This window comes from Bombyx mandarina, chromosome 04 (genome assembly GCF_030267445.1).
Source record: "Bombyx mandarina strain Sakado chromosome 04, ASM3026744v2".
In the NCBI taxonomy this organism is placed as follows: domain Eukaryota; kingdom Metazoa; phylum Arthropoda; class Insecta; order Lepidoptera; family Bombycidae; genus Bombyx; species Bombyx mandarina.
This window is the reverse complement of record NC_143211.1, coordinates 11,848,154-11,992,332: the sequence shown is the minus strand read 5'-3', so window position 1 is coordinate 11,992,332 and position 144,179 is coordinate 11,848,154. Positions and strand designations below refer to the sequence as shown.

The following is a 144,179-nucleotide window of genomic DNA, read 5'->3' as shown; positions in this document are numbered from 1 at the left end:
GCTTCTTTACCCTGATCCGTAATACCCGTCTTAGGCTTAATAGCACTGTAACCTAATAAATAACAGTGACATTTGTTTTCGGTAGTAAGCCCCACCCTCTGTCACAAGCGGAACCCAATCCGACAGCGCGGCCGCCGCCGTATGTAAATAGTTTACCAAAAGTCGCCGCTCGTCCATCACGCGTTGTCACATAAATTATGCCGCGGCGAATCCGCGGTCGAATCATTGTTTGACTTTTATCTTATTACGTACGTCTCCCGATTTTGTTCGCGTCATATTTCATCTGACTTATCGGCTTTTATCTATCGTTTTGTGGCGAGTCGCGTTATCGATCACCGGTATCCCGGCGCGACCCGACAAATGTCTCCGAATGTTTTGAGTGGATTAGCCGAGCGGTCGGTGTCGGTCGGTCACCGTGATGACTAATGCATTGCCGGCTTATATGGACTGTGTATCGACTTATTGTTTATCTGATGCGCCCGCGTCGCATCCCTAATGAAAAGCACCACCGCTCTGCTTAACCTCCCAGTTGCTCCAACACTACTAGAGTCTACTTCCGCGTTCGAAAATTAAGTTAGATCTTCTGGAAACGTCACTATCCTAATGATTGTAATAATAAATTAAGTCACGCACTCGACTCTCTAGGAATGTTTGATTTAATATGTAAATTACGATGACGGGACTTGATCACGATTCGTGTGTACTTCTTCGTTCTTGTAACAGTTTAGGCTCGGTCGATTGACTGTACTTTAGAAAAAATATGTTATTTAAACGGACCATGGCTATGACTAAGTACTACTGCGGGCAATGATATAAGCACTACGAGGCTTGTCATGACGAATATGATCAGCTGAACGGTAGTCGCCGCACGAGCCTCGCTATCTCCGGATCTGGTGACCGCTGTCACATGACACCCGACACCTCGGTGGCATCCACCGGATCCAAGTTAAATTAATGAAAACATCCATCCATAAAGACCCGAACGCCTCTGCTTGTTGTGAATGAAATACCAAACGCGCGATCGGAATCCTTTTTTATGATCATCATAAATTAAACGACCAATTTCCAACAAGTGTCATAGCTCGGATAAAGGAATCATTTTTATAATATCCTCAGCGCTTAACAAGGGTACAAATAATGCCCACGCACATTCACGCGGCCATAAGTCCGGATCGAAAGAACTGGCCACTGACTGCTAAACTGTTAATATAAATAATGAACTGCGTTATGGGCTTACGTGGTAGGTAGCGGTTCGTTGACTAACGACCTTTTTGTACTTGGAGTCGTAACCTGCCACTGTATGCTGCACGGTTGTTAATTCTGGTATGGATAATATTATGGCACGTGGGTTTCAGATGCGATTTTAATTGGCCGCCACTTTAAGCAGAGAGTAATGTTACGGGATAAAAGTCATCAAAGTTTGATAGTAGTACTTAGAGCGATACTGATTTCAAAACGGATTACGTTGTATAGTATTAACATGCCACAAAGACGGGGACATTACCGTTCAAACTGAAACAAAGTCAAGTAAATTATCCACTAGTGAGAACCCTGAATAGTTAATTATGATAATTCCACTATAGGCCTTTAGCTTTTCCTTCATTATCTAATTTCATGAATTTTGAATCTATTTAATTTAGCAAATTGAATATTTAATTTGAATTTAGCAACTTGGATCTGAATATAAACGAATATGAATGAAGATACAGCTTCTGTCACAGCGTCGCCCACACATTGGGCAAGAAACGGGCGGCAATACGTCTCTAATTTATATTCTACCTCACTCAGCCGACTGACTTATGACGCGGCCTGCTAACAACATCTACCTTTAGGGTTACAAACATAATAGTTTATTTATTTCCTAAAACTATTGTCCGTAATACGATAAACTATTAGACCTCAAACAACGACCCTACAATTCGATAGGCTGTATTTGAAACTTAATTGGTCTATGTAACAAATAAAACTTTTTTTTTATAAATCATAATGTCTGCTATATTTAGGATTTTCTTGAAGCAAAATGAAACCGAGGTTTCCGTATTTAAAAAATATTTCACGATTTTTTTTATTATGTCACGGATAAGTTGGTGTCGTACGTAAAATGAATCCCACTGCTCAATTAAGACAGGTCGAAGACCCAGTGAGATTTTAATATTGTTATCCTACACCTCAGGAGCTCACAAGCTTTTCTCGCCGAGTAGATTCATGTTCAATCCACCCATGAGTTTCTCGTCAGATCTTCTCAGTGGGTCGCGATTCTGATCCGGTGGTAGATTCCGCAAAGCACTGCTCGTGCTAGGTTCTGTGTTAGTAAACTCTCTCAGATTGAGCCCATGAGATCACCTACCGGTCCACGAGTACATGGTTGGAATAGTCCCTTAGGCTACCAACGATTTGGTAGGGAAAAATATAATCCTAAATTACATTTGTATTTACAGAATAGAAACCCATAAATTTATGAAAAAGAACTCGTATTAATGTATTTATCCATAAAAATTGCAGTCTCTCTCAGAAACTCCACTTACTAGGTACTGATTCGCAACGCCAGAGACTCATCAGCTACGAGCTGCCCTAAAGCCTTCTAAATCCTGTTTGAACGAGAAATATACACTTGTAAACTTCTAATGTTTCTACGATGTAATGTATGTTTGCAATATCTTAATTAATAGTGCCATGTTTAATACATGAATCCACCAGTGTTTCAATAAATTATAATCTCACAAGTCCCCAAGTTTCTTGACAAATTAACGTTTTTAAATGGTATAACGTCATATTTTCCTCCTTACAAACGAAGTTAGATTAGGTTCTTGCAATTGTGCTTTAAAGTTTATGCAATAATTTGTTGTGTCATTTTCCGAATAAATTTAATGAAACAAAAAATACACGAGCTATCTCAATACGTCGCTAAAATAGTAAAAATTGCACCATAGACACTGCCCACTGAGTTTCTCGCAAGTTCTTCTCAGTGGATAGCAATTTCGATCCGGTGGTAGATTCTGCGAAGTACTGCTCTTGCTAGGGCCAGTGTTAGCAAATATCTTAAGATTGAGCCCGTGAGCTCACCCACCCGTCCGGGCGTATCTGGAATAGCCCCCGAGGCTTCCAGCTAATAGGTAGGGAAAAAAAATCAAATTGCCTCAAATATTTATATTAGCGTGAACGTACTTGGAAAAAGTTTTTATTCGATAAAAAAATATATATATTCTAGTGCATTAATATCGCAGTATCGGAATATTGGAAAGATCTATGTGAATAAACTAAACACAAAACCTTACGTTACCGCAACATAATTCTTCAAATCAGATTGATGGGCGTAAAGTCCCGATTTATTCAACTATTAAAAAACATAACGACTTCGAGTGCGGATCGTACGTATTGAGACTGAGTTTATATACCGAACGTGAAGTAGACATACGCTACACGACACTATAAAGTGTCCGTGTAAATGATTAAGTGTCAAGTCGCGGAGCGGGTTAGCGTGCGCGCAGCGTGGGTTCATTCTCCATTCACTCGCTCACATACACATTACCGCCGAAAATATCAAATCGACAGGAAGATGTTATCGCTACGGAATTTTATAAAATTGAATATTTTCATATAATAGTTGAGCCTGCCCCGTGGAGAGGCTCTTCCGGCGCGCAGTCCGATCACCGTCCCACTTTACAACTTCCACGGATGACTGTGATTTTTATGACACTTTTTTATTGATAATAGAGATGTTATTTAATATCGCTGTTAACGTCTCCACAAACTTATTTCGGTATTATTGTACGGTATGCTACGGTTTTGGGTTTTATCGACGGTATAATTTTATTAGCGTCAAACTAAAAGCTAAGTTAAGTTCAAGTTTCAATACCCAGCGGCCCTAGGATAGAATCTTTGTGAATGCTCACATCGGGAATTTGGCCCGTATTCCATGGAACAGTAACTTGGGTATCTAATTACTAGACTAAAGATCAAACTCAAGTAGTCTAAGTATTTTTCCTTATCTTGCTTTTTTTATTTTTACGTAAACGCGTAAAAGAACTCACGACGCATCTGGTGTTAAGTTGTTATTGGAGCTCTCCGACATCACCACGTGAATCTCCACGCTCCTTACACAAGATGCCCTCTTACTAGCGCTCAACTTATGAGTTCGATCTGAAATGACTAGACTAAAACTTTCGTGTCTTCTTGAGGGAGTCATCGAAGAACTAACAACAGCGCTCCTTGAGTGTGTCTTTCTGCCATTTTAAAGAGTGGGAATGCAGTTTTCCAATTGCGACTTTAGCCGCACATCTGGAGAGTGACGAGGCGAGTGACGACGGTATTCAAATTGTAATGTCAATATATCCACCGCTTAGTATCTAAGAAAACCTACCTGTGTTGATTTACAAAACGAGGAAACAGAATTAAAAATGAAAGAGGTTTCTACACACACCCGGTTGAAACGGATTTCCCTTTTTGTGTCTTATTACGTACATCAAATAAAAAATAAAAAGTCAATATAAAATAATTAAACATTAAATATATAAATACCTACCTTTGTAGGTATTTTACTGGCGGTAAGACAATTTGTGAGTCCGCGCGGGTAGGTACCACCACTCTGCCTATTTCTACCGTGAAGCAGTAATGCGTTTCGGTTTGAAGGGTGGGGCAGCCGTTGTAACTATACTTGATACCTTAGAACTTATATCTCAAGGGGGTTAGCGCATTTACGTTGTAGATGTCTATGGGCTCCAGTAACCACCATTTAACACTTGTCCTTGAGTGAGCTTGTCCACCCATCTAAGCAATAAAAAAAACTTAAATGCGAATAAAGTTGGTAGGTCGGATATTTTTTCGGTGGGATATATATTAGTGAAAAAAAATTGTTTACTGCTTTATTTAATTTATTGCAAATTTATAAAATATTTTTGCATATTTTCCAAATTCAATTAATTAAAATAGTTTCAGTTTCCTGAGTGACTTCGAAGTGCCTCAAAAATCACTGCAAACGGGGGCCGTTTTTTTAAAGTAACACTTTTTTCGGTGTATCTCGTCGCGGACCGCAATCAAAACGTGCGATTCACATAGACGAATCCTTAAAAACAGCAAACCCGTATCATCTGGTTAATAACCGAGACCATTAACATACAAGAATCCTTCCAAATTATACAATAGACTATTATTAATAGACTGCGCTGTCGTAAAATTTACAACGTGAATAACACATTAGGAAGATAAAAAACGCAATGGGTGTTTATAATAAAACGTCCAATAATTTCAAAATACTATAAAACACAAGACATCCTGACCGCACGACAGGTCCGAGGTCTCCTAGAGTTTTGAAACGGATCAATGGAATCCAAATAACACAATTGTTTAATTCAATGGTCGAACGTTAGTAGGAACTTTAAGTTGAGAAATATCTAAAGCGCAGCACGATATTTTTTTTACCCTGTCTCCCTCTCTCCAGTCTATGTTAGTGCGTTAACGATTGAGACAAATATCTAAAAGTTCTCGTTTTAAATAAATATACTATTAAAAAGCTATAAACTAACGCGAAGTTTTACATACATACATGATTTCGCTCGACATTTAAGAAATACTTTTAGAGACGACGACATGATACCGATTTATCGTAAGCGAATGTAAATCTTTTTTTCCTACCTATTCATTGGTAGCCTAAGGGGCTATTCCAGCTACGCACGGACGGTTAGGCGAGCTCACGTGTTCAACTTGAGAGAATTGCTAACACTAGTCCTATCAAGAGCAGTGCTTCGCAGAATCTACCACCGGATCTGAAACGCGATCCACTGAGAAGATCCGGCGAGAAACTCAGTGGGCTGGGTCTGTGGGTTAATTCGCTCGTCGAGCCCGTCGTCATAAGTGACGGGTTCGACGAGGACGGTGACCGGTGCTTATGGTACCTAAAAGCACCGTTAATGGATCAGGAGGATCCGTAATGACGTGTTTTGGGCGACGTCGACTGCTTACCATTCGGTCTACAGGATCGGGTATGAAATAAGGGAGCTAAATCGTGATTTAAACTATATTTTGATGCACATTCTTCTTAATTAATTTAAATACAGTGAACTATGCATTAGTAGTAATTAACATTTTTCTTAAAATAAACTTAAAATGCTCACAGAACAAAATTAATTAATTTCAATTCTGTGACTTAAACTTCAAAACGCATCGCAGCGTGTGTTTAAGAGTAATTTAATATCCAAATTAGTATCGTTGAAACTAAACGGCGATACACCGTAAACTATTTATAGTAGATAATCTAATCGAATAAAGTAGAAATCATTAACGAACCGGTAAAGTAAACGCGTGTAAATAAAAGGTGGGCGCCAAAGAATTACAAGATTCATTAGCTCTACAGGAGGCTGCCTCATTAGCATGCCAAATTGATTTTGCCGCCTACGTATCGTGAACGATAAAACTTTTAAATATTCATACATCGACACGATATCCAATTAATAGATGTTAATAAAGTTGTTAAAAAACGATAAAACATATAGTTTTAAACAGATGTCACAACTTGTAGGGGACGCAATCTTAATTTCATTTAAAATGTCTGATCTGACTGTGTCGTTTCTTCCATTTTTATGTTCGTCTGTTTTTTTTTTTGTATAATTTGTTTAACATTATTTCATTCTTTTTCAATGTTCAAGCGGAATCATCTTACGGAACACATTTTACAAAGAATGCGATTGGTAGTCTTGTTTGTGACTCTCTTAGCTCCTCTTAAGACCCAAGATTAATATATCAATTGATAGTCTCATCATCTCATTATATAAAATGATTCGCGGTAGAATAAGCAGGGAAATTATTATCTATAAAGAATAAATAAGAAGGCTCTATTTCCAAATTGTTTTAAAAAAAATCATAAATGGGTACCGACCCGGCAGGCTGGTTCTGGTCCAGCGGGGTATTCCGGGACACCAGCGGCACCGTCTGGGCAGCCTGACGGGATGCCATACCGAGACGGCCGACGCTTCAGAGCCTTCGATTCGCCTCGAAAGCTCCGTCGGCTGGGCGTCCTTGGAGTGAGCCGCGCTGTCTGGTTGTAGTATTGACCGCGGTAACCCCCTACCTCATCCGGGTTCTGTCCTCGGAGGGGATCGGACGTCGGTTGTAAGCGTGCAGGGGAGTCGTTTAGTGGGTTGGCCCTAAAATTCCTTGGGCCCGCGGTCTGCTCTCAACACCTGCAGATCGTTGAGTCCCACATACCTCGCGCGCCCCCTAGGTGCTGGGACCTCGTAGGAGGTTCGGCCCCGGCCTGAAAAAAAAAGGTATAGCGCTACCTGGTATTTAGTTATCTTCACAAAATTCACAATGTGAATATCTTTTCTCGCATTGGAACATGAGGTCGAAGGGTCAATAAAGTCTATCCCGTCCTTCAAACCCGAAGGCATGAACCATTAAATGCCAAAATTAAACTAGTGGTCTGACAGTAAGTAGGTAGAGAAATAGTTGAGGAGAATGCTTCTGTGGAATGATAATAGAGCAGATCTAGTATTATAATAAATATATTTATAGAGAGATCAGTAAGCAGGGACTTTAATTCACTGCAACCCATAAAGGTAGGTATATATTATGATCACCGAAACATTTATCCTGGTCTAGCTCCAAAGTCATCATTATGGAACACTTGGACAGATAATTTGCAGATAATCTTCTTTCCGACTTAAGTATTTATTGCTATTTATAGCGCAGCAGTCACATAATAAGTGGAGAGAATTTTCTCCTTCCTTCTTACAGCACCTGTGGACAGCGCATACTCTACTCTTTCGTATATGAAAGAGTAGAGTATGCGCTGTATACATGTTTTTTAATTCTCTCAGGTGCACTACTGTTGATGGATGCTTTGGATGCCTTCAGATCAGTTCAAGACCACTCGAGAATCTCTCAGCGCCTTTTATGGCCAACTTATCTTATCAGCTACGTCTCATTTCCTTCCAAACCACAATGCCCAATACAATACGGTAGGCAGCGGCTTGGCTCTGCCCCTGGCATTGCTGAAGTCCATGGGCGACGGTAACCACTCACCATCAGGTGGGCCGTATGCTCGTCTGCCTACAAGGGCAATAAAAAAAAATGCCCCAGTATCCAACAATGGGTTACCCCATTAGTACTGCCTGGCTTGTTTCAAGTGTTAAATCAGGAGGTTTTGTTTAGGTACGGGACCTACCATTTAATAGTCGACAGACGAAGAAGATTGAGATTCTGTGCCTTGAATCGGTTCTACACAAAAATAAACATTTTCAATTTACCTTGGTACTTAGTTATTTGTTTTCAGAATTTTCATGGAACAACTCACGGAGTCCAGTGGAGCTGTCGCGTTGGATATCAATTAATGGTCGTTCGTGCGAGCAGAGCTGCAAAAGTGTAAAGTGCACTGAGGCGGGGTGCGTTACGTAAATCACGCGAGTATCCGCGTAAATCGACAACCCTGAAATATATTTACACGTGAACAATAGATGTTTTATGCCGTTTGCTGTCTTAATTAGGGGTGGGTCGCGGAATTAATTGAAATCAAGGATATACTTACCACCAAACCGAAGGCACCAATGCTTCGTAATTGATATAGGCTGGACAGTGGTACCGACTGGAAGCCATGAAAATTCACAATAAGTCCGTAATGTATTGCATATAATTTAAGTACCAACAGTACATATGTAACGAATGCAAAACGAATTTATTTTAAAGGAAACAATATTATTGAGTAACTGTCATCTGCCCATAATTTTATAGTTCATATTCATTCTTATTAGTTCATGTGCGTTATTCTTAATAATATTGTGCTATAAGAAACTAAAACGTTAAATTCTAGATTATTCCGCAACCCGGTCTTACTATAGAGAGGATAATTTTGAAAAAATCTAAGTCATGATTACAAATGCAATTTATCGACTACATATTTTTATTGATGAATCGCACCAGGATTTTGCTGTACTACATCTCCCTCCACTTAAGCCGTATTTAAAACGTAGTACTCTTATCCCAAAATCTATTAAAATCGTTGAAACTCCCAAAGATCATCAACATCTAGGTTTTGTGGCGATATAAATTCCAAAATCTGCAAACAAAACTTGGCATAAGTTTTCGTGTTTGCTTATAAAAACAAAAAACAAAAACAACAAAAATACACAGAGACCTAGAATAAACAACGCTGAGACGTGAAAGATTGTTTGGCACCGGCCAAACGGGGGACCAGGTACCGGCGATACACAGCTGCTGGGTACGAAAGTGCCATACGTCCCCGCACTACTCGCTATGGACATAGCGCGTTAAAATTATTGCTGTCCGGATTTTTCGAGAGCATTAATGTAAATTTATCGAGCAGCGTAGCGCTAATTGCGAACGACGCGCGTCCGCTGATTGTTTTCCAGCCGGATTTATGGCAACACCTATTGCCGATTTAAAGGTTTAATTGTGAACGATTCACGTGCTTTATTGAATAGGCGAGGTGTATTTATTCGATTGCTCTCATTGCGGTTTTGGCTATTGATTTTCCGTTGATTGTTTATAGACTATTTTTGAATTGAACGTAATTTAAATAACACGGGTTTCGTGTCCAACGAATCCAATTTGTTTTCTCCGATTGTTACTGAAAACGCATGATACAACGACGAATATATACAGACCCCCAAAAAATATATAAAATACGATTTCGTTTTTTTTTATTGAATAAATTAACGAAGAACCTCACCGCCCAGTTAGTTTTAAGTGGTTAATAAAACTCAGAAACATGACATTTTGAATGCAACCTCTCACCTTGAGATGTCGAAGTCGCAATTGTCAACAAAAACAGAAACGCATAACTGCTTTGCGGCAGAAATAGGCAGGAAACTTTATTTATCCGTGTGCGCTTCAATACATCTACCACCGTGAAGCGAAGCCCAACGGCTCATTGTATTTAGACTCAATAAATCGAACATTGAAGCAATCAAATTTTTTATGACCTCAAATATTTTGGGGAAAACCAGTACAACGAATCAACTTAAATAGATATAGTTATGTCTTACCAAACCTTATACGGATTGATCGGATATATTATGTAGACGCGATACTGTCGTAAAAATATGTACATTTTGTACACACCGCTTATCGTCAGATCAATAATTTAAAGAAAGAACTGAATACGTTAGAACTGAATACAAATTTTTAAATAATATACACCGAAACTTTTGTTTCTAATGATAAGAAATAAGATATCACAAATTTAAATTTGACGTCAATCTACAAATTTGTTTTGGATAGAAGTATCTTCAATGACATGTGTGTCAAATTATAGCACACTGAGTGAAAAGTGGAGAAATGTCGTAAAACGCAGGAATTACCTTTCCGTGGAGGTAGGAATGTGTTAATAAATTAAGTGACGTCACATCCGAGCGTTTAACAAAGTTAGCGGTTATGGCCGAGGGCGTTTCCCGCCTTTTTCGCTTAAGTTTTCCGCGCCGGCGGCACCGGAAGTTCGGCCATTATTATTTTACGCGGGCAACAAGCGGCGCGATAATATCCTGTGCTTCTGCTCGCCGCCGCTAAGAGTGCCTTTAATAGCAGGACGTGTCTTCTTAGTTCTCGCTTAATAGGAGTAATAACTTATATAAAAAAGATTTATTAAAATCGCGCACGATCTCACCAATTGATAATGGAGATTACAAACACCGGATATTTAAGTGTAATAAGACGTGTATCATAGCAAATAAGTAAATTACATATTTATGAAATTGCTGTAACTAGTGTTCGCCCAATGATCGAAGCTTACTGTTAAAACTAGTTAGCACAATATTCCAATTTCGATAAATAATAGCACCTTAGTTGTCCTAGATGACCACTTCAACGAAACTTAGAAAATAATAAACGCGAAATTCAATCGTAAAAGCAATTTTAATACTGTCTATTTTTCGCGAAAACCGTAGAAAATACTAAATTACGGACTCAACGGATCTCAAAATTTAGATTAATTGTATATGTTAAATTTTCTCTTTTGCTTTGTTATTGATTGACAAATGAATTAAAGAATACATAAAAAATATGTATAACAGCTAACCACCACGAAAAAAAATCGGTTGATAAACAACTTAGGTGCCAATTTATTAACTAATCTTTACCTGTTTATATATATTCTAGGTATACATTTCAGACAGCGAGTACCTGGATCACTTTATTTTTATAATTCCAAATACAATGTCACAGGTTATTGTTTCTTTCGATCAATCAAAAGCAATCAACAGGGAAGCGCTTTCTCCATCGGAAGGACATACAAGCTTTTCAAAATTTACACAGATACTTTAAAACTTGGGTTATAGGTTCTACGTTTATATTACCGCCGGTCTGACGATTGCTAGTAATGACTCTTCAAAAATTCAACGAATCTTCAACTGTCACTTAAACCACAAGAATTCGCCACAACACAACATATTATAAATGAGTAAATGCTCCAAACTCAACGGCTCGGAACGTGTTTCATAGTGGCATCAACAACGTCTTGTCTCATCAGTCCGGTCTCGTTGAAAGCCTTTTTAGGTCCCCTGAACTGGGGGCATCATTACTCGACGTGGGTCTACTTTCAATTCGGCACACGTGACGGCGTAGCGGCGTGTGTTTTGCGTAATCCCCGACGCAAAGCTTAGTTAGATGTAAGCCCGGGTCGGGTCGGAAACGTCTCTCACTACACTAAATCAATCCGGGCCGTCTCAGGCGACACGACAAAATAAAAGGTCACACACGGCTTTCCCTGACCGCATAAAGACGCTAGAAGGTCTAATTTAACACAAAAAATCGGGAAACACATAAAAAATTACGTTAAATTTGAACTACCAATACAACTTGTTATAATGCGGGTTTCTTTTTTACTATTTATTATGATAAAACTTGATTTTACAGATCGTCATGGATGTGTAAACGAATCCGTGTAGACTCACATTTAGCGTAATTCTGCCGCAAGCCATTCATATTGAAAGAGAGTCGTTATACATTGACTTTTATGGTTAAATCTGACTTCATATCTCAAGATAGAAAATCACATTACTAAGCCATACCTAAACTTAATATATAGTAAAAAAAAGCCAAAAAAAAACAAGTACATGCAAAATCTTGGTATTTCCGTTTATTATTTTGATCAGTGGTAATATATCGATGTCATCAGTGCATAAACTGGCGTTAGCGAAATTACAACAAGAATTAATTGAATATATTAACAGTACTAAGAAATATTTAAGCATTGAAAATATCACATTATCTTGTTTGTTTTTATTAACATTTTTAATATGTAGTAGGTATGTCTCTTTGCAACGGAATCTTTGAACGTTATTTTCACAGACTTCAAAACGTTTGTTTGACTTGAAAATTTTAACACGCATCAAGCACATATCAAGCATGATCGATGACAGTACATCTTAATCAACTTACGACTTCGTTATATTATGCTGACTAGTATCAACAACAAGGTTAAAAAAAATGAAATGAATTGTTATATCGGTTTAGTTTAGCCGTGTTTTAGTTTAGTTTTTAAAGTACATACCTATTATATTGATCATATAACTAATATCGTATCAAACTATTGTGATAATAGTAAAAATTCTCCGATATACATGCATTAGGTATGCATACCCGATCCTACAGATCGAACGGTAAACAGTCATCATCGCCCAAAACACGTCACTTCGGATCCTCCTAACCTACTGTTGGTGCTTTTAAGCATTCCAAGCTCCAGTCACCGCTCTTGTCGAACCCGTCGAATGCGACGAAGGGTTCCGCGAGTAAATTAACCCACAGACTGAAGTCGTCGTGGCCTAACGGATAAGACGTCCGGCGCATTCGTGTTGAGCGATGTACCGGCGTTCGAATCTCAGGCGGGTATCAATTTTTTAATGAAATACGTACTCAACAAATGTTCACGATTGACTTCCACGGTGAAGGAATAACATCGTCTAATAAAAATGAAACCCGCAAAATTATAATTTGCGTAATTACTGGTGGTAGGAACACTTGTGAGTCCGCGCGGGTGGGTACCTTCACCCTGCCTATTTCTGCCGTGAAGCAGTAATGCGTTTGAAGGGGGGGCAGCCGTTGTAACTATACTTGAGACCTAAGAACTTATATCTCAAGGTGGGTAGCGCATTTACGTTGTGGATGTCTATGCGCTCCAGTAACCAATTAACACTAGGTGGACTGTGAGCACGTCCAACCATCCAAGCAACAAAAAAAAAAAAAAAGACAGCCCGCTGAGTCTCTCGCCGGATCTTCTCGGTTCTCTGCTGCATTGCTTTTACTGGGGCTAGTTAGCAAATTCGTTAGGCCGAGCTCGGTGAGCTCACCTACACGTTCGGTAAAGCTTGTACCGACCCCTCGAGGTTACCAGCATAGGTAGACAAAAAAAACCCTTAGGTATGTTAGTGACAAAGTCGTGAACAAAGGCACTTTCACGTATCGCAATACCGCACAGAGATAATAAGATAATACTGTTGACAGACCATTGTCTGTTAAATTATTCACGAAACATTTCCAGATCTTCAGCGCGATTGTGCCGATATGGTGAATTACGCGTGTTTCCATTTTCATGGCGCGTGGCTTTTTGTGACGGCCGTAATACTTATTATAACTATTCACGAAATTCTAAATGCGTTCGACAATTCCTACACAATAGTAAACCTTTGTTCACAACAAGAAATCTGTCGGTTCTTGAAATTACTATCGGTGTATGTTTCTGCTACCTTAAGCAGCAGACGTGACGATCCGTGTGGTATTAAGAGGTTATCTTTCCTCGTGGATATCAGGGACAGAGACAAGCTATTACTTACCACTGAGAACACTTTTCAGGCTTCGTTTGAAGACAGACATATCATGCCGTGGAAGAGAGTTCATTCCAGAATCAAAAGAATGAGGCAAATAATATTATATTAAAATTTACTGGTGTTCGGGCATATTGTGAGCTCGCACGGCTAGGCAATACCATCTTGCGTTTTTCGGCATATTGGTCAATTTCTGCCGCGAAGCAGCTACCTTTTCCAGTTTGGAGTGTGGGGCAGCCGTAATAAAATACAGGCTGAGATTTCAACGTCATGTGCGTAGCGGTATTTAGGTTGTGATGTTTATGCGCTTATCGACTCAACACCGGTTAGACCGTGAGCTCTTCACTAATAATCAAGGTAGCAATTCAAATTACGAAATTATAGTCATATGTCGCATAATGGGCCGATATCCTCATTATTTTTTGACATAATGGGCGTATGGTGGGTAATCGTGCAAAGAGATTGCGCAGCACAAAACGATGACAGTTTCGAGATGCCTTCGCTCTTCCTAATTCAAACAAGTATGGTAGGAATTCGTGCAAAGAGATTGCGCAGCACAAAACAATGACATTTCCGGGACGTCTTCACTCTTCCTAAGTCAGACAATGAATGTGCTTCGATTCAACCCCAGCGACGACACCTCGACTCTGCCGAAGCACACCACCCGAAGTGAGCCGATGTTTGACGAGTAGTTACGGCTCGCATCCACTAGGTGGCACGCTTTCGCTTTGTTTGTCGTGTCCGGATGCGAAACATAGTTATTTTTTGTATAATTGCTTAAAGTACTCCCAACAAGATATACTGCTTAAGGAGACAGCTATAATAATATATTTACAATTGAACCAGCAGCTTAAACCTTAAAAAAATTACCCCTTTTTTTAAAGCATCTGGTTGATATTGTTATTATAAAATTTCTTTTTCCATAATTATCACCTAGCTTCATAATTCGCTTAATGTCTCTTAAGTCCTGAGATTGGCAATAGAAATTCAATGACGTAGGTATACGTTCTTAATTTTTATTTAAAGCACAGTCAATCTAGCACGTTCTCATTTCTCGCTCACCGTTTCAATTCAACACATCTTCAGTGTTTCACCTCACCCAATAATTACCCGGCACTATCATTAAGCCGCATGCACAACAAAACGTAATAACCTTGCAATTAGACGGTGGCTGTCATTAGATTGTAATAGAGTTTCGTACAACAATTTGTGAGTAAAATCGTCAAGCGTGTCACATTACCAGTGTCCATTAGGGCGTTTACACAACACGGAATTGAAATGAGTAGTCCACAGATTATCGTGATAGGCAAACAGGCGGCATTGTCTCGATAATAACGCGTTATACAGTCGGCTCCGAAAATCGCCTGCTCGTGTTCCTGTATTTGCACTTTCGTGACATTTTGATGAATCGCCAGACGTATTAAAATTTAGTTAAAACAGTAATTAAAATTAAGATATAGAAACGACAAATTAAACATAAATTTCACTCAGTAACGAATATTTCTATTTCTGCTGTGAAGCAGTACTTAATGGGTTTCGGTTTGAAGGGTGGGGCAGACGTTGTAACTATACTGAGACCTTAGAACTTATATCTCAAGGTGGGTGGCGCATTTACTTTGTAGATGTCTATGGGCTCCGGTAAAAAAAAAAGAACTAATTGTTTATGCCTGTAACTAATTAATTGGCGATAGATCCGCATCATTAAAGAAATATTATCCAAACAGCAAATGAATACATTAATATTACACACCAATATTTTCAATTTCTTTGCTTGTCTCCTTACCTACAAATACATTGACTATTCAAGTTAGATTTATATTACAGTCTATTCATTATTATATTTTGTTTTTTAGCTAGTATTTTTAACGCGGCCATCTTTTATTTGTATCTATTTTATTCCACATTTCTTTGTTATTTTTTCATTCCCTTATATCTTGAAATCGATCAAAGGTTAGACTGTAGAGCGGGCCTATGAGTTACATATATGTCGGCGTTAAGCCAGGATTTACACACATAAGTTCTTTTACAATGAAAATACAATACAATTCTATAAAACTTTAACATTACTTGTTTACAACAAAAAGCCACGCCTGAGTTATTCAGTGGTTTTTACACAATTAGCCATTTTGTGTTGGTTATAGCAACTACAACTTCTTTTAAACAAACAAATGTAATTACTGCGAAACAATTCACAAAACATAGCTTAATATTCAAAATACATATTTTAGTGATTTTACATGACTCACATTTAATTTATTTTACATGAATTACTTTTAAGTAATATTAACTAACATTGTTATTATCCAGCCTAATAATAGATGGCCCCAACAACATCATTGCATAACAATTACAATACTTAATTAAATTATTAGTACTGTTAATTATAATATAAATTATTATTAATATTTATGCTTTATTCATATTTAATCATTTATACAGTCATTTGTGTTTTTAAACAATAATATAAACATTAAACATATTCTGAACATTTTCACATCAAAACAGTGTCTGCTAATTATTAAATATGGTAGAATAACAGTTTTGTTGCTAATAATAAATAAATATTAACATATAATAAACTAATCTATATATTATTATGTTAATTATTGCCAACAGTGGCGTTTGCGCCCATACGGCCATACTGATTCCAGCGCGTCCCTTGCGCTGTTTTAGCATTTCACATAACAGTAAACAAGGCATATCCCCTACTGGGATCTGCCCAACACACAAGGCACCATTCACCCTTACGAGATCTAGCTAACACACAAGAGGATTACCCAACGGGATTTACCAAACACACAAAGCATCACCCATACGGGTCTAGTTAACTCGCAAGCCATCACCCTTACAGGATCTAGCCAACTTACCAGGCATCACCCTTACGGGATCTAGCCAACACACTCGGCATCACCCATTCGGGATCTAGCCAACTCACAAGGCATCACCCACTTGGGATCTAGCCAACCCACAAGGCATCACCCTCTCGGGATCTAGCCAACCCAAAAGGCATCACCCATTCGGGATCTAGCCAACTCATAAGGCATCACCCATTCGGGATCTAGCCAACTCATAAGGCATCACCCATTCGGGATCTAGCCAACTCATAAGGCATCACCCATACGGGATCTAGCCAACTCATAAGGCATCACCCATACGGGATCTAGCCAACAAGACCAGGTTTAAGGATTCGCATGGTGGCCCGCCAGCGTTTTAGGAAGGATAATTGGATAGGAAAATAAAAGTAGATACCATAACAAATTATAAATCATTTTACAGCAGAACAAATCTCTCTGCCCATACGGTCAATTTGTCAGTTATCAGAATCCTCTGACATTAAGAGGATAGATTTACCTATATCAAACCGTTACCATTACCAAACCTTTACCTTTACCAAAACACATTAGATGACAGAGACCGCTCGTCCATCCATTTTTTACCAGCTGATTCAACTTCCCCTAATTCATCATTCAGCGGACCATTTTCAATTTGCTTTATTTTAATGACTGGTAGGGAACATCATCCTTCTAATGCCTCTGCATTTTTGTTTTATTGTTGTGCTGCAGCTTTTAATCAACTGTAATTCTTAAAGCTGCCTGTCAGATCTTATTAATTGATATTTTACAAACATGTGACATTTATGACCCATCAATAGTTCAGCATGCCTGTTGACCATGCTCGCTCTCTTTGCAATAATGTGGTACTGAATTTCATATTGTTCACAAGTTTTTGAAACTCCTGAATTATCTTTTATCTTGGTGAATTTTTAAAAGTGACAGGTTTCCAAAAATGGAACTAAGATTTTAAAAACAGAAATCACATAGAGATCTGTGCCATCCTTTTTCTTGACTAATAATAAAGCAGCACCCCCACTAGAAACCTAGGGTGCAGAGAGTTAATCACTCATCCAAAAATAAATAATTATGAAAGGAAAAGTAATAATATGGAGCTGCTGAACAGGGATGAGCTGTCTCTTATTATGGCATATTATTAAAAGTTTATTTTTATTTTTATTGTAATATGCTTGAACTCCTCACAATAAACAGGAGACATACAGTATGTACAGCGTTGTACTATCCTATCCAAATTAATTATTTCAAATCCAACTTTTATCTGCCTGATCACCATCTATGAGACATGATTTGCAAAAGTTACATGATGATTGAATAATGACTCCAAACTTGAGCGTTCACTGGATAGAAACTTATAAAAATAGATATGTTCTCCTCAAAGAGTGCAACACTGAGAAGTTATTTTTAAAAGATTAAAACCTATTAGGATGTCAGCAAGACTGTCAGTATTACCATATGATTATGATTACCATATGAAATTCTATAATAGTTCTAGTATTTTTCTCCATTAAAAGTCACAATGCTTTGTTTTGAAATCAGTTGACCCCTTATGCTCAAAAACTTTACATGAAGTTGTTTAGCTTACTAAATTAGATCTGCAATGATTTAAGTCTTAATTGTGGTGATACGTTTGTCATCTTGACGGCGGTAACAAGTTTTCTCGAAATTACGCAAGTGATCCAGTAACCACATTTAAAACCTTAGTGTTACTAAAAGTGCCACGAAAACTGAAGGAATCATTATGTGATTGTGATAAAACTGAGTTATGTTTAGACATTATATTTACAGTACATTTTCAATTTGACGCTTTCGGAACGTTTTTAGAATCGATATTATTTAGGAAGCGAAATACATACCACAGCGTATTTCTCAATAACTTGGATCGAATAAATTTAAGATAAATACCTGAAATCAGTATTTTTACCATCTCAGCGTCAGTAGCTTTTCCAAAACATCCACGGTCTAGAACTCATTTTAAATATCCACAACTTTACTGAATGCATGGATCAGTTCGTCCCTCACTTGCTCCAATGCGGTTCAATACAAAGACCAGATATCGGCTTATGTCTTGCTTGCTCTTTTGAACTCGATGTTCATGCGATGAAACAATTAGCTTCATGATAGTTTCGTCCACATTTCCGCATCGGTCTTGATGTCACGCCCTCATCGGAGTTGAACGGCGGCAAATAAAAGTTATAATGCCACTACAAGGGTACAGCATTTGCAGCTATCATCACTTTTCGCCTTTTTAATACAGGTTGAGAGACCCATCACTTGTTCAACAGTGGGCTACTTCATTCGGAGGCTTACGATTAATTTTGGGGCTGTGATCCCACTTCTGATGTCGGCGTTAAGCCAGGATTTACACACATAAGTTCTTTTACAATGAAAATACAATACAATTCTATAAAACTTTAACATTACTTGTTTACAACAAAAAGCCACGCCTGAGTTATTCAGTGGTTTTTACACAATTAGCCATTTTGTGTTGGTTATAGCAACTACAACTTCTTTTAAACAAACAAATGTAATTACTGCGAAACAATTCACAAAACATAGCTTAATATTCAAAATACATATTTTAGTGATTTTACATGACTCACATTTAATTTATTTTACATGAATTACTTTTAAGTAATATTAACTAACATTGTTATTATCCAGCCTAATAATAGATGGCCCCAACAACATCATTGCATAACAATTACAATACTTAATTAAATTATTAGTACTGTTAATTATAATATAAATTATTATTAATATTTATGCTTTATTCATATTTAATCATTTATACAGTCATTTGTGTTTTTAAACAATAATATAAACATTAAACATATTCTGAACATTTTCACATCAAAACAGTGTCTGCTAATTATTAAATATGGTAGAATAACAGTTTTGTTGCTAATAATAAATAAATATTAACATATAATAAACTAATCTATATATTATTATGTTAATTATTGCCAACAGTGGCGTTTGCGCCCATATATACATACTCTCGAAAAAAATTACTCTCCTACGGCAAGGGCTACTACAAAACCGTATATTTAATCGGTAATTAATGTTGAAAAACACCTCCTATAAAAATATAAGTGAGGAGAGCATATGCGTCGAATATCCCCAATGTATCCGGTCGATTTCGTCAGATACGTTAATATCCACACGTCCAGTATTAGGATCCGATGTCGATAAGATCTTATCGCTTCAACGTTAAATAACATGTTTCCTGCAATCGTCGTAGTAATTTTAATAATATAATTACGATATTCGGCATTTCGGCCACGTAATGGCCGTCGACACAAACAAACTGACGATTACGAAACACAATGTATTGCATAGTGCTTTCCAATTCGCTTTTATTTTTTTTTTCAGATTATCAACATCGATGTGAATATTTTAAATGTCTTTTGTCATTATCAAAACGACAAGTTTCAAACTTAATAAATATCAAATGACTATCGTGGAATAGAATTAATATGAAACTTTAATATTAGTACGATTTCTTAATTTAAAAAAAAATGTTTAATCAACTTTTTTACGTTGCAACTATTCATTTCGGCAATTACGAGAAGTTAACACGATCATTAATTACCTACTAATTTATTTAAATTTATTATCATTTGTTATTTGGTTAGTTCATTTATTTAACTCTCAAATTCTCTTGCATAGGTGCTTTCGGGCTATTAAAACGGATATTTATACAAAAGAAAAAAATATATTAAAAGCAGTTTATGATTGAGTACCGTATGTAGGGATTGATCTCATGACAGTTGAAAATCTAGACTAGCTTGTGTTATGTATCGTGTGTATATGTATTTCAGAACGACTTAATAAATCGACAAGTGAAGCTTTTTATATTGAGCAGATTAAATAAGTAAGCCCATTCATCAACATACATACTTCAATCTACTTACTTACTGGTGGTAGGACCTCTTGTGAGTGCTCACGGGTATAACGGGCCTATTTCTGCCGTGGAGCAGTAATGCGTTTCGGTTTGAAGGGTGGGGCAGCCATTGTAACCATACGGAGACCTTAAAACTTATATCTCAAGGTGGGTAGCGTATTTACGTCGTAGATGTCTATGAGCTCCAGTAACCGCTTAACACCAGGTGGGCTGTGAGCTCGTATACCCATCTAAGCAATACAAAAAAAAAAAAACTATCTGTGCACTACATTTAAATATGGCATTTTACAATACATACAACAATCGATCGTCAATGCTCTCCCTTTTTACTTAAGCAGCTTTACACAATATACTAGTAGTACTTCAGAAAAATGAATGCGATGTGACAGGCGTTGACATTTTAGCCTACAACCAGTTGTTAGGTGCTTAAATTAAAAATGTAATACCTATTGAAATTAAATAGTATTAATGAATTGTGTGGCCATATCGAAATTTAAAGAAAAATAACTCGTGTTCTTTTAGTTTTCAACATTCCAGTGGACTGTTACGATTGACGAATCTATTAAATGCTAGAGAGAATTTCGAAAATGCTTGTTTCAGTGTTTCTGTTATAAACTGAATAAAAAAAAAACACGTGTGGCACTCGGGGACTGCCGCGGTAAAGCTATAGCATAGCATTTTTTATCAACTTATGCAATTATAATTAGACAATAATAATTTAATATTAAAACAATAATAGTAAAATAAAACCACGCTATATTTATAAACATTAACCACTCCAGTAACCACTTAACATCAGGTGGGCTGTGAGCTCGTCCATCCATCTAAACAATAAAAAAAAAGCAAAACATTAACTGTCCCCTTCACACTCATAGGCTAGACCGCGCGAGAGAGAGATGGGCAGACTTTTCATGATGCGCATGTAGTGCGACGTCACGCCGCGCGCTTATTTACAAACACTACACAAGCGCAACGTGTGAATGTGTTGAACGCGATCTACATGGTAGGCGGAGTGGGAGTGTTAGAGTTTATTTTCGTTACGGAATTTCTTAATTCGGTCGCCTCGCTAAAAACCGCGATAAAAGCTACGCAATAGCTTAAAAGATAAAAAAATATATCCGCCAAACATTAATTCGTAAAATACAAACCATTAAACTTACTTTATAATTAAACTACTATGTTTAATTGAAGTACATTATATCGGTCGACGTTATTAATGCGACTATAATATTTCCATGTCGTAATCACATCTCTAAGGTTTGTGGGTCATAAATACAAAATTAAGCATCGGGAGAATAAATGTCGTCACATTACGAAGGTGCAGCAATCTGCGACGGGCGCCGACTTAATGATGGGTGTGCTTATTGTTTTAGATCGCTGCCGCCCTCTAATTTACTCCATCGCCTGTAATTAAGGCTCACCCCGACATAAAAACACATCAAACTCACCCTTTTCTGATAAATTGCATCTCTATGAAAATATATGAGCCGGATAATTGAGTAACGGACAGAACGCGTCTTCAAGAAACCTTGAATCTATTCACGAAACTACGCTTTGAATATACTTTACGGGAAAAAATTTCCGACTTGTACTGGTGGTAGGACCTTTTGTGAGTCCGCACAGGTAGGTACCTTCACCATGCCTATTTCTGCCTTGAAGCAGTAATGCGTTTCGGTTTGAAGGGCGGGGCAGCCGTTGTAACTATACTTGAGACCTTAGAACTTATATCTCAAGGTGGATGGCGCATTTACGTTGTAGATGTCTATGGGCTCCAGTTACCACTTAACACCATGTGGGCTGTGAGCTCGTCCATCCATCTAAGCAATAATAATAAAAAAAAATATAAGCCCCAAACTTTATTATTTCAACTTCACGTTGCGTACACGTTTCAAAACGAAAAAACTTTGTAACGGCCATCCAATTAGTTTAAGAATCCGCACAGAAGTTCTTCGTCGACCCTAAATTTTTCCCAATTAAATGCAAAACTCGGCCGGCACCGGCGGCTATATAAAATTTAAAGTCCATACAATTCGCGCAACACAAATTTTTATTACCTTCGCTCGGTAAGTAAGTAAACAAAGAGAACAAATTAGCCGGCCTCAGTACAAGACACCGCCGTCGTCTGCGCTCTATATCCCACTCGGGACACAAGGGTGTAAAAAGTAAAACAATAAGGATTCCGCGCGGCTGCAGGGGGATATTTATTGTTAATGAAAATGGTGGGATTTGAACTAACGTCTTGTAACTAAATACCCTCACGGTTAAAGCGGGCACTAATTTGGTTTTTATAGCGCGTCCTTAATTTGATTTGGCGGCATCGCAGCCTCGCCACTATTGCCTGTAGGAGCAATTAATTTGGTCGGATTATATTTTTTTTTTTCTGGAAGCGCCCTGTGCTAGTCCCGCGATGCTCCCCGTAGCTCCCGTGGTTGCTTTGCGCCCGCAACACGATCAAACAGAGGAGGAAAAAAATAAAACTTAAGCCCCGTTTAATTTGAAGGGTGGTTCTGGGCTATTAAAGTAACACGCTTATGTATTGCAAATTATATTGAAATTTGTCTTCCATTACCGAGAGTTCTTCCTCACACAAATGTTGCCCGCATTACGAGCGGGAGAGTTTTATTCCGCGCTACGCCCACCCTTGTCTCCCGGTTTTTTACGTCGGAAGTTTTTTGGTGTTTTTTTTTCTTTCTCGCTAATTAAAACTCTTCCGCGCTGTTTCCTCTGAGAAACGAGATCCGATCAATTAATTTTTAGGGCAGCGTAAGCCATCTCGAAATTTACCGAGTTCCATAAAAAACAATTTATTCTAAAACGTAATTGATCAAGAAAAAGGTTTTGTCAGAAGTTTTTAAATTTTTTTTTGTTCTTTTTCCGCTTAGAAATTTTCTATGAATATAACAGAAATATTGTAAAAGCCAACAGTTATCGTGTAATCGAACACAATGACTCAATTTAAATCAAGGCGATTCTATACAATCATTGCAACATCGGCGTACCAAACAGAAGGAATCAACAGATCGAATCATGCACTCTATCACTTCTTCGAAGACGACTCGTCTCATTATCTTAACTAGTGCTCACCCGGTAGTCGAAATTCGGCTATAATTAATATAATTAATAATAAACAAAATTTTGACAATAAATAGTGTGCATGCGTGTGTGCGTCAAATACAGTCAAACCTGGGTAAGTGAGAACTGGATAAGTGAGAAAACTCTATAAGTGAGAGTAATAGCCAGGACCCGTCATTTTAAGCTCCCAAAACCTCTATTAGCGAGAAACAGAAACCTCTGTAAGCGAGAGTCGTTTTTCCCTCATGGGCCTCCGTAAGTGAGACTGCTACGTATCTATACCTCTATAAGCGACAGTCGAACTTTATTTATTTATATTATTTAGGAGGAACAAATGACAAAACAAATTACAAACTTAACATCTGCTATTTTATGACACATTCTTAACTTTCATGGAACTTCCTACCATTGTTTTTGTATTGTTTTCTCGTCATTATTGAAACTATTCTATTTAATGGAACTAAATAACGTTTTTATTTTATCGCATTCTTTTCGAATGGACACGTGTGCTTGTGTACCGTCCTGTTTGTCGGACTTACTCAGTTTATCGTTAATTAATTGCGAAGGAAAGTTCTGTTCTGCATCATGTCAAAACGGAAAATTAAAGTACTGTCATTAAGTGATAAACTTAAAATAGTGAATGCGTTTGAATCCGGAAAATCGCGAAATGAAATTCAGAGGGTGCATTAGTGAGAAACTCGGGTTAGTGAGAAACCTCTATAAGCGAGAATGAGATAGTGCTCCCTTGAACTCTCGCTTATCCAGGTTTGACTGTACATGGTAGTGTGTGTAATGTTTTCTTTATTGATTTAATGTATCTTTTATGCATTATTAAAAAAAATATTAACATTGTGCACTTATATAAGTGTGGAAAATTTCATACTCCTCCGTCCGCGCAATTTTCGAAAAAAGGGATACAAAGTTTTTGCTTCACGTATTAATATATAGATAACAATCGTTAATTTTTGTAATTCACCATTCAAATTCAAAAAAAGATTTGCAAATATCTATATTACTTATAAAACTACTTAGAAACAGCTACAGTCTTGCGACTTCAATAACGATGATCCCAAATTGCAGGGCCATGCAACGAACGCGCCCTTCAATCAGTCGGAATGAAGGCCGGAGCGGCAATTTTCGTTTGATGAGCACCACCAGTAGGCGCTGGACAGCGGGAGCACGCTCTGAATTAAATGGAAATCAATAGAAATCGCAAAACGTGACCGACGACGACCCTTACGTCTTGCCGACTGATTCTCGCTCGAAGGTACAACTTAGTCGTAATAAATAATAAAACAATATTACTTGGATTACCGAATTCTATTTAACATTTAATCGAAATTTTAATTAAGATTATTTTTATTTACTTAGTCTGGCCATAAATACTGTTACAATTAAAAATAAACAAAATTATTTATTAAATAATTATTATTTTAATAAACAAAACATTTGAATTCGGAATCTGTAATTTTTATATGATTGCTCATTGAGTTTTCTCATTTTGGAGCCAATACATTGTACAATATTTGGCGATATTAAAATGGAGTGGGGTGATAAAGAGAACCGAATCGCTGTGATTGCATTACACAAAGTAGGTATGGAGCCAAATGCATTTTTTAAAACTCTCCATACGCTTGGTATTAGTAAAATTTTGTGCACCGGGCTATTAATAGGTGCAATGAGACCTTCTCTGTTTGTGACAGAAAAAGATCTGGCCGTCCACGTAGTGTTCGTACGAAAAAGGTGATCAAAGCAGTAAGGGAAAGAATTCGAAGAAATCCTGTCCGAAAGCATAAGATTTTATCTCGGGAGATGAAAATGGCACCTAGAACCATGTCGCGTATTATAAAAGATGACTTAGGACTTGAAGCCTATAAGAGACGTACTGGTAATTTCTTAACTGATAATTTAAAAGAGAATAGGGTGATAAAATCGAAACAACTACTGAAGCGGTACGCAAAGGGAGGTCATAGAAAAATTTTGTTTACGGATGAGTATTTATGCTCAAAGCTAAAGCTAAGGAAGCTTCCCAATTAGTCGACAGAGTGCAACGTGGGCACTTTCCGACTTCATTGATGGTTTGGTGGGGTATTAGCTATGAAGGAGTGACTGAGCCATACTTTTGTGAAAAAGGTATCAAAACATCGGTACAAGTGTATCAAGATACCATTCTTGAGAAGGTAGTGAAGCCCCGTAACAACACCATGGTCAATAATCAAGAATGGTCCTTCCAGCAAGACTCGGTGCCAGGTCATAAAGCTCGGTCTACGTAGTCTTGGTTGGAAACGAACGTTTCGGACTTCATCGAGCTGAAGACTGGCCGTCGTCTAGTCCCGATCTTAATCCGCTGGATTATGATTTATGGTCAGTTTTAGAGAGAACGGCTTGCTCTAAACGCCATGATAATTTGAAGTCCCTAAAACAATCCGTACGATTGGCAGTGAAAACTTTTCCCATGGAAAGAGTGCGCGCTTCTATTGATAACTGGCCTCAACGTTTAAAGGACTGTATTGCAGCCAATGGAGACCACTTCGAATAAGCTTTTCATACTTTAAATTGTTTTATGTTTATGTATTAAACTAACACACTGTAAAAGTAATAAATGTTATTTGCAATAGATTTATTATTATTTTTAATTGTAACAGTATTTATGGCCAGACTAAGTATAATAACTTTAATTAGAACTAGCGACCCGCCCTCGCTTCGCTTCGGAAACATTAAAACACATATGAAACCAAAAAAATAAAAATAAAATAAAATAAAATAAAAAAAGTAGCCTATGTTCATCAGGGACAATGTCGGCTTCTAATGGAAAAAGAATTTTTCAAATCGGTCCAGTAGTTTCGGAGCCTATTCGAAACAAACAAACAAACAAATCTTTCCTCTTTATAATATTAGTATAGATAAGTATAGATATAGATAAATTAAATGTAACTATACTGAAACCTTAGAAATTACATTTCAAGCTGGGTGGCGCATTTACATTGTAAATGTCTATGGACTCCAGTAACCACTTAACGCCAGGTGGGCTGTGAGCTCGTCCACCCATCTAAACAATTAAAAAAGAATATACGTATATACACAACTTCAGTATGTCGTAGGCGGCGATTTTGATTTTTTTAAATGCAGTTTCAAAATCGTGTCAATAACATAGTTATATTTTGAAGTAAAAGATATGCGTGATTCAACATTATACTTACTAAGTATCTTAAGATTCACACACGATACAAAACTATTTAACTAAAAATGTACTGTTTTTTATTAAACCGATGTTGAAATTTTTATAAGACGAATTAATATCGATGTTTGAAATAACAGTATAGCAGCTTAGAAAAATATGTATTATATAGCATGATATATAGAGTACCTATGTCAATTTTTTTTAGAAAAGAAAAAATCGCTCAATATAGCAATCTTATTTGCATATTACTCAAACAACAAGTTTTCCGGTGGTAGGGCCCATCATCTAGTCAATTTCTGCCACCAAGTACCTACTCATGCATTCCTGTTTGAAGGGTGCTCCAGTCGTTATACAGTACTATTGAGATTCGGGCCTGATCCAACATGAGGTCTCAAGTCAGCTGCGGTATTCACGTTGTGATTCTACGGGCTCCGGTAACCATTTTACACCAGGTGGGTCCTGTGCTTGTTCACCCACCAAAAAATATATATATTCATAAACCCTTTTTTTATTTTTCCCTACGTATTCGCTGGTAGCCTAAAGGCTATTCCAACTACTCCCGGACGGGTTGGTAAGCTCACGAGCTCAACCTGAGAGAATTTGCTAACACTAGCCCTCCTAGCAAGAGCAGTGGTTCGAAGAATCCATCACCATACGACCGGATTGTAATCGCGACCCACTGAGAAGACCCGGCGAGAAACACAGTGAGCTGTGTCTGTGGGTTAGTTCAATCGTCGAACTCTTCGTCGGCACTAGGCGTGCCCACGAGTCCAGTGTTTTTGAAATTGGCATTTGATTGATATGAAAAATATGATATTATTATGCTAGACCACCAATCTCCTTCCTCATCATCATCAGCCCACAGTCGTTCACTGCTGGACATAAGCCTCTCCCAATTTACACCACAGAGTCCGGTCTTCGGTCTTTCTTATCAATATTGCCAATCTTTCGCAAGTCATCGCACTCTTCCTCGCCATTATTAAGATCAAAGTCTATTATCAAAATTGCTATTTAGGTGACGTTAAAACAAACTGACAAAAATGATGATGATTTTAGATACATTGAATTACGTATGTACCTATATATACGTACACGAACACCACTTCGTATTTATATATATTATGAAATTCGTCAATGTACCTACAAAGGTGTACTATAATAACATTTTTATTAAATTCCGCAAAAGTAGATAAAATCGAAGCTAATGGAAATTTTCATTGCTATTTTCAAGAAATCTGATTTTCCTAATAATAAAAAAACACGAAACTGCATGAAAGATTTACTCTATGAGTTGTTTGAGAGGGCACGTCTGCAGAAAATGCGGCATTACAAAGACAAAGAGGCACGTTCGATTACCGGTGGTCGGTGATTGATCAATCAATGCATTAGGAAGCCGCCTAATCGCGGCAATTTCGTTTATTTGTACTGACAACCGCAGTCGGCCAACCAAATTACACCTATCTGTAATTTACCTTACGGCTATGTTTGCGTCGTCTTATACTATTGTATACGACAGTCATTGCCTTGGATTCTATGTAAGTATGTATGTACCAAAGCACCCTAGCTTTGGTATATATTTCATTGACCCCCGACAATGATAGTATTCTGTCTGACTATTGTTAAAAGTATTGGGGTTCACAACCTTTGTCACTTTACGCCCTCCAGTCATAGATAATACACATAAATTAGTTACCTCCAGTTACTATTCAGGTAACTCTACGGAAGGACTTCGGTTGTCCCTGTGTTTGTACGCTATGTTCCATGAGGAGTTCTTTGCTAGAATTGAAACATTATCGGAGTTCATCCACAATAGTTGGAAATACTAGATTTCACAGCTTTCAGAGGTCCGTTATGCCTTATACCATTCGGCTCTGGAATGAACTCCCCTACACGGTATTCTAAACGGTAGACGGCAGCTCCAATATACCTTTGGTATTTCTGTTGTCCGTGAGTAGCAACGAACCATCAAATGCATCAAATGCTCGTCTGCCTTCTTAACATAAAAACTAAAAAAATTATAAACCAAACTAGTGCCAGCGACCGACGCAACTAAGACATTAGCACTAATTCAACAGCGTTTTGTCATTAAAGACATTACTACGAGTATACCCACCACTTGAATCAGGTTGTTATCAACAATCAACTAAACGATCAGGAAAATTATGTTTGCCAAACAAAAGGATGGAATAAAAAAGGATTTTCAAAGTAAAAAGAAAAACAATTATTATTATTTTATTCGTGTCAACGTGAAAACGATTCTTGATATTTATTTTTGATGTCCCGATTATGTTTTCAAATTGCGATTTCGTATTGTATTTCGGCAATAGCGAAATTAAAGTACGTATTACATCGATAGTGTAAATGGAAAATGGTAAAATTTTCCAGAATCAGTTTAACGTTTACTATTTTAGAGTTCGCTTGGCAATCGAAGCTTGAGATTATAAAAGTAATTTTAATACGTACGAAATTGGAATTACGCAAATGGATTCGAAGGAATTATTATGTTTAGATTTTCAGATGTTTGAGATTATTAAATTTTTATTTATATTTTTTTCCCTACTTAATCGCTTGTAGCCTAAGGGTTATTCCAGCTTTTCGCTGTCGGATAAGATTATTCAATTACGTGTTATACACACGGTTAAAGCAAAGGCACACAGATAAATATGTAACTTCATTCTTTACTTTGAATTTTAGACTTCAACGTTCACGTTAAATACGGTTCGCAATGCGCACTTCGACCGCCCCTAACATTTTTAATAAAAAATTAATTAATTGTGATATCAGTTATGAATTTTAGAAAAGCATTACTTTTAAACAAAATCTATGTATGTATTTTCTTGAGTTTTCACGAGTTGGAGTTGCGTTTTAATCTCCCCTTTAGAATATCTATTCGTCTTACAACGCGTTATTAAGGCTAACAACATAAGGATTTTAACATCAGAAACAGCGATTCTTTCGATCTCCAATATTCCACTAACAATAATCTGAAACCGATCCGATGGTTACACAGTAAAGCAATATCCGCAAAAGGACAAAATATCGCTGCAAATAAACGTTTAAGTTTATGGACTCGAAAGATATTACCGATTCGTGATCTCCTTTTTGTTTAGTTTCGCGTTTCGGCTGGACGGCCATCTTGGCGACATGTGGCGGGAGATTTAGCCGGGAAACGTGCCCCGCTATATTAGATTATGTCGAAATGAATTGAGCGCTACTATTGGATATGTTATTGACGTAGATTTGCGATCGGAGGAACGAACTGATATTTCGTATTGTTATTAAAGGCGCAGCGCTCCCCGCGGACGTGAGCTGGGTCCCCGAGTGCTCGATACGTCCCGCGCCGCCCTTATGGACCTATCGTTTAGGCCTCTTTATATTTTTCTTATGTAAATACAGTTTCATATCCGATGAGCTTTATTTATGTGGGAATCGTTTTAGCGAGATAAGTCTCTCTTCTGTTCCGCTGTTCAACTCTTGCGATGCATGCAAATATCCGTTGTTATGGAAAACAGATTTATTGTACTCCAAGGATTTTCAGCTTTTTTACGTTGTACGTCCGTATTTCCGTATTTGATCATTTCCTTTTTTTTATCGACTTTATAAGGCTTATAATTTTATAGATAATAAATAAAATAAAATAAAAAATAAAAAGCCTTTTATTTCTTGCATTTTAAACAAAGTGACATTACAAAAATTATAAAAATTGTTGATAATACATTAATAATAATAGATACTAATTATGATAGAATTATTAATATAATGTGTATAATATTAGTCAGATCAACATAAAAGATATAAAAAAGGTTATATTAATTTAGCGTGCAGGCATGCAAAGAACCCCTCTTATGTGAGGGTGAAGGCCTCCTCCAGACTTTTCCATTTGTTTTTATTTTTGGCAATTGTCTTCCAGTTTTTACCAGCGATTTTTATTATATCGTTGTCCCAACGCGTTACCGGTGTTCCTTTCCTTCTAATACCTGCAGGCCCCCGCCATAGCGTGAGTCTACAGGTCCAGCGGTCATCGCTCATCCTGGCTACATGGCCTGCCCAGCGCCACTTTAACTTTTGTGAGACATTTAGTGCATCTATAACTTTAGTCTTTTCCCGTATGACATTATGTGGGATTTTTTGTATTTTTGTCACATTCGTAATGCTTCTCTCCATACTTCGTTGACAAGACCTGATTTTGTTCTTTACGCGTAGCGTGTATTTCCACGTTTGGCAGCCGTAGGTAATAGAGGGGAGCAGGCATGTGTCCATTAGTTTCTTTTTTAAGTTAATAGGCATCGTTCCCTTTAGTATGTCTTTTAGACTCCAGAATTTTTTCCATGCGCCTGAAATCCTTCGTTCAACTTCTAATTCATTGTTTTGTTTTCCAAAGGAAATTTGTTTGCCTAAGTATATGTAACTATCTACGTATTCTAATGGTTTTTCGTCGAGATATATGGGATGTTTTATACTGTTCGACATAATTTTTGTTTTATCTAAATTCATTTCCAAACCCACTTCATAGCTCATAGTTTTTAGCGAGTGTATCATTGATTCCATCTCTTTAGCACTTTCAGATAATAGAATAATATCGTCCGCAAATCTTAGATGGTTGATGAAATTGCCGTTAATATTCAGCCCTTTTCTTTCCCAATTTAGTTTGCTGAAGACCATCTCCAGTACCGCTATGAAAATTTTCGGAGATAGTGGGTCGCCTTGCCTCACACCTCGCCTTATGGGTATCGGTGGTCCTGTCGTCTCAAGTTTGAAAAATTTTTTTTTTTTTTTTTTATATTTTAATTTTATCGATAGACGTTTATTATTTGATTACCTGAAAATGTGTTTTTATTATACTAACAATGTTGTTTATGGTATATATATTTGAATGTTTAAATACTTATTACTTTGTAGCAATTAAGACGAACGCAGTGATAAACATGTTTTAAAGGCTGAAGAAGATGACAAGTCTCGCGGAAGATCAAAGACGATATGTGCCAGAGCAAGAGTGTTGTTAAAATGTCTTCAAGGGTTTCAGCGCGGTAAACAGTAGCCTAGACTCTGGTGCACGGCATAAGCGGCAGCGTGTATCACAAATATAATTAGTCTGATCACTTTTAAGATCGCATGTTTCATTATATCGCGGCTATTTGAAGTCGTCGTGGCCTAAAGGATAAGACGTCCGGTGCATTCGTATCTACCGATGCACCGGTGTTCGAATCCCGCAGGCACCAATTAAATGTTCACGATTGATTTCCACGGTGAAGGAATAACATCGTGTAATAAAAATCAAACCCGCAAAATTGTAATTTGCGTAATTACTGGTGGTAGGACCTCTTGTGAGTCCGCACGGGTGGGTACCACCACCCCGCCTATATCTGCCGTGAAGTAGTATTACCTATTTCTGCTGTGAAGCAGTATTATCGGTTTGAAGGGCGGGGCAGCCGTGGTAACTATACTGAGAACTTAGAACTTATATCTCAAGGTGGGTGGCGAATATACGTTGTAGATATCTATGGGCCAGTAACCACTTAACACCAGTTGGGCTGTGAGCTCATACTAAGCAATAAAAAAAAAAACTATTTACACGAGGATTGTGGAGAGTACTTAGAGGTAGGCAGCGGCCTGGCTCTGCCCCTGGGATTGCTGAAGTTCATGGGCGACGGTAACCACTCACCATCAGGTGGGCCGTATGCTCGTCCGCCTACAAAGGCAATAAAAACATATTTCAAATCATAAAACATAAGATGGCCTTGCAAGAGTATTATGATAATACTTTTTCGCTAGTTTTAGTAAAATTTACTACTCATTACAATTCATTGTTTTCATCGCTTCATAATAATATGATATTATAACTAAAATTTGTTGAATTTACTTCTAAATCGAAATTTCTTTGATGACTTTCACAACGTTTTTTATGTAACGTATTTTATGTTATGTTATAACAGAGCGACGCCATCAATTATTTTATTATCAGTTCACTTGAATCACTTAACTTGGGCCACTCTAGAGAGACGAAGCACACGAGCCGGCGGCATCCTTTGATGTCACGAGGGTAGTTATGGAAATTAATAAAGTGAACAACGTGTAATTGCTTCCGATAAGGCGGCGCGTCTGCTCGGTAACTCTCTCGTTTTTTTTACCGCCTTCATCGTTTTAAAGATCCTGTCTCAATACAAACACTGCATCGAGGTGAACGACTCCCGCTTTTTAACCCAGTAAAACGAAGTATGACTAATAATCGATAATAATAATCGATATTCTAAATTCGATTACACAATTTAAAAGGTTTGATCGCGATTGTTTTAATCACGTAGGTACAATATAACAAAAGCTAGAAGAACAAAATAAACAAAATAAACAAAAAAGTTTTCGATCGTACCACAGTATAGCTTTATTATATCGATAAAATCGTATATACCTACACAGCTAGAATGCAACGCAATGATTTGTTCTAAAGCCAGATTGGTTTATAGATAAAGTCTTTCAAATGCTTAAAAACAAAACGCCACCTGCAATAGAAGTGTTACGCACAGATTGAACGCCGACGGCGACTTGAAAGAGGTTTAAGTTGCGGCTAAGTAACCGATTGCTTAACTTCGAAAACAGTAGCACTTGTGACGTCTGGCGCCTTCTACACTACTTCACTTGACACAGTTTTAATTTTAAACCTCTTCGGATGTTAGAAGCTCTTAAGCTTATGAACTCCTGTTTTACTTAACAACAATGGCCTAGGCGAGATACTTAAAACCATCTTAATTTTTGGGTTAAGTAAATTTTTAATACACTATATTGAGATTTTTTTCTCAATACATTAAATTATTTAAACGTATTTAAAATCTTATTTTGTTATTCAGAGCTCCCAGTTTGATATCAAATGTAAAATTATTATTATTAACTTGTACGTAAACAGTTTTAAATCGTTTAAGATGCGTCATATCTTCCAACAATAAAAACCCAAAACAAAAAAAATAAAACGCGAAAAGAAACCTATCAATAAAACCGAACTTAATGTGTCTCGAATGAAATAAAACACTTTGTTATTAAGTTGACAAGCAACCGTAAAAATGCTCCTTTAAAATGTAAAATAAACAGATCAATCATGTTAAAGCGATCCCACCGGGCTCGTACTGAATCCCCGAAAAGAAACCTACGTAAGCGTCTATTATTAAGCACAGATGTTGCCATAAGACCGATATCATTGCCTGTTTCGTTCGCTCGACTGTCACGAGGATTAGATCGAAAAGGACGGACTATAAAAGTGATAGGCATTTTTTTTTATTCTTTTTCAAAATAAGAATTGTTCTACATTCGGAGAGTGATTGACATGCGGTCGCCGCCAGCGGCGCCCCCCGACGCGCGGCATTAAATCGCTTCACAAGAACGGCCCTCGAATTATTATCATTTTATAATGTATTACGCTAATTATGAAAGGACCGAATTTAAACAAAACCAAAAAAGAAAAAACAAAGGTATTACAGATGCCGCGTTCGTATCCTAAAAGCTTTGCGGACGTGTGGCGTGTTTCTTTTTTCGGGCAAATAAATCTAGGAAAGCACATCAATCAAGTTGTCGGATGGAAGGGAAGTCCCGTTCCACATTATTATGTAGATCCGTGATTAAAGCATTTAAAAATAACGAATTTACAATATGTAGGTGTCACTCTACCCTTTTGACTGACACATTTTGTTTCGCTTTTCATAAAGAACGATCACAGATTATACATACCTACATGTTTTTTTTTTATTTCTTGTTTATTATGAAAACGTTTTAATACGTGTAAGAAGGTTTCTGTTTTGCTACTTCTCTAATTCAAATAAGGCTAGTGATACGTTACGTTTCTAAAAGGCACAGATTAAAACAACACACGATTCTCTGTAGCTAGTTCTCTCTGTTTGATTCTCTATTTATAATACTGGTGTATTTATAATGCGGAGATAGGGGATACTCATAAAACAATATTGTCGTTTGACGGGTGGTGGTCAGTTTGCACTAATTGAAACCCGGCGGTCGGCACGACGTGAGAAGACTGGCCATCGGCTAATCCGGTCCGGACCTGACCGGCCGCCGCATCTGCGTAATTGGAGATTTCACGAGATAACACTACGACCTCCTGGTTATGAAATAGGGTGAACACGTACGCGCCGTATGATAACGTCCCGCTGTAGACGAAATTATATAACATTAACTGTTTTACATTATCCCTAAACTGCACTTATAAAAGCCCGCGATTACACCGCTATTATACAATTTTTCACCAAATGACTATTCATGTTGTATACGAGGTAACAAAAAATTGAAAATTATTAAAAAAAAATAGATATAAGTAATTAAGTGCGATGGAACTATTTAAATCTTTAAGAAGCTTTAAAGCGCTTAACTTGTGTCTGTTCACAATCGAAATACAAATGAATGTACCTATATAAAAAAATTTACAAACTCACGCGAAATACACAAATGTGCGCCATTCGAAATGCGTCTTATCGTAAATTACAAACAGTAGAGATAAGCATTAGGAGGCAATACTGTCGAGAAGTTGGAAACGTTAGCAAATACAGAGAGAACAGGATAAGTGAAATGGGGGTTTGACGCGTTTCGACGACTCCTCACTGGCGGGGTGAGCCCATAAGCCGCGAGCCCGATTGCGATTGAAACATCGCCGCCGAGCCTAAAACAGGCTGGCTTAACGCTTCCCTTCCCGAACTTGACGTCTTCCAACTCCTGACGCGATACTTAAGCGACGAAGTAACGCAAATTCGCAACTCTGATACAATCCAACGACGCGGGGATTTCCAAAATTTACGTAATGTCATTTGTTTAATCTCAATGATTTTCTCGCTAATCGAGCGGACTAAGAGACGTTTGACGTGAGCTCGTAGTCTGAGTGGTGGCGAGCTCCATCAAGAGGCCGTTTTGCGTCCACTCCCCAAGACTGTGTGGTCAGAAACGTAATCCTTATTTATGGGAAGACGTCTTCAGACGCCTCAGTTAGACCAACTATTTGTCAGGGCCTGGCGAGCGACCAGTATCAATCTAGACTCTCGGCTTAGCGTGAACTTAATCATTCATGATTTACAATGCGCCTTTGTGCGCTCACCCTAGTTTTTTTGTTAAACATCTAAACGGTGTTCATGACAACGCGAAGTGGACGTAAAATTGATAATAATAGTTAACATGAACCATTCCGGTATCGACAGTATAAGGGAGGCGCTTACCACACAAACAGCTACATAAAGACCCTCAACGCTCGTTAGGAATACGCACTAAATAAGCTAGCAGCTTACGAGTTTCATCTCCCATTATTACGACTCTATTTTGGCAAGTAACAACAGAGCAGGCGTGGCGGGCGGTCACCGATGACCATTATCAGTATCACCCCACTGCGACTTTTTTCTCTGGCCACCGCGCTGACCGCTGCCCCTATGCAGGGTGCCGGACAAGATAAAATCGTAAATTATGACCCGATGCCATGGCAGTTACAACTTGACAGATGAAAAGGCTTGAAGCTGTTGGTGCCCTGTCGTTAACGATGAAACGAAATGAGGGTACTCCACTATAGAGACATTTGAAGATTATTCAAGTCCGAAGCCGGTTTATTATTATGTTATTTACATTTAAATTTTATTAGTAGATACATTTTTGATTTTTACTGGTAGGTACTCGTACATAGTTTACCGTTATCTGTATTAAGATCGCATTTGTTATGTTTTGAAATATTATGATGAATTTATTGGTTTGTAGATGACGTTTAGATCAACAGGACATCAGCTGACATCTATGCGCGTATATCTAAAGGATATCAGTTGTCCCAATGGCGCCAGTTCCCATAACAATACACCATTATACTAAACATAACACAGAGTAGTCAAACGATAAATAGTTCTAATGTTTATTTTCTAAATTATCAAAATAGTTTTAATGTGTTTAGAAACCGATTGTACATTAATTTTAATTTTACAAGAAGCCCTAGTTTAATGTTTTTTTCCGAAGACAAAGGCTAGGTCACAAACCACTCGGGTCACTTATTGAGTGTATGGGCAAACGAAAAGCCCATTTCACATATTTAGCTCAAGAAATATATATTTGATTCTTGAACAGACTTCGGACTACTCTGTCGAAGATAAACGATCGAAACTGTTTGAATCGGAATATGGTACTGAATGTGTACCGGTGTTGCCAGTTATGCGATTATTAAATTAAATTTAGGGACATCGTTTAGCCCTGGCCCCCTGCTGTTTGGGTCCAGTCCAGCAGCCACAGGGTTTGTTAAACAGAACCACAAGGAATTAAGCGCTTTCAATGTTTGGACAAGAATGATCGAGTGCCCGTTACAATACAGAACAATTATTTAACAACAAAAGTTGCTGTATTTCGTAATTGAACCACCAAAGTTGAATGGAAGGTTGTATCGCAACTTTTTTTTTTATTTAAATTTAAAAGGAATTTCGCTCAAACGTATTTCGTTCATGGAATTAAAATAGCAAATATAAACAAAAATAAATGTGACGTACCCTCATAGCACACTTGAAGAATCGCTGTTAATATCAATGTTAAAGCTACGGCTTAAATTAATTCAAAGAAATATAATTAATTTTATTGGTCTGCCAACCGTATATGGTTCAGTAGAAACAATAACGTTGACCATTGACAATGCTCAACCCATGCGGGGCAGATGGACTCGGCTCTTTTGAATTGATTAATTACTATCCCATTAAAACTAATGTATCGTACACATGATCCACTATTATTATCAAGAGATCATCGTGATGTTAAATAATAAATGTATTGATTCTCGCTTCTTCCAAGATACCTTCGGGTAAAAAAAAACAGCATTTACGATCTATGACAGGTCTATACACAATCAAAACCTTTATACAAAGCATCCACTACATTCAACCTAATAAAATAACTCATGTCCAATTTATGTTAATACAATAAATAGTGACATAAATTCTTCCCAGTACAGGCACAGAAGACAATTTAAATTTATAGGTATACACCATACCGGCCACTGTTCTCTAGGACCGTTTTCATGTTTAAATTGAATGATTTGTACTCACGACGCTGGTTCGTGCTAAGGACACGGATCTGTGGAGAGCATACTATTATTATGAAAATTTATAGCCATTACGACACCCATCATTCTATACGAAATAACAACACCAAGTTTTATATTGTACTCTCTATAAAACATTACATTGTTGCGTGTTAATAAAATAAAAAAGAAAGTGTCATGTAAACATAGGTCCACCGCGACCGCAACAATGAGGTATAGAGAATAATTGTAATTTAAATGAAAAGAGCGACAAAGCGACAGATGCTCCCGGCAATCTTGTGGCCGCGACAAAAGTATCGCATGTCGCGTTCGTGACTTTGCGGTCACAATGTCGCCGTTTAAAATCAAATTTCGGTAATATTTAATGCGCCCAAAATTACGGTAACCGCTCAAAGTCGAACTATCTTGTGAATAATGTGATGACGAACGAAACTTAACGAATTAGCTCAATCATGGCTACGTCCAAACCGTATTTAAATTGCGTAGGTAATATACAAAATGAGTTTTGATTATTATCTTGATCACATAAAATTCCATTGTACTATCTATCATTCTCATAATCATATAACAAATTTTCTTCTATTCGGAAATAATAAAAAATCATTTTGGTTTTTAATACATGTACCACCTACATCTAGATTGCGTTTTCCTCGTCTCGCACTCACTTAGATGATTCGAAGTAATAAAAAACAATATGGGATACTGCAGGGTAAGAGGTTGTGAACCGTGAAATTGTTCCTTCTGTCGCGAACGCTGTTGACTGCGTATTACACTGTTTCTAAACAATCACATTTCGAGTTTTATCTGTTGTTTTGGCGAATAGGCGAGCTCCCAATGCACCCGGGAAATGTCTATGGATATATTTTTCCTTGACTCGTTTCATATTTTTTCGTCCCTATTTCAGCGTAAACCAGTGTCGTAAAAAGTGTAACTGCGGTACAAGAGCCGTACCGAGAGTTTATTAATCAACAAAACTGACGTCCTCCTGGGCTTAGTGGATTTTTTTTCTTTAAGAATGTCCTCTTCATTATTTTCTTGGGAAGGCGGGATTGTGATGAGAAATTAATCCAGGTGGTTGTCGCAGGTGGTATGCTCGACCAATTTCCCGCCACCATAAGCCGCCCAAACAGTTAGAGCGTCTACCCAAATTGCAACCTAATCCTCAATTATACATCAAGTTCATTTATGGCAAAAAATCTAATTTATTAAACTTCATTTAGGTATAATTTACACCAAATTAGTATCAATTTACGAAACGCTCTAGGGCCGATGCAATTTTTATGGCAAAGAATACATAGATGATCCTTTGCGCGGGTAGATCTTGTTAGCGGTAGCAATCGATTGTGTTCCAACAAGTACCTACAACATTTATTCAAAGCGCCTCCTACTGCATAGGTAAAATCTTAAACGCACGCTTATACGGACCATCAAACATTAGTGTTATTGAATACTGTAATCTGAGTTGGAAATTGCATAAAACTATTTTTATGTAATTTTACTGGTGGTAAATACCACCACCCTGCCTATTTCTGCCATGAAGCAATAATGCGTTTCGGTTTGAAGGGTGGGGCAGCCGTTGTAACTACATATCCTGAGACCTTAGAACTTATATCTCAAGGTGGGTGGCGCATTTACGTTGTGGATGTCTATGGGCTCCAGTAACCACTTAACACCAGGTGGGCTGTGAGCTCGTCCACCTATTAAACAACAACAAAAAACCCCATCAAACATTAGCGTTATTGAATACTGTAATCTGAGTTTGAAATAGTTTAATACAATTTTTATGTAAAACAGTTTCAGCTGCAAAACACTGAAGAAAACCAGTCGAGGAGAGCGTAGATGCGGCGCGCTGTAATCCGAACACATCTCGGTACTTTGCTCGACGCGACACAGCGGGACTTAGCGAAAAGCCTCACAGCGCAGATGCTTATCTCAATAACAGTTTTATTTATTTTTGCGAGCGCCTGATCCGGTCCCACCGGATCCGACTAATGAAAATATAGGAAGACGTGTTACCGCAAAACGTATCGCACCGGCAAACGAATATCTGCCACAGAGACGAATGCGAATGGTCGCACTTTTAAAACTAAGTCAATAATGTTTTTATAGTTCTTATACCTTTTAATAAAGTACATTTCTTTCTAATGCTTTTAGATCGACAAATTACGCTCACTAGGTTCTATAGCTGACGGAACCTACCACAACATGTCGTCACCTAGGTACGTATAAATATGCGGTTTAAGACTCAGTTCTTCAAATCGAAAAGCAAGCTTATTTTGTGGCAAAAATAGGCATAATGACCGCGTAAACACTTACAAAAGGTTTCCACATGACGCGTGGCTATGGTCTCGTCATAAAACCATCAGTATTTACAGCTTAATAAATAAAGATTATACACCACTTATGTTAAAATACACTTTTTTCTCTTTTGATTTCAGGAACAATTGATATTAATCATTTTCACACAATATTTTAGCTAATTTAAATGCATACTCGTGAATACGGTTTCATCATTTGGCCATCTACATCACAACAACAAAAGTCGGGAAAAAACCATTCCTATAACGATACTGGCGAACCAAGATCGTCTAATTAGGTCATTTGCAATAATTGCCAGCTCTAGATTAGTTTTTCTCGTCGCCAATGTCCCGTGGGAACCTCGGGAGTTCAAATGAACACTTCTATCTGCCAATGGCTAGACTCAATCCAATAAGTATGTACGTAATACAACCAACTTTGTATATCAATTTATTTATTTATTTTGTATAATGCCTAAGTAATTCTCTATCAGTCATCCAAAAATAATGCCAAGAAGGTAAGTGCATGGATAAATAAACGGCACACACATACACAAACAAACATAAGCATAATAATAATATAACCATTTATTTAACACCACATGTACAGAGTAAGCATATAAAACAAATAATAGACGGTGACATAAATTGGCGGCCTTATCGCTGAAAGCGATCTCTTCCAGGCAACCTTGCAGGGAGAGGAATAAGCAAACTAGCATGGACGGTGCTATCTTAATAAACTCGCATAAAGATATATACTTATATACACATGTGAAAAATAAATACAATATAAGAAAGACTTTTTTTTTTTTTTTTTTTTTTATTTTTTTTATTAGCCTTTATTGCTGTTAGAGCTTAACTTATTTAACTAAACATAAAATGATAACAATAGAGGTAAGAAAACTATAAAATTAACTTATACTAAAACATATCTCGGCATTCGGCTTATCTCTCCTCTTAACAGCTTGTCTTTCGACAAAGGCCTCCTCTAAGGATTTCCATTTGCTTCTGTCCTTTGCTGTACGTAACCATTCTGGCCCAGCTACTTGCTTCAAGTCGTCTTCCCATCGCTTCGGCTGTCTTCCTCTGATTCTTTTGTTTTCTCTAGGGTACCATTCCGTTATTATTCTGGTCCATTTTTCTTTCTTTTCTCTCATCATATGTCCCGTCCAGCGCCATTTTAATTTTCTGCATATTGATTGAACTTGAACTTTTCCAAATTTAGTCTCTCCTTTGATCTTTTTTAGTTCTATTTTATCCCTTCTTCTTACTCCCAATACGCTTCTCTCTATCCCATTCTGACATATATTCAATTTATTTTAGATAGACTTACATGCGATTAAATACAAATAAATACTAAAAATATGCAAGTAAATACAAAATAAGTAGCAACTTGTACAGTTATATCGTAGGAGCCATATTATTGTGCAAGGTAGTGCGATTTTAATCTGAACTTGAAAATTTCCGGCGAGGACGATTGTTTGATGCTTAAGGGTAGTGCTATGCTACACTTTTTCCAAGCACAAAATTACATGTTCGCACAATTCACATAGGCACAGCTTGTGACATAGCTGATTTCGAAGAGCTGCAATTATTTATAACATCACTTGACATATTATTATGGATGGACCGGTAAAGCCTAGCCTACTGTAGCAATAACTTGGCTTTGGTTATAACTTAGAAGAAGAAAAATAAGTTAATTTAAATCATAATTTTATTCGAATCTTTCAAAATATTTCATGCACACATTTCTGAGGAACTCAGTTCTATGGCGGGTGGGTGTTGCCTTTTCATTACATTTCGTTTCTGCAGCTCATCTCGCAGCAGTGCTAATTGCTCGTAATGTTCAGTGGAAGCATCGAGAAGCTCCACGCAGACCTTCACCGCCGCGGCTTGACGACCACGTTCTACCTCCAATGTGGCATCGGTAGCTTGGCTCACCGTAAGAACATTTTCAACCATATCGTCTAATCTAAATAATAAAACATCACAAACACATTAGTAGATCTTTTGTTTTATTAATTGAAGTTTTATTCAAATTATATTCGTTCCGATCCCAAAGCATGTTGTGGTGATTAAGTCTCCAAAATTGTTACTCTGGCGTAAAAGTGCAAAGCAGCCATGATTTCATATCAATTTAATTTTCTTATTTACCTACTACTTATTTAGTAATTAATGTCTATAAATTCCGGCGAATACTTAACAAGAGGGACTGTGGTTTTGTACACAAACAGAAATCTCAATAGTCAAAAAACAACCAATATAACCTAAACCACATTACCGAACACATACAGTTTTCTCGGAAATGGAATGCGTATAATAAAGCAAGTAGAGGATTGTTTATAAATCAAGAAGATTCAAAAACAAAAAAAACTCACTTCAATATCAAATTAAAATAATGAATTATTTATACTATTGATCCCAACACTAGTTACTAGATACATCAGGCAAAATTAAAGAAAATATTGTATAGTCATCGGTTCTTGATAATAATATGTGTGTATTTGCAACTTAATCGGACATCTTAAGTAGAGACTACTAAGTAAAGAGAGAGTACTAAGTAAAGACGTAAAGATTAAGCTAGTAAAATCGTGCTAAAAATGAATGACCATGAATATTAATATTTAGCAACTATAAATCTTACTTTCTTTTCCGTATCTCAAGATACAGACAGAAGAAAATGGTTAGTACTGTTATAATTCCGGCATTAATTTGTAACCAGGTGACATCTTGGCTGACAAAATGGAACCTGGTCACTCGAAACTTGGGCACCACGTTCCACACTGAAAACCCTGGGATCAAAAGTGTTAGCGGCAATGCAAATACCAACACGGCTAGAAACACTGCAGCCGCGTCACAATCATTGTTATCAGACATAATTAATGAAAAACGTAATTTTTGAGACCAACATTCTAAACAGCTATGATTCTATTTATTAAACCACTAAATACTCTATCTGACAAAGCTGTCAGAAAACTACAAAACAAATAGAATTTCGTAGAAAAATAAAGCCTTCTTCGTGGTTTTGTGGCTAAAAACTAGGAACTCGAAAGACACATTTCATTTGCACAGTGTTCGTAAAATACGTACCTATTTTATAAACTACTAGCTGACCCGGCAGACTTCGTAGTGGCTCAATCGATAAATAAAACACAGACGGGAGACACATCAAAGGAAAAACAAATTTGTTAGTTTTATTTAATTCCGAGCATTTTCATATTTTTATACCTTTTAAACCTTCTCTGGACTTCCACAAATAATTCAAGACCAAAATTAGCCAATCGGTCCAGCCGTTCTCGAGTTTTAGCGAGACTAACGAACAGCAATTCATATATATATACCTAGTCAGGTCATAAATTCTGTCACATGTTTAATGTAAAATAATTGAAACAAGTTTATTCATTAAGTAACCATTCATATACCAAAATGAACTTAACAAAACATAGATTCTTATGACACTAAAGTTTATTCAAAATGACCTCCGTGATTTTGAATACAGGCCTTCAATCTGCGCGGCCAGTCGTCTATCGCAGCACGAACGAGGTCCATGTCAATATCGGCGGCTGCCTTAATCAAGGATGTCTTGAGTGACTCCAAATTGGGATGAGGCTTTGAGCACGCCTTTTCCTCCAAGTGTTGCCATATCTTGTAATCTAACGGATTCAAATCTGGACTGGAGGAGGGCCAGTCTTCGTGCCGGATGAAGTCGATTTCACGCGCCGCCAGCCAGTCTTGTGTGCTCTTCGCTCTATGAGCTGGCGCCGAATCCTGTTGGAATACCCAGTGCCTGTTATTGAACATGGTATGAGAAACAGGTTCCACAAGGTTCGTCAGGACTGTATTTTGATACACAGCTGCATTCGTTTTTACACCTTTCTCACAAAAATGTACCTCTGTTAAGCCCCGATAAGAAACTCCCAACCATACCATGAGCGAGGATGGAAAATGACCTCGTTGGACACGCGGAATACGGTTGCTCGCTTCTTCACTACTGTGTGCGTACACCTTATCATTTTGTTTGTTGTAGCTCTCTTCTGCAAAAAACTGAATGTGAGCTTGTAGACTGCATAAAGGATCTCATAGTGGACTCGGGAACACAGCTGGATAGTAATGAAATCAGTAAAATATACAGAATTGGAAAACAGGTCAACAACAAAAACCGCCCAGTCGTAGTCACTATTACAACACTTTGGAAAAAGCACTTGATATTGCGAAATAAGTCGAATCTTCCGCAAGGAACATATATCAAAGAAGACTATACCAAAGAAGTGCTAGAAAAACGCAAGCAACTGCAGATACAAGTAGAAGAAGAAAAGAAGAAAGGAAATGTTGCGTTCATAAAATATGATAAATTAGTAATAAAGAAAACCAGAGACAACAACACAGAAAAACGAAAAAGAGAAGAGTCAGGCTCGCCAAACTCTTCAAATCAAAAGGAAACTGCTGTACTCAAGACACAAAGCAACACAGGGACCAAAACTACAGGAAAAGATATACTAAGACCTAATATCCTTAACTATGTTGAAAGAGGAAGATCTGCTTCACTATCGGAACTACCAAAAAACTTGTAAATAGCACCGACACCCGGAACCAAAATAACACAACATCAACAAAAACAACTTTTTATAAAAGCACCCCAATCCGGCCAGTCACCGTGGGGGAAGAAGACTATTACCCTTCAACCATCGCACAACCAAACATTCCTCCTAAAAAACATCGCCACATAGAAGACTACATACACATAGCAACTTTAAATACGTTATCCTTAAGAACTAATGAGAGCCTATCAGAATTAATGCTGGCTTTAGGAAAAATTAAGTGGTCAATACTGGGCCTGAGTGAAGTCCGACGCATGGGCGAGAGTATAGAAGATCATGGGCATTTTATATTTTACTATAAAGGGGAAACACCAGGCCTATATGGAACAGGATTTCTAATCAAACATGAACTAAAACCTTTCATTGAAGAGTTCATTGGTGTCACAGAGCGTATTGTAATACTCAACATAAAACTACCTCCAAAGAACGAAAAGTGGTCGATTATACAAGTCTATTCCCCAACAGAACAAGCAAGTGAAACAGAAATTGATACCTTTTACTCCATTTTACAAGACACAATAAAGAGTCGCTCACATAACAACTTAGTAGTTATGGGAGACTTCAATGCAAGAACGGGGGCAAGAGCAGATGGAGAACAAATAATATTAGGCCCATATTGCTCAGGCAAAAGAACAAGAAATGGGGAGAAACTCTTACTACTTGCTTACGAAAATAACTTAAAAATATTAAACACCTTATATAGAAAACGTGAGAACAACAGATGGACATGGACATCCCCAGATGGCCGCCATAAAAATGAGATAGATTTTATACTAACAAACAAAAGTAAAGACTTCCGAGACTGTAGAACTTTAAACAATATTAACTTTAACAGCAATCATAGGATGGTAAGAGCTAAGTTACAAACAAACGCACTCAAGCAAAATAGACCCTTCAAAATAAAGCACGCCAACACCGGAACATTAGATAATACCGATTCACTAAAAGGAAAGCTCGAGCAATTTATAGAAAAAACAAAGGACCTAGACATACAAAATAAATACAATAAATTCCAAGAACTTCTATACGATAAAGGCAAATTAGAAAACAAAATCAACAAGAGAGATTGGGTATCAAACAAAACTAAAGAACTGTTAAGAAATAGAGCAGACCTTATATCTAACTTAGAAAAGACGAAAACGATAAGAAACGAAATAGCCAAAATTAGTAAAGCAATTAAAACACACATGAGAAAAGACCGTCAAAGATATAGATTGGAACAACTTGAAAAATGTATAAAAAGAACTGGAGGCACCAAAAAAGCAGTTAAATTACTACTGGAAAAACGAGATTGGATACCACACTTATTAAATAAAAATAATAAAAACGAAAAACGACGCCCTGAAATATTATCAATAGCTACACGATTCTTTCAAGAATTATATTCAAGCCAAATTACTGCAGAAACATCATTCTTAACAGATGGAAGTGAATTACCGGATATAATGCACGAAGAAATAGAAAAAGCTGTGAGAACTCAAAAACCTGATAAAGCTCCAGGGTCAGATGGCATAAGCAATGAGTTCCTAATTCTCAATAAAAATCACCTAATTCCAATTCTTAAACATATTTTCAACCAAGTCTTACAAACTGAGACGATACCTTACCAGTGGACAACATCATCCATAGTACTTTTACATAAAAAAGGAGACAAAAACAACATCAATAATTATAGGCCTATAAGTCTAATGTCAAATATATATAAAATCTTTGCAAAAGTAATACTCAGTAGAATAAGTAATATTTTGGATGAAAATCAACCCAGAGAGCAGGCGGGTTTCAGGAGTGGCTATTCAACCTTAGACCATATTCATGTCATCAAACAATTGTTCGAAAAAGGTAAAGAACATAACTTAACTTTCTACTGTAGTTTTGTGGACTACAGTAAAGCATTTGATACAATCGAACACGAAAAAATCTGGAATGCACTCAAAAACCAAGGGGTTGAACATAAATATATCAGGATCCTTAAAAATATCTACTCAAACAGTAAGGCGAAAATAAAATTGGAAAAAGAAGGCAAAGAGATCAAAATGGAAAGAGGCGTACGCCAGGGCGATCCCTTATCACCAAAACTTTTCACTGCAGTTTTGGAAGACGTCTTTCGACAATTAGATTGGGCGACATGTGGACTATCCATTAACGGTGAAAATTTATCACATCTCAGATTTGCTGATGATCTAATAATCCTATCATCATCAAGTAATGGGCTACAGGCGATGCTAGATGATCTTGTAAGAGAAAGTGGCAAGGTGGGATTGGTCATGAATACATTAAAGACCAAGGTTATGACCAATGGTAAGGAAGAACCTATACTGGTGAATAACAATCCACTAGAATATGTCAAGGAGTACATATATTTAGGCCAGGTAATCGCTCTGGCTGATCAGACCACAAAAGAGATAGACAGGCGCGTGGGAAATGCCTGGAAACAGTTTTGGAGCTTGAAGGAGGTCATGAAGAGTGGTGGTATCAGTATAGGCATTAAACGGAAACTCTTTGATGTCAGCATACTCCCTGTACTCACATACGGCTGCCAAACTTGGGCACTCACCAAAGCAAATATTAAAAAGCTGGAAACTTGCCAAAACTCCATGGAAAGAAGTATGATGGGGAAAAGACTATCTGACAGAATAAGAGTGGATACTATAAAGGAATACACAAAAACAAAACATGTCACTACAACAATAAAAAAGCTAAAGTGGAGATGGTCAGGTCATATAATTAGAGACAAAGATAAATGGTCAAAATCAATAATGAATTGGTTCACAAGTCATATGAAGAGGAAAAGAGGTAGACCATCCAGAAGGTGGGTGGATGATATTAAAGCCGTAGCAGGAGGTTTATGGACAAGAACTGCCAAAGACAGAGAGGAATGGAAAAGGTTGGAGGAGGCCTTTGTCAATAAATGACATACAGACGGGGTTATCGATGTTAAATAGTTAAGGATATAGATAAGACTTTGATATATAAAATACATAAAAATAAAATTGTTAACAAAAAGAAATTAAGATATGTACATGAAATACTGTCTGAATAAAGGCTATTATTATTATTATCATGTATTAAACACTGCCACGCCTGGGAAGACGGCAGGACACACTCCGGCGAGGTGGGCAACAATCGGCCGGAGCGTTAGGGACTATTGGGAGAGAAACCGGCGAACTATACGGGCATTGTCGAGCAAGACTGCTTTTTGCATTTGGGCCACCACCGACTTTTTATTGAGACCAAGCCTCTCGAGATGTTTTGAGAGGCTTTTAGGGACCAAACCATTCACCGACACAACTACCGGGATTATTTCTGTAGATACCACCCTCCACATATCGGTCACCTCGTGCGCCAGGTCCAAATATTTGGTCTTTTTATCTGCCTCGGCCCGCACGAGGTTCTCGTCGTAGGGGATGGTGATATCCACCAGAAATACCCGAGACTCCGTCTGGTCCATCAGCACGATATCAGGCTTATTCGCAAGAATAGTCCTGTCCGTAATGATGGGCCGGTCCCAGTAGAGCTTGGCACGGTCGTTTTCGAGTACAGCGTCCGGCTGGTACTTATAATACGGTAGCCTCTGTTCGATGAGGCCATACTTAAGGGCGAGCTCTTGGTGGAGGATTCTGGCTGCTTGGTTATGTCTGTGCAAGTACTCAGTGTTAGCAAGCATAGAACAACCAGAGGTGACATGTCTGAGGGATTCACCCGGTCGGCGGCATAATCGACAGATGTCAGCTGTCCCATCCCTCAGAATGTGCTTCCTATAGTTGTTCGTCCTGATAACCTGATCCTGTATTGCACAGACAAAACCCTCGGTTTCCCCAAAGAGGTCACCGAATCACAGCCAGTGCACGGAGGCTTCTTTGTCCACGTGGGGCTCATGCAGTGCCTGAAAGAAGCGTCCGTGCAGCTCTTTCCCTTTCCATATGGCCTCACGGTCAGAGGTACTGAGTACCGCCGGTGATTGCCACCCGTCTCTGGCCAGGGCTAGCGGGGTCAGTCCTTTGTCGCATTCCATGACCTCTCTGTGCATCACACTGTCAGCCCTCGATAGGAAATATTTCCTGAGACTGCACACCCCACTGTTGTGCATGACCTTGGCGCTAAGTAGGCCCCGGCCACCACACTTCCGCGGAATGTACAATCTCATTACCGAGGACTTCGGGTGAAGCATCCTATGGAGGGTCATAATTGAGCGGACTTTTCTATCCAGGGCATCCAGTTCGGTCTGAGTCCACCTGAGCACGCCGAAGGTATACAACAGGACGGGCATCGCCCAGCCGTTAAACGCCTTTGTCTTATTCACGCCCGACAAAAGGCTCTTACACACTTTTGTTAAACGTTCACAAAACAAGTCGCATGCAGCCTGTTTGACGACCGCCACGTCAATACCTAAATTTTGCGACATGCCCAGGTACCGGTATGTTTCTCCCTCGGAGAGTGCCCGAAGGTTTATCCCATCGGATACAGGTAAGCGATCCGATGAGACTATACTCCCTCTCTCTACATGGAGAACCGCACACTTGTCTTATTATTATTATTATTATTAGCTCTCTTCTACGGTAAAAATTTTTTCATCCGAAAAAAGAATTTCCCGATATTTTTTTCCCGCGTACCGCTTCAACAAAGCGCGGCCTCTCTTCAGTCTCAGGTCCATTAGACGAGCATTCAAACGATGTCCTGTTTTTCTTCGATATGCCCGAAGCCCTAAGTCTTCATTTAACACCCTTTTCGCCGTGGTTCTGCTTAACCCGATCTGAAGGGCCAACAGTTTCTGCTTACGTTTGGGATTTCTTTGAATTCGCGCCTTCACAGCTTTTATCACTGCTGGAGTCCTAACAGACCGAGGGCGACCACTTCTTGACCTGTCATCTACACTAGTCTTCATTGTATCGTTTGATGGTACGATAAACGAATCTTTTGGTTATATTCAAATTTTTCAGTATGTTAAAAATTTGACTTGGCGCGTAACCGCAACGATACAACGCAATAACTGCAACACGGTCTTCTTTAAGCGTCCACTCCATATTTAAAAGATGACTAAAATTCTAAAAGTATACATCTTTATTTTCATGAACAATTCTAAATTCGAATTCAATAAACTTTTTAGTGGCCAGCATTCTAAAAGAAAAGTTTTTACTGTGTGACAATACTTATGACCTGACTAGTTATATAGATAGATAATGCCTAACTAAGCAATGTAGGCAATTTATTCAAATCAAATCAAATCAAATCAAATCAAATCAAAAAAAAATTATTCAACATAAATGAAAGTACATACTTATTGTTGAACGTCAAAAGAACTACCGCCAACTTTAATTTATTAATAATAATTTCATTAATTCTATATAAATATCTCACTACCGGCACCGGAGCAGAGATCATACCTTTTTCTTAGAACTACTGCATTATAAATGTGTTTTCAGAAATAGTCTTTCTTCAACTTCCTTTCAGGATATTTCCCGAACGCTACGGCCGCATGCTTAAGACATGGCGGCTTAAAGAGCGTCTTCGGCGTTAGGTAAGGGCATGAACTGGTTTATTTGGTCAAATCTTCTGCGTGCTTCCCGCACCTAGGGGCGCGCGGGATATGTAGGTCTCGGTGGCCGTAGATGTTAACAATGAATAAACGACTCCCCTGCACTCTCGTCTGAACCCCGTCCGAGACAAAAACCGTGCAAGGTAGATTTGATACCGCGGTTTACACTACAACCAAATGCGTACCGAGAACGCCCGGCCGACAGAGCTATCAAAGCGATAGTCGACGACTTTCCGTCATCCACCAAGGTATGGCTGTCCTAGGCTGGTGTCTCGGAATACGTCGCTGGACCAGAACCAACCTGCCAGGACGGAAGCGATACACCGTTAACCGCTCTTCAACGCAGCAGCTCTGTACAACAGCACTCAAGCAACGCTCCAGAGTGCTGGTGGCGCACTGCACGTCCTCGCCTCCTCAGGTCGCCCCGAAGCGACCATGTTCCTAGGATTGCTACCCTACACCTGACCATAAATCATCTGAGCCGTAGGCCTTAAAATACTAATACTAATAAATAATGTATATAAATATAATGGTAGTGGAAAATCCGTGGTGTTTTTAAAAGAAAACTGCCCACTCATCCAGTGGTAGATTCTGCCAATTACGGCTAGGGCTAGGATTAGCAAATTCTCTCAGGTTGAGCCCGTGAGCTGACCTACCCCTCCGAGCGTAGCTGTAATAGCCTCTTAGGCTACCAACTAATAGGTAGGGAAATTAAAGAAAATCCGGTGAGAGGCTCAATCGGCTGTGTCTATGGAATGATACGTTAGCATTAATAGCTATAGAAAAAGCTAGCTTAAAAGTGTGTTGATGACGACGTTTTAAATTTAATCTTTTTTTTTGGAACTGCGACTTTTCCAAACTTATTTTATGACCAGTAGGTGAACTTGTGAACTTTCGTTTAAAAACGTGTCATGTATTCCTTAAATTGTCAACGTTACTTCATTGCTTATCAAGATTAGTCGTTGGTTCTTTTCTCTTATCTTCCCTTTTTCTTGTCTAAAAACCCAATATGGAAGTATGTAAATTTTCCTGTCGTTGACTTGCGAGCCAGCAAATGGTCCGGCGCGGAACCTGTGTCCGTCATACGGACGAAGCCGACGACTCGTCGCTCGCGTGGCATATCAATTTCGACTAGGTACACACAATAAAATTGGACGGTCTCCGGAGAGGGCTTAAACGATTCGCCGTTTTGTCTCGGGGCCCAGCTGCGTAATGACCGGAGCGGGAAAAAATTGTCAGCAAGAAAACGCGAGGGTAGTCGGGTTTATGTGCACGCGGCAGCTGGCGTCACCGGGAGGCGACGCGCTCCTAACGGCCTCTGCTTACCTCGCAAAACCCGCGCCAATTTTATTTATCGAAAATATAAACCGATTTGCGGAGGGCCCTCGTAAATTCTGAACGTCTGATTTATAGCGGGCACGGGACGCGCTTAAAACAAAGTTTGTTCCTTAAAGACTCCTTTGCATGTACTTCCAAGTGACGACAATAAGGAAAAAAATACCTCCAAATATTATCTATCTAAACCACATCTAAACACCCTTAACATTGCATTTCGAGAATGATTTTCTGAACTGATTTATTCTTTATTGTTAATTTGAGGTTAGATTTTTATATGGTTATTGGAAGTGAAAAGTAAATTACTACGAAAACCAATTTCGTAACTACATTCCTCTCTCAGATTGTACGGTCTAATTTAGGTAAATTCAAGATTTAAAAGAATATTGGAAAATATTGTAATTTCACTCATTAATAGAGTACTTAACAATACTTATAAATCGCGTGCCGCATACCATAAAGTTAGTCATGGAGTTAACAAGGTTGGGAGTCCCGTATCGGCAATTCCCTAAAGCCTTATAACTGAAAGCGACCGTCTTAAGGAGACATACCACGCGAATCAATTAGGTGATTTGAGGGTTGCCTCGCGTGCCGCCCACCTCTATTATGTTTAATAACAATTGTGTACTTTAGCGTTATGATTTTACGATATTGTAGAATGATCAATATTTTTCTTTATTGTTTCTGGGTACTGGATTAGCTAAAAGGACGTATGATACTGATAGTAGATCGGCATGAGCACTCATATTAGTCTTCATTGCCGTCCTAATTTTTACCTAGTAGCAATCAGAGTTCTGTCATATGACAGTATAATTGCAATTAACGGAGCCATTAGAAGCCCACCATCCAAAGTGAACTTCGCTGTCTTTGAAATGCCAAATGTTTCTTAAAGGTAGTGAGTGCGCTGAGGAATTATTGAAGACAATCTCTTCACCTCCATTTTTCCATCGCACCGCTCGCCACCGAAGCTGAATTCATTGAGACCGCTCATCCGTTTCCATGCAACACTTTTTCTCTTCCACAGTATTTACCGAGTACTATGACATGACCTTCTTCAAACGAGGTTTGAAGGTCTGGCTCTGGGATTAGTGATCTTTTAGAGTGATGATTATCACTCACCATTAGGTGCAATTGATGCTCGTCTGTATTCTATTTAAAATATCTATCTATAACGATTTCTATAGACATTTTCTGAATTGCTTACTTCACTAGACAAGAAGAAGAATACGAAGAAAATAAAAACGTTTACTATAATAAAATATCTCGAAATTTCCATTGAAATTAACGTAGGTAGGTATATTATGTCGATTCGTTAGCCACCACAACGCGAACACGATGTCGTGTGACGAACCGGGATATAATGCATCATTACTAACGGCAAATTGCTTTGGTGAATCCCCAATCAATCAAATAAATTGTTTCAAATTTATAACATGAAAACGAAGAGACGTTTCTCTTTTGCAGCATTATAATTTGTTTAGTTTCAAAAAAATATACGATAAAATTAGTACACATATCGTTTATGTATTATATGTATAATGTAAAAAGCCAATTTTACTGCTGCAGAGCGTATGAGCCTGCATTTTTTTTTTTTTTTTCCTACCTAAGCTGAGAGCCTTGAGAGGCTATGTCAGCGTAACCCTAACTTTAGTAGGTGAGCTCACGGGGCTCAAACCTGACGATGTTGCTAACACGAACCCTAGCAAGAGTCGTGCTTCGCAGAATCTACCACCGGATCGGAAACGCGACCCACTGAGAAGATCCGGCGAGAAACTCAGTGGGCTGTGTCTGAGAGTTAATTTACTCGTCGAGCCCTTCGTCGCAAGCGACGGGTTCGACGAGAACGGTGACCGGTGCTTGAAGTACCTAAAAGCACCGTTAGTGGATCGGGAGGATCCGAGATAACGTGTTTTGGGCGACGTCGACTGCTTTCCATTCTGTCCGCAGGATCGGGAATGTGAGCCTGCACGGGTGGGTACCACTATTTATACCGCAAAGCAGCCATGCGTTCCGCTTTGCAGAGTGAGTCAATGTGATTGAGGCTTAGATGAAATTAATAAAACTATACGTACCTACCTATTTATATGTTCACGTCAGTCATTGTAACTAAAATCAGTGTCCATCTATCTACATTTTGCTTATTATTTCATGCAGTTAATATTTTATGAATCGGTCATCTAAAGCACAAGAAGGTTTCCTACAGGGTAGGGGCGGCGAGGGGGCACTCGGTGTAGTTGGGACTACCGAAACCACCGCCTAAAAGGGCTTTCCTGACGCAATCACAGCCAACGAACCGTGATCGCTGATCGAGTCGTGGGCGAAAACGAATCTACAACCAGCCTCTTGGGTCAGAGAACGACGATATACCCCCCAAGTGCTCCCTCAGTAAAATCAAGATGCGGCACGCCGATGCTTGTATCACGCCACGCGCCATTGAACTCTCCCATCGTTTCGAGTTGTTACTGAGGGAAGCTGCCTTTTATCGGGACTGGAGCTGGGATAAACCCTCCACCTGTTCTTGACTCAACAGTGACGCATACGTGGGGCTGGAAGAGCTATCTCTTACGGTCCGCCACCTTCTTGGGTTAATGTTTAAGTTGGTGCTGTCCAAAAAACATCTAAACTTTCTGTTGTACACGGACCACCGGACCTGTTTTCGTGTTAGGGACGATTTTCCCTTTCATCCGGTATTAGTAAACTGTAGCCACATACGAGGGAAATTCAGTATTGGTAATCGTCTCCTACCTCTAGCTTCTTTGGAACCTTCAAGCTCTTTTTGTACTTTTTTTTATTGCTTATATGTGTGGACGAGCACACAGCCCACCTGGTGTTAAGTGAGTCGACTATTATCAAAGTCAGCAATGTGACTTTTGGACAATTATTGGTAAATCAGAAAAACGAATTATTGACTTTGTAGTCCATTGGCAGTCACAAAACTCTTCTGAACGACATCTTAGATAAATAACAGGTTAAGTTACTACTTTATTTAATGCAGATTTTGAAGCGTATTCTTTGAAGGAGACGATTATATTCAAATCAATCTGTATTGACATATCAATAACATTTTTTTGTCCAAATGCACAGATTGCCACCTTTGATAATAGACGACTCAAGTGGTTACTGGAGCTCATAGACATCTACAACGTAAATGCGCCACTCACTTTGAGAGAGAAGTTCTAAGGTCTCAGTATAGTTACAACGGCTGCCCCACCCTTCAAACCTAAACGCATTACTGCTTCACGGTGGCGGTGGTACCTACCCGTGCAGACTCACAAGAGGTCCTACCACCAGTAGCTATGTTTTGTGAATAATTTGCAAGTCCGTCAATTTCTCCTGTTCCTTTCGTCAACACACCACAGACCGAACCGTCTCAAACCAAGTCATAACTGAACAATGTCCGTCACCCATCATACTCGCCAGACTTTGTTCCATTCGGTTTTACGGAACTTGGGAAACTTTTTTTACAGAAGATTTTCAAATGCCACGCGAGGCGATGGAAAACGGTTTAGATCACTGAGTTTCTCGCGGGATCTTCTCAGTGGGTCGCGATTCTGATCCGGTGGTAGATTCTGCGAAGTACTGCTCTTACTAGGGCTAGTGTTAGCAAATTTTCTCAGGTTGAGCCCGTGAGCCTACCATCCGTCCGGGCGTAGCTGGAATAGCCTCTTAGACTACCAGTGATAGAGAAAAAAATTGGAAAACGGTTTAGTTCTACGATTCCGATCACCAAGATTTAAATAGCATGCCTCTACTACGAGCGAACGAACTTCGATTGCAAATCGGCAAGTGCTATCACAATAGAGGGCAATACTTCAATTAAATAATATCAAATTAAATAAACACACATTACATAAATTAAATAAATTCAATATATTTAATTATTTTTTGTTTTAATAGATATTTCATAGGTAAGTTTATTTATTTATTTTTATTGCATAGATTGGTGGACGTGCTCACAGCCCACCTGGTGTTAAGTGATTACTGGAGCCCATAGACATCTACAACGTAAATGCCGCCACTCACATTGAGATACGAATTCTAAGGTCTCTAGTATAGTTATAACGGCTGCCCCACCCTTCAAACCGAAATGCATTACTGCCTCACGACAGAAATAGGCAGGGCGATGGTATCTACCCGTGCAGACTCACAAGACATCCTACCAGCAGTAAGCACCTATCTAACACTATAATTAAAACCTTCTGCAATAATTCTGGAGAAACTAATTATGCCATAGTGACAGTTGGAAGTCGCAACCTATTGAATAGAAAATGATGGCGCTAACCGTAAGTAACCCTATGGGCGAACGAAATAATCTTATATAGTCTACTTCACGCCATTCCGTCTTTAACCATAAAGATAAAGATAAAGAAGCCTTTATTAACAACCTTAATTCATATTTAGGTACATACTATTCATTAATTATTATTTTCTTTGCATTTGACATCGGCTAAGATTGTTTTGCTTTCTTTTTTCTTCCTTTCTTCCGTCTTTAACTATCGTTCATTATATCTAACTGCTCTTTGTATTAATATGCTCGTTACAGAGTAAACGTTGTGAGAGACTTGACGTTTTAATAATTCACTAAGACAAATAAAACAATTGATCAAATAATTTAAACTATTATAATATCACTAAAATGTATAAAACATCAGTCACCTTACTTAGAAGCTACACAAATAAATAATTCAATAATATCGCTAAAATACTTGCATAATATAAATTGACTATGATTTAATTTTATTACAAAATATATTTCATTTTTTTTTGTCAAACGTGCAAAATTTATACACAGATTCTATGATACACATACAGATTTTATTTTAATTATAAACTCAAAACAAATATACACTATATCGAACAAATTGATCATTAAATTTATAAAAAGATTCAAAGATTTTATGAGTCAAAATAAACTTTTATCAAAGACTAGACCATTTGTAATAATATTTTACAATAAGAATGTAAATAATATAATTCTATTACATCCTTCCTCCTCCAAACCTTGTAATTCAAAAGAAGACAAAGGTTTTTAATGTTTTTGAGATAAACAGTTAATTCGAACATCACACAAAAAGAACTCAACTATAATAGCAAGCCGATTAGAAAATATTCTTGAGTTTAAAACCGTATTTATTATCAAATTTACAATTAAAGCGTTTTCGTTACTATTGAAAAATTATATATGGTTAAGCATAAAGAATTGCAGTAAAACAATTTTTAAACAACTTAAGGTGTACATGCTGACAGTTACATATTGTAATTTTTTTTAACACAATCACTGCACTGATCTGCCACTGTTTGAAATCATTTAAATCTAACGCATTACGTATGCTGATTTTTGAAGTGAAAATTTATTTAGCATCGTTGTGATTTGAAAGTCGATGAAACGAAAAAGCGACAGTAAAAAGAGACAGACACATAAATTCTATGATTTAACGTGGGAGAAAATGAGATAGAAAACATTTCTATCTCTAAAATTTTTTTTTTTCTAAAATTAGTGTATCTATCTCTTTGTGCTCGCCCAATTGCCACTCTCTCAAACACAAAAAAAGGTTCTCTTTGTGATCTTCTTCGTACCTAATATTCGTACTTAATACGTTCTGAATACATCTATGTAAAATATACGAATAAAATGTAAAATAATTATCAAACTTTGCATCACTATGATCATTACTAAAACGTCCAATAATTATCATTTTCCCGAAATTTTACATTCGTCTCATTATCTTGAAGCCAAAATTTTTGAAGGTTTTACTTAAACCACGTGTGAATGTTGTTGTGATGTGAATGTTTTTATTTTTTGTCAAAATTAATCCTTTGTCTGTATAAAAAACTAACAAAATGGTAGACAATCAATTATTTATTTAACTATCTTCTATCTATCTATTTATATAAAAATGAATTGCTGTTCGTTAGTCTCGCTAAAACTCGAGAACGGCTGGACCGATTTGTCTACTTTTGGTCTTGAATTATTTGTGTAAGTCCAGAGAAGGTTTAAAAGGTACATAAATATGAAAATGCTCGGAATTAAATAAAAATACCAATTTTGTTTTTCCTTTGATGTGTCCTCGTCGGACAAATTCCTTTTGTTTGTTTTAAGTTTATTTTATACAAGACTTTATGTATTTTATTTATCGATTGAGGCACTACGAAGTCTGCCGGGTCAGCTAGTACTAATATATAATATATAAATCTACAGTGGTTTTTACGGATGTTCCTGAACTACTGAACCATGCATCCGATTGACTTAAAACTTGGTATCCATGTAGAAAATACACGTTATTAATGGATAGGCTAATATTTATATGAGTGTTGGACTCCCTACACCAGTTGCGGGGGCGTTAATGATTTGAATCTTTGTGTGGGTGAGAAATGATAACGTTAATTTTAAATGCCTAGCAAAGCGGACGGGTACAGATAATATGTTTATGTTTAGAGGTTTTTTAATTTCTTCGTGTGATAGCTGCAACAGTTGAAAACTTTTCACAGTCAAAGTTGGCACTTAGAGTAAGGTTCCTGGCTTCTATCCACGTACAATAGATGAGGAGCGAGTCGTCAAAGAACCGGTGCATTTCATATTTCATTCATCATTAGGTTGGGCGCAAAGACGTGCCATTAATTATTCGATTTCATTTAGACTTTCAATTCGAATGAAAATCGGTCAACCTTGATTATTTTTCATCAAAAACTTAACAAAATTGATAGTTATCAAAAAAATACCTACTTTAACTTCGATATATGCAATCCCTTAAAACTAATATCGCATTGTTTGTAATTTTTTTATAGTTTTCTTAATAAAAATAAATGTTATTCTTACATTGTAAATAGCTACAGTAATATTATACTAGAAAGCAATACAATTTACTTGTGTATAGTAATAATATTGAAAGCTACAATGAGATGATATTATATATATATATCAGCCTTTAGAGATAGATTTATATGCCGAAGACAATAGAGAACGTGGCAGGCGATTCAAACATAGACTACAGCAGGGTTATTCATCACCATACAAAATTAGGTTGCCACATTTGAACACAAAAAAAAACAAAGGGCACTTTCATAATTACATCAATGCTGGAGTCTACATTACCGAACATTAAAATCATAATAATAATGATGATTCCTTTAAATACCTCTCGGTATATGTCATTATATATTGATGTTTAATAATTACATGGTGTCTAAAGTGTCGACTGCTTCCATTAACGTGGGCACGGAATCCACCTTCATTCCTCGTTTGCGAAGGTCATTTAGTTCTTCAACTAACTTCGATTTATCTCTACCAAGTGTTTCCCTGGAATAAAGGAAAGGAAAGCTTTTTAATAATGTTGGTAAAATGCTCATTACTGTACTGTTAGCCTATTTAATACTATATACTACATTAACACTAAGTTACTAAAATACTTTCAAATCATACAATTATAATGTGTTTACGATTATTGTTTTCTATGTAAAAATTCAGTTAAGTTAATGATAATGCAGTGACATTGATATTGAACAATACATTTACAATTAAATCACGACATATAATATGATATCATAATAAACAATATTTAAATATATGGCAAACTAAGTAGGTACATATTTCCAATTATTAAAAGGGAGTAAAAGTCGAAAAACTACTTTTGTTACATACTGTAACAATGGCTATTATCTATATTCACTCATTAGTTTTACTGACAATAACTGTCATGTTCAGGAAGTACCTATTTCGTAAATCCAAATCGAAGTCAATCAAGTCAAGTAGTTCTGAGTCACGCTAGAATCTCGACTGTGGACATCAGTTGACAGTTTTAATTAAATACATTTTCTACAATTATAAAACTGGTGCTATTATTGTACGAATAGATTTTTCCTAGTTCCCAAAAATTTATCTAGCAAGAAGCTTAAATCAAACAAATTCAAATTAACACAATATAAAAATTTTGGCTTGTCTATCTAGAATAATCTAGATCATGGGTGGGCAAATATTTTGATAGTCGGGCCACATTGCAGATGAAAATTTGACCTCGGGCCAAACAGTTTTTTTTGTCTAATTTTAAGTATAGTTTTTGCTAAGGATGTCAATTAATGAATTTTAAAACCAACATTTTTGAATCAAAATATTTATTTATCAAGTCATATGAATAAAAAAATTGAAAAGAAAATTTATGATAGACAAAAACTAATATTTGTGTTTTTAATAATACAATGCTTCACAGGCCAGAGAAAATTCTACCGCGGGCCGCCATTTGCCCAGGCCTGATCTAGATAGTAATTGCGATAATAGACAATCTTTTTGTGAATGATATCATGAAAATTTTGAGAAAATTCATAGAAAATTGGGAAATCTTATGTTGTAGATTTTTTTTTATTGCTTAGATGAGTAGACGAGCTCACAGCCTACTTGGTGTTAAGTGGTTACTGGAGCCCATAGACATCTACAAAAATCACTTAACACCAGGTGGGCCGTGAGCTCGTCCACCCATCTAAGCAATAAACAAAAAAGAAAATATTTAGCAGGTACAATTCAAGTCTCACCAAATGTTTATGCAAGTGTGAAGCAATGGTATGTATATCAGGAGTAAATCAGAATCACTGACTGCTTGGTATCTTCGTAATGCAAGCTGTGCCCACCGTTCCACTGGCCCTGCTAATGTACCATCACTAGCTCCAGCACATGCCACAATCCGACAAAGAGCACAAAGCACCACCCTTGATCTGTCTGTATAAACCTGAAACACATAGTTTGAAACAGACTTTATACAATTTAAGGTTTATTATAAATATGCTCAATCTGATTTAGGAATGTAGTTAATCTGAAATTGATACACCTGTTTTTTATAAACAGAACAAAACTGTAAACAACAATTAACTAATGAGTAACTAAAGAGTAACTAATAAGCTCCACAATGTCCACAAATTATATGAAAAGTACATAAATGATACAGATAATTATAAATATACTATTGTTACATGAATATAATTTAATTTCTCATGATTTAAAAATCTGTACAGTAAAAATTATCACTTTTTTAGTATTTGGCAACTACTCATAGACTAGTGTAAATATTGCAACCTATATAGTTCCAAAAGATTAAGCTTTACTTAAGTAACATAAAAAATTCCTTTGAACTTGAATTCAATTTCTAAATTGTAGAAGTAAGCTATGTAAGCTAATACATGATACTAATTATTTCAAACAAAATTAAATAAAAATAAAAATATTAATAAATGTACAATAGTTTCAATGAAATTATGAATAGCTTGACGGCAAAATCAGGTTGTTTGCCTAGTGGGTGGTAGTACTGTACCATCAGATACTGACTTCTGTACAGTCCAGTCCAGTCCAGGTTCCTGATTTAATTCACAATGACAGTCAATATTTCTCTAGTTATTTGATTTTTCGTACACTTGTTTGTGTTCCATATGTGTACCCATAATATAGAAGAAAATATTGTTTTTTAATGAAAGAAAAGCATGCAAAAAAATGATTACCTTATTTAATAATTTGAAACTTGTTTCTAGAATGGACAGTGCCTGGTCAAATTTACCCTCATTAATTAGTCTCTTTGCTTCACTCAATTCCACATCCTGGAAGAATGTGATTGCTGCTGGACAATCTCGGAGTCTTGAGTCATTGCTCATTAAATCCAACAGTGATTCAAATGCTGCACAACGAGTAGATATTAAATTGGCATCAAAGTTGCCTACTACAGTCTGAAAAGAAGTTAAAATAAAAATTATACAATTCTACTTTTTTTTACATTATAAAACTTAGCAGAGATTCAGTGATCTTGGTATATCTATACCTTTATATTTTTCATAACACACCCTATGCTAGTTAATAAAAAACAATCTCTGAAAAGTATTGAAACTGTAATAACTGTAAGCTTTTGAAATATTATTATAATTTAATACTGCTTGCTTAGTTACCAGAGCCCATAGACATCAACAATGCAGTACAACAGCCTTCCTACCCTTATTATTAAACCACATTACTGATTCACACAAAAGAAGCAGGTTGGTGGACCTGCAGGATCACAAGACCCCCAACCACCAGTAAAACTTATCAACTATAATTGTACGTATTTATTGCTAATTAATCATTCAGTGAACTTCCTTATCATGTGACATTTACACAATGTGATTGCAATTACAATGCTTTGTTTCATCCTTGATTGCAATATTTATCAAAACTATGTATTTTGCCATCAGGATTTTAAAATGTCTCCTTTAACACTTTAAGCAAATTGTATGTAGGCAATTGGCATCACAATGAATCATTTTCCAAATAAATAAAATGAATCATGATTTATGTAAGCCCCGAACCTAAAAAAACCATACCTAGCCTTGTTTATGGTAAATTTACACTTTGTAAGGACGCCGAATATTCTTGGTTTAGTTTAATGCTATTGTGATTCACGTGTTGTTTCATTTTGATGAGATCATTACGCAAACACGCCTCTTTTTCGGATGATTTTCAATTTCATGAGACGCATTACTTAAAGAGAATACGGTAATATTTAATTACAACACAGTATTAGAACCAAATAAACAATCTACCTTTCTCGGAAATGATAAATTATTAAGCAGCGTGGGTTGTTCCTTTTTTAAACCATTATATAGATCCAAAAAATGGGTGTATCTTCTTTCAACGTTCGCAGGATCTTGATCAGCCAAATCCGTTTCTCGATTCACCTGTACCATGTAGGCTACAAATTTCTTCTCGGTCTCAGAACTATCCACTGTCCGTGACGAAATAATTTTAAATCGCAACATTTTTAATCTTTTGTTACATTAATAATAGAAAATATATGCGTTTATATACAACGACACTTTAAGCAAAACAAAACAATGATAAATGAAAACAACAAAATGTTGCGCTAGTTAGGTAGCAATTGTTCAATTCGATTTCTAACTCGAGCTACGCGTAGTTCGAGTAATCTCGAATCGGTTTTTCGATAATTCATGCTTGAGTTCACTGACAATGAACGATTTATACATTTTATACTTAGTAAGATTATATTTAGTAAGCGAAAGCATTATAGCTCGTCTCGGCATTTTATATTCCCGTAAATGTATCAACCAAATGACAGGGACGATGATATTAAGTCCGCCATATTAAGGCATAATAATATTCTCTGACCCATGAGCACCTGCGTCAACTGGAAGGTTGGAAGTCCACGGTCGTGGTTCACCCTATCCTCGAGGATCGCATCCTCTCGATAGCCAGCAGTACGGCTGACGAGTAGTGACCAGTTCGCTAAACTCTGAGACCACGTCGCAGCGAAGCGCTTGTCTATGGTAAGCTTTTGTTAGTTTCTCCTATTAATATTGGTTAAAATAAAATAAAATAGTTCCACAATAAAATAATACCAGGGCCTGAACTACATTTTAATCTTACCTGCTAAGTTAAGTAGGTCTGTAATGAAAACGGAGGGTTATATTAAATATAAATTTAAAAAAGTATTTTCTCCTATTAATATTGGTTAAAATAAAATAAAATAGTTCCACAATAAAATAATACCAGGGCCTGAACTACATTTTAATCTTACCTGCTAAGTTAAGTAGGTCTGTAATGAAAACGGAGGGTTATATTAAATATAAATTTAAAAAAGGAATATACTAACTCATAGGAGTGGCTTGGTTGTGTTTGGCTGGCATTGCTGATTTCCATAAGCGGTGGTGACTTTATAATAAATTATTATATCATTAGGCCGGTCAATCCAAAACTACGTTTATTTCAAATCGAATCAACTCGAGTCGTGTTTTTCCTTTGCTAGCACAACTCTAAGCTGAGTCATTTCTTTGAAGGCTCTGTAAATTTGGCCCCCTTTTTTTTATTTACGGATTTTTTAATTTTTAATTATTTGTTCGTCGTTTGTTCGTTAATGTCCGAATATAAAAATTATTTGTTCGTCTTTTGTTTATTTATAATTAATTAAACAAATGATCACCGTTAAGTGGGCCCCCCTTACTAGATATCTTTATTTTTATCGCTTAGATTAATTCATTTTGATCAATTATCGTTTGTTCGATGACTATTAGTGATTTTTCGATCATAAAAACAATTAAATTCCCAATTATTAATTATTTTATATTAATGTAATACCGAAATACTTCATGAGATGGCGTTACAAAAAATCCCTTCCCAAAACTATAAAACCGTTGTGATTATCTACTGAATAAATCGTTCCGATATCGAGTCGAGGGAACGCGTTCCCGGCCCCGTCACGTCACAGCCGGAGTCCCACAAGGCTCCGCCCTCTCCCCGTTACTATTTAGTTTGTATATCATTGATATACCCCGGTCTCCGGAGACCCATCTGGCGCTCTTCGCCGATGACACCGCCATCTACTACTCGTGTAGGAAGAAGGCGTTGCTTCATCGACGACTTCAGACCGCAGCCACCACCACGGGACAGTGGTTCCGGAAGTTGCGCATCGACATCAACCCCACGAAAAGCACAGCGGTGCTCTTCAAAAGGGGTCGCCCTCCGAACACCACGCTGAGCATCCCCCTCCCGACTAGGCGCGTCAACACCTCCGCCCCCGCCATTCGCCCAATCACGATGTTCGACCAGCCCATACCGTGGGCCCCGAAGGTCAAATATTTAGGCGTCACCCTCGACAGTAGGATGACATTCCACCCTCACATCAAGACGGTACGCGACCGTGCCGCCTTCATTCTAGGACGTCTCTACCCGATGATATGTAGGCGAAATAAAATGTCCCTTAGAAATAAGGTGACACTCTACAAAACTTGCATACGCCCCGTCATGACCTATGCAAGTGTAGTGTTCGCTCACGCGGCCCGCATACACTTAAAATCATTTCAAATCATTCAATCCCGTTTTTGCAGGATAGCCGTCGGAGCCCCGTGGTTCGTCAGGAACGTCGACCTCCATGACGACCTGGACTTAGAGTCCATCAGTAAGTATCTTCAGTCGGCGTCCATGCGCCACTTCGACAAAGCGGCACGACACGAGAACCCTCTCATCGTGGCCACCGGTAACTACATTCCCGATCCTGCGGACAGAATGGAAAGCAGTCGACGTCGCCCAAAACACGTCATCTCGGATCCTCCCGATCCACTAACGGTGCTTTTAGGTACTTCAAGCACCGGTCACCGGTCTCGTCGAACCCGTCGCTTGCGACGAAGGGCTCGACGAGTAAATTAACTCTCAGACACAGCCCACTGAGTTTCTCGCCGGATCTTCTCAGTGGGTCGCGTTTCCGATCCGGTGGTAGATTCTGCGAAGCACGGCTCTTGCTAGGGTTCGTGTTAGCAACATCGTCAGGTTTGAGCCCCGTGAGCTCACCTACTAAAGTTAGGGTTACGCTGACATAGCCGCTAGGGCTAGCTTAGGTAGGAAAAAAAAAACTGAATAAATAATATTTATTCGTAGGTGATTGTTTAAGATGTTATGAATATTTCAGTTTTGATTTCATCAAAATAACTTGAACTTTACTACTGAATTCCGAAAAAAATTCTAATTAAGGCTGAGTTAAGTTCAGCTTTTTATTTAAGCCTCTTACTTTATTTTAATTTTAAAATCTGAAATATTTAAGAACAGCGTCATCTACCGTTTACGTTTGAAACATAATTTAATTCGATTTAAATTTGTAAAAGTTGATGTTGATTTTTATTACACTAATTAATTGAGCGTTTCATTAGCTTTTAAGCTGAGTGACTATTTATAATTTATTTTTATTCTATTGTCTATTTTTGTTAAGTAATAAATGAGCAAAAAATAATACTTAACAAAAAGATATGAAATCCGAACAAAAACAGTTTCACTGTAAAAAATTGCGCCAAGTCCACGGTTTCTTGGTATTTTCTTGTATTTCACATCTTTTTGTAGAGAATGAAAGTTATTGAAGTCTTATTTTTTTTGTAAAGTGCAAATGTTATTGAGATGAGTTTTATAAACGTTAAAAACAAAAGGAAGAAAACTTTTTATTTTTTTAATCACCGATGATAAAAGTTGACTACCTATCTACCTAACAAAAAAGCTCGTAAAAAAAACATGGTCGAAGGGCAGTCAAGCTCTACAGACTAGGTATACTTACCGAAGCCTGGATTAGCTCGCAGATAATGCAATGTGTATCGTGTGATATCGCTCAACTTTTACTTTTGGGCAAAACCAGCCGCAATAAAGACTGCCAATAAAAAATAGGAAAAAATAGCCGGAAACCATCAAGAGAAAAGGTGTGGTTTGTCACCTGTTTAATGTAAATCTTTATCCGCTTCAACTTAAATACAAATAAAGTCGATTTGCAATCTTTTCGAATGATTATTGTTAAAAACTACTGTCAGTAAACATTATTTATTTAAAGGTAAATCGATCGTCTAGCGATCTATGTCACCGAACACAACATCGACGGTAGCAATGAGAACAGCAATATCGGCAAGCATTAAACCTTTACCTAATAAAGAGAGGCTCATCAAATGGGTATAAGAACTAGGGCGAATAAAAATCCGATAGGGTTTGGATGTACCATCGGCCACCATGTACAGTCCTAGCTCGCCTTTTGGACATTCTATAGCAGTATATGTGGCTCCTGGCGGAACCGGGTATCCTTCAGTGCATAGCTTAAAGTGGTGGATTAATGATTCCATGGATGTTTTCATCTCGACTCTTGAAGGAAGACATATTTTCGAATCGTCGGTTTTAATTTCCCCTGGCGGTATTGTATCTAATACTTGGTTGATGATGCGTAACGATTGCCGCATTTCTTCCAATCTTAAAAGGTGACGATCATAACTGTCTCCAAACGTTCCCACGGGTACATCGAAGTCGTACATGTCGTAATCATCATAAGGATGCGCTACCCTCAAGTCCCATTTAACTCCAGTACATCGCAACATCGGACCTGTGCATCCGAGACTCATGGCTTCGTGGGCGGTAAGTACACCAATCCCAGCTGTTCTAGCATAGTATAATCGATTCCCCGTTGCCACGTCTTCAGTTTCGTCAAATCTTTCACCCAATTTCATACATAGTTCATAGACATCATCCAGAAACCCAATAGGTAAATCTTGGGACACACCCCCAGGTCGAACATACGCGCAATGAACACGCGCGCCACAAAGCCTTTCAAACAACTCGTAAATCTTTTCTCTTTCTTCGCACATCCAAAAAAAAGGAGTTATACCTCCAGCATCCAATACCGTGCCTGATACGTTAAGCATGTGATTAGCTATGCGGCATAATTCACCGCAAAGAACACGAATAGCTTTAGCACGTGGGGGGGCTTCAATGTTCAGGAGCGTTTCGACAGCTAGAGCGAAGCATGTTTCGTTGGAGATCGTGGATACGTAATCCAATCGATCCATGTAGGGCAGGTTTTGGTTGTAATGTTTGGATTCCATTAATTTTTCTGTGGCTCTATGAAGAAAGCCGATGTGGGGATCGGCCCGTACAACAATTTCCCCGTCGAGCTCCAGTATGAGACGGAGTACGCCGTGTGCCGCGGGGTGTTGGGGACCGAAATTTATCCACATATTCTGTAGTTTCCGTTCCAGAGGCCTTAGTTTAGAATTGTAGATCATTTTATAAAATTTGTTTGTCTCTGGTGTGGGATACATGACGGGACCGTTGAATTGCTTAACAAACTCAGGATCCGGATACCACCTGTGCGCAGACAGCGGTGCGTAAAACGTTATGTTTCTTCTAGAAAAATTAAAGATACTATTACACGTTGTCAAGAAACGAAGATTAGCCATTGTCCAATGAATATTATATAATTAACTACTCAAAGAAAATAGTTGTACAACAATCTTTGATGGGTTTGATGTTATGTCAAAACCATTGCATTTGACGTTTGACTGTTCGAGTTCATGACAGGAGTATGACAAATAGACACAAAATAACGATTTCTAAAAAAGGCATGATTTCGTAATAAGTAGGTACTTATCGAGTCCTTTCAATTTACACAATACCTAAAGCTTTTAATATGATTAAAAAAACAAACTGAAAATAAAATTTAATAAAATTCCAAAACCGAAATATTAAAATTTTAATTTAAAAATAATTTATTTCATACATACTAGATGCGATTTAACTTATATAGGTACATATTAATTATTTTTCTTGAATGTTATCGTAATCCTGAGCTCCTATTAAGTTAGGTTAGTCTTCATAACATCCTCTTTTTAACGTAATTATATTTTTTCCGGCAGCTTCTCAAAACTAACTGGTAATATGGTAAATTGAGAAACTGCACGTGTGCGTACCAGTATCGATTTTTTTTATAGAGAAGCGGCCGTACCTCCCGTTCGTCTGGTGTTAAGTAGTTACCAGAGCCCATAGACATTAATAAGGTAATACCGCTATCCACCACAAAACATTTTTTTAGCCAATAGACCATATCAGAGTAACCTTAACTAGTAGGTGAGCTCACGGGGCTCAAACCTGACGACGTTGCTAACACGAACCCTAGCATGAGCCGTGCTTCGCAGAATCTACCACCGGATCGAAAACGCGACCCACTGAGAAGATCCGGCGAGAAACTCAGTGGGCTGTGTCTGTGGGTTAATTTACTCGTCGAGCCCTTCGCTGCAAGCGACGGGTTCGACGAGAACGATGACCGGTGCTTGAGGTACCTAAAAACAAAACATGAATTCAGTCTAAATTTTTATAGTACAACAGCTACCCCACCCTCCAAGCCGAAGCAAATTATTGCTGCCGCGAAAAAGCCTTATTTATTGCCTACTAGCTGACCCGGCAGACTCCATAGTGCCTCAATCGATACATAAAAGACCTAAACTTTTGTATAAAATAAATTTAAAACAAACAAAAGGAATCCGTCCGACGAGGGACACGTCAAAGAGAAAAGAAAATTGTTATTTTTATTAAATTCCGAGCATTTTCATATTTATCTACCTTTTAAGCCTCCGGAATTCCACAGATAATTCAAGACCAAAATTAGCCAAATCGGTTCAGCCGTTCTCGAGTTTTGGCGAGACTAACGAACAGCAATTCATTTTTAGGTACATATAGAGTTAGATTGCCTATGTCGGCAGACGAGCGTACGGACCACCTTATGCGATTATGGTTAGAGATTACCGTCGCTCAAGGACCTCAGCAATGCCAGGGGCACCACCAAGTCGCTGCCTACCATTCAGTACACTCCGCAAGCTTCGTTTAAAGAAGGACATGTCACAGAGCTCGGGAAACACCGTAGAGGGGAGTTCATTCCAAAACCGGATGGTACGTGGCAGAAAAGATCTCTGGAAACACACCGTCGATAAATGTAGCAGTTCTAGGTGCCTCTGAACTCTGCCTCCTCCTCCGGTGACGGGAGGTGTGATGGTATAAAAGAGCTAAAGAGATCGTCTCGAACACTTTCTCAAAGCACTCAAATCTCTTTTCAAATCACAGAAGTGGGACAGCCTTTATTCAATTGTGAGTGCCCTTATGTCTCAACACGATGGCATTCAGTTTACGCTTTCTATGAGATCATATAACACTTCACACTGTTGGCTGTAAAATCGATTTCGTATGTAGTACATATAAATATATATATGTATGTATTTATAAAAGAACTGAAATCAAATAACGAACAACGAAAAGCAGTCAAATTTTTATTATATAGCTATTTTTGTTTTATTCCATAATTGGGCTAAATGCGCCCTTATATTGAATAGAAGAATAAGTCTACAATAAATAGGACTTATAGGTTATAGGAAATCACATTCACTTTACGAAATATAAGAGAGCTATTAGGATTACTTCGAACGGTTTCCAGCTTCCTAATGTGGACAGAAAATTTCTACACTAAAACATTTAAATACGTCGGTCTAAATTAAGATAAGAAGTAAATATAGTTTAAAAAATACGAATAAAAACACGCTTTAACAGGAAGCAAAATTAAAAATTATTTTCGTCATACGTGTGCAAATTTTCAAGTTAATCGAAAGCCTTGAATTTTGTGAAAGATTCCGTTACACGGGTCAAGCTATGTAATAAAAGCGTGTTAAAAATAAAACCATTGATTGTAATATGATAATTATTATCAGTCTAACTTAATAAATAAGTAATACTAATTTAAAAAAAATTAAATTATAATTCATACTTCTAAACATAGTTTGAATAATTACAAAATACTAATGAGAGTACATACACGTTTAAAACGTTTCATAAAATATACTTAAGCTCATTATAATCGTAAATGTATAAATACTGAAGAGTTTAGCCTTTAGTGGTACATTTTTCAAATATGCAATATTTATTTTAGATGGCACTTCACTTATAGCGTAGGTACATGAGTAGCAGTGCCGCTGTGTTTGGTCAAACATTTGGTATATTTCCGAATATCCCAAACATGCCATTTACCCATATCATAAGCAGCAAGAATGTCGATACGTGTTCAAACAGAAGCCACTAATGATAATGACATATGATTAATTTGATAATATTATTATTAATATTCACTTTATTTAAAAAAGAAAAATATTTTATGTACACATGGCAGTTTTTAAGCAACAGAGCAAATGTACTAAATAGACAAGTGAAGTGACAACATTATTTTATGTTTCTCGCCAATAAAGGGCGGTTGACTTCACTGACTCCTTTAAATACGACGAAGATCACAAATAAGAAGCATTTTTTTTTTTCTTCTTTTAACACTTTTAAATAATATAACAATATTGGTCCAATACAGCCGATATATTATACATTTTTCAAGGTTCATTGTTCGAGTAAACACCGCCTACGTGACGAGAAATACATTTTTGAAACTATTCTGTTTACATTCACCTAACTCTCAGACAATTTCTCTGTGGAATCAAGATAAATACAGGAACATGTTTTTTGTAGGAACCTCAAAATGCAACCGGAGAACGAATGATACGCTTCTGGTTTCCTTTGCCATTTTACACACAAATAGTAAACAGGGATACCGGAGAGTAAAATAACAATACCTATTGCAGTATCCTTGGGCTGTACAATCGCCGGAATTATAACTAAACACGCAATAGCGATGAGAAATATGTACGGTATAACTATGTTGACTTTGATCGGCCGAGGCAGGTCAGGTTTCGTTCGTCGAAGCCACAACATTCCAACGACAGATGCACCGACGGAGAGCCAAAGTATCTGCGAGTAGTAGTTTATAAGGGCGAAAACGTTGCTAGTTGTCAACATGAGTAACGAGAAGAAACACTGAAAACAAACAACATTATTAAAATAGGTATCCGTTTTGTTACGCATTTGTAAATAATTCAATTATTAATAACACAATTATTTTTTTCGTTTAACACTTTCGATATATATATAAGATTTCACCAATATTATTATTATGATGTATGACCAAAGTTTTTATTTATTTTAAATCCTACTTAAGCTAATAGCCTTGAGAGTTTATGTCAGCGTAACCTAATAAGTAGGTGAGCTCACGGGGTTCAAACCTGACGACGTTGCTAACACTAGCCCTAGCAAGAGCAGTGATTCGCAGACTCTACCATCTAAAGATGACGGGGCGCTCATGTTGAAAAAAGTCTTAAATGAATAAATTCGGAATAGAGAAATTATTCGAAAAAGAAAATACTTGAAAGTACAAATACATTCAAAAACTTAGAGCTCCAATTTCAATGCAGCGTATTTTTAAACTGATATGTTATTAAACATAGATAAAAATATCTTTGATATAATGTGACCAGCTTTTTTCCTGAATTAATAAATCATTCGATGCGAATAATTGAAAAAAAAAACTTTCAATCTGCTTTCTACTACTACAACAACTGCTAATACAAGAAGTTGTAGAATTATAGGTTTTCCAATTTGACACACTAACATTACTACTGTACATAATAACTACGAGTGTATTAAAGTACTTTCTTTGGTTTTCGCAAGTCAAAGACGTGTTTAAAACTACTTTTATGGTTTGATCTTGCGTCTACTATTTTATTTATTATTATCACTACATTGCTAATGAATCCTTTAAATCATACAGGATGACACAAACACAGAAACCAAGAAACAACGGTATCCTTTCTCAACGGTATCGCGCGTGCGTGTCATTTAAATTCATCTCAGATTCGAGAATAAGCACATGTTTGTCTATGGTTTCAGTTTTCTCGGTGAAATTATTTAGAATACATAACGTAGAGTATTCCTGAGTACTCATGGTTGCCATGTGGAAAGGGACAAACGTACCTATTTCTATTATATTATAACGAACTCGAGCCCAAACCGATGCCTCATCTCAAGTAGGTACTATTCAAGCGAAACATTATTACGTTCTGGTTTCAAAGGTAACTTATTGGATTTAGTAATCTAACAATAAGTAGATCGTGAGACCATATATATCTAGGTACAAGCAGTGCAAAAAAAGTAAAAAAAAAACTTTTTAATAATCTGTGGTTTATGCTAATGATGGCAGGGCGTCTTGTGATACTGGTGGTTAAGCATATTGTGAGACACCACATGGGTAGATATCACCACCTTGCTTCTGCAGGTGCACGGCAGAAACAGTTCTGCCGTGAAGCAGTAATGGGTTTGGAGGGTGGGTGAGCCGTTGTACTGACCGTGAAAACTGAGAATCAGAACTCATGATGGTTGGCATTTAAGTTGTTGATGTATGTACATATGTGGATTCCGGTAACCACGTAACGCTAAGCAGGCCGAGAGTTCGTCTACCTATTGATTTATTTCATTTGCTTCAGATTTTGGATCCATATTACATTCATTAATATTTCATATAGTATACCAGAATTAAATAAAAATAATAACCACAATCTTGGGATAAAATAAAAGTAATAATAGCAATAATAATAATAAAAAATAAAAAATCAAATAATAATAATAATAATAAAACAAAAACTCAAAATTAACATCAAAACTATCTTAACCTAAAGGCTGGTTTGGATCCAGAGCGCTCAACACGCACACGCGTCCAGTGCTGCATCATTGGGCACTCCAGATCCATCCGCGAAGCAAACAGCTGCAGATAGCTGTTGCGATTGACCCGCAATAAATAAAAAGTCTACCGGGACAACAAAACTTACCGTAAATATAAGAGAGGGTATAGGAGTTTGTTTATCGACGTGGAACAGTGAAAAGAACGCCGGCATGTGTCCCTCCTGGGCGCCGGTGGCGAATAAACGAGCTGACGTGAATAAGACACCGTTGACGCCTCCAAAAGTGGACAACGCCACGAACACTGGAATCACCCAGCTCCAGTTTCCGAAGAGGCGATCACCGAATATCTGAAATTCATTACAAAAATCATGTAAGGTTGTACCCAAAACAAAATTCTTAAAGTTGTTACTTTTGATTCAATAGTACACCTCATAGACGCTAACAAGAAGAAACTAAAAGAACTAGAACTAGTATATTGTGTAAACACCTACCATATAGAGAATAATTTAAGAATCTCTACAATCAAATAATAATATTATCTGAATAAACAGACGTATTACCTATTCAATGTTTACGTGTGGGTTTATTATTCTTATTAGGTCAAAAGGTGTAATCGAATGACAGCCAAATCACAGAGAGAGATGAATTCAACCTTTATTTATTAATCAAACCAATATTCATTAATTCATTTCAGTTCCTTGTGAATGCATCGCTTTGATAAGAAATATTACATTATCCTGTCATTCTAGTTACAATTCTATAATCAACTGATGAACATGAATAAAGTTAATGAATAAGAGATAAAAGTCTTGCGAAATAAAAAAATAAAAATGTGTGTGTTAATTCGTTACTGTATAAAAGTTGGAAAAACAAGTATTAATACAGCAAATGTGAGAAAATAAATTCACTTTTGAAGATAGATGGTGTTATGCATATTTTGGCATCTATGAACTCTGGTAGCACTGATTAGTAGTTCGCCCCACAACCACATTTCGCCGTTTACATCATAAAAACTCACCGCAGCAACGGCTGGATTTGCCATCATTTCCATTTTAGTGACGACCGCAAAGTAGGCCAAGTTTGCCATGACGTAGATAATCGTAACCAGAGGCAAAGCGATCCATATCGCGCGAGGAAGATTCCTGAAATGTCATCACAATATGAAACCCGTTAATTAATCTATATTGCCAGCGCCATTACGAATCGTGGTATGTCATATCATCTTGTACACAACGGAAACATGAATACATTTTCTAAGTATGATGATGATGATAATAATTAGTAAAACCACAAATTTAACAACGTTTTAGTCAAATTTAAAATAAAAAATTATTGGTTAATCAAAAATAAGCCGTTTTAACAATATGTCACTAGAACCTGTGGCTAGTAAACACATATTGTCAACAGGAAACCAAATAGGTATTCTAATCATTAAAAAAATAACCTACTTCATTTCATAAACAAAGTTATCGTGTGTTGTTGTAATAATTGAATTTATGTATGTAATATTACTTATTTAATTAACACGATAATGTTCGCGTCGTTATTACAACCTGTATTCGAGTTTTTGATGTTAAATTAAAAAACAAGCTATCGCATCGCAAAGTTGCAACCTATCTAGGTACCGATGAAAAATGCTACATTAAAATTATTGTTTGACAGGATGTATTACGAACCGGAAATCAATGTTTAATTAGTATGCTAATATATAACTCTTACAGGTTTATGGAATATTGGTACCAATGCGAAAGTAACCTTCCTCTGACAGATCCGATCGTATAGCGTACGTAGGTACCTACGTACCTATAAGTGCCATTTTAAAATAATACCGTTTGTTGGTAAGAGCTTCATTTAGAACAACTTGACCGATTTGACTTTTCATTTCGATGTTCATATCAATCCGAATTCAAGATAAGGAAAATTGAAAAAGTTGCCGGATTAATGGCAAATTTACAAATCGATTTTATTGAAATTGAGACGGGTAGGCTTGTTGGAATTGAAACATTCTGACTGTGATTTTAGTAATTTTATATTTTAGAAAATTACGGTTTACCACTCAGCTGTTTTCATTCCCAAAAAGCTTTGCAGCACACCCCGTATACCTAATGTGCTCTGTAAATCTATTCGTATTCTAGTTCAACACGGATAGGTACAATCGCCCTGCCCGTTTCTGCCGCGAATCGCTTATGCGTTCTAGTTTGAAGGGTGGGATAGTTCTCATACGATAGCCGTAGAATATTCGTCCTTCTGCCTTTTTTTTTTTTATTGCTTAGATGGGTGGACGAGCTCACAGCCCACCTGGTGTTAAGTGGTTACTAGAGCCCATTGACATCTACAACGTAAATGCGCTACCCATCTTGAGATATAAGTTCTAAGGGTCTCAGTATAGTTACAACGACTGCCCCACCCTTCAAACCGAAACGCATTACTGCTTCACGGCAGAAATAGGCAGGGTGGTGGTGTCTACCCGCGCGGACTCACAAGAGGTCCTACCACCAGTTCTTACGCAAATTATAATTTTGCGGGTTTAATTTTTATTACACGATGTTATTCCTTCACCGTGGAAGTCAATCGTGAACATTTGTTGAGTACGTATTTCATTAGAAAAATTGGTACCCGCCTGAGATTCGAACACCGGTGCATCGCTCAACACGAATGCACCGGACGTCTTATCGCTTAGGCCACGACGACTTCTCAAGGCGGGTAGCGGTATTCGGATCCTTTATATTTATAAGCTTCAGGAATTTAACACTGGGCGGTGACTTTGTTGAACCATGATTACAAAAAAAACATTTGTTTCATTCAATAATGACATGATCATTTATGACCTCATTAATATAATATTAGTTGTAAATTACGGACAATCGAAACAGGATTATGTTTAATTCAATTTAAATTTAATAATTTGTGTTGCAATCAGTTTGGTAGGCACCTATCGTGTATTCGATAATTCTTCGTCTTAAACTGTAATTAAAGCTTTTAAAAATGATATTGCATTTTAATTCGTGTCTTTAAATTGTAATCGCATATGATATGATATTATTATGGATTGAAAACCATATATATAGATAAGTACTTCATATAAAAATGCTGACATTATTTTCGATATTAAAAGAACAAAATCTAAACGTTTTCTCATCTAATTTTACAAAAATCTATAAAGATTGAATAATGAAAAATCGTGAACCTAAGTCGACATTGTTTTATTCTCTCTATTACTAAACAACGAGCTGAGAAAATGAGCCTCACTACATTCCCGGTCAAGAGTAATATAAATTCCCTTATGAATAAAACATTCAATAGGGAGAGTGCGAATGAATGCGGGAATAAAGAATCTCATCCAATAAAGCAAAAAGCATTTCGTTTATTTTCCTTTAAACGGCATTTATCTCGCTTTCTCATATGTATTATATAATATATTATGTATTATTTCTCATATGTACAGATAGAGAAACACTAACAACAGCAAAGCAAAAAATACGGGTTAGCAAGGTATCGCTAAGTAGCCGGTAAGCTAGCTGGAGGTGCTGGGTACTATGTATTAATATTCACTCTTTATTTTCCAGTCTAATACGTCCCTTAATTTCTACCTATAGGTAATTAGAGCGTTTGTATGTCTGCACCATTGCACCTAGGTTTACCGCGAATCAGTCATGCGATTTAAAAAATTAGAACAGCCATTGTACCATCTACATATGTCAATTTCACGTCTAAATACGGGCAACGAGGCTGTTGTACCACTGGGCATCAATGACAAGTGGGGACGGTGAATTGGTTTGCCCTACGGTGTCAATAAAAAAAAACCGTAGCGTATAAGATGATTACCGCGTTATCACGGATGTCCAACGGTAACGTGACCAAAACATTAAGGAGTACCGCATTATTGCCGCAAATTAATTAATTTTCGAGGCGAAGGATATAAAAAAACTGCTAAATTTTTCCAGACAGAAAACAGACGCTTCCTTAAAAACGTGATTTTTTTGGAGAATTTACACAAAACTTTTCTCTCCTGTGTCCACTATGTTGAGTAAAACACTTCAATTTAGTGTTTGCCCAAGAAGAAATAGCCTGTGACGATAACAGTTCTGTACACATTGAATGAACTAAGAGCTATTTGTCATTCTCTCAACGAAACCACTCGCAGAGGATTTAAGAATCGATCTAACGTAATCGAGACTATTACAAATTGGAGTCGTCCTTGACATATTTATGTGAAAGAATCACATAGTCTTTCAATAGGTAGACACACGAAAATACTGATGTACTTTAAGAAACTACAGCTTTATCTCGATTCTGAGTTTGAATTTGTCGAATAATCCCATAAAGACATTGTCAACTTTCTTAATACAAACGAGAGAGACGTGCTTAAAGATAATGATGCCTGTTAGGTACAGTGATGCTGCCTTTTTTTTCTTGTAGCCGTTAAATGTATACCATGCATATTTTTACGACTATATATCTTTGTTCGTAAATCTGGCTAAAATCTAAATAGCGCTGGAAATATTTTCGATAAATCTCGGATTCTAGACTTATATTTTATTTTGATTGTGAAAGTTTTTATATATGTAATTACGTAAAAGGGCTCAACGGATCAGAATAAAGGTTGCACAAGATATACATTAAAATTTATAAATAATCTGGATTAACATAAATATACTTTTATCATGGTAAGTGACCCGGGCGACTTTTATAATAAATATGGCGCAATGTGTCCACTGATACATAATATTACGTACCAACATATCTTCAAATCAACTAGTATTTTTTTAACAAATTTAACACGGGTAAAACCGAGGAGTACAACTTATAAGTACTTAAATAATAATTTGAAACTAGAATTTAGTAGTCTACTTAAAGCACCCTTGAAAACCTTTACGTTTACCCTATAAAATGACCACCACCAAATTTCATAGACATAATATCAATTAACGAAACTCACTTATAAGGATCCTGGAGTTCTTCGGTTACAAAGTTGAGATAATTCCAACCTCCAAAAGCGAAGAGGCCCGAATAAAAGGCTAGCGCAATATTACCAGCACTATATTCTCCAGCAAATGCGTTCTCGAAATTTTGTGTGTTACCTAAAAGCAGACTTATTATTGAATTGGGTAGGGTATATTATATTAGGTAAACTATATTGTACTCTCAGTGGGTCGCGATTCCGATCCGGTAGTAGATTCAGCAAAACACCGTTCTTGCTAGGGCTAGTGTTAGCAATTTTCTCAGGTTGAGCCCGTGAGCTCACCTACCGGTCCTCGTTAAGTTGGAATAGCCCCTTAGGCTACCAACGATTAGGTAGGGAAAATATATATATACTTGCGGCCCGCTCCGGCTCCGCTCGGGTCTTTAACAAAAATTTCAACGATATTTGACTTTGTTTTATTTTTTTAAATAAAAGAACATTTATTGCGGCATAACTATAATAGTTAGTTAGACATATGCTGCCGCGACACTTTTTGTAAATAATAATGTGTTTTACAAAGTCGTAGTACATTATTTTATTCTATTATCAATAGTTTTCGCAGGGCACGCGATATAAAGAATATTTTAGGTAATTTTTTTACACCTTCGGTTATATTACTGGAGTTTTAGTAAGGATCCCAAATTTTTTTCAAAATAGATTTATAGCCTATGTCACTCGGGAATAGTGTAGCTTCCAAACAGTGAAAGAATTTCTCAAATCGGTTCAGTAGTTTCGGAGCCTATTCAATACAAACAAACAAACAAATCTTTCCTCTTTATAATATTAGTATAGATATAGAAGTATAGATATAGTACCTAATGACCGTGGATGTGATATAGTAATCTCCTAACATTACCTTATAACTTAATTAGAGAAGTTAAATTATTATACATGAAAAAAATTACGGATATTTCAATTTCCTCAGATCTCACTACAATGAAATGATGAAAATGGCATATTATAATTATATTTTGCAATACCCACATTTTAATATACGATAAATCAATAGTTTATTGAAATGTATTAATAAAAAATATTTCCATTGACGTATAGGGACATCTGGACTCGCAGTTCCGAGATAAAAAAAAACAAAGAATGATTTATTTGCCCAAGAGATGTTTGCCTTCGAATTGTGATTCTGATATTCTGACATCACAACTCTATACTAGAAATGTATTTAACGATATCAAGCTGTTTTATTTCAATTCGATGATAAAACTCATTTGTAATTAAAAACAAAAGATATTCAATTTAAATGTGACTTATTTAAATATATTTTAAAAGTAACTAGGTATGACTGTATAAATAATTCTAAGTTGAATAAATAAAAAAGTATGAACAAAAATTTTAATTAGCACGAACTGTCTGTGTAAGCACTTCGAATAAAAATTTGGGTTGTTTCAAATACATAAATAATTTTAGTTTTGCGGTCACTACTAATTGAACTACGAAGCTATTTCGATCATTGTCTTCGTTTGATTACACAGAAATTAACAAAACTTCATCTACCGCAATAATTAAATAAAGTACATCGGGTTTTTTTTTTTTTTGTATTTCGGTTAAATTTAATTTGTTCAATTTCTCATAATATATGTACTATCGACATCATTCATTCCAGTTAGAAACGTGTGACGTCGTCGCAAAATACAATTGAGAATCAGACCTCATGTCTGAAGGAAACCAGCGGCATTGAAGTAGTGATACCTGTGACCAAGTAAATCATGAACTCAACTGAAAATATATACTAAGAAATCCCGGTACATAATCACAATACGTACCTATGCAAATATAGTAGAGTCCCGAAATGATGATGACGACTAGAGCCAGTAGCTTTGACGTTGTAAACACATCTTGGATGCGCATGGTCCATCTCACGCTGATACAGTTTATAGCAGTCAGTACACCTGAACAAAAATAAACTTGTTTAATTTTTATCATTCAAACATCTGTTAATTATAAACTGAATAGTTTAATAAATTCAAATCCAGTTTTCATCCGTTTGAAGTGGACTGTTAAAAACGTGTTAAGACTACTCCTAGATTATCAATGAGGCGTTTAATATTTAGACGAAATTTTCTATTGAGGCAAGATGCTTGCACAGGTAGATGGGTACCACTATCCTACCTCGGCTCCGTCACGCGTTCTGCTACAAAGTAAATATTAACACGTTCACTGTGTAGGTCACCGGTGCCCTACGTGGCGCACTGAAGTCATTATGCCGATTTCTCTTTCGATCTTCTTACTAAGACGCCGGAATATCTAGTAGACTCTGGCAAAGACAAAACCGAAGACACTGAGACAGAATCTATTTCTGGAGACCTAAAAGACTAAAACATACATTAAAAACAAAAGAAGACAAAGTTAGGCAATCCAGACGCACTTAGTAAAAGAAATCGATATGATTACTTCAGTGCGCCGCGTAGGGCACCGGTGACCTACGCGGCTGTCAATGTGTTAACTGTATTATCTAGGTTTCAAAATCAAAGAGTGACATAAGATATTTCAATGGTGTGTTAGATTTCGTGTCTCAATATGAATGGCGACGTTTTGCGGCGTTTAGGTTCTGATGTTGACAGCTGATTGGAAAATGCCCTAACCATAGACCTATAAAGTAGGTAGGTAGGTTTCATACTTCAGGAGCACTAACGCGAACTTTCATTAAAATTTCAAAAACAAACGAACGATATTTTTAATAACCTACTAAAACGTAGGTATTTGCAGAATATATATAAATGTACAGGTTATAGAAATCATACATCATTAACATCGTTTATCATACAACATTAGAACACATTGCAAGCATCATAGATGGTAATGTCTAGTACAGATTTATCATAGATACTATTGTTATTGATTTTTCAAAAATCAATAATATGATAGTCTGCCTAAAATTTCTGTAATAAAACCTATTGGGGAAAAGGTCAAGTATTTGTATATTCATAAACAGGAAACAATAGTTGTTTGGCCACCATTACATAACTAGGTACATTACAGTAATTGGTTGCACGATTAATGAGTAAATTATGGGTCTTCACTCCACAAAGTGATTGGAACTAATTGATTTCACTTCGTGGACACTGGAATATTTTCGTTGCAGTTTCATGATATTTATGTTTTATTGTGGTGCGTCGTTTCTTTCAACTTGATTTGCTACTAATATTTTATGATTTTGTGAAACATAAATTCCTCGTGAAAAGAATAAATTTATGACCCGGCTTTGATTTTGGTAGTTTATTGAAATATATAATACAAAAATTTAATAGGAATGAAGTTAAAATTTACTAATAACAATCGCACAATCCAAATATCAACCTGTCCTAGCCAAGCGGTAAGGTCAAGGTCAAGATGTACCTACGATCGAAATTTATAAACAGATACATTTTAAATAGTAATAATAATTTGTTGCCAAGCCATCTAATGCCTTTTTAATATATATATATATATATATTCACATTAGGCGCCCGAAAAGAAAAACGTTGACAATTTGATAAAGCAAGAAATAAGCGCGTTCTAATGCGCAATATTCTATAATTTACAATTGTGTTAGTTTGAGAAGTGGGTTTAGTTAGTGTGCGGAGTGGCCGCCCCTGTTCCGGATAATTAGGCTAAGTGGAAGTTTCCGTTTCTTATCCCGCCGGAGACGCTGCTATCTGTGAATTACCGGATATCGGCTTCTTTTTACCGTTTATGGCTTAACTAGCGACCCGCACTCGCTTCGCTTCAGAAACTGTAATTTATTATTGACTTTTCCAGTATTTAATGGATGTTATTATACATATAAAAGTTCCTCTTCAATCACTCTATCTATTTAAGAAAACCGCGTCAAAATCCGTTGCGTAGTTTTAAAGATTTAAGCATACATAAGGACAGACAGATATAGGGACAGAAGAAAGCGACTTTGTTTTATACTATGTAGTGATAAACGTTTATCTAGAATAATGAAAGTTTATCAGTCTAAGTTTCCCTCTATTCGCTTCCATTTCATTTTTGCTTGATTTTTTTTGCTAAACGTCAAATTATAGTGAATAATTTTAAACAATTTAAATTAAATTTTAAACAAATTTTAAACATTTTATGCTAGTCATCATTTTAGTGTTAATAATCCAAATCGTATTAATTTGGTTATTTTCCACAAGAAGACATTCTTGGTTAACGAACCGAGAGCTTCCAATGACACTAAATCAGTGCAGTATGTAGACAACGGTCGCCCGCTCAGTTTAATCGAGGGTCAAATTCCGTTGAAATAAAACCAGTCACTTCGAGACTTGAGTTAAATTAAAACAGTAGATCAGGTAATGACACGGAGAGGTTTTTATGATAAGGTTAGGTTTTTATCCTTGATAGTTGATTGCTGGTAAAATATAAATATGTGAATAAATATTTCTGCTCTACGTGATTGGTGAATATAATATTTTATACGTGCAGAATGAGTTTTAACCAAACTGAAATAAGGAAAACTTGTAATGTATAATCAGTATAATACATACATATGTATATATGTATCACACTAGTAGGTACTCTACTTCGCTTGTTTGAATTCATTCTAGCCTTGATGTTTTTTTCTGAATATGGTTTTTTTTAATTGGGTATAAATCGCTTTTTTATATATATTGCTAGCAAAAGGCCCGTAAGATGACGTCAGATTTGGTGGGATTACCAGAGCACACAGACTTTTTTATGGCCTACAAAGGCAGAAAAGCGTACGTCCTACCTGTTGGTGAATGGTTATGTCGCTCATAGATGTCGGCAATGTCAAGGGTATAGACAAGTCGCTACCTACTAGTCAGTACTCTCCACAAGCCTCGTTTGAAGAAGGAATGTCATAGCACCACTCACCGTAGTGGGGAGTTTATTCTAAAACATGATGCTAAATGGCAAAAAAGATATCTGGACACTGTCAATAAACGAAGCGGTTCCAGATAGTATGGACGATGATAGCTTGATATATGAGGCCTTAGATTAAATGCGCCTTTTTTAGGATCAAAGGTGAGATTCGGAGACCTATTCAGGCTTAGCAGGAAGAAGGGCGAACTCAAGGGCTTAGCTGGTAGCAGATCGTTAGTATCGCACTCTTGAACGCTGACGTCATTGTACCAAATAGGACCATTTACACTTAATTATAATAAGTTATGAATGCGGAAATTCACATATCTTACAAAGGCATTTAGTTATTCAGACATCTATTTAGACAAAAGCTGTTTTAGCCGTATAAAATGTTTTCAAATTCCGAAACATTTCGTTCCATTGGATACAGTCCGCTGAATTTTGATATTGTTTCTATTGTCGACCATAACACAGGAATAAATTGTACGTGCTAAATGACGGTTTTCGGTTGAAACTCAATCAATTTGTATGAAATCTTATCATTGTGGTCTGCATGTTAACTGCTAACAACGTATCCCTATTGTTCATATATTAATGAGAAATTTCGATTTATTTAATTCGTTTTTGTTTTATGTCAGTTAAATGAAAAAAGGTATTTCGATTATTAATGTTCACCTACAAAAAATAATATAATAATAATGTAAAAAGTTTGATGACCGTCTATGTCACCTTGATGTGAGTATTCTCTATCCATAACATAAAAAACACCTAAGCGACGCGCGAAAAGAATGTTACTTTTTTTTCAATAAAATTGTTTTCTTGGTTGTCAAAATTTGGGCCTCGTTTATAAGAATAATTGAATCTAACTACTGTAGTCTAATTACATATTATCTAAAACGTTTACAATAAAATTTTAAAATCATTTTAAATTTTTAACTATTCTTGTCTAAAATATTGAAAACAATATATATATATATATATTATGTCAATGTTGAGGAAAAAGGAAAAGGTTATTATCATCTGGATTTAATAACCTTTCCCTTTTTTCTTTCAGGGATGAACCCGCTCATTGTACTTTAGTTTATTTTTTTTTGTTCTTTATTAGAGTCATACACCTATTAGGTTAAGAAGTTTAATTGTTCTCATCGACTTTATCTTTTTATTTTTTATTTTTTATTGCTTAGATGGGTGGACGAGCTCACAGCCCACCTGGTGTTAAGTGGTTACTGGAGCCCATAGATATCTACAACGTAAATGCGCCACCCACCATGAGATATAAGTTCTTAGGTCTCACGTATAGTTACAACGGCTGCCCCACCCTTCAAACCGAAACGCATTACTGCTTCACGGCAGAAATAGGCAGGGCGGTGGTACCCACCCGCCCGGACTCACAAGAGGTCCTACCACCAGTAATTACGCAAATTATAATTTTGCGGGTTTCATTTTTATTACACGATGTTATTCCTTCACCGTGGAAATCAATCGTGAACATTTGTTGAGTACGTATTTCATTAGAAAAATTGGTACCCGCCTGAGATTCGAACACCGGTGCATCGCTCAACACGAATGCACCGGACGTCTTATCCGTTAGGCCACGACGACTTCGTATCTATACATTGTCGTTATTTTGATGTACCTAAGTGCAATAAAGTGATTATATCATTTAATATTTTCGTTGTAAAATAACAAAACACACTATTACTTTTCTTTTGAAGAATCATATTACACATGAATTACATATTTGCAAGATGTAGTTGTGGTATACATAATAGTTTCTTCATAGAAAATAAATGTGAAATAAATGCGAACAATTTATCAATGTGCGTACTTATCGATGGTAGAGCGTATTGTTAGCCCGCATGTGCAGGTACCTCAAGTCTCAAAGACTGTCTCAAGACGAATGGCGGTATTCGTACTGTGATGTGTATGGACTTGGGTAACCTCTTAACAACAAGCGGTTCATGGGTACATTCATCCATTTAGCATAAATTTTAAAATTATCAAAATAATTAGCACACCTATAAGTTAATCACTACACATCCGTTTCGTAGAAGTTTCAAACATCTACATCCCTAGATGTAGGCGTTATATCTCAAGTCGTTACAATATCATCATACCATCGTCATGTTAAGTATTCTCTAAAAAAAAATTGTAGACGCTTTTAGCGATGATCCCATGCAATGGTATCAAAACAATGCTGCATTATAATAAATTGGTCCATCATCTCACGCTGTACACTGTAGTAAAGTGCACAATTCATTTAATTTTCCTGTCGATATATTTCACGACCTATTCCAAGAGAATAATAAAAAAACATAAAACTTATCTATAGTAATGGCCAGCCAGTATGCCGATAATAATTAAAAAATCTCAGTATTCCCGCGTAAATTTCAAATGTTCTACTTTATTCTTTTCTATACTTAATATTATAAAGAGGAAAGATTTGTTTGTTTGTTTGTTTCGAATAGGCTCCGAAACTACTGGACCGATTTGAAAAATTCTTTTTCCATTAGAAGCCGACATTGTCCCTGATGAACATAGGCTACTTTTTCATTTTTTTTTTTTTTTTTGTTTCATGTGTGTTTTAATGTTTCCGAAGCGAAGCGAGGGCGGGTCGCTAGTTTGTTTATAAATGAGAAGCACTACGCAAAATTTCAACTATGTAGGTTTGCTTTGGACTGAACAATGGTGAGTAGCGAATGTCAAGTAGCAGTAGTTAAGTGACTACATAATACCATATCTGACAGTACATTACAAGTACCTAACTCACAATTATTTTCTGTTAAGAAATCGCTTGCCTAAAGCCCCTCCAAAAAAAAATAAGAATCGATATTTAAAATTTCAAATCAAATGTCTTTCAAAAAACAATTGTCTTTTTTATATATGTAATTTTAAAAAAGTTATTACACAACCCGAATTAAAGTAAAAGTAAAATAGAAAGCGTATTGAGGTGTGAAATGGAAAGTTCCAGCACGAACACGTTTATGGAACAAAAATCTCAACAAAGCCCTTACATCGATGAAAACAAAAAAAACATACTTAACTAAATGAGCGCAGTGTTGTTCGTTAACATTTATTCTACAAGCATTCTCATATGCTTTTAAAGTAATATACATACCAGGGCTAAAGGAAAAGATTCTCATAGTAAACATAATGCAATCAAAGAGAAAACAACATTGATTCCCCGAATTTCATTTAGTGCGGTTAAGTTTAGTGAGCTTTCACTAAACTTAACCGCACTAAATGAAAACACGCTTAAGGCTCGGCATAGGGTATGGTTGACCCCGTCAATTGATTCTAGCTGTACTACCTGCACTTTTTTTTATTGCTTAGATGGTTGGACGAGCTCACAGCTCACCTGGTGTTAAGTGGTTACTGGAGCCCATAGACATCTACAACGTAAATGCGCCACCCGCCTTGAGATATAAGTTCTAAGGTCTCAAGTATAATTACAACGGCTGCCCCACCCCTTAAACCGAAACGCATTACTGCTTCACGGCAGAAATAGGCACTTAATAAACAATAATAGACAAATAACTTGACAAAACTGATTATGATAAATACCTAATTATAAATTACTGTTTCGAACAAGAACCACACCCTGTATAAACAAACAGCTGTTTATTAGTAAAGGGAACTTACACAAGCATACTGCAGCAAGGAGTCTGACAGCGTTCTCGGGTGGATCACACTCCGGAAAGAACGGTTTGACAACGTAATTTCCAAAGGTGAGCGCCACTATCGCCTGGGTGGTAGGCCTGATAATGAGCAGTGCAATCCAGAGCCTCAAAAACGCCGGCAGCGGTCCGAAGGCTGTATATATGTACGCATAGTCTCCTCCTGATCTTGTGATCGAAGTACCCAGCTCGGCGTAACACAAAGCTCCCAGCGTGGACAGAAGTCCGCTCGCAAGCCATATTATTAACGAGGCAGCCACTGACCTATAACAATGAAAATATAATAAATTATAATTAACGCTCATTCATTGTAGTCGTGTGATAAGACATGATATATTTACATGTCTTTATTTCTCGAGAGACTTCCAATTGTGCACATGGAAATTGACTCTGGCAAGTTCATATTTCATAATACGTTGTGTGTGTACTAACAAACTTTTATGAAATTAAGAAGTGTGTATGTCCAATGAAATAAAATTTTCAGTTTTGTTTTGTATTTTTAGTATAGTATTGTAGTTATGTTTATTCTTGCGTAACACAAAAACGAATAAAACAATATTATTTGAATTCAAAAGGTCATAATTTAATTTAACTGTTATGACATTTTGGCTGACTCGGTAACGTAGTAGTTAGTGCTCCTACATCCGAGCCAAGGGTCGTGGTTTCGATTCCCATGGCAGGCAAACATTCGTGTGATAGACATTTTTATTTGCACATCGTCTTAAGTTATGTATTTAAAGTATCAATTCCTGGTTCCTTGAAAATGTAGTTGGCAGTCAAGTTCTGATCGTTACGATAGCCGGAACCCGAAATACACAAAATTATCCATTTTCTCAGCCAGCGCAATACAAGGTGAATGCCCATTTCGTACGGTATGTGGCATGCTCCAATTGAAGTTTATGTGATTGTAAATCACTGCGCACACGAGTGTAAGATTTTTGCAAACAATTTCCATGAATGTAACATGCTCTAAATAAGCAATATTATATTGAGGAAAAACACAATATAATAATTACTTTATATTATTATAACAATTTATTTATAGTACTATTATTTTAAAAATGAATCAACACGTATTTTCTGAAAGTTTGTAAATTAAAAATTATTTTATTTATTTCATCTACGAAACGCGGGTGGGCCCACGTAACACGCCTCGTTTAAATGTTTTTTGCTCGAAAATAATAGTAAAATTTATTTCTGAGATTTAAAAAAAATATTCAACTTATGGTAGAGTAGTTACCAATGTTCAACCATTTGCCTAGTAAGTTTCTCGCCGGATCTTTTCAATGTGTTGCATTTCCGACCCACTGAAAAAATCCGGCTGCGAAAGATCCACACTATTAGCAAATTTTCTCAGGTTAAACCCGTGATCTCACTTACTCGTCCGTTTTTTTTTTGCTACCTACGTTGATTGCCTTGAGAGGCTATTTCAGCTTCTCTTTGACGTGTAGGTCAGCTGACGGGGCTCAAACCGAGAGTGTTGCTAGCACTGGCCCTAGCAAGAGCAGTGCTTCGCAAAATCTACCACCGGATCGGAAACGCGACCCACTGAGAAGATCCGGCGAGAAACTCAGTGGGCTGTGTCTATGAGTTAATTCACTCGTCGAGCCCTTCGTCGCGAGCGACGGGTTCGACGAGGACGGTAACCCGTCTGTGCGAAGCTGGAATAACTCTTTAGGCTACCAGCAAATTGGAAGGGAAAAACTTAAGCCTTTTTCTGACACAAAGTCTCAATTATCAGAATAGTTAGCCGTTAGATAATGTTACTTCGGAAGTCACCATTTTTCCGTACCAACTACGCCGTTAAAAATGAGCATTCGATTTATTAGTGGCCTACCACTAATATTCCTTGAAACGGATACATCTAAAGACTGCCTATGTATTACAGTTCATTGCACATTATTATGCGCATGTAATTGACTCGAGTGGATTGGCCGCCTTCTCACCATTTATACACATTTATACAGGTTACAGTGTCACGGTTCTCTAGTATTGAAGCGGTTCGAAAATTAACTCAATAATGTCAATCACTATTATTAAGCCTCATTCACACGACATCACTTCATTGACTGTTGTTGATTGAAACATGAAGCATTGAATAAAATGAAAGCAATGTCATTCAGACAGCAAGTAGAAAGGCTCTTGATCATCTGACATAATCTATAGTTATATGAACCAGAAATCGTAGTTATATTATAATATTTCCTGGGAACAAAACTCATTGTTGGCCTGATAAAGTTATTTTATAGAAAGGAAAATTAAACAGCTTTGATTATGTCTCGGTCATTGATTGGGCATTTCACAATTTCTCTAAACTAATATTCCATTTATGTAATCGCGAAGCAGTAATGCATTTTGATTTGAAAGGTGGGGCAACCGTTGTACTATAAAACTGAGACTTACTTACTCGTGTCTCAAGGTAGGCGGTGGCAGTTATGTTGTGGATGTCTATGGGCTCCGGTAACCACTTAACAACAGCCTTGACTTTGCCACCCATTTAACTACTCAGCCACCGATTTTAGCATACGATCTCACTGACCATCTGATTAAGCCTCTACCCAATATAGATAAAACAAAGCAAATATCGCCACCCGTAGAAATGAGGTCGAATACTCAATTTTATTGTATAATGGCTATGCTACGCTTCAAACTGGAATGCATTACAGCTTCGTACGTGCAATCGATTGACTATTCGGCGTCGGCAAGAAGATTGTTAACGTGGTTAATTGTTATTCTAATTTCTATAAAATTAAACTCCATAGAACGAACAACGATTTACATGATCATAATTTTTATAATACCACGATCATTTTTAATTTATGGTTCATAATTGCGTGGACGTCAACAACAATATAATTGATTCCTCATATTAAAGTATTGTTTGAAGCGAAAGACCTTTATCGTACACCTAATACTATGTAAGCTCATCTTACATCTAGAGTAAATCAATTTTTTGTATAGTTACTTAGGTATCTATCATCTATATATACCGTAATACCTGTAACACCACCACCACCACCGGCCACCATACCGTTGGTCGGATCAGATAGCTGCGCTCACTGGACTCTCTGTTGCGAACGCCCTGAGAGAAGCCGAAAACCGAAGCAAATGGAAACTGAGGGTACAAAGAGCCACGAAGGGCTTTCAAGGACACGACCTTCAGCAATGAAGTATTCGACTAAGAAGAAGAAGAAGAAGACCTGTAACACTAGCAGAAATATCCGTGACACTAACTACATACTTTTATTTTATGCAGGCTGTCGCCCGGAGTCCAATAAAAGAAGGAAAACTAGCAGTGTATCATAGACATGCTGAACCAACGCTTTCGGAAGCTGCTCAATCAAGATTGGTTGACCTTGAAGGCAGTAGAATGTCGGAGGAAGATAATTCTAGAAGGTCTAAGAAACGATTCATAAAATAACAAACCGTAATAACGCAACGATTTAGGCAATAATTAAATATTTATCGAAGACATTGAGTGGCTTTGGCGACAGTTAAATTAATACCACCCTTATTTTTATTCAAAGAGATAAGAATAACTTTTATTGGTAGAATTATTATTGCAAATTTCACTGTAACAAAAACGTTTTGTATATAAAAACATTCTCGACAGTGACGCACTGTCATTGCGATGACACGGAGCTAAAAAAAAGATACAAAAACATGTAAACAACTCTCTAGCTATGACCTGCACAAAATTATGAAAATTAAATCCGGTTTTCGTGTACCATTCTAATACGTTTAAAATAATATAATATGACTAATTGATAGTTACTAATTACTATACTATAAATATTATAATTATGTAGTATAATCGCGATAGTAATTAATAAATACCATTAGAAACTATTAGTAGACTAGTAACTATTAGTAGACGGTTATTGATATTTAGAGATCTTCGCCGATACGACTTGATCCTTAGAGTAATAACATTTATAGACCCATTACAGATATCAAACCGAATCCATGATTGCAAACCTTCAATGCTCTATGACAGTATGCCCCCTTATCGCCTTGCCACTCAACAGCTTAGCCCTGAGTCTCGCAAGTGTACTTTGCAATGTCATTTTTTTTTTTTTTATAACTAAGAGGCAAACGCAAACGAGCAAGACGGGTCACCTGATGGTAAGTGATTCACCGCCATTTTGGTAAATAATATAAATAATAAATAATACCAACTTTTTGGTAAACAAAAGAAAAGATTTTAGTTTCTTAAGAAAACTTTTACGACTAGTCTATGCCTTTATAGATGACTATGCGTCTTAGAATATCTGAGACCGCTAAAACACAGCATCCGAAACGTCGAGAATGTTAAAAATAAGTGTGTAATTCTTTAAAAAGTTACAATCTAAAATCTTACATTTTCTTTTCCTTGACCTAATCTAATATTCTTAATCAAATCGGATCAAAAATACACAAACAATTAATACTGATTCATCAACTAAAACACATTTTAAATGCCAATATAACTACTCTACAGATATCACAGGCGTCAAAACATACATAAATAACGTGTATTGTACAGATGCAATCTTATCTTTTAAAAGAAATTTATAAATTGGTTGTAGGCGTGTCTATAATTATCCGTCACTGACATTGAAATAATATAAGGAAGATAAAATGTATAAAAAATATAGTATTACTTCCGTGTTAACGTCGATTTGCAACGATAACGTTTCTCAAAGATTAAATTGAACACAAGGCAGCATTATATTACCTACCGTTGTTGTAGCGTTCGGCTGTATTAACAAATGAACATTTCTATTTCTGCCGCCTACTCAGACTGCCGCGGAGCCATGTATCGACTTCTTGCTTCAAGGTTGGTAGCGATATTCATAATATGATTTCCATAGTCTCCGGTAACCAATTAATACCAAGTAGATCGTGAGCTAGTATTTCCTTTTACACCAGTATAAATAAATAGCTTAGGAAAAGTAGGCCCAGCATAATATGAGCATGAACCAACTTGAACATGTTATATATGAGTCGTCTATTATCAAAGGTTGCAATCTGTGCATTTGGACAAAAAAAATTTATTGATATGTCAATACAGATTGATTTGAATATAATCGTCTCCTTCAAAGAATACGGTTCAAAACCTGCATTAAGTAAAGGTTAATACTTAACCTGTTATTTATCTAAGATGTCGTTCAGAAGAGTTTTGTGACTGCCAATGGAATACAAAGTCAATAATTCGTTTTTCTGATTTACCAATAATTGTCCAAAAGTCACATTGCCGGCTTTGATAATAGTCGACTCATATGTGACATGCTTTTGTATCATCAGTAAAGTCTACCAAATCGATCTCTTCGTAATATTTTTAAGGCAAATTACCACGCTTTCAAGAACAACAAATATCAATACATCGAAAAGAAATAAAATGTGTTTTCTAAACTCTTTTTTTTTTACTTTCGTTCTAATCTTCAAGACAATCTTCAGCACACAATCAATGGTTATATATTGTATTTCGATTTTAATTCTAATGCTAGTTACTACCAACGGTTTAATGACTAATCCTCATTAACAAACGTAGACCACTACGTTAATCACTGCATTAGAACATTTCATAATGAGCACTATTTATCCCCCGCGATCAACAAGCTCACAGCCGAAATATCGAGAACTCATTAAAAGTAAAATAGTGCTAGGAATCCTTTAATTAATAGTGTTTTTTACGTAGGTAGCCGCGAAAGTTTAGAAAAATTCTCAAATAATTGTGCTCAATTTAAAGATTCACATAAACTTTTTAAATATAACCGAAAATTATAAAGTTTCACGTGTATATTTTAATTGATTATTCTAAAATTCGACAGCCCTGCTCATCTTTGAGCAAATTCTATTTCTGTGAAAATTTTTATTCGTTATTTTTTGTATGACTGAGAGATTACTGGTAGCCCGGAGGCCTTTCCAGTTTCACCAGGGCAGATGAGTTAGCAAGGGCTCAGCCAGGAGGGGTTGTATTTGCTAGCAGCCACCCGAGCGCCTCCAGAGGAGACTTAACAACTCAAGATTTATCCATCATACACTACAGCGACTGACCAGAGTCTGTCACTAATTTATGTGCCTGATTCGGATAACATAACAGATCCACGCACATCACACAGCCAATGATTTATTTAAATCAAATCTAAGCACTCTGGGACAACAAATAACATTTCAGTGACATTGTTACGCATGTCCTAGATCTTTCTGATTATCACACTATATCATTTATTTTTGCTTAATTTGATTATGTGATCATAAATAATGTATACCTGAGAGTGAATAGAAGATTGATAAAAACATTCCAGAAATAAACCTAATTTTAGTTACAAATTTAGTTAAAGTCTAAATATAGGTAATAAAAATTCATTTAACCGCTTTGAAAAATTCAATTACACGTGCAAAATTTGCATTTTTATGAAATTAATTTAATCAATCGTTCGAGATCAAAAAAACAAGTTTTAAGCAAACACAAAAAATTACTAAATAGTGAATTTATTTCATAAATCACGGCAACTAGTACATACACACAGTTAACTATTTTTTGATTGTGTTCGAAGAAGCGGGAATTTTGAGAATTCTGCTTACCCTGTGTACAAATAAACTCCAGCAGGGGATATGAATATTCCGGATCCAATAATCGTTCCTATAATGATTCCCACCCCATTAAATAAGGTTATTTTACGTTTTAATACGACTTTTCCATCGCCGGCCTGAGATTCCTCACCCATTCCGCAAAAAATCAATCGCGCACGCCGGTAAACGTACGCACGTGGATAGAGCCGCGCGTTATCACAACTGTGTCCGCCGAACAGACCGCCACAAGATATCTCACTCGACTGAATCACTTTGTGTTACCATCTTATAATCAACCTGCGAAACTGGAATAGGTGGATTGCTGCTGACGTCAGACAAGCGAACTAGTGCCGCGCGGCGGTCGAGCAATCGGAGCAGACGTCGCCGCGCATGTCTCTCGGCGAACTTATAGAACGCTCGGCATGGGGGAGCCCGCGACTCACCGATAGAGACACCCAACGCAGTTACGAGAGCAACAGAAAGGGATGGCAAGACGACGCCAAAACAAAGTTCCACAAGTTAATGAATTTCGGACGACTACCTGATGCGTGTTTACTTTAATAATCATTTATTGATCACCTCGGTACACCGATAACTACACTTAACTACAACAATTCAAAATTGTTCTGCTCTGTCTGACTTTAGCTAATAATTCTGATGACACACAGAAAAAATGTTGCATCATGTTCTTCGAAATAATATAAGAACAAGAATTTTTATGTGTTAAATTCTCTTTTGTTTTGTTAACAAGAACTATCAATGTTTTTTCATTCTATAACTAATTGGAAAATAACAACTTCACGAATTTCACGGTTCGTGAATTCTCATTTGTTTGTGACCTACTATAGTAGTAAATGAAAAATAGGCTAACCGTCATTTATCTTATCAGAATTTAGCTTATCACTGGTCATCAATCACTAGTTAGGCTTGTTTTAGTTTCGCACAGTGTATGAAAATGTTTCGGTGAATTTCAATATAGACCAGTGATTCTCAACCACTGTTCCGCGGCACTTTTGTGTGCCGCTAAATTTCAAAAGTGTGCCGCCAAATTTTGCGAATATATAATAATGTTAATATTATTAAATTATATCATTTTAAAAGAAAAATATTTTAAACATGAATATATATTTAAATCCACAAAAAAAAATTCTAGTATATTTTAGTTTCTTTCGTATATTAAAATTTTTTGATAAACTATTTATGCAGTGTGTTGTAGTAAGTAAATAATTTTTATCTTTTTTTTGTGTGCCGCCAAATTTTGAAATCGTTAAATATGTGCCGCAACAAAAAAAAGGTTAAGAATCACTGATATAGACTATAATACACACTAGGATAAGGTGCTCGCTTTTATTTATTTATTTATAACTTTATATACTTGACAGTATAAAGGCGGACTTAATGCTTTTACTTGAACCCGTAAACCACACGTACATATAACATGTCGGCATCCCAGTTGATACATGTAACCGAAATTTCCATTGCATTTGTAATTACAGTGACACACGTGCTAATGTGGACAGTGTTATTCAAGAGGTGTATAACTGAATATCGGGTGTTCCGAGAACTCAATGGACTACCTTATACAGTAGAATGCACGAATATGTGATATTTATCGACAAGGGCGGATTCAGCTTTGGCGCCAGGAGGGGGTCACATAGTCAAATTTTCGATGCGCTCGTTCCCAAACGCTTGCCATCATACAAAGTTATAATATTATATTAAATTAATTAAACATTGAAGGTATGTAGTTACATAAAATCTGTATAGTGACAAAATATATAAATAAAATCATTATGTTCAATTAGTGATTCACCTAAGTCCTGGAACCAGCTCAGGGGGGGACATGACCCCATGACCCCCCCCCTGGATCCGCCATTGTTTATCGGTTAGTAAATGCGAATTTTTTACTGGTGGTAGGACCTCTTGTGAGTCCGCGCGGGTAGGTACCACCGCCCTGTCAATTTCTGCCGTGAAGCAGTAATGCGTTTCGGTTTGAAGGGTAGGGCAGCCGTTGTAACTATACTGAGATCTTAAAACTTATATCTCAAGGTGGATGGCGCATTTACGTTGTAGATGTCTATGGGCTCCAGTAACCACTTAACACCAGATGGGCTGTGAGATCGTCCAACCACCTAAGCAATAAAAAAAAAAGAGTAATAGTAGTTGACGTAGCCGAATTCCTTCTCTTAATATCGGCTGCCATCTTTATTTATGGTTACATAGTTTTTTTTTTAAATTGTGGTAGATGAGTTATCGCCAGGTCCAGTGGAAGCCAGTGACTCCATAAATATCACAACATAAATACCGACACTCGTGTTGAGAGGCTATTTCAGCATCTCCTTGACGTGTAGGTGAGCTCACGGGGCTCAAACCGGTGTGTTGCTAACACTGGCCCTAGCAAGAGCAGTCGTTCGCAGAATCTACCACCGGATCGGAAACGCGACCCACTGAGAACATCCGGCGAGAAACTCAGTGGGCTGTGTCTATGGGTTAATTTACCCGTCGGGGCCTTCGTCGCAAGCAACGGGTTCGGCGAGGACGGTGACCGGATTCAATGAAAGAGTTTTCGAATACGCAATACCACTATTTAATTATGCTTAATTGTACATTAGGCGGGTTTAAATTTTATTGTGGTATGTTTCTGACTCTTTCATTGTGAAAGTTTTTTGTGTGTGATGTGTTTTTTTAATATAAATATAAAATATGTGTAAACCTAGTCAGGTCATAAGTATTGTCACACAGTAAAAACTTTTCTTTTAGAATGCTGGCCACAAAAAAGTTTATTGAATTCGAATTTCGAATTATTCATGAAAATAAAAATGTAAACTTTTAGAATTTTACTCATTTTTAAATATGGAGTGGACGCTTAAAGAAGACCGTGTTGCAGTTATTGCGTTGCATCGTTGCGGTTACGCGCCAATTCAAATTTTTAACATACTGAAAAATTTGAATATAACCAAAAGATTCGTTTATCGTACCATCAAACGATACAATGAAGACTCTAGTGTAGATGACAGGTCAAGAAGTGGTCGCCCTCGGTCTGTTAGGACTCCAGCAGTGATAAAAGCTGTGAAGGCGCGAATTCAAAGAAATCCCAAACGTAAGCAGAAACTGTTGGCCCTTCAGATAGGGTTAAGCAGAACCACGGTGAAAAGGGTGTTAAATGAAGACTTAGGGCTTCGGGCATATCGAAGAAAAACAGGACATCGTTTGAATGCTCGTCTAATGGACCTGAGACTGAAGAGATGCCGCGCTTTGTTGAAGCGGTACGCGGGAAAAAAATATCGGGAAATTCTTTTTTCGGATGAAAAAATTTTTACCGTAGAAGAGAGCTACAACAAACAAAATGATAAGGTGTACGCACGCAGTAGTGAAGAAGCGAGCAACCGTATTCCGCGTGTCCAACGAGGTCATTTTCCATCCTCGCTCATGGTATGGTTGGGAGTTTCTTATCGGGGCTTAACAGAGGTCCATTTTTGTGAGAAAGGTGTAAAAACGAATGCAGCTGTGTATCAAAATACAGTCCTGACGAACCTTGTGGAACCTGTTTCTCATACCATGTTCAATAACAGGCACTGGGTATTCCAACAGGATTCGGCGCCAGCTCATAGAGCGAAGAGCACACAAGACTGGCTGGCGGCGCGTGAAATCGACTTCATCCAGCACGAAGACTGGCCCTCCTCCAGTACAGATTTGAATCCGTTAGATTACAAGATATGGCAACACTTGGAGGAAAAGGCGTGCTCAAAGCCTCATCCCAATTTGGAGTCACTCAAGACATCCTTGATTAAGGCAGCCGCCGATATTGACATGGACCTCGTTCGTGCTGCGATAGACGACTGGCCGCGCAGATTGAAGGCCTGTATTCAAAATCACGGAGGTCATTTTGAATAAACTTTAGTGTCATAAGAATCTATGTTTTGTTAAGTTCATTTTGATATATGAATGGTTACATAATGAATAAACTTGTTTCAATTATTTTACATTAAACATGTGACAGAATTTATGACCTGACTAGGTATATATATCGTTTTGCTTTCAGTCTTATTCATCATCATCATCGGATCACAGACGAAGACATGACTCACTCAAGGTTCGCCACAAGGAAAGGTCTTGCGTAGCCCACATCCAGCGGATTTCCGCAACTTTTAGTAGACCCTTGGTCCAGCTTGTAATGCATGGGTAGGCCCCATGCTGCATTTTCCGGTGCGGAGTCGCCACTCGAGGGCGTTTCGGTTCTAGCGGCCATATGCTCTTGGAGAAATGTGCCCTGCCCATTGTCACATCAATCATGTAAACCTTCGGGCTATGTTGGACGTCTTGGTTCTTCTGCGAATGTCTTCGTTTCTGATTTGATCTAGCAGAGGAACTCCGAGCATAGCCCTCTCCAATGCTCTGTGACTTTGAGCCTTCTGACAAGGTCCATTATCATTATCGCGTCTCAATGCCATATGTCAGTAATGGGAACACACTCTGATCTAAGGTCTTTCGTCTTCTTATTATTTTGATTTTATTGCACATTCATATTTATTTTCTAATATTTTAAAGTTCTCATGTTCACGGACGACATATAAAACGTAAACAAAATTATAAATAGGTACACTTTTAAAAAAAAATATTACTCTTGTGCAACATTCGAACTCCGATCTATTCGCATCGCTCGATAAGAGTAGTCACACCGGCTCTTATATCCTTTTGGCCACGGTAAATACTTCTCCAATGCTTTAATTTATCTTCCTACATAGTGATTACTAATCTGGAATATGTTGTATTGTAAAATAACAGTTTTCGTGCAAAATTGATGAATTATTTAATCTGCCCGTGTCTGCAGGATTGTGCTTTAAAGGCAGATTTACCGCACAATTGTTTGTACGATGCAGACGTCACTAAGGAATCGAGGACGTTTTTCTGAACTTCATCTGCAATGTTACGAGACGGTGACTGATATCGAACTACGTCACACCATTATTCCTATAGTGTCTCGACTTCAATGATGCGAAATTTCTAGAAGACCATTTGATTAGCACACGGTCCTCTTGGCATGAAAATGTTGCCGAAGCACAGCACGGGCTTACAATAAAAAAACGAACACTAGTTCGAATTCACAGCGAATTTGATTTTTTTGTTACAGTGTTATTCCTATACCAGCCAGCCTTTCGCGAATATTTTTTTTTTCATGAGTATCTACGTGTTACGTACATATTTGCACAGAAAAAATGATACTTACCTGCCTTCCCAGGCAAAATGTATAATCCTTAAGATTCCCATCACCCGGTACGCTTAAGCTGGGTATCTTATTCATTAGACCACGACTCGACTTTAACTACAACGTGGAAGAAACATTTATTTATTTTTTCAGTTCATACCTACAGCAAACATTTTCTTGCGTACATTTATAAGTTACTAGTTGTACTCGCCCGCTTCGCTTGGCATTTGAAATTAGCATTATTATTTATTGTCATTATTATTAGGGAGTCCAACACTCATATAAATATTAGCCTATCCATTAAGTAACTACATTTATTTTCTACATGGATACCAAGTTTCAAGTCAATCAGATGCATGTTTCAATAGTTATAACGGAACATTCATAAAAACCCCTGTAGATTTATATATTAGTATAGGCTCATTTTTAATGAACCAAACGTTTTATGAAATGAACCAGTGCTGTAAATTAAAAGTTATTGCTTATTGTTCCGTCTAAACATAAAAATAAACGTACCTACCTGATTTTAAATGTTATCTATTGTAATGATGTTTGAAGACATCGCGGGAGACATCCTGAAAATAACACAGTTTTGCGGCATGAATGCGCCCACGCCGCGGCGCTACCGTCGCACTTATCCGCCATTTTCACACTCTTCGAGCTTTCCCGCACGCAGGTATGTACATTAATTTTCGCATCAATAAAATTTAATTAACAAAAATAAAAGTAAAAACATAAAATTGTCGAAGACCGGTGCCGTTCGTAAACTACAGTAGTTGATGTAATTTCTAACGGAAAAGACTAGCACTCAAAAACAAGCACATTGACCCACACACACACGACACGTAATAGTAACATGTTTTTTGTTCACAATCACGATTACTGAATATAAAACACCACAATAAAGCGCCAATTTAAAGCCTAAAACACATGTAACAATTTCGCTGACATACTGTGTATTTACATGCATTTAGTTCAGATCGAAGACTAATAACATCTAAAAGCGAACCAAAGAATGTGACCGTCATGTTTCGGTTACATCAACGTACGAACAGAGCGTATTGTTACCTATCTAATCCGTTCGCAGTAATTAGACAGTGTGCTGTATATTTCGAAAGACGATCTATTTATGTCATCATGTCCTTATTTTTTAATAGATCACGGAGCATCCCCCGCGTCGGTAGTGGTGCGAGACACGAGTCGTGTCGCAATCCGTGGTGCCCCTACACGTGCAGTAGATACTTGGCAACTTAATAAATAACTTCAAGCTTTACTGTTTTCTAATCAAAAGTCGTTCGAGCCGATGACTCTCATCCAACGATCTTGTGATACAAAGGTTGACGCAATGGATCGGCTCACCAATAAAGAGAACAACGAGAAACCTGTAAGACCCGTAAGGAACAGAAGATATGCGAGGTTAGTGTTGTATTGTGACTCACATTAATCTGAAAGAAAGGGTAAACGATTGTCTTTGTGCGTCATCAATAATTATTTTGCACTGAAAACAAGAAACTATTTACTGAGGTAATTTGATTTCATGACCTTATCAACATTTTTATTCTAAATAGTTTTAAATGTTTCAGACATAGTTTCGTGGCCGGGCATCGACCACAAAAGAGACTTTTCACTCCTGAAATAAAAAGGTATTTGAAGGACTGGCTGGTACGCCGAAGAGATAATCCGTATCCGAACAGAGAGGAAAAAAAATATTTATCACGCGAAACAGGACTTACATATATCCAAGTGAGTTTGTCTTTTTTGTACGGTTTGATATTTTTACTTGATTTTGGAGTATCAGGTGTCATGTTTGTCTCTACAAACAACCTATCTGGATAGTTGCCAGAAATTGCTCTTTGTACATAAAGAGGCACTATATTTGTCGATCCTTCGGCATTTAAATTCCTCGTCTTCGTGGTGAACAGATGTACTTAAATTAAATTTGCGAGAACTGCCAAGCCGTAGTAGTAGTAGTAGTCCTAGTAGTTTGTTCTGAGAAATTGACTCCCACGTTAGGGTTGATACCCTAACGGAACGGAAAAACACTATTGTTGGATAATCGGATTTTTTTGATGTTCCTACTTATTTTTATTTAAAAAATACAAATACGTACCCTGACAGGTCTCATTAGATTTTTGTTGAAATTAAATTCACTGCTATGATTTACAATCTAGATTCCATTTAGCTGATGTAGTTCGCGAGAAAAAGTTCATTTTCGAATTTTGATTACATTCCGCATATTTGCTATAATTTTTTAATGAGTAAGCTATGGTGCTTATCAGTTACTGTTGAATTGCTCTCTTGCATTTGGACAAATGATTTTTATATCTCCTGATGTAAGTTGCAGTAGGCAGCGGCTTGGGTCTGCCCCTTGCATTGCTGAAGTCCATGGGCGACGGTAACCACTCACCATCAGGAGTGAGCCGTATGCTCGTCTGCCTACAACTGCAATAAATAAAATAAATAAATAAAAGACAATGTCACTAGTATTTTACAAAACAAGTTTCTTTCAAACTGGAACGCACAACTGCTTCGTCCTACCGCCACCAGCTTGATAAATCATTATATTTTTTGGGTATTTGGGTGCCCAATATCCCGAAATAACGTTAATTTACACAATGATTTATTCTTTTACTGCTCTTTTTTTTAGATTTGCAATTGGTTTGCCAATTGGCGAAGGAAATTGAAGAATGCCAATGGCGATCGTCACCATTTGACTTGGGGTCATCTTATTCGTACTTACAACGATCGCGCTCAAGGAAACGTTGAGCAGTTTAGTATTTGTTCTGACGACAGCATCTGGAGCGAACCCGAACTGTGCAGTCCAGACCAAAACAGCTTAGAAAACGAAGTCATTTTAACCGACAGCCCTAGTTCCGGACTTTATGAAAAAGAAACAGAAGCAGCACTCAAAGACCGATGCGATAATTTGAACAATAATTCTTACAGCTTTGATCACGACAGTCCTCAGGAGAATCCTAAGGCAGTGACGAGCCCCGTTCTATTAAGTAAGTGGTTAGAAAGTGCAGCTAGATTCCAACCGAGCGAAATCAATTATTCGTGGTGGGCAGACGAGAAACGACGTCGACCAGAAGCTAAGGCTCAGCGGGTGGCACTAAATAATATGATACGACACGATCGAGACGAGGTCGAGGCAGCAGTTGCCCTCACGGTCCTCGCAACGGCTTCTTCGCGCATAACAGCACCATAAAGCGATCGAATTAAAATGACTATGTACGAAGATTGTTATGTTGATACAGTGTTGAAAAACCACTAAACCTGGTATAGATTCTTAGTCAAAACTTGTTACTTTTGTAACTTATTATATTTTAATCAAACTAAAGTCAACATTTAATATCCATTTAGGAACCTTTGTACCCAAAGCACATACCATTTACACTGGAATCTTGCTCAAGTATTAATAACGTTAATATAAGTATTAAATTTTGAAACTCTTTTTCAAATAAAAAGTATGTTATGGTATGTAAAAGTTGTAGATTTTAATATTATTTGATCTCTTTGTAATTAGTTTTAATTAGTTCCTTTGCCAAAGATTTTAATAAATTAAGTTTTTTATTATACATAAATATAATTTTATTACTTACGATCCTCCGATACGACGAAACGCAAGCACTTAATTTATTTCCTCAATTAGCGTATATTTTCAGTGGCTATTTTGACTCTGCAGTACTTTTTTTTATAGTTGTTGGAAAAGTCATGTGACTTTTGATAGTACCTACGTTAATCTGTTTTCTTATACATATTATTAATATATAGTAAGCATTAGAACATTTTTCCATATGGGTAAAAACAGAATAAGCAATACAGATATTTCCCGTTTCATTTTTTGATTTTATTATTTTTTCTTAATTTTCGTTATAAAATATCTTTGCTGTCTTAAGTTCTGTCACAAATACTTCATTGATTTGTTTATGACTTTCATGTTTGTATGAATGCTGTATAAGAAAACAACCGTAGTTGAATGTAGATTGATAGGTACAACGTTGAGGAAGTTAAAAACTGCACATTCTGCTGAAGTCGATTTTAAGTTTTCGGTCATAAATATATTACAAGCTGTGTAATTCCATAGGCCTGATTCGCAAAGCCGGAGAATCCACAAATTGTACCTGATTTAGTTGATTCCTGGATCGCTCCATCCAGCTAGTTCTGAAACTTTTGGAATAGGCAGTGATGTCTTCGATCATTGTTCGAGAAATAGTTTCTACATATTTTATATTGATTATAGGTATTTTCATAGACGTTCGTTTACAAAAACACACATTGAGGTTTTTTGTGAAAAAGTTTGGTGAGATTTTTGTTATTTCACAAAAACCTCAATCGGGCTAGAATCTGAAACTTTCGCCAACCATGAATGATGCAAGAGTTATAACCAACCTGGCTCTTTCTTTATGCCTGCTGGCTTCTTCACTGTTTACGGTATGGTTTATCGTTTCGTTTGTCGTAACTATATTAAAAAATAGTTTTTTTCATTGTTACTTTTTTCCGCTTACAGCCTTAGCAAAAACCGAAATCTCGCGTGCCTGAATTTTTCTCGACTCTAACTGAAGGACTGTTTCTTTTTTTTTACGGATCCGATTTTTTTGGTGTTGTGTATTTCGCTCTTTTTATGGTCTTCGAAGTTTGAACTTGGACTAAATCGTTCAAAAGTCCGATAAATATAGCAATATAAATACACCGATAGCCTAAATAACTAATCGCCTTTCACTCTTGTGTGCATCCGTTGTTTAAAAATTAAATAAATTTCTTTTTATTTTAATATATTACGGAAATTTCTTAAACAAAGTTAATCGAAACTTTCTTGCGAGTTTTGTATCATTAATGTTTTAAAGTTAGATCGAAAGAATAACGGTCAAATAGTCCTAATATCTCGCTCTGTTTCACTTTTATTCACGTTTGAGTCACTCAATACTTCGATTTTAGGCATCCTCCCCATTTCTACCTACTACCTCATTTCCTACCCTTTCGTTTGTCATCGGCCCGCTACATATTGTCAAACTTTCATCCTAGCGCCATAAATGAAAATAACATTTACGAAAGTGTGAACGAGCGACCCTATAGATATACTTATTTTGCTTGCTGCTATACATTATTATATGACTTATTACATACTATATTTTATTATATGAGTAACTGTCGTGCTCGTATTGCGCATGTTTATTTACGGCAAGAATTGGGTATGTTATTCACGTTTTTTTTTCCTACCTAAGCTGATGGTCTAGAGACCATATCAGCATAACCTTAACTAGTAGGTGAGCTCACGATGCTCAAACATGTCGACGTTGCTAACACGAACCCTAGCAAGAGTCTTGCTTCGCAGAATCTACCACCGGATCGGAAACGCGACCCACTGAGAAGATCCGGCGAGAAACTCAGTGGGCTGTCTGTGGGTTAATTTACTCACAGAGCCCTTCGTCGCAAGCGATGGGTTCGACGAGAACCATGACCAGGGTTATTCACTTGAGAGTACAGTATATTATTAGTATAATAAAAAAAAACTACTATGAATTTTTTTATAGTAATACATGATCACTGAAAGACTAAAATCAGCTAGGGATTTTTTTCCTACATCATAGGATTATTATCAGTAACTTATAACAAAGTTGCTCATACAAAATTCATTATCTCTTCCCATCTCAGATAATGCTTTTAATATTATGTTTGCTTTGTGCAATATCAAATGATAGTGCATTTCAATTTGATGGGAGTGATGGACATATTCATAGCCCACGTGAATTCTGAAATTCACAGTATCATAATACCATATCTTATCCTGGTCACTCGAATAAATAAATGTATTATGATTACTTTAGGAGTATACGACAAAGGGAAGATCTTCCACCGAGCGGGTGATATTTGCTCGGTAGACCGACGCGACGGTCCGAACGTGGTTGTTCGGAACTTGTATATATGCGAACTTATCTTGAAAATGTCGTAAGCGAGATTCAGGTATCTGTCAAATATCTTGCGTTGTATAATAGCTACCCGCCACATTACTAATATACCCACAATGGCCTGACTTACCATTAGACGTGAGATTGAATTCCGATTGTGTTGTATATCAGCTGGTACAGACCATCTGATGGTGAGTGGTTACTGTCGCTCATCATGTCGGAGCAATGCCACAGGCACAGCCAGTATGAATGAACTCTGCTCCAGTGGTGGGCGATGCAATGACAAAAACGAGGTGATGGGATCATCTCAAATGATTCTTCAGAGCACTTCCCATAGAACATACAGTAAAAGACACAGTGAGAACCAAAGTCCCTCCATAGACTCAAAAGTTCCAAATAGTCTGTGAAAATGGGATTGTGGATGATTCGAATGGCTCTCTTCTACATAGAGTCAAATGGAAGTTACTGATAACCAGTATCCCCCAGCCCAAAGATGGGTACAGTACTCCACTGGAAGCCAGAAGAAATAAGTAAATTGTTGCTAAATTTTTACCTATTTCTGATAATATTTGCAGCGATATAAATAATAATATTCGACGCTTGAAAAGCAAACGTGACTAAGCGACAATGCGTGAACTTTGCAGTAGACTAATTTAAAGTTGAAATTATTTTAACGAATCTAGCTGTAGGATTGAAATGATTTTAATAGACTTTTCGTGGTCGTCGTGGCCTAACGGATAAGACGTCCGGTGCATTCGTGTTGAAGCGATGCACCGGTGTTCGAATCCCGCAGGCGGGTACCAATTTTTCTAATGAAATACGTACTCAACAAATGTTCACGATTGACTTCCACTGTGAAGGAATAACATCGTGTAATAAAAATGAAACCCGCAAAATTATAATTTGCGTAATTACTGGTGGTAGGACCTCTTGTGAGTCCGCACGGGTAGGTACCACCGCCCCGCCTATTTCTGCCGTGAAGCAGTAATGCGTTTCGGTTTGAAGGGTGGGGCAGCCGTTGTGACTATACTGAGACCTTAGAACTATATCTCAAGGTGTGTGGCGCATTTACGTTGTAGATGTCTATGGGCTCCAGTAACCACTTAACATCAGGTGGGCTGTGAGCTCGTCCACACAGCTAAGCAATAAAAAAAAAAAAAAAAAAAACTTAGAAATATATTTTTTTTGCTCATCGAATATGGTTATTGCCTATCATTTATGTACCAAGCAGTTATTGTCGCTTAGACACGCTTGCCTTTCAAGCGTCTATATGTAATTTTACTGTATTTGAAAATGATTACTACAGTATTTTTAATTATGTTTTGTGCTTAGCCATATGGGAACTGTAATTAAATAAATGAAAACAAACTATCAAATAATTCTATGGTAAAATCCTATATTTTTTTAAATGGAGTAATTGAAATATTACCCCCTTAAATGTAAGGTAGTTTGCTTTAAAACAGGCTTATAAACGTTTAGCTTTCTTGGTTTTCATTTTTTTCTATACTTGAATTTTGTTGTTCAACATGTTTGTCTAAATGGGATACCAAAATTTGCTGACTCCGATTCAATTGACTGACCAGACCTGAGCCTGCACTGTCTAAAACCTGACACAGCTTACTTCTGGCCAAATCTAAGGTTGGAAGTTGGCTGAACTCTAAAAGTTCATTCTTTGAAAGTAGACGATCTTGTACTACACCAGCTGAAAGAAAATTTAAATGATATAATTTAGTTACAGAAAATATAAAATTTAATTGAAGGAACAGTGTATATAAACCAATAATATTACAACCAGTTTTTTTGTAATTTTTTAAAAGTGAATTAATTTTCATACCCATTACAACCAACTGTGGAGCTTTTTTCAAAATTTTAAACATTTTTGCAGCATTTTCAGGTTGACCGAATATAATATTTTGATGTGAGGTAAACAGTTCATTGACAACTTCGTAGCGTGTTCCTTTTGTCGCAAGGCTTACAATTTTTTTTCCATAGGTTCTTAAATACATTTTATTTTTATTTAAGGCAGCGTAAACTGGCGTCTTGTCCTCCATTGTTATTGGGTTTACATGTAAGAACACAATCATTTTGGATGTATTAAACCATTCCAAACATTCTCTGGCCAAAATCCTTTCGAAGGGATTGTCAATTTCTGTTTTATTCTTTTTCTCTCCTCTGTCGCAAAGTAAAAAGTCGGGTAATGTGTACTTGGGCGGACCATATTTAGGTTTTGATAGATCAAGTAGTAGCTGCCGTTCGAAATGAGGCAGCCTTGGCCTTTGAATATTTATTTTCCCTCGAAACCTCTTTGATGTGACTAAACATGCTCGAGGCTCTAAAAGAACTGAAAATTATGAATGATAATATATAGCAGTTTTACGAGACTATTACAATTATTTCGGCATTACTAAATGTGAGTTGTTTTACTTTTTTTTAATGATGACATTCTCAGTTTTAGTGGTTGTAGATGTGGGTTGATATTGTATTAGAGGATAATTGTTCTAAGCACGAGCGTTACGTGCTTATTAAATACCAAACAGGAATATTTTTGAAATTACTATAAACAATCGAATTTATCTCAATTTTCTTCCAATTACCCAATACATATCGTAAATTTTTGACAGTGACAAGTGACAACCTAACCTTTAAGTTATTTTTTTAAGGGATTTTATGACCTGGTAACTAAGATCTTTAGGTCATGTCTTATTTTAATTTATATTCTTATTTCTATGAAAAATGATATTACGGAGTAAAATGAAATGAAATGAAGGTGATTAATTTGAGAATTTAATCAACTGGGAATAAATTAAATAAGATGATATGGGATGACATATAATCTCAGTAAAATGGTGGTCATTTACTGAGATATCTTCAGTAGACTTTTTGGAGGATCCCAAGAAGTTACGTCCAGCCGCTTTGTTTCATTTTCCCACATTTGTGCACTTTCACAGATATTGAACAGTTAATAAACCACCGTTATTACACATTTAAACCCGAAGAAACACTAAATAGACAAAATAAAACAAATCACAGAACATCAGTCTTCGCGTTCCCGCCAAAAAGCCGCTATTTTTTATGACAATAAGCCACAGCACAGGACACTATTACTTGAGCCACAGTTTCCATTTTCTCTTCTCTCGGTTCAATGTAGAACATTTAGATTCTGTGAACCAAATTCACTCCTAATCAATATCAATAGGTTTCTATTGTTCAGGTGCTAAATACTTTGTTTACAGTTTAACAGGTCAATAAGATTAAATTGATGATCTAACTTATAAGTGACGTCGTAGTTAAAAGCAGTGAAAACAGGTTTTTTTCGTCGAATTTAAAAAATTAAAGAAAACTGATCATTATTTTCCGTTACCACTAACTGACACACCACCAATTTGCAAGGAATGGAATTAATTTATTCGGTTATTGATCTCACCAATTGTAAATTTTAAGAAGAATTTGTCGTTGTGAATATTTCATTCTGTTTAGTATTGGGGTTTAAGCGTGTAATAATGGTGGCCTCATGATCATAATTTTGTACTTGCGAAAGCTTAGGAAAATGAAAATATATTCCTGCATGTGGCTTCTTGAGTTAGAGGGAGTCCGTATAAAAGCCCTTTTTATTTCGCCGTAAAATAGTGTTTTATGTAATTAACACAGTTGAAACAATAGGAGTTTTTATTGTTGTAGCGGCATAAACAATTCTAAGATAACACATTATATGCCTTTGTAAATAATTTTCCTATTACTCTGTACTGTATCTTGTTTTCTGTGTGTACATAAATAAATAAATAAAAACAAAATATATATATATTTGTCCGTTTTAAATTTTCGGCGGTAAAAAGGTCGCGTGTCACAGACTATCTTCTTTTTCCCACCTCTCGTGCGTTCCGGCTTACGCATCATAAAAATGTGCGTTCTTAAATCTTAAACGCCACAAGTTTTTCCAAGTCAATTCAATTCGTTAGACTTTTTAGTTAGACCGTTTAGTTTAATTATATCATTTCATCTCGTCAAAAACCTATAGTGTTATCTTATTTCACCCTATATATTTTATACCCTAATCAATTATTTTAAGTTTTTTGATTCATTTCACTTTTCACACAACTAACATAACCTCTGGCTTTGTAATAAAAGAGTGACTGGTCTCTACACGCCTTGGCCGCCCAATGGACGAATTAAACAAAAAAATCAGAATGTCATTGACAACAACAAAAAAACGTGTTGATTGGACTCAATTTACTCATTTGTTAAATTATTTTCAATTTTAAACAATCTAAAACTTGCTATTTTAACCATAACATTATAAAATTAATAGTTTATGCGATGTATGATAATTCTGAAAGAAACTTAATTATATGAAAAATATTTTAATTAGTTTTGTAAATAAGGGTTAGTCTTAAACTTTTACAATTTTATAACTTTTTTGAAAAGTATCTAAAAATAATTGGCATAGGACACTTAATATTTGAGAATAATTGGTGAATAAGATAGCTTAATAAGAACAGTTATTCAGTCAGTCAATATGCACGGGAATGAGCAAAACACACCGCCGTCGTCATTAAACGGAGACGAAATTACAAGTATGGAGGATGAGGGCGTAATTTACCTGGACGAAATGGATGAACTGGGTGATGAAGAAATGGAAGAGTTTCTTAGTCAAGAAGAAGAAGACATAGATATAGAACCCCCTGAAGATCATTCTGCACTAGTGTTCAGCAAACACGTGGGTTCTGTATTTTGTTGTGATCTCCACCCCAATGGTAAATTAGCAGTTACGGGTGGTGAAGACGATAAGGCTTATGTATGGTCAGTGGAATCTGGTCAAGTTGTACATGAATGTGTGAATCACAAGGACTCTGTTATATTTGTTGGATTCAGTTTTGATGGGTCTTACTTAGCTACAGTGGATATGTCTGGTGTAATTAAAGTATGGAAATACAGTGATGGAACAGATCCATGGCCACTTGCATTTGAATATATTGCAGATGACTTATCATTTGGCATGTGGCACTTTGGTGCTAAAGTTTTGATATGTGGGGCTGTTTCGGGAGATATTTACATTTTTAAAATACCTTCCGGCGAAACTAAAGTGCTTCAGGGGCATAATGTCAAAGTTGAATGTGCAAAGGTAAGACAGATTATTCTATATGACTAAATAAACACATTTAAAAACAATTTTTATTTAATTTTGTTGTATTAAGTTTGCTGTTAGTAAAATGAAAACATTTGATTCATCACCTTGGTCACAATAGTAAGTTTGAGGGTTTCTCTAAGAGTCTAAGGCCAAGTTGTTTATGAGCTAACCCAATTATTGTCTCATCTTTTTTAATACTTAATATATACTTTTTTTATCGTAATTGGTAATTAAGTTGCATAATTTTCCACACTTACAGCTATTCACCGATGGTGTCCGAATGGCTGCTGGCTATGAAGATGGTACAGTCAAAATATGGGATATTAAAACATCAGCTGTGACACACCAATTACCAGCTAATGTCCATCAAATTAGAGTGACGGCAATTGACATTCACCCAGACAATAGTCTTATGGCTTCAATCTCTACAGATGGTTAGAATTATTGTTTTCTACTCCTACATGAAATTAGAATAGAAAAAGGAAACAGAAAAGTAAATAAATTTCTGTTGTTGGCCAAGAAACCTACGATAATGAAAATAAAACATAAAATGTTATTTTTTTAATACACTTTTACATGGTATAAATATTTTATGAACAGATATAGTTTACAAGATAGTTTAGTTTTTAATTTGATTAAATATGTGTTTTTTTTTATTGCTTAGATGAGTGGACATGCTCACAGCCCACCTGATGTTAAGTGGTTACTGGAGCCCATAGACATTTACAACGTAAATGCGCCACTCAGCTTGAGATATAAGTTCTAAGATCTCAGTATAGTTACAACGGCTGCCCTACTCTTCAGACCGAAACGCATTACTGCTTCACGGCAGAAATAGGCAGGGCGGTGGTACCTACCCGTGCAGACTCACAAGAGGTCCTACCACCAGTAATAAAGTTTCAGTCAATCATAATCTAATCATACTTATGGGTGTTTTGTTTTTGTACTTGATTAGGCATTCAGTATCCATAGAACATGAGAAGATCCAAGCTTGAGCTTGTTCAGTGTGAATTATTTTTGTTACTAGTATTTGGCATGATGTTTCTTAAAGCAAGGTATTGAATCAGAAGAAAACTTTGGAGCATGTCTCAAATCTATTATTCTATGATGATCATGTGTGGAAAAATACATCCATTGTTTACTAGCTATCTTTGTTCTATCTTAAGACCTGAGGTCAAGTTTTTCAAATTATTTTATTAATTGATAAATAAGATACTAGGCCAACTCGTGCTAAGTGGTTACTAGAGCTCATAGACATCACAACGTGAATGGCACCACCCGCCTTGATACATGAGAGGTCAAAGTCTCAATTGTATAGTATAATGATTATCTCAACTATTATACTCATGATAGAAGTTTGCTTGATCTTGCTACTTAACCATGCAGATTTACAATACGTCCTACTACTAGTAAATAACTATTGGTAATTGCAGTATGATGCTGATATATAAGTTCAAAAATATGCTTCCACTGAAGCTCTGACATTTTATGACAATCACACAAAGAGATTGTTTTATTCTCTTGTTGCGTTACTCACAATCACCACATTGCCAAACGTACTGTATTGAAATTTATTAAAAAAAACATGTGTAACCAATCCATCAGTTAACTTAGTAAATTTTTTGGCACTGAACATAAATATCTAATTGTATTTTTTTTTTCTAGGAAAAGTCATATTGACTACAACAAACAATGGGAAAATAGTTGGTGAGCTGCAAACCGAAAATGATCTAGAAACTGTTGCTTTTGCACAGGATCAACTACTAGGATTTTTAGCTTTAGGTAAGAAATATAATATAATATAATAAATAACTAACTATTCATGTTCTGGAAATATCTTTTTCATATTTCCTGATACTTTCGAGAAAACATTTTTAAAATTAGAATATATAAAATATTAATTGAAAACCAACTGAAATACCTCCTTAGTAGGTATTCTGTCAAACAAAAAAAAAAGATTTCTTAAATCGCCCTGCAAACATAGAAGAAATTTGAAGATACTCTCTAATTTTTTACTGGTGGTAGGACCTCTTGTGAGTCCGCACGGGTAGGTACCACCGCCCCGCCTATTTCTGCCGTGAAGCAGTAACGCGTTTCGGTTTGAAGGGTGGGGCAGCCGTTGTGACTATACTGAGACCTTAGAACTATATCTCAAGGTGTGTGGCGCATTTACGTTGTAGATGTCTATGGGCTCCAGTAACCACTTAACATCAGGTGGGCTGTGAGCTCGTCCACACAGCTAAGCAATAAAAAAAATAAAAAAAAATAATTATTAATAAACAAACAGATACAGAACTAAAGTTCTGTTAAAGATTTCTTACTGACATAAATGTCAGTAAAGAATCTTAATACCCTTCTAAAAAAAATTAAGATTCCCGTACATTATTACTTTTTGCTATATTGCTTATTATAATATTTGATCAGTAAATCTCAGTTATTTGGCACATCAACAAAATTACTTTACAGATGTAGTGTTGTAATTTGAGAAAGAAAATTATGGTGTACCTGGTGTGTAATGGCTTTAAGTACTAGCACAAAATCGTTAATACATCAAATTGAACTCTTCATTTTGTTGCAAAGTCTTATCTTACCTGCATAAATAAGTTGAAGACACAAAGCTCTTCAGTTTTAAATGTATCGTATAACCTGTCTGAATATGAAAAGAATTAATAAACAACGTGAATTTATTAAATGTATGTTACATAATTAAAAATGGTATTATTTCCAAGAATCTGTACAGTAAAAATTCAACTATCATAATAAGATGTGATGCTATGGAAAATAGTATGACAGAAGTACTTCATTAAATTTGCTAACAAATACTTCTCTAGACAAGAAGTAAAAAATTAAGCTCATTTAATATTATTATCCAAGTAAAGCTATGTTCAATATTAGTAATTTTTAGTAAGTAATGATATAATATTTATGTATATGTATTTATTTAAGTATTTGTATCTATAAATATTATGTATGTTATATACACACATATATTTAAGTAATATCACCTTCACACTATACCTACCAAGATTCATCTCTGCACTCCCCTAAGGTAGACTGTTAGAGAATGCTTATGGCATTTAGTCCGCCTTTATACTTTCTAGTATATGAAGTTATAAATAAATAAATAAATTAGTAAGTAATTCTTAAAAAACTTTTTTCAATGTATTAATTGTTTTAAAAATGTCTTCAGGTACACTGACTGGCTCTGTGACAATATGGGACGTAGCAAGGCAGTTGTTAAGACATCAATGTACGAAACCAGAAAATGAAGTCAACGGAGTTACTAAAATGTTTTGGGTGAAAAACAATCTGATGACAGGATGCCTGGATGGTTCCATACGAGCATACGAAGGCAGATCTGGTGAACAGTGTGTGATTTTGACGGGACACAGATCAGAAATTCTGGACCTCTGCTATAATGCTAAAGAGAATTTGATTCTCAGTACGTCTGATGATGGTTCTGCCAGAATATTCAAATATGATGTTTCTAGTGGAAATTAGTGCACGATCTAAATGTTAGTTGTGATTCGGCTGTTCTAAATTATTCTTGTTGTAAAATATTTTATGTATAACATGGATATGTAATTCTGTAAATAAAATACTTATTTATTATCTATATTTAATTTACGATTTAGTTAACAGTATTGAAAAATAACAAAAGACCTGCTCAAGTATCATTCACAGCTGGTTCTCCTCAGAACTCTGATAAGAGTCATTCTTATTGGAATCGGTTTCGTACTTCTTAGTTTAATTGAGGCCTATAAAATCAAAGGTAGCGAAATCCAAGTTTGTCAAATATTCAGGTAAACTACAAAAATCGGCCCTAAACACGTCATTACGGATCCTACCGATCCATCGAAGTACTGCTCTTGCTAGGGCCAGTGTGGCAACACTCCCGGCTTGAGAATCTGAAATAACTTTGTTCGGATAGCTACGATATTCTTTATTTTAAAGCAGATTTATAAAGAATGAGAATATTACTAATAATCTGAATTTTAAATGATAAAACTTCGTTTATTACTTAGTGCAGAGTAAAAATAAAATTTTTGAAATGAATTTGTAAGAGATTTAGCTGCACTTGTTATAAAATGAAAACACTAAACCGTGTCCAACTAACTAAACAAGATAGCGCCATTGTTAATCCATTTTACGACATTAAGGCGTTTAGCTGCCTTTGATTTTATAGGCCTCAATTATGAGAATGTACCGATAATATCGACTTGTGCCGGTGTCCGTGACGGACACTCATGGGATACTTAATCTATTTACAGTAAATACATTACAGGAATTAAACAATTATCACCCAATTATACGAATAATAACGTTGAGGTAGGCATGAAAACAAAAAACGTAAGTAACTAATTGCTATCCATTTCAAATAAAGAAATACCTAATACATTCAGTTGTCACATTGTCATTTTAAAATAATATCAAAATACTAATTTGAATTATCTTTTAAATAAATAAAATGAAAGAATTGAAATTTGATAAAAATAAATCATTATGGTATCTAGAATGTAATGCTATGAAACACTCCTGTGCGAAAACCGTCCGCAGCTGCAGTATACAAAATGCCGTTACCTTTGGAGCCACTCTTTAAAACGACCATTTTGTTTAAAAACTGAATTTGATAACTTGGAACGACTTTATTCCAGGCTTTTTTCAAGATATTTAAATTTTAGAATAAGTCAACTGCAACTGTCAACAACAGTAGCACAACTTGTGCCAAACAAGGTTAAAATTGAGTAATTTCATCAATGGTTCGCACGTAAAAACGCGCACTTCATATTTTGCAAGTAAATCTCCCCAAAAAAGTGGATAATACCCACTTTAATGGATTAATCAACCAGCGCTACTTTAGACACGCACTCTCACAATTGGTGCTGAATATGATCCTTATCTGGCTTTCAATTATGTACTAATATTAAACCAGAAACTTAAACTAGAAGGAATTTATAGTACTTATTTTTTCCCCTACCTAATCGTTGGTAGCTTATGGGGCTATTCCAACACACGGGGACCGGAGTTCTATAGCAGTTTCATTTTACTTCGACCACTTCATTCAAATGAAAAGCGAGTTGTATCCTCTGTCAAATTGATGAAGAACATTTACACAGACAAGTGTTCCACAAAGTGGAAATGAACGAGTAATGTGATCGCATAATAATTTATTTGCTTTTTGAAATCCGCTTATATAGCCTAACTGTAGTATAAGTGATTACACTCACCCCCTACCTAACTTACAGGTGTTCCACACAGTGGAAATTAAGAAGTAATGTAATCGCATATTAATTTATTTGCTTTTTGAATCTGCTTTTATAAAGTTTAACTGTAGTATAAGTGATTACACTCACCCGCTACCAAAGATTTGTTAAAGGTTTAGGTGACCGTTAAGTAATCATTATATTGCGTAGTTTGCAATCTACCCTGGGGAATACTTGTATATCATTCACTGGTATAAAGAAACTAGCGAATGTTTGTGTCTACATGACCCATATTGGAATACGTTGCCATTGCTGTCTTGCCAGATGTGGGTCGCGCAGACGTCACATATTTCCCACGAGTGGTGCTGTATGGAAGGACTAACTTACACAAGAAAAGCTCGTAAAGGTTCATTAAGGTTATGTGTTAATATGCCTTATTATGTGTAAGGCTTACTTGGAGCTAGAGTTAGGGTCACGGAGAGCTTTGGCAACCAGTATTACTTTATGTTCTGGATTGTATACAACAGTAGTTACAATGATGATAACGAGTTAACCGTGGCTGAAAGGCAAATAAAATCAATAGTAAGCCTCATGAGACATGGGAAGGCATATGGATATACAGCACTGTCATTGACCTCACAATGCGCCTTCTATAAGTGAATTACTCGCATCCTGTATGAGTGAAACGTGAAGAAGCTATTCCTATTAAATTCGGTCAATGTACTTTCGAATATACCACTGAAATACACTATTCTAGTATGTTTACAGTTTATACCAAAAATTTAAATCAAATACACACGTGGTGTGTGTAGACAGAGACAGCTGCAAACCAGTTAAACGAACTTGGCAGTGAATTCACATGGTGTGATTGCATCCGAAATTACACATTATACTATAAGTCCATAAGCTCACAGTCGCGTGGCACTCTCGATACACCCATGCCTTTTTGCATTCGGACTGCTCAAATGATGGTAGACGGTCGTGACGTACTGTGCTCGTACGAGCTCGTGGTTAACTTGCAAAGTAGCAAAGTGACTAACTAGTTCAGTAGCCAGACGTAGTCGAACGCGTTCGTCCCGCCGCACACGCCGTACCATATGGAATAGATCGCGACCGAAACCTATAAAAATACTATTCGAATTTGCAGCTTAAAAGACAGAATAGTCAGAGTTAAATACAGATTCAGTATTCGTATTGACTAACTGGGACAAGGTGATGTTAGAAACGAAAAAAAATCTATTTTAAACCAACATATGTTAAACGAAATTATTATACCGTGAATAAATACAGGAACGTGTTATCGCACCAGAATTGGCGAAGTCCGGCCGCAATATTATCAACTCATGGGTTGTTCATGGTGTACACTACTACACGTGGTGCTTCCCGCCGCAACTCAATCCGCAGCGTGACGCAATATTTGTATGACTTGCCACATGATTTTCGGCCACAGTTCCAGCATTACGACGGTTTTACATAGTGAATGTGTTAAAATAAAATTCGCGCGAATTTTTTTAGTGTGCGTTCGGTAAAATAATTTTCAAAAACTATTAAACATGGCTAAAGTTGCCGACGTAGATGGATTAGCTCCCAAGGCTATCGAAAATGAAGTTGAAAGCAGTGATGGTGTCGATAAAGGATCTGGTGGAGGTGTGCGATTGAAAAAAGAGTTGAGTCTAATGAACGGTGTGGCAATAATTGTGGGTGTAATAGTCGGATCAGGAATATTCGTTTCTCCAAGTTTGGCGCTAAAACATGCAGGTTCTAAAGGAATGGCTCTCATCGTGTGGGTTTTATCTGGATTCTTGTCCATGATAGGAGCGCTCTGTTATGCAGAGCTAGGTGAGTTAAATTATTATCATCGATGCCTCGTCATGTTCGGTCTATGCTAATTACATACATCAATTTTTCAGATTTTGTTTCCTTGTGTGCAAAGTTAATTAGCCACAGCGATAGATTATGGTTGAGGCTATTTAACATTTTTTTCACACTATTTTACACAGCTTTTTAGAATCAACTACTATTCTTTTGTGAATTAATTTACTTCTTATTTTAAATGTTTTTAAATTATATTAACCCAGTTAGCCTTGTAACGCTATAGAACGAACTCTCTATAGGTATTTAAAATTATAAAATAAAATAATTTATACATTTTAATTCGAACGGATTTTTTAGTGAAAAATTTCATTACCTTTTTGTTTATTTTTAAAGTGTGTAAGGGGGCGTCCATTAATTATGTGAAACATTTTGGAGAATTTTTCGACGCCCCTCACAGGGGTGAGGGGCGTTGAAAAAAGGGTTGTGAGATTTCGTAAAATTTTCCTCAACTCAACGAGAGATTCTTCAAAATTTATATTTTTGCTGTAAGCGTTTTGTATATTGAGAAAAAAAACTTGTTCTATTACTTTTATTGAAGATTACCAAAGACTAATATATGTAAATACTACCGTAATTTAAAGTCTCAATCATAAAATTATATAGCGACTTTGCGCTACGACGTTCGTCAAATCGCATGCGTACATGTATACAGTTTTTCGACAGCGCTAAAACAATCGAGCGCATGACGATAAAAAGGGAGAGTTACTGGCGAATGCACTGCAGGAGCAGCGCACCAGCGGTGCTCAAACCGTGGACCCCGAACACACCGAGTTAGTCGACAGGGAGGTCAAGGTCTCGGCCACTTCCGGACGAGTTACCCCCATTGCCATTAAAGAAGTAAAGGAAGAAATCGCGAAGTTACACCACGGAAAGCACCCGGCTCCGACAGTCCATAACCGTGTTTAAAAAAATTTACCCACTCAAATAATAATCACGTTGGTCTCCATTTTAAGTGCCGCTATGACGAACTGCATCTTTCCCGCAGTGTGGAGAGAAGCGGACGTTATCAGGATACACAAACCTGGAAAACCTATAAATAATCCCGCGAACTACTGGCCGATCAGCCCAGTGTTAGGCAAATTATACGAGCAACTATTACGCGAGCACCTCTGGGACTTCATCACATCGAAACACTCGTGCAAGTGCACCGCCTCACGGAGCATATTTTAGTAGGGCTAAATAGGCGCAGACTAATAATTTACAAACTATATAACATGTGCGTGCCAGACAGTCTCTTGCTCATCATACGAGAATTCTTGTCGAAGCGTTCGTTTCGGTATCGAGTCGAGGGAACTCGCTCTCTTCCGCGATATATCTTGACCGGAGTCCCGTAAGGCACCGCTCTCCTCCCGCTGATTTTTAGCCTGTTTATTAACGATATTACCCGGTCGCCGGCGACCCATTTAGCCCTTTTCGCAAATGATACAGCTGTCTACTACTCGAGTAGGACAGTTGTTCCGGAAGTGGCCCCCTAAGTGAGTTTTGGAAAGATTTAGCTTGATCCCCTCCCCCTTAGAATACCCAATATAATTATTGGACGCCCCCTAACCAGTGTGAAGTTTTAAAAAATATATTTGGGGCATATAGTATAATTATACCGGTGTCATTATCGATGTCTATAAACAACAGTGAACACTCCATGTTTCTCCCTGCGTTGACATTAAAAAAAAATTAATCAATGAAGCTCCAGGTCCATACACAAAACTTTCCAATTCGTTATTAATGTTATTTTAAAATGAATTTTGGCTTCCCCGAATATTTTAGTAACTATAATACGTAGGTCATTAGTTGTTTGTTGTAGCAGGCAAGGGGCATTTTGTGTCCGCATAGATACGTTATTGCTACTTTAACGCGACGTTTGTAACTTTTTGCTTTTTTTTAAGGTTTTATGGCATGCTGAGCATAATACATAAAGCACAAAACAGCATGGAGTTCTATGATCTCTATGAGGTTGATTGTAGCATTCACTACGAAGTTACTATTATGCTACTATTAATACACAAAATCAGGAAAACAATGATAAAATAGTTAAATTTAAAAATAAATAAAAATATTGAAATAAAACATTTGATACTAAAATCCAAGTTACGTTACATACATATTATGTACATAAATACTACATGTTAAACATGCGGTGATTTGGATGAAATTTCGCACAAAAATATTTTTAACCTGAATTAAGTAAAGTAGTATACAGTATATCATGGTTAATGAATGACATTATCAAACCAATGTTCGCGTAAACACCGTCTTCTTCGCTTATCTTCTCGTGTATTCTTGATTTATTGACTGCATCACCACAATCTACTAAGTAGGTACCTACCTATCTACATATGCAACCTAGAATCATTAACACTTACGCCCTGTTTACTTTGATGACTGCAAGTAAATTCGTTAATAATTACAATTTAAATATCTTAAATCTTTTTTTTTCTACCTATGCTGATAGCCTTGAGAGGCTATACCAGCGTTACCCTAGCGTGTAGGTGAACTCTCGGAGCTCAAATCAGTGTTGCTAACACTGGCCCTAACAAGAGCAGTGCTTCGTAGAATCTACCACCGGATCAGAAACGCGACCCACTGAGAAGATCCGGCGAGAAACTCAGTGGGCTGTGTCTACGGGTTAATTTACTCGGCGAGCCCTTCGCCGCAAGCGACGGGTTCGGCGAGGACGGTGACCGGTATCTGAGGTACCTAAAAGCACCGTTTATGGATCGGGGGGATCGGATCCGTATTCCGTAATGACCTGTTTAGGGCGACGTCGACTGTTTACCATTCGGTCCTTCAGCTGTAGCGATCTGCATAGAACTACTGCTACTACTTCCTTAGCCGCTAGACATAAACCTTTGCTTCCGATCACAGGGAACGCGATCCACCCGCCTCACGCTATATTTCGCAAGTCTCACAACAATATTATGTATTGTGGTGTGTGTGGTTAGTAGTTACATCATTAATTCCATATGCAGCACACATGTATTAGTTAGAAGCAGGAAAATAAACAATAACGCTGTTAAATATTAAATATTATGACGTCGTCGTGGCCTAACGGATAAGACGTCCGGTGCATTCGTGTTGAAGCGATGCACCGGTGTTCGAATCCCGCAGGCGGGTACCAATTTTTCTAATGAAATACGTACTCAACAAATGTTCACGATTGACTTCCACGGTGAAGGAATAACATCGTGTAATAAAAATGAAACCCGCAAAATTATAATTTGCGTAATTACTGGTGGTAGGACCTCTTGTGAGTCCGCACGGGTAGGTACCACCGCCCCGCCTATTTCTGCCGTGAAGCAGTAATGCGTTTCGGTTTGAAGGGTGGGGCAGCCGTTGTGACTATACTGAGACCTTAGAACTATATCTCAAGGTGTGTGGCGCATTTACGTTGTAGATGTCTATGGGCTCCAGTAACCACTTAACATCAGGTGGGCTGTGAGCTCGTCCACACAGCTAAGCAATAAAAAAAAATAAAAAAAAAAAAAACAAACACAGCAATATCAAGATGAACGCGCTTTTTTGTTTGCCAAAAATAGGCTGACAAGCTCCTGGCCGACCTTATATAAATAGTTTTAATAATAGTTATAATAATAGTTTTTCCATAGATATTACAATATAATCGCCCATACCTATCTTGAGACATTATTGTCTTCATTGCTTTGGTACAAATATTTTCCTAGCTCTCATGTTTGAACACAAGACTGTGTCGCGCCAGAAATAGACAGAATGACCCACCTGTGGGAGCTTAGTATGTATCTCACAACAACATCAATAGGGATTAAGAAGTTAGGTAGGAAATAAAAGAACGATACCTACAGCTAAGGTGCCGTAGCCAATGGGATTCAATATTTTCATTAAAGTACCATTCTTTGACAGCAAATTTAAATAGTCTTTGATATACCTATACGTAGATGTATTCAATGTCCACGATTTGGTCTAAATGATCGATAACACTACCAAAGTTTCTGTGTTAAAATTACATTATATATTACAATATTATCATACAAAATGATATATAACGATCGTAATTATTTTTCAATATATTACAGTCAAGAGTGGTTAGTTATATAGAAACGATATTCAGTCAAGAATGGTTATAGAAGAACATTGTTAGCACGGTAATTTTTCAAAGACCGCTCTCTGTCTTTTTTTATTTTTTTATTTATTGCTTAGGTGGGTGGACGATCTCACAGCCCACCTGGTGTTAAGTGTTTACTGGAGCCCATGGACATCTACAACGTAAATGCGCCACCCACCTTGAGATATAAGTTCTAAGATCTCAGTATAGTTACAACGGCTGCTCCACCCTTCAAACCGAAACGCATTACTGCTTCACGGCAGAAATAGGCAGGGCGGTGGTACCTACCCGCGCGGACTCACAATAGTTCCTACCACCAGTAGAAGTCTTATAACATAACTATTTCATAAATATCCTCCTGTATCCAACTCGAAGTTTTTGTAATTACAAAGTTCAGCGTAATATATTCACACATCATTACGATTGGTAACTTAATACTCATTCGTGCAAGTAAAGATCTGAGAAACGGTACAGAAATAACCTTCTTCCGTGTCTTATTTCTAGGATTTGACATATATGTACGTAGGCATGTATAAACGAGCTCTATTCTGATACAAGTTTCTAAATAACGCATTACGATATTATTTATCATTTCCAGAATCAAACATACTTGTTTACTGTGCATAGGTATATACGTACAACTTCGGAAAAGTTTTTTAATATTTTCATAAGTAAAAAATTGCAGTAAGATCCTTTTTGTTGTAATGTTTGCATCTGGGTGATTTTGATACCATTAAATGGATGTAATTTAAAAAAAGACAACAAAATAATTTAAGCTTTCCCCGCTATTTATCTATAGTTTTGTCTGTCTGTCCGCCAAAATCAGTGAATCCTACAATTCGAACGTTTTAAAGTATTAAAAAATAATAGTTTTAAAAAACAAAAAAAATACGCTGTTATAGAAAATCCAACTAAAAAATAGAAAATAAATTTTAATAGATTTGAATTAAAAATATTGTAAGAAAAATGATTTTATTTTAAAAAAAACGTGTTCATTTCCTTTCATTTTTCATTTTTTCTGTTTCATTTTTGTTTGAAATTTCTTTTGCGTTACATTTTTTAGTTAAATTTAATTTTTTTCATTTTTTTTGTTTAAATATTGAATTGTCATCGGTCCTTTATAAGTTAGCCAAATTTCGAGTTAATCCGACGTTTTGAAGGGGTCAAAATCATGTTCAAAGATTCCGTTACATACATACTAACATAATACGTCTGAAGCTGAATAAAAGCGTATTAAAACCGCGATGTAAACCTCAAAAAATAAATGACGTTTATGGACTAAACGCAGTATTTAGTAACAGTAGTATAAAATTGCTTCAAGCATTTTCGACCCGGAAATTTCAAAGTTGAAGCTCAAGCTGGTCGACTAGGTACGGATAAAGTCGAAGAGATTTTATCAAAAGTGGAGCAAGAACGCAGTTTCTATGATTTCGACGTGAAAAAAATGAAATCAATAAAATGTGATATTATTTTATTTTCGTATTTGAAAATGTATGTGTTGCAATGTAAATGTTTATAATAATAACGTGTAAATCTTAGAATCAATACGGATAAAGTAAATAAAACACCATAAAAAAAAACGAAAAAGTTTCTCCCTATTGCATGTTGCATATAGTATGTAGATATAACCCAATGAGGGTTAACGTTGATTGAGGGTTCACAGCAGGCGGCTAGTAGTAAAACTCATGCCAAAACCCTATGCAGCATGATAAGAGAACATACTGAGCCGATTTTACATAAGGCAAGAAGAAGAAGTAGTTGAGAAGGCAACCTCTTTCCGGCGATGGTCACGGGGCGACCTAAGAGGGTCAAGACTGCGCCGCACGCTACAGTCGCGCCGCGCTGACATCAGGAAGATGGGAAGACGCGTCGGCGGAAGCCGTCCGCGCTGCCGCCGTCGCTATTGTCGCCAGACGTGCTGTGGAAGAGCTACTCGGTCGAGGATATATCACGTTCTGATCCAGCAGAGCGGCTCTGACCCAGTATCCCAGAATATCAGCAGCAAGGCCCGGGCGGCATGGCGGGCTGTCGTACTGAGGAGGCCGGCTCCGTTGGTCGTCGACTCATCAGTCGGCCGTCCACGGGGTGGCGGCTATAGTGTTGATCGTAGGAACCTCCTTACTGTGCCCGGGTTCTGACCACGGGCGGAGGTCGAATCTCGGGTGAGAGAGTGGAAAGAAAGTCGTTTGGTTTCTAAAATATCCTTGGGCCTGCAGTCCGCTCGCAACATCTGCGGGCCGAGATTCATATGCCCCTCAGAGCGGAATCCTCGTAGCATGCTTGGCCTCTTACTACCCGAAAAAAAAAACAAGAACTGCTTAAGACTTAAGATGTAGAAGTTGACCAAAAAAAATGTTTTACCCTTCTGAATAAGTGAATATACAAAAAGCTCAAGGTTTGATTACCACACGTGCTCGTTGAAAGAAATTAAATAAATCATGTACTCCTTCGCTTTATTCTATTAAAATGTAACGAAACCGAACCATTTTTAAAAATATTAATCGCTGGTGATGAAAATTGGAATAACTATGACAAGAACGTGCGCAAAATCATTGTCAAACAGCAGTCAAATTCCACACACAAGACTATAGCGAAACCTGCATTACTCGCAATACGATGATGATATAAAATAGAGGAAAAACGGCAGAAATCGATCAACAGATGGGTGTGGTTTCTCAATATAACAGTGGCGGACCACAAATATATTAGCAAATATTGAGAGAGGAAGAGTTAATGTAATCACAATATGGCCCTGAGAAATTACTGTTACTACCATAATTAATACAAAACAAAAAGAAAATACTGTAGCGATCAGAGAGCGGTTGTGATTGTGTGAGAGGCCATTATTACCCTACTGACGCTGCAAGCCCTAACATCTCATTAAAAGTTCACTGGTTCTGTCAAACCCCGTAATCATGCGAAGATATTGAAATGTTCTGAAACCCCAATATTCTGATTATTAAAAAAGTACGACTAAAATCCTAAAATACGACTTAAATCCTAAAAGGGTTAAAATTATGATTCACAAATGTTATAGAGTAATTGACAAAATAATCCTAAATACACTAAATGAAATTGTGACGATGACAAAAATTCCAAAATAGTCTGATGGCTTAGGCTGAATGAATAAGCGACCTAAACTGAAAAATGGCGACTATAACCGTAATAAAACTACAAGACAATGCTTAAAGGCGAAAACCTATTACCTACATATTTTTACCAACTTTTATACAGTTGAGCAAAATATGGTATTTTTCTTTTACTTTTGTCCGAGATGAAATATACATGTATGCATTATTCTTGGAGGATGAAACTGTGCGACAAATGAAGTTATTAATATAATTTCATTTCGGTCCATTTATATTTTGTATTCAGTTACAAATATTTAATCGTTCATTTCGTTGTCACGGATTAGTAGTACATGATCAAGGAAGTTATGAAAGTATTTAAAATTAGCTGAGAGCGTATCATCTCTTAATGATATACTGACATTTTTATCCATATTAGAATTTATTAGGTACGTGCATATTATATCACCTGTTTAATAACGTAGGACAGGCTGACAAGTATCAATTGAATTATGGCGAGTAATAGATACTCTTATCTATTATTCCATACCATTGTCTGCTATCTGATATGAAGAACCCAATATTGACGCATATTGCAACATAATAAATATTAACACTAAATTCTAGCATAGTAAAATAATTTTTTATTACAACCTCAAACTGTTTTTAATATAAAAAATCATGAACTCCACTAGTGGTTTAAATTAATACATTTAAACAATTATTTTCTAAATGCGTTTGATACCTATATAATCCAAGAATCAACCTCTTCGTTTGCCGAATCTTATCTCCGGCTAGAAATGCCACCATAAAGACTTTAGGTAATTAAAAAACTGATATAGCTATATCAACTCCTGGTGGTAGAGCGTCTTGTGAGCCCGCATGGGTAGATACCACCACCCTGCCTATTTCTACCATGAAACGGTAATGAGTTTCGGTTTGAAGAGTGGGGCAATCGATGAACTGTGAAACTGAGACTTAGAGCTCACGTCTCATGGTGAGTGAGTCATTTTTTTGATTGCTTTGATGGGAGGACGAGCTCACATCCCACCTGGTGTTAAGTGGTTACTGGAGCCCATAGACATCTACAACGTAAATGCGCCACCCACCTTGAGATATAAGTTCTAAAGTCTCAGTATAGTTACAAAAGTTGGTATCCACCTGCGGGATTCGAACACCGTTGCATCGCTAGATACGAATGCACCGGACGTCATATATCCGCGACTAAAGAAATCTTTAGCCGCCAATATAGGAAATTGTGTCGCATTTTTTAATGCTCGTGTGAAGGAAGCGTGATTAAGGAGCTTTTACTGTGTATAATTTTCTATAATATGATATTATGTGATCAAGGAATAAAAGTAGATCTTTTTCTTTAGGTACGATGATTCCGAAATCTGGTGGGGATTACGCGTATATCGGTGAAGCGTTTGGTTCTCTACCGGCTTTTCTCTATCTGTGGGTTGCGCTCTTCATCCTCGTACCGACGGGAAACGCAATCACAGCCCTGACCTTCGCCGAAAACATCCTGAAGCCGTTATGGCCAGTTTGTAATCCTCCGGTCGTCGCAGTCAACCTTATTGCAGCCAGCATTACCTGTGAGTATTTGGTTTCATATTTAACATTCGCAAGCGAAAAAACTCATTACTACCGGCAAAAGACCTAGAGGCTCAACGAGGCTATCCATAGATAAGAATTAATGGAAAGTAACATTGAGAAGACTAGTCAAATGAGGGAACAACTGAAAAGAAGAAGAAAACGATTAGGCTTAATAAAATATATTCACAATTTCTTTCAACGTTCAATTAATTACCAGGCTCATAGTTGTTCGATAACATTCATAAAAATATGTTAAAAATTAAACTTCCAGTTTCTGCGTTAGCATTTCGTCTCACATAATCGAAAAATTCACATGGCTGCATTCGTATGATAAACGACATGCCATGCACTAAAAAGATATACCTATAGTCTTCACCTTATAAGGGGAACCGGATGAAATCCCTGGAAATGTTTACGTTAACTTTTTGTGCCCACCCAGAACAGTTCTCAGAATTCGAACAGGCATCAATGTATCGTGTACTCGTAGTATCTTTAAAACACATTTAACTGTCATCGATACGTTAAAAAAAACGTAAACGTTCACTCAAATTATAAAGTAATTCTATAGAGTTAATTTAAAGAGTATTGTAAAATTGATGAAAAAATCATTTTATTAATATTATCTGTGCCGACTTAACCTAATAGGTGTATGGCTCCAATAAAGAAAGAAAAAAAAATTATCTGTCCCCCTTTAACAGTTTATGTTCGACCTCAATTTAGTCCACACTGTCAAAAGCTATATAATCCGAGCTCACCAGTAGATGGGCCCTTACAAGTGACGGAAGAAGAGACAATCATGTCACAATCTTGTTGATATCCATCAACGTAAATGGTCCGGTTTGAGGCCTCTGGTTGTCATCTCCTTTCAATAGGGCATCCGCGTCCGCGTCTTTGTAATCGCACTCTGCTAGATCTACACTACGTAGGTATTGTGGCGCGGTCGACTGATTGCGCTTGACAGGATAATGAGGGCTTCCTCCCGCATCGTACTGACATACGACCGCGTACAATTCTTGGTTAATACACGTGACAAAAAGGGCGCTTAATTTCATTCTAATATGTATTAAAATTAATTTCTGCATCCGTCACAACGTGTCTGATTTTACAAGTTTAATTTCGTGTTTGACACTTTATCTGTCCAACCCGTGGACCTGAAAAATCATATTTCAAATGCTTGGTTTTAGTTCCGAGCCTCTGTTTTGAAACTCCATACTATTAACAACCGTATTGAATCGCAGCACTTAAATTTGGCGTATTTAGGTTCATTTGATTTTGATTTTTTTCGATTAGGAATTGCTTAAGATGATTTCGTCATCTTCTTTGTATCATCAGACCACGCGCATCCGATGCAGAATCCATATCTACAACCGCTTCGTTCCTAACGCTCTAAGTTAGGTGATTTGTCACATGTCTTACGCTGTAATGAATTTCCCTCATCGTGTTTCCCGGCTATCATAAAACTCATTACACAACCGGTATCGAAAGAGTTTTGAATGAGGAACTGAGAATCTTTAGCGACAGAAATCGGTTTAACGGCGCCAATGTGCATACTTTGTAGAAAAGTTCTTAAGAGTCCATGAACTACGGGAATTTTTTACTACCATGTAGACATTGATATCGAATGCCGTAACAGGCAACTGATAAATAAACTCTTAAATACCACCACAGTCTGAATGCTGCCGCACGCTCAGAGTATGCAGGTCAACTCAGTTTTATTCTAAAAATGTATCCCTCCTGTTCTGGCAAATTGTATTGTAAATCATTTGGTTATAGAAATTGTCGTAACTCTTTGAAAATAGCCTCATCACTTTTGGTATTCTTGAGAGTATTGACGTAAAAATTCCAAAGTCGTTATAGTTTGTCCTTTTCGAACAAAATGCCACTAAAATATTATTTCTTAAAGTTTATACATTTGTATTTCAGGTTTCCTGACACTAATTAACTGTTATAACGTGAAATGGGTGACGCGAGTTCAAGACTCGTTTACCGCTGCGAAAGTACTGGCGCTACTCGTGACATTCTTCGCGAGCTTGGTCTACTTATTCTCCGGACACACGGAAAACCTGCAGTACATGATGGAGAAAACAACAACGGATCCAGGGGAGATCGCTATAGCATTTTATACCGGCCTATTTTCGTATTCTGGCTGGAATTACCTGAACTTTGTTACTGAAGAACTGAAGGATCCCTACAAGTAAGCTTTACTGGATAGTTTCCGAGGTTTTCGGTGGGCTGTAAAATAAATACCACACAGAAGCACAAGGCCAAATCCACTTTAAAACCAAAACAGCTTATCATCGTTTTCTCTGGGTCTCAAGCCTGTTCATAATTAAGATATTTAAAAAAAACTTATCATAAAAATAGTCGCTTGTAAATGCAAGTTTAGGGTCTTTAGAACAAAATTTACTGTAAAACGACACTATTCTGATGGAGACAAATACAAAACATTTAGAAACGTCAGCGTTTTTGAACAAACTTTTGGAATCTTTCCGATTGATGACGATTATCAACATCACTCTCTGCATAGCGATTGCGAAGCCCTCCTTCCTATAATATAACTAATCTAATATCCATTTATAAAAATGAATATTTATTTATAGGTTGTCGTGTATACGTTCCTAAGCCATTCATTTGATTGCGATGAAACTTTATATCCTACCCAGGCGACGGGACAACCAAATCACTTTCGGTATTTTTAGCTTTTTCAAGCACCGGTAACCGTCCTTGTCGAACTCGTCGACTACCTCAAATAACGACGAGCGAAGTAGACCAGAAACACAACCCACTAAATTTCTCGCGATTCCGATTGGGTGGTAGATTCTGCAAAGCGCTGCTCTTGCTATGTCTAGTGTTAGCAAATTCTCTCAGGTTGAGCTCGTGAGCTCACCTTCCAGTCCGAGCATAGCTGGAATAGCCTCATAGGTTCCAGCAAATAGGTAGAAAAAAAAAGATTAAACCTTATAAAGTTCCAAGTGTTGTCGTTCCAAGGAAATTTTCCATCAAAAGAATCTAATTTGCTTTAAAAATGGAAGGTTATTGATGTAGACAATAATTAGGTATATGACGGCACCATCAATGTTAGATACGCTTCACCAGTAATATAATATAATTATTTTGTACGTGTGTTTGTTTGTAAACTCCTAAACGACTGAATCACATTTGAGATTATTTTGTATGGCTGGATTGTGGATCCTGAGATGCTTTAGATTTACAATAGACCCGTATTCCAGTTTTCTTTTTTCATATCTCACCCGCACTATTTACGAGTAAGCCTTGACGATAAATTTTATTATAATGTTCGGAGTTTTTAGGACGGTAAACCAACTAATTTGTTGATTTATAGACACGAAAAAGATTGATCACAAACTCCCATTTAACAAACCTATCTGTATTTGTCGTACAGTTTTTGGGTATATAAGTAATTGTATAATAAAAGGTATAATTGAGCACGGTAGGTGGCGCTGCAATCAGATCTCAAGCTTTTTAATTTCACAGCAAGACATTTGCCGGGCTCGCTAATAAAACATAAAAATTTATGTTCAATGCAAACCCTTATCAAATTTCCATGTAAATATCTACAGCTGTCTAATTGTTTTAATCGCTTTATACATTTTATTTAGAAACACTTTTCGTATTCATTCTTAACTTTTATTAGCGAGAACAAATCAAAACTTGATATTTAGATTTCGGAGAAACGATAATCTCAATTATACATACATATCTTGTAGGTACCTAAGGTCTGTAAGAAAAATACGAAATCAGTAACACACATATAGGATCTTCCAATAAGAGATTTCACTTTTTTTTATAAATGACTAAACGAAATTATTTGCCATCTATCTACTATCTATATTTATAAAAATGAATTGCTGTCCGTTAGTCTCGCTAAAACTCGAGAACGGCTGGACCGATTTGACTAACTTTGGTCTTGAATTATTTGTGGAAGTCCAGAGAACGTTTAAAAGATAGATAAATATGAAAATACTTGGAATTAAATAAAAATAACAATTCTGTTTTTCCTTGATGTGTCCCCCGTCGGACGGATTCCTTTTGTTTGTTTTAAGTTTATTTTACACAAAAGTTTACGTCTTTTATTTATCGATTGAGGCACTACGAAGTCTGCCTGATCAGCTAGTTGTTAATAAAAAACAAACACAGCCTAATGGCGGCCATGGCTTCGCTTCGCATACCACATTCTTTTCATGAATTTTTCCATCACCAATTCGCTGACTAACCTAACCTAAGACGTGTTCGTGAACAACTTCCACAATGGAAGAACATCATATAATGTCGTCGTGGTCGTAAGGATAAGACGTCCGGTGCACTTGTGTCGAACGATGCAACGGTGTTGGAATCCTCCAGGCGGGTATCAATTTTTCTAATGAAATATGTACTTAACAAATGTTCACGATTGACTTCCGAATAATGGGTGGCGGCATTTACGTTGTAGATGTCTATGGGCTCCGATAACCACTTAGCACCAGGTGGGCTGTGAGCTCGTCCAGCCATATAGGTTATAAATAAATAAAGTTAAACTCATCAAAATTTAATATTATGTTTGCGTAATTATTACAAATGGGACGTTTGAGGATTACGACAAAGGACAAATATTCTACCGAGCGGGTGATATTTCACGGACAGGTGGACCGATTGTCGTTGGTCAGAATTTGTGTTATGTGTAATTATCTTGAAAATATCGTTAGCGAGATTTACACATCTGTCAAAAATCTTATTCTATGATAGCTACCCGCTGGAGACGTGTTGTGAGCATTTCTACAATGAAGCAATCGTGTGTTCGAAGCTTGGGGACATATACATACAATTTAACTGAGACTATGACCTTGGCCACGGCCAGAATAAGTCTATTTTCGAAACTGCTTTTTTTAAACGACCAATTTAAAGATTGTCGTACTAACAAGCATAATTTGATTACTATATAAGTTTCCACGCTAAATAAGAATTATCTATATCTAAACAAATTATTTAGCTGTATTATATGTATTATAAAGGCAATTGAGACTGTGATGTTGTTTTTGATGCAAACATTGGAATGTGAGGTTAAAATCTCTTGTCTGCCCTTAAGTTCAACTAAAAAAAGAGAGGAGATATTTGATACGTACAAATAAGCGCGTGCACTTAAAGCTAATTAATCTCTTCTGATTCTTTAACATTATTTAATTATTTCCAGGAATCTTCCACGAGCGATCTGCATATCTATGCCGGTCGTGACCTTGGTCTACACGCTAACCAACATCGCCTATTTCGCTGTATTGTCCAGTGACGAAATCCTTTCGTCCTCCGCCGTCGCTGTTACGTTCAGCGAGAAAATTCTCAAAATGATGTCTTGGATAATGCCGCTCTTCGTGGCTCTGTGTACATTTGGATCCCTCAACGGCGCCATATACACTTCCTCGCGACTTTTCTTCGTCGGTGCCAGGAACGGACATTTACCTTTGGCGATTTCACTCATAGACATCAAGAGGTTGACCCCGGTGCCCTCGCTCATATTTATGGTAAGGTCATTGATAATCTCCTTTATTATTGCACTAAATGGATCGATGAACACACGTCTCATCTTTTTTAATTTTTTTATTTATTGATGCGCAAATTATTTACAATCATTACAGTACATATTAGCTAAATCGTGTAAGTAGTACCTAGATCTAATCTGGATTGCAATCTAAATAATATGTGCACTCAGAAAAACCATATTAATGTGCATAGCTTTGGCTATTGAAAACACAATTGAAATTACAAATATTGATAACTAGCCATTGTTAAATAGGATATCCATCACACATTTCAGGCTACCGTGACATTTAGCCAAATCATTATACTGCCTGACAATTCTTACCATAGAGTTATAGTATGATATATTATTTTTATATGTCCGTAACGCAAAGAGGTTTACCAAATGCGTTTACCAAATGCGAATCATCAAATGCATAGCTATTACAAAAGGCCAATGATGTCTATACATCACAACGTACGGTCACCCACTTTGAGACACTCGATTGAGGTCTCAATCGTATAGCATAACGGATGTTTTTACCTTCAAACCGACATCCATGACGGTTCGCGATAGATATAGGCAGAATAATGCTACTTATCCATGCTAACATCAAAACGCCCAAGCTAGCTAGCAAAATATTAAGAATACTGGTGATGCAATAACTGTTGGTAGGGTATCTTGTGAGTCCGCCATATTAGGTACCACCACAATATGCCTATTTCTGTCGTGAAACAGTAATGCGTTTCGGTTTGAAGGGTTGGGCAGCTGTTGAACTGTGAAAGACGTCCGGTGCATTCGTGTTGAGCGATGCATCGGTATTCGAATCCCAGGCAGGTACCAATTTTTCTAATGAAATAAGTACTCAACAAATGTTCACGATTGACTTCCACGGTGAAGGAATAACATCGTGTAAGAAAAATCAAACCCGCAAAATTATAATTTGCGTAATTATTAGTGGTAGGACCTCTTGTGAGTCCGCAGGTGGGTAGGTACCACCACCCTGCCAATTCTGCCGTGAAGCAGTAAGCAGTTTGAAGGGTGGGGCAGCCCTTGTAACTATACTGAGACCCCAGAACTTATATTTCAAGGCGAGTGGGGCATTTACGTTGTAGATCTCTATGGGCTCCAGTAACCACTTAACACCAGGTGGGCTGTTAGCTCGTCCACTTATCTAAGCAAAAAAAAAAAAATAACTCCTTCATCACATCCAATTTCCAGAAATAGCCTTTAGAGCCGGAGTTTTAAGGTCTAATATGGTTTATAGGCACATAACACCTTCATTCAATGTAAACACTTAAAAATCTTAAAAATGATACTTAACCCCTTCACTCACTCATGTCATCAAATATGAGTGCAATCTATATTCTGTTATTTACAGTGCCTGGTCACCCTACTGCTACTGCTGTCGAACGATATTTTAGAGCCGGAGTTTTAAGGTCTAATATGGTTTATAGGCACATAACACCTTCATTCAATGTAAACACTTAAAAATCTTAAAAATGATACTTAACCCCTTCACTCACTCATGTCATCAAATATGAGTGCAATCTATATTCTGTTATTTACAGTGCCTGGTCACCCTACTGCTACTGCTGTCGAACGACATCGAAGCTCTGATGGTGTACGTGACTGCTGTCGAAGCGTTGTTTACCCTCTGCTCGGTGACCGGCTTGCTGTGGATGCGCTACACGCGACCACGCCTCCAGCGACCGATCCGCGTCAGTCTCGTCCTGCCGGCTATCTTCCTGATAACCTGCACGTTTATTGTCATATGCTCGTGCTTTAAATATCCGAAGCACGTCGGCATCGGGGTCGCCTTCATAGCGCTTGGCGTCCCCATATACATGATATTCATCAAATGGCAGAATAAACCCAATTGGATATTAACAGCGTGCAATAGCTTCAATTTGGCGTGTTCCAAGCTGTTTTTGTGTTTACCCGAGGACTGCAAAGAATTATGATCTTTATGTCTTAAATTTTAATGTTCGCATTTATGTACGTACCATAGGTATGCTATTTTTGTTTTGCGTCTAAGATTTCGAAGATCTGTCGAGCTTATGATCTGACAATATATATTATGATTCCTGCGACGTAATTTTAAGTTTGTATTGAAGTGTGTCTGAAATCGTGTGTAATTATCGTATTGGCTGTACAAATAAAAAAATGAAATGTCTAATAATGTTGTGTTTATTCAATTGTTCATTATAAAATACGTCACGTACTAGTTCAGAAACTCGACCCCAATTTAATCTATATAATATGTACATAGGCAAACAAAAAAAAAGCAGTAAAGGTTCATTTTCTCTTTGGTATTACCGACTGAATTTATTTTTCTTTTTGTTTTGTTTTTGTAATTTTAATTAACAAATTTCGACAAAGTAACAAAATTGCCGCTCAAACATGCCTAGCTCTTTCAGGCATGTTTGGGCGGCAATTTTGAAAATTAGGCTGTTCGATTCTCTACTAGTGTTTCGGGTTCAACGTCAATATTTTTTAAAATCTGTAACTATACTAATCACGGACAATCCCAAATAAAGAGTAGGTAGAATAGTACTTTGAACGTTTCAATAAACTATTTCTATTCCTATCTTCCGCTAGGTAAATTGTACCTATTTCACTGACTATCTCTAAGTAGAACTTAACCACAGACTACTTAAACATATTATTATGCACATATGTAGGTACATACTATGAAGTTAATACGAATTTACCAAAACGACTACGGCGGCGCCAGCTAATTTAGGTACTTGCGCACGTAAATAACATACTTTGTATACCATAAACTATGATATCTATATAAAGTTTCATCTCGACTTGATAAATTATGTAAGAATGTACAGAAAACGTATGAATACATAAGAATAATTTTGTGAAGTGAACAGAAGAGTGTTTCTTCAGGTTGAAATGTGTAATAACGATGGTTTTTAACTGCTCAGCATATCTGAAAGTGCACAAATGTGGGAAAATGAAACGAAGTCGTACTTGCAAGCTGTGTGTAGCTGTGTAGCTTCACACGTAACGGAACTGACAGTTTTTGGATAAAAAAATATATACAAATTTTATACTACACAGGAACGCTAATTAATTCAAAGACAAAGTACATACTTTTTAATGGTGGTAGAACTTCTTGTGAGTCCGCACAGGTAGGTACCATCACCCCATCTATTTAGGCCGTGAAGCAGTAATACGTTTAGGTTTGAAGGGTGGGGCAGCCGTTGTAACTATACTTGAGACCTTACAACTTATATCGCAAAGTGGGTGGCGCATTTAAGTTATAGATATCTATGGGCTCCAGTAACCATTTAACACCAGGTGGGCTGTGAGCTCGTCCACCCATGTAAGCAATAAAAAAAAAACCTAAAAATTAATCTGTGTAATTTTGATTAAATCTTAAATGGTTTACATTCACGCCTTATCAACTAATATTACCGCATAGATTTTGTAACTATGATGTTTTTTGCTCTACAAAATCAATAGGTAGTTGTAAAGTATAATAAAGCGGTGGTATATTCTGCGAATATTTTAGCGGTAAATTCAGGCCATATTATGAGACGGGATGAAGATCGTGTGGTGAAGGTCGCATTGGGCTTGCCAGAACAAAAGAAAGGTAGAGGCCGCCCGCCATCGACCTGGTGGTCAAACATCGAAAGAGACCTTAAGAAAGCCCAATTGCCAAAACCGACAAACCAGGACAGATCAGCCTGGCGCCGTAGAGTGAGGAGAACCGACCCCAGATAACGGGAACAGGGACGGATAGTAGTAGTAGTAGGTATATTCAGCGAAACACTGCTCTTGCTAAGTTTTTTTCCCTTCCATAGCTCATAGCCTTGAGAGGTTATGTAATGTGTAGGTGATCTAGCAAGAGCCGTGCTTCGCCGAATCTACCACCGGATCGGAAACGCGACCCACTGAGAAGATCCGGTGAGAAACTCAGTGGGCTGTGTCTGTGGGTTAATTTACTCGTCGAGCCCTTCGTCGCAAGCGACGGGTTCGACGAGAACGATGACCGGTGCTTGAGGTACCTACCTAAAAGCACCGTTAGTGGATCGGGAGGATCCGAAATGACGTGTTTTGGCCGACGTCGACTGCTTTCCATTCTGTCCGCAGGATCGGGAATGTCAATCCGCCCCGTGCCCCATCCGCTCGATTTGACCACGGGCAGCGGGCAGGCACCCGGCGTGCAAATCTGTGTCCGTTCTCACCATACACGCACGAATCTGTCCGCCAGGCATGTCTATGTGCGTGTATGGCTAGCTCATTAATTTTGCGGTTTTTTCATATTATGTTAACATTTACGAGCCCTTCACATCACTCATATTTATTTGATTGCAAACAGTAATTCAAACAACAAACAACAAACAATAAATAATATAAATAAATAAAAGTATTCTCGACAGCACACGTGTTTTTATGTTTCGATAAATGAACGGTACGTATGTATGTATAAATCTTATGACAAGTCATTCAAACTATAATATACTCGTAGTAAATAGTTTACAAGTAACAAAAAAGTTTTTTAGATGTTATTGAAAAGCGGACGAGTGAGTGATAGATCGAACGACGTATCTGCTACGCAGTCACTCTCCTTTTTTTAATTTGTTAAAAACACAACATACTAGTAGGGGAGCCCACGATGCTAAATGGGGATTTACTCGAGCGTCATAGATACCTATTGGGTTGCAAAGCTTAGATGATAAGATGAAAAAAATGACATATAATTTATACCTTTTCATCTTTTTTTTTTCTCCTACCTAAGCTTAACTAGTAGGTGAGCTCACGGGGCTCAAACCTGACGACGTTGCTAACACGAACCCTAGCAAGAGCCGTGCTTCGCAGAATCTACCACCGGATCGGAAAAGCGACCCACTGAGAAGATCCGACGAGAAACTCAGTGGGCTGGGTTTTCATCGAATGGAGGAGCGGCTATACATTTTCAAATTTGTAAAAAAAATGTTGCATGGACATACTCGAGCGCGTCCGATATTGATAGCATAAATCCCCCTGTATATTAATCTGCCGCGCTTTTAAATCCCAAAATCCCCGCTTGGGCTCCCCTACTATAAGAATATTTACTAAATAAAATTACTTAGTACTTATGTAATTTTTGGTTGAATAAAAAATAGTATATAGGATTATATGCAAAATAATGAAGGCCATTAAGCAGGAAACACCGCTGTAACGAATTCACACATTTTATTATTTAATCGACAATGACAATGATTATCGTCACTTCCCATTTAAGGTGCACGTAGCGTCACCAATACTCCGCTACCGGCTTCGATTGTATGTAATTGTAATGTATTCAAGACGACAAATTCAAATACACAATGATTTAAATGTAGCTTTGACTTGACTGATTCTTACGCCTTTTCTGCGCTGCGCACGTAGCTGTAAACAAAGACTTGTACGCTTAAGTTTTGATAAGATTAAAGAGTGATTTATAAAAATAATAAACGGCAGTTTAGCACAATAATCAGACGTATAATGCCTAATACGAATAAAAAATAACACTTTAGTCATCATTGACCACGGAAATAGCATAACAGTTGTGTAACAAAAAGTACTTTTAATTAATATCTTAACTCGTGAAAACCGAAAAAACTACGATTAGGGAGCTTAGAGGTTATGACCAACTTTGTGTTAAACGGAAAATCGTGACCAATGAACACCATAGTGTGAGTATCGTTGCTCATCTTTAGTGACTTGAAGGAAGTCTAGACGGCTATCCTTGAAGCCGGAACGTATTATAATTCGCACCACAAATGGGAAAAATGGTTAACATAACCTATGCCTTACCACCATTGAAAAAAAATATTGTTTTATTGCTTAGATGGGTAGACGAGCGCGTAATTCACCTGGTATTAAATGGTTACTGGAGCCCATATAGGTACATATATCTGTGGCGGGTAGCCATCCCAGAACACAAGATATTTGACAGAAGCCTGAATCTCGCTAACGACATTTTCAAGATAAGTTTGTAGGTATATAGTATACAAGTTTCGAAGAACAACATTCGGACCGTCGGTCTACCGAACAATTTAACCAGCTCGGTGGAAGATTTTCCCTTTGTCGTATATACATATCTACAATATCAACAACGTAAATGCTGCCCCACCTAGAGAAATTAGTTTTAAATGTCAGTTTTTACGACACAACGGCTGCTCCACCCTTCAAACCGAAACACCCTGCCTATTTCTGCCGTGAAGCAGTAATGCGTTTCGGTTTGAAGGGCGGGACAGCCGTTGTAACTATACTTGAGACCTTAGAACTTATATCTCAAGGTGGCTGGCGCATTTACGTTGTAGATGTCTATGGGCTCCAGTAACCACTTAACACCAGGTGGGCTGTGAGCTCGTCCACCCATCTAAGCAATAAAAAAAACGCATTACCGCTTCACGGCAGAAATAGGTGCGGGCTCTCAAAACGTTACTACCACCAGTAAAAATAAGTGGATAAAAGCTAATTTGAAATTTTGCGACTGACTAATGTACCGTTCTTGATAAAAACGATAACTTAGTTGTCATTTTCAGTAAATGTGACTACACAAATATTGATCCAATTTCAATATCACTCACCTTCTACAATATATCTGTTTATCATTCCAAATACTCACAAAATCATACTCCATTTTGTATCTTTGTCGATATAAAAATAATAAAATCAATCTCCGGGAAACTATATTTTTTTATTTCTATCTGTTAGATATTTATTGGACCGTGACTTTGACGTGCTTAGATTTGAAATCACGTAACATGGTACAGATACACACCGGACATTGTATTGTAACTGAGATTCGAGACTGTTATTTTTTACTCAATCCAGTAAAGATTTGAAAAATAAAAAGTGCCTAACAATAGGGGGACGCTTCCTTTGTTCAATTTTGAATGTTATTATTGGGAAGTGCAAATTATCTGTCAAAATAAACATTAATGATAAAACTCATCGAATTCATCTGCCGTGAAGCAGTAATGCGCTTCGGTTTGAAGGGTGGGGCAGCCGTTGTAACTATAGTGATACCCTAGAACTCATATGTCAAGGTGGGTGGCGGCATTTACGTTGTAGACGTCTATGGGCTTCGATAACCACTTAAGACTAGATGGGCCGTGACCTCCTCTACCCACCTAAGCAATAAAAAAATTGTTTTTAAAACAATACAATTGTTTTAAGATGGGCTTAGCGAAGTCATTCATGGAGCCATCTAGCAATATCTCTAGTAATGCCAAACTATGATTAAAAAAATTCCCTTCCTATTCGATGGTATCCTGGTTAGTTCGCTCGTTCAACTCTTCGTCGTAATCGACGAGATCGAATGTAGTTTACTATACTCACATATCATGGTGCTCCGACGGCTATCCTGCAGAAACGGGATCGGATTACCTAGAGAGAGTTAATGCGCGTACGGTCCGCTTGAGCAAACAATGATGGCCGTTCGGGTTGTCGATAATCCCGTTCTCACTGATCGTTTGGGACCTCTGGGTCTGCGGAGGGACTTTGCTTCTCTCTGCATTTTGTACCGTATGTTCCATGGGGAGTGCTGTGAGGAATTATTTGAAATGAATCCATCGTCTCGTTTTTACTATCGCACCGCCCGCCACCGGAGTAGATTTCATCCATACTACCCGGAGCCACTGCGTTCATCAACCGTGCGTTTCCAGAGTTCTTTTTTGCCACGTACCATCCAGCTTTGGAATGACCTCCCCTCCACGGTGTTTCCCGAGCGCTATGACTTGTCCTTCTTCAAACGAGGCTTGTGGAGAGTACTCAACGGTAGGCAGCGGCTTGGCTCTGCCGCTGGCATTGCTAAAGTCCATGGCCGACAGTAACCACTCACCATTAGATGGGCCGTATGCTCTTCTACAAGCGCAAAAATAAAAAATAAAAAAATGCATCCATTTTTGTCTAAGGTTTCGAATCTTAAACTTTTTTTCAATTATTAATATTTGATATTTTAGTTTTTCACACTTTGAGATTTAATACGATTATTGAGACTCTTTAAAACAACCCAAGAAGACGTGTCCGGTTTCGTTTCATAAACTCAAACTTCTGCTGCATTTTCACAAACGCTAAGCGGTTAAAAACCCACCATTATTACATACTTATATATACCTGACAAAACACGAAATAAACAGAATAAAGCAATAAAAAAAAGCCTGATAGATTTGAATACTGCATTTATTTAAATTATCTTGTATTTTTTAAGGCTTGAAATTAAGCTCACTAATTAGTCAGGACATCCCTATGCACTTGTCACTTTTCGTATTTGTATTATCTTTTTCAATTTTAAGTATCATAATAATATGACCACAGTTGATTATAAGACCATAAATGATACTACAATAATATACAGGTATAGAACTCTGATAAAAAATAAATAAAAGATAGTAATAATGATGAAATGTACTTTTGATAAATTAATTGTAAATGAATTGTAAGAATAAAATAGAGCGGTTTTGCAACTGATGTCTTGATTGTTATAATCAGAATAAAATACTAATATACAACGTGCGTTTACTGAATTTTATGTAGTATTAATTTTAGTAGTAATTTTATTAGTATACTTTAAAGTTAGAATTCACGTAGAAATCCATACGCTGACAAACAATGATAGCGGCACTGCATACCCCCGATCTCTCTCACCCTCTTCGGCCAACCTGTACCCTGGGTCAGGAAGATCAAATACCTGGGAGTAATCTCTCAATCCCAAAAAAACGGCCCTGTCTGTGAGTTATTCGTTGAGATTTTAAACTTTAGAATTATTATTTTTCTACCTATTCTAGTGACCTAAAGGGGTCAAACTAGATTCACCGAACAAGTCGGTGAGCTCACTGACACTAATCTGGAGACGTTGCTAACACTAGCCCTAGCAAGAGCAGTGCTTCGCAGAATCTACCATCGGATCGGAAACGCGACCCACTGAGAAGATCCGTAGAGATACCCAGGGGGCTGTGCCTGAGTGTAATAAATAATAGATTTACTACTTCAACTACCGTAACTTTGTAGTAATATTCAGTAGGCAATCACGAAATTCCTACACCGAAATATTAATTTTTATCTTGCGTCACGGTAAACAATCATCAGTATTTTCCCACCACACTGCGTGATTGCCTCACAAAATGATATCCTCATTGACAAAATACATTTGCACAAAAATGTTTTAAAAGAATTTGCATAAGTAATAAAGTTTGTTTTTATATACCATCGGTAAATAAATATAATACAATTTATGAATAAAAATTAACAAAATAGTAGTCAATTTGTACTAACAGAGTGTACCCAAAATTTTAGTGATACTAAAAAAATGTTTGTTGGAACGAATGTTTACAAATTTGTATTGTTCGTTTACTATTTAAAGCAAGTCACGTATTATCTAGCAAAAAAATAATTACGTAAAATTGTATTTCATGAATAGTTTTATTAAAATTAACTTCGTATTAGATACTTTGAGTATGAATAGATCTAATAAATGAACACGTGTGTGTGTTGTCTATCCCTCTGTCCGTGTGTGTGTTTTGCATATTTTTACTACGGTTTTTTTCCGTGAAGTGTACAAAAACGGAAGTCGAAAATACGAACAGAGTTACACGTGAAACTTAGTATGCAATACGATATCATACAACATAATATTTGTTGATGCAGATCACTTGATTCCTTAGTTGTAATAACATCGTATTCAATATTTAAACAAGCTATCTCTCAGCGGCTATGACGGTATTTGCTTTGGGCGCAGTGCACAAACAGTAAACATTATTATTATCAAGAAATACTACTGGAGCTGAAGTTACAAATCGTAATATATGTTCAAGGAAAATTTAACATCAAATTAGATAAAATTACTACAAAAAAGTTGAATTTTTGACTTGGATTCCTTTCCGAGTAATAAAAAAAATCGATGTACAACAACTTAAACATTTACCTATCACACAAAAGAAAGTTTTAATTATATTTATTATACCTAAAAAGGAGTTGCGATACCTTTTTTCCGTCGCAGGTAGCCTAAGGGACTATTCCAGTTAGGGTACAGTTAATTGCGGACAAAGACGCGATAGCAATAGAATGTGTGGAATGGCGTTGGGGATAATGCCGCTTATTCTACACTAATCCGAGCAGCTTATTGAAATATTTACTTTTTACTAATGTACCCCTAATTCTCAAAGTTAAATTCATCAATCCGCCTGTCTAGTCGAAGGATCAATTCACCTTAATTAATACCTCTCTAGTGTTCTATACACGAATTAACTTTACCAACAGTTTTCAACACTGCAACCAGCTCGCACGCAGCTCACCACAAGGACGCCCGGGCGTCTGTGACCGTCTAACGTGTATATAATATAACAAGTTTAAACTTTGAGTTTTCAACAATCTTCTATTTCCAAATAGAAAACCAATACTTTTTTGGATCACGTAATGGCAGTGGCTAAGGTGTTAACATAGTCTTCAAATAAGTACAGTACAAATAAGTTCAAGTAAGTACAGTCCTGGTGAAGCTGGAGAGGTCTCCGGGCCACCAGTAATAACTCAAACATAAAAAAGTACACCTGATTATTTAAATTAATATCTATACTAATATTATAAAGAGGAAAGATTTGTTTGTTTGTTTGTTTCGAATAGGCTCCGAAACTACTGGACCGATTTGAAAAATTCTTTTTCCATTAGAAGCCGACATTGTCCCTGATGAACATAGGCTACTTTTTTTAATTTATTTTTTAAATATTTTTTTTGGTTTCATGTGTGTTTTAATGTTTCCGAAGCGAAGCGAGGGCGGGTCGCTAGTATATTATAAATCTACAGTAGTTTTTACGGATGTTCCGTTATAACTACTGACCCATGCATCTGATTGACTTGAAACTTGGTATGCATATAGAAAATACATGTTTTTAATGGATAGGCTAATATTTATATGAGTGTTGGACTCCCTACACCTGTTGTGGGGGCGTTAATTATGAGAATCTTTGTGGGAGTGAGAAATAATAATGTTAATTTTAAATGCCCAGCGAAGCAGAAGGGTACAGCTAGTTTATACTCATATATACATCTACAGTGGTTTTTACGGATGTTCTGTTGTAACTACTGAACCATGCATCCGATTGACTTGAAACTTGATATCCATGTAGAAAATACATGTACTTAATGTATAGGCTAATATAGATAATGTTTATATGAGTGTTGGACTTCCTAATAATCATGACAATAAATAATAATGTTAATTTTAAATGCGCAGCGAAGCGGACGAGTACGGCTAGTATTTTATATATCTGTGTATTATTGTATAACAGATTTCATTCAAAAATGAGTTTTCTTCCAACATTAAAGGAATATGTGAGTCGTCTATTATCAAAGCCGGCAATCTGACTTTTGAACAGTATTGGTAAATCAGAAAAACGAATTATTGACTTTGTATTCCATTGGCAGTCACAAAACTCTTCGGAACGACATCTTAGATAAATAACAGGTTAACTATTAACCTTTATTTAATGCAGGTTTTGAACCGTATTCTTTGAAGGAGACGATTATATTCAAATCAATCTGTATTGACATATCAACATTTTTTTGTCCAAATGCACAGATTGCCACCTTTGATAATAGACGACTCATGTTAAAGAAGGAAGAAAAATGCTCAACAAAATTAGACGCCAACCCGACACGAGTTACCTAAAGCTTAAATAAACATAAAATATAGTAGACTATCGACCCGCCCTCGCTTCGTTTCGGAAACTGTAATTTATTATTGATTTCTCCACTATTTAATGGATGTTATTATACATATAAAAAACCTTCCTCTTTAATCAATCTATCTATTAAAAAAAACCGCATCAAAATCCGTTGCGTAGTTTTAAAGATTTAAGCATACATAGGGATATAGGGACAGAGAAAGCGACTTTGTTTTATACTGTGTAGTGATATACCAAGGTTGAAAGGCTATTTGGTTTAAGCGACATTTCGCTTAATACGCGATATAAATTTTTGTAATTAAAGGTCCATTTTATATATCAGTATCAACAATTCGATATTTTTAATTGAACTTCAATTAAGGTTACGCCATTTAAATAGTTGAAGAAGTTTTTTTGTTGTGATATTTTTTCCAAATTTGAAACTTAAAATGGCTCTCTTATAAAGTTGTAAAAATGACACTAACGAAACAGGCTTTCACCCCTCGATAATATGATATGCCGCTAAATACATGAGACTCCGTCGACTGGCTGGCGTAGTGGCAGGTTCACACCCCACCCGGTGTTCGTTGAGTGACTAACGTAGCCCAGAGATATCACGTCACGAGGTGACGACAACGTCAAGCTGTCACCCACCTTGAGACACAAGTCGATGTCATAGTTGTGTTGTACAACGGCTGTACTTATCACCTTTCAAATGTATACTTACTGTGCGGGTTCATATTCGTCCTGTGTGCTTAGTGCGAGTTTTTTAAAGTTCTCGATATCGTAAAACTTAACTCAAATTTGTAAGGAATTGGAACGTTGCCTTACGTTTACCGCTAGGAGCGCTATTCCATACAAATTTGAGTTAACTTTTACGCAATCGAGAACGTTAAAAAACTCGCACTAAGTACACTGTTCACTTGTAAAAATCTATATAAATATGTTTAACACAAAAGACCATATCGTAAATACGATTAATTAATACTATACTATTAATAGCATACGAATCCTACATGTAAACTTAGAAACCGGTCGCAGTACAAGATGATTTAATCGAAAATAAAATTTAATTAACCATAAATTATTATTGAAATTGGTGATTTGTAACCAAATCAACTTAATTATTTTCCGCGTCATTTCGCATTCGAAAAACATTGATTTTATCTATTTATTGTGGACTTATTATACTAAGTGTACCCTTCGGATTCATCTATAGATTTGAGAAAAAAAAAACTTTTTTTTTTTTCGCTTAGATGGGTGGACGAGTTCACAGTCCACCTGGTGTTAAGGGGCTACTGAAGCCCATAGACATCTACAACGTAAATGCACCACCCACCTCGAGATATAAGTTCTAAGGTTTCAGTATAGTTACAACGGCTACCCCACCCTTCGAACCGAAACGCATTACTGCTTTAGGGCGGAAATAGGCGGGGTGGTGGTACCTACCCGTGCGGACTCACAAGAGGTGACCAGTGATTACGCAAATTATAATTTTTGCGGGTTTGATTTTTTATTATACGATGTTATTCCTTCACCGTGGAAGTCAATCGTGAACATTTGTTAAGTACGTATTTCATTAGAAAAATTGGTACCCGCCGGCGGGATTCAAACACCGGTGCATCGCCATATACGAATGCACCGGTCGTCTTATCCTTTAGGCCACGGTAACTTCAAAAAATGATAGTATGCGTATGTATGTAGTTTCAGCGTAGTCTTAGCTAGTAGGTGAGCTCACGGGGCTAAACTGGAGTGATGCTAGCACTGACCCTACCAAGAGCAGTGCTCCACAGAATCCATCACCGGATCGGAAACGCGACCCGCTGAGAAGATCCGGCGAGAAACTCAGTGGGCTGTGTCTATCGGTTAATTCGCTCGTCGAGCCCTTCGTCACAAGCGACAGGTTCGACTAGAACGGTGACCGGTGCTTCTGGTACCTAAAAGCACCGTTAATGGATCGGGAGGATCCGTAATGACGTGTTTTGGGCTAGAGTTCTTGAAGAATGAAGATATTGTTGCGAAGTTCGGTCAATGAAATACCAAGCATTCATCTCCAGCAGCACCTCGAATATGGTAATTTACATATAAGGGATTACAAGGGATACGTTCTTAGGCGATAAAATAAAAAACAAGAAAATATTATATTTTATATGTATATGTTGGCACACGTCAGGAATGGCTGAGCGGTAGTTTCCGTCATCACTCTTATTTGGTTGAACTCGGTTTAGTCAATAAAACTTTTTGAATAATAATTATTGAAACTCACCACACACAACTTTCACAATGACAGGGTAAACCGACAGTTTCGTTCCACATACCGACAGACCGACTGACTGACTGACTGACTGCCAGAGACTCACTGACTGAGACGTACGGAATGACTGTCTGACACGGAATGCTACGACTCTGTCCACGTACCGCCATTTTATACTGTGGCGTTACGGAGTCTACCCTTCATTTTGTGATATTTATCAAAACAACATTTCATCATTTAAAATAATAATCA

General features: G+C 36.9%; 9 protein-coding genes and 1 long non-coding RNA gene across 12 annotated transcripts; 3 read left to right on the top strand and 7 right to left on the bottom strand.

The window, feature by feature from the left end:
* Window positions 1-16,837: 16,837 nt before the first annotated feature.
* On the bottom strand, window positions 16,838-19,599 carry LOC149503150 (uncharacterized). The gene is made up of 3 exons (XR_016323007.1): window positions 18,613-19,599; window positions 18,475-18,523; window positions 16,838-17,343 (listed from the first exon to the last, which is right to left on the bottom strand). It is a non-coding gene; the product is annotated as an uncharacterized LOC149503150 (long non-coding RNA).
* Window positions 19,600-41,812: 22,213 nt separating this feature from the next.
* On the bottom strand, window positions 41,813-43,081 carry LOC114248324 (uncharacterized). The gene is made up of 2 exons (XM_028181527.2): window positions 42,761-43,081; window positions 41,813-42,088 (listed from the first exon to the last, which is right to left on the bottom strand). The coding sequence occupies exons 1-2, from the start codon at window positions 42,991-42,993 to the stop codon at window positions 41,854-41,856; spliced, it is 468 nt and encodes a 155-aa protein (XP_028037328.2). The 5' UTR covers window positions 42,994-43,081; the 3' UTR covers window positions 41,813-41,853.
* Window positions 43,082-47,721: 4,640 nt separating this feature from the next.
* Window positions 47,722-48,378, bottom strand: LOC149503149 (uncharacterized). The gene is made up of 2 exons (XM_089740414.1): window positions 48,049-48,378; window positions 47,722-47,742 (listed from the first exon to the last, which is right to left on the bottom strand). The coding sequence occupies exons 1-2, from the start codon at window positions 48,376-48,378 to the stop codon at window positions 47,722-47,724; spliced, it is 351 nt and encodes a 116-aa protein (XP_089596540.1).
* Window positions 48,379-56,185: 7,807 nt separating this feature from the next.
* On the bottom strand, window positions 56,186-62,820 carry Snx21 (Sorting nexin 21). 2 transcript variants are annotated; one of them, XM_028181547.2, is made up of 4 exons: window positions 62,131-62,820; window positions 61,063-61,284; window positions 60,106-60,299; window positions 56,186-58,879 (listed from the first exon to the last, which is right to left on the bottom strand). In XM_028181547.2, the coding sequence occupies exons 1-4, from the start codon at window positions 62,344-62,346 to the stop codon at window positions 58,756-58,758; spliced, it is 756 nt and encodes a 251-aa protein (XP_028037348.2). In that variant the 5' UTR covers window positions 62,347-62,820; the 3' UTR covers window positions 56,186-58,755. The 2 variants fall into 2 exon arrangements, with proteins under 2 accessions (XP_028037348.2, XP_089596494.1); XM_089740368.1 differs by lacking the exon at window positions 62,131-62,820 and adding an exon at window positions 61,377-61,487.
* A 3,067-nt stretch (window positions 62,821-65,887) lies between these two features.
* Window positions 65,888-67,472, bottom strand: LOC114248382 (NADH-ubiquinone oxidoreductase 49 kDa subunit). The gene has a single exon (XM_028181596.2). The coding sequence runs from the start codon at window positions 67,294-67,296 to the stop codon at window positions 65,920-65,922; it is 1,377 nt and encodes a 458-aa protein (XP_028037397.2). The 5' UTR covers window positions 67,297-67,472; the 3' UTR covers window positions 65,888-65,919.
* A 1,671-nt stretch (window positions 67,473-69,143) lies between these two features.
* Window positions 69,144-92,916, bottom strand: JhI-21 (Juvenile hormone Inducible-21). Its single transcript, XM_028181587.2, has 7 exons — window positions 92,468-92,916; window positions 85,863-86,161; window positions 79,175-79,300; window positions 77,373-77,514; window positions 73,452-73,575; window positions 72,580-72,780; window positions 69,144-70,735 (listed from the first exon to the last, which is right to left on the bottom strand). The coding sequence occupies exons 1-7, from the start codon at window positions 92,608-92,610 to the stop codon at window positions 70,331-70,333; spliced, it is 1,440 nt and encodes a 479-aa protein (XP_028037388.2). The 5' UTR covers window positions 92,611-92,916; the 3' UTR covers window positions 69,144-70,330.
* Window positions 92,917-97,621: 4,705 nt separating this feature from the next.
* Window positions 97,622-101,245, top strand: LOC114248376 (uncharacterized). Of its 2 annotated transcripts, none has more exons than XM_089740363.1 (4): window positions 97,622-98,337; window positions 98,819-99,077; window positions 99,230-99,404; window positions 100,309-101,245. In XM_089740363.1, the coding sequence occupies exons 2-4, from the start codon at window positions 98,965-98,967 to the stop codon at window positions 100,867-100,869; spliced, it is 849 nt and encodes a 282-aa protein (XP_089596489.1). In that variant the 5' UTR covers window positions 97,622-98,337; window positions 98,819-98,964; the 3' UTR covers window positions 100,870-101,245. The 2 variants fall into 2 exon arrangements, with proteins under 2 accessions (XP_089596489.1, XP_028037390.2); XM_028181589.2 differs by having other exon boundaries at window positions 97,650-98,337; window positions 99,245-99,404.
* A 3,701-nt stretch (window positions 101,246-104,946) lies between these two features.
* Window positions 104,947-106,203, bottom strand: mRpL10 (mitochondrial ribosomal protein L10). The gene is made up of 3 exons (XM_028181562.2): window positions 105,995-106,203; window positions 105,405-105,911; window positions 104,947-105,272 (listed from the first exon to the last, which is right to left on the bottom strand). Exons 1-3 carry the CDS (start codon window positions 106,011-106,013, stop codon window positions 105,046-105,048), a joined length of 753 nt encoding a protein of 250 aa, XP_028037363.2. The 5' UTR covers window positions 106,014-106,203; the 3' UTR covers window positions 104,947-105,045.
* A 1,293-nt stretch (window positions 106,204-107,496) lies between these two features.
* On the top strand, window positions 107,497-112,307 carry LOC114248381 (angio-associated migratory cell protein). The gene is made up of 4 exons (XM_028181595.2): window positions 107,497-108,689; window positions 108,955-109,129; window positions 110,361-110,477; window positions 111,886-112,307. The coding sequence occupies exons 1-4, from the start codon at window positions 108,084-108,086 to the stop codon at window positions 112,194-112,196; spliced, it is 1,209 nt and encodes a 402-aa protein (XP_028037396.2). The 5' UTR covers window positions 107,497-108,083; the 3' UTR covers window positions 112,197-112,307.
* A 2,640-nt stretch (window positions 112,308-114,947) lies between these two features.
* mnd (L-type amino acid transporter minidiscs) lies at window positions 114,948-132,204 on the top strand. Its single transcript, XM_028181567.2, has 5 exons — window positions 114,948-115,738; window positions 124,294-124,512; window positions 126,437-126,707; window positions 129,702-130,026; window positions 131,594-132,204. The coding sequence occupies exons 1-5, from the start codon at window positions 115,453-115,455 to the stop codon at window positions 131,984-131,986; spliced, it is 1,494 nt and encodes a 497-aa protein (XP_028037368.2). The 5' UTR covers window positions 114,948-115,452; the 3' UTR covers window positions 131,987-132,204.
* Window positions 132,205-144,179: the final 11,975 nt, after the last annotated feature.

What these genes read in the sequence shown, in the direction of transcription:
- LOC114248324 (XM_028181527.2), bottom strand. Translation starts at nt 42,993, where the DNA reads ATGTCTGATAACAATGATTGTGACGCGGCTGCAGTGTTTCTAGCCGTG. An exon ending in CTTGAGATACGGAAAAGAAA is followed by an intron (nt 42,089 to 42,760) that starts GTAAGATTTATA and finishes TTTATTATTTAG; the next exon opens with ATTAGACGATATGGTTGAAA.
- LOC149503149 (XM_089740414.1), bottom strand. Translation starts at nt 48,378, where the DNA reads ATGCTTGCTAACACTGAGTACTTGCACAGACATAACCAAGCAGCCAGA. An exon ending in ATTTGGACCTGGCGCACGAG is followed by an intron (nt 47,743 to 48,048) that starts GTGACCGATATG and finishes TTATTCAGACAG; the next exon opens with TATTTCATGTACATATCTTA.
- Snx21 (XM_028181547.2), bottom strand. Translation starts at nt 62,346, where the DNA reads ATGTTGCGATTTAAAATTATTTCGTCACGGACAGTGGATAGTTCTGAG. An exon ending in ATTTATCATTTCCGAGAAAG is followed by an intron (nt 61,285 to 62,130) that starts GTAGATTGTTTA and finishes ACTTCTTTTCAG; the next exon opens with ACTGTAGTAGGCAACTTTGA. An exon ending in GTTTCAAATTATTAAATAAG is followed by an intron (nt 60,300 to 61,062) that starts GTAATCATTTTT and finishes TATGTGTTTCAG; the next exon opens with GTTTATACAGACAGATCAAG.
- LOC114248382 (XM_028181596.2), bottom strand. Translation starts at nt 67,296, where the DNA reads ATGGCTAATCTTCGTTTCTTGACAACGTGTAATAGTATCTTTAATTTT.
- JhI-21 (XM_028181587.2), bottom strand. Translation starts at nt 92,610, where the DNA reads ATGGGTGAGGAATCTCAGGCCGGCGATGGAAAAGTCGTATTAAAACGT. An exon ending in ACTCTACTATATTTGCATAG is followed by an intron (nt 77,515 to 79,174) that starts GTACGTATTGTG and finishes GTCTGCTTTTAG; the next exon opens with GTAACACACAAAATTTCGAG. An exon ending in TACCCTCTCTTATATTTACG is followed by an intron (nt 70,736 to 72,579) that starts GTAAGTTTTGTT and finishes GTTTGTTTTCAG; the next exon opens with TGTTTCTTCTCGTTACTCAT.
- LOC114248376 (XM_089740363.1), top strand. Translation starts at nt 98,965, where the DNA reads ATGACTCTCATCCAACGATCTTGTGATACAAAGGTTGACGCAATGGAT. An exon ending in AGGAACAGAAGATATGCGAG is followed by an intron (nt 99,078 to 99,229) that starts GTTAGTGTTGTA and finishes TATTCTAAATAG; the next exon opens with TTTTAAATGTTTCAGACATA. An exon ending in CAGGACTTACATATATCCAA is followed by an intron (nt 99,405 to 100,308) that starts GTGAGTTTGTCT and finishes TCTTTTTTTTAG; the next exon opens with ATTTGCAATTGGTTTGCCAA.
- mRpL10 (XM_028181562.2), bottom strand. An exon ending in TCCACAGTTGGTTGTAATGG is followed by an intron (nt 105,273 to 105,404) that starts GTATGAAAATTA and finishes ATTTTCTTTCAG; the next exon opens with CTGGTGTAGTACAAGATCGT.
- LOC114248381 (XM_028181595.2), top strand. Translation starts at nt 108,084, where the DNA reads ATGCACGGGAATGAGCAAAACACACCGCCGTCGTCATTAAACGGAGAC. An exon ending in TCAAAGTTGAATGTGCAAAG is followed by an intron (nt 108,690 to 108,954) that starts GTAAGACAGATT and finishes CCACACTTACAG; the next exon opens with CTATTCACCGATGGTGTCCG. An exon ending in GGCTTCAATCTCTACAGATG is followed by an intron (nt 109,130 to 110,360) that starts GTTAGAATTATT and finishes TTTTTTTTCTAG; the next exon opens with GAAAAGTCATATTGACTACA.
- mnd (XM_028181567.2), top strand. Translation starts at nt 115,453, where the DNA reads ATGGCTAAAGTTGCCGACGTAGATGGATTAGCTCCCAAGGCTATCGAA. An exon ending in GCTCTGTTATGCAGAGCTAG is followed by an intron (nt 115,739 to 124,293) that starts GTGAGTTAAATT and finishes CTTTTTCTTTAG; the next exon opens with GTACGATGATTCCGAAATCT. An exon ending in TATTGCAGCCAGCATTACCT is followed by an intron (nt 124,513 to 126,436) that starts GTGAGTATTTGG and finishes TTTGTATTTCAG; the next exon opens with GTTTCCTGACACTAATTAAC.